The sequence below is a fragment of the Tasmannia lanceolata genome, unplaced genomic scaffold (assembly GCF_043159265.1).
Source record: "Tasmannia lanceolata isolate RefF3 unplaced genomic scaffold, GAP_Taslan_0.1 ptg000020l, whole genome shotgun sequence".
Classification (NCBI taxonomy): Eukaryota; Viridiplantae; Streptophyta; class Magnoliopsida; order Canellales; family Winteraceae; genus Tasmannia; species Tasmannia lanceolata.
The window spans coordinates 7,031,862-7,144,145 of record NW_027518697.1 but is presented as its reverse complement, the minus strand read 5'-3'; the positions used below and the strand labels follow the sequence as shown (position 1 = coordinate 7,144,145).

General features: G+C 38.6%; 7 protein-coding genes and 1 pseudogene across 10 annotated transcripts; 6 read left to right on the top strand and 2 right to left on the bottom strand.

The window, feature by feature from the left end:
* The first annotated feature begins 3,718 nt into the window (after nucleotides 1-3,718).
* On the top strand, nucleotides 3,719-5,625 carry OCT3 (organic cation/carnitine transporter 3). The gene has a single exon (XM_077364221.1). The coding sequence runs from the start codon at nucleotides 3,992-3,994 to the stop codon at nucleotides 5,543-5,545; it is 1,554 nt and encodes a 517-aa protein (XP_077220336.1). The 5' UTR covers nucleotides 3,719-3,991; the 3' UTR covers nucleotides 5,546-5,625.
* Nucleotides 5,626-21,289: 15,664 nt separating this feature from the next.
* Nucleotides 21,290-40,773, top strand: LOC143855135 (bet1-like SNARE 1-1). Of its 2 annotated transcripts, none has more exons than XM_077365343.1 (5): nucleotides 21,290-21,448; nucleotides 39,422-39,572; nucleotides 40,189-40,245; nucleotides 40,336-40,395; nucleotides 40,479-40,773. In XM_077365343.1, exons 1-5 carry the CDS (start codon nucleotides 21,435-21,437, stop codon nucleotides 40,566-40,568), a joined length of 372 nt encoding a protein of 123 aa, XP_077221458.1. In that variant the 5' UTR covers nucleotides 21,290-21,434; the 3' UTR covers nucleotides 40,569-40,773. The 2 variants fall into 2 exon arrangements, with proteins under 2 accessions (XP_077221458.1, XP_077221457.1); XM_077365342.1 differs by having other exon boundaries at nucleotides 21,308-21,448; nucleotides 39,401-39,572.
* An 8,149-nt stretch (nucleotides 40,774-48,922) lies between these two features.
* Nucleotides 48,923-50,493, top strand: LOC143854575 (uncharacterized). Its single transcript, XM_077364608.1, has 3 exons — nucleotides 48,923-49,173; nucleotides 49,260-49,389; nucleotides 49,525-50,493. The coding sequence occupies exons 1-3, from the start codon at nucleotides 49,044-49,046 to the stop codon at nucleotides 50,258-50,260; spliced, it is 996 nt and encodes a 331-aa protein (XP_077220723.1). The 5' UTR covers nucleotides 48,923-49,043; the 3' UTR covers nucleotides 50,261-50,493.
* Nucleotides 50,494-51,466: 973 nt separating this feature from the next.
* LOC143854882 (Peroxidase superfamily protein) lies at nucleotides 51,467-62,842 on the bottom strand. The gene is made up of 4 exons (XM_077365001.1): nucleotides 62,609-62,842; nucleotides 60,441-60,620; nucleotides 52,839-53,001; nucleotides 51,467-51,881 (listed from the first exon to the last, which is right to left on the bottom strand). Exons 1-4 carry the CDS (start codon nucleotides 62,840-62,842, stop codon nucleotides 51,478-51,480), a joined length of 981 nt encoding a protein of 326 aa, XP_077221116.1. The 3' UTR covers nucleotides 51,467-51,477.
* Nucleotides 62,843-69,426: 6,584 nt separating this feature from the next.
* LOC143854576 (metacaspase-4-like) lies at nucleotides 69,427-71,563 on the bottom strand. The gene is made up of 2 exons (XM_077364609.1): nucleotides 71,130-71,563; nucleotides 69,427-70,532 (listed from the first exon to the last, which is right to left on the bottom strand). The coding sequence occupies exons 1-2, from the start codon at nucleotides 71,473-71,475 to the stop codon at nucleotides 69,601-69,603; spliced, it is 1,278 nt and encodes a 425-aa protein (XP_077220724.1). The 5' UTR covers nucleotides 71,476-71,563; the 3' UTR covers nucleotides 69,427-69,600.
* A 3,963-nt stretch (nucleotides 71,564-75,526) lies between these two features.
* Nucleotides 75,527-86,330, top strand: LOC143854689 (25.3 kDa vesicle transport protein SEC22-1-like). Of its 3 annotated transcripts, XM_077364775.1 has the most exons (7): nucleotides 75,527-75,710; nucleotides 76,767-76,854; nucleotides 80,045-80,292; nucleotides 80,607-80,767; nucleotides 80,880-81,026; nucleotides 81,875-81,951; nucleotides 85,836-86,330. In XM_077364775.1, the coding sequence occupies exons 3-7, from the start codon at nucleotides 80,105-80,107 to the stop codon at nucleotides 85,917-85,919; spliced, it is 657 nt and encodes a 218-aa protein (XP_077220890.1). In that variant the 5' UTR covers nucleotides 75,527-75,710; nucleotides 76,767-76,854; nucleotides 80,045-80,104; the 3' UTR covers nucleotides 85,920-86,330. The 3 variants fall into 3 exon arrangements, with proteins under 3 accessions (XP_077220890.1, XP_077220889.1, XP_077220891.1); XM_077364774.1 differs by lacking the exon at nucleotides 76,767-76,854 and having other exon boundaries at nucleotides 75,530-75,710; XM_077364776.1 differs by lacking the exons at nucleotides 75,527-75,710; nucleotides 76,767-76,854 and adding an exon at nucleotides 75,754-75,872.
* Nucleotides 86,331-94,945: 8,615 nt separating this feature from the next.
* LOC143854797 (galactan beta-1,4-galactosyltransferase GALS3-like) lies at nucleotides 94,946-98,646 on the top strand. Its single transcript, XM_077364907.1, has 2 exons — nucleotides 94,946-96,360; nucleotides 98,005-98,646. The coding sequence occupies exons 1-2, from the start codon at nucleotides 95,213-95,215 to the stop codon at nucleotides 98,348-98,350; spliced, it is 1,494 nt and encodes a 497-aa protein (XP_077221022.1). The 5' UTR covers nucleotides 94,946-95,212; the 3' UTR covers nucleotides 98,351-98,646.
* Nucleotides 98,647-107,066: 8,420 nt separating this feature from the next.
* Nucleotides 107,067-109,502, top strand: LOC143855060 (pentatricopeptide repeat-containing protein At2g29760, chloroplastic pseudogene; annotated as a pseudogene).
* The last annotated feature ends 2,782 nt before the right edge of the window (nucleotides 109,503-112,284 follow it).

The window sequence follows — 112,284 nt, the reverse complement described above, 5'->3', positions numbered from 1 at the left end:
TTCCACTTTAGTCCTTTTTTTTCCCAAAAGGTGTCTCGTTTTAGAGCCATGGGTGCAAGTGGGATCCCTGCCTTTGGGACCCGACCCGAGTTGCTTAAGTTAGCATTTTTTTTTTCCTTAAAACTTCAAGCGTTAAAAAATAGAAATAAAGTAATAAATGATTTAACGAAAGGTTGAGAGCCACACACACGCCTCTTTCCCTCTTCTCTTCATTCCCCCCTTTAGTACTAGGAGTTTCAAGAGGAGAGAAAATAGAATACAGAGAAAAAGACCATTACAAAAAAGTTCAATGACAAGTTTTTTTCCTCTCGAGAAGACGTCCAGTGAGTTTACTTTCCTTACATGGCCTACTAAAGACATTCAGTATGTTTAATTTCATTGCATAGCCAGTAATTTCGTTCTTTTTTTGGTTTTTTTATGGTCTTCTTCTTTGTGTCATTAAAGAATCAGATTCATTATTTATCTGTTATCTTTGCCCAATTGCTTATAATATTTATCTCATATGAGTATAATCATTTTCATTTGGTAATGCATCAATTTATTCTCATTGGACTAGTTATTAGTTAATGTACTAAAGAGTTTGCCATGCGTGAGTTTTCTGCTTCTATGAGTTGAATTGCCTTGCCCAACAAGAGTTTTCCTTAAAAAATTACGTCAATGTGAAAAAACCTGACCCGACCCTAGATTTATCATGGATAGGGTTGGGTTCGGGAATCGTGGGTTTTCCGGAAATAAACCCGACCTGCCCGATCCGAGTTGCAGCCCTACATGACAGCTTCTAATGAACTTTCTAACATTGAAGTTGATGTGGGCTTTTTTTCTGAAATCACATGGTTACAATAATGCCATCCCCCCAACCAGTGTGATGCATTCATTCAAGGTGTCCATAACTAGAAATGGATGGCAATTCTTGTCCAAAAAATTATCAACCTCTCTCCATTTTAACCGATAGAAATTCCTCATACTATCATCAAAAGCGGCCGCCTGTCTAAAATAAGAAAGATTCTAATTGAAAGAGACAAGAAGGTGTATATGATTAAAAGAAAGATTCTAATTGAAAGAGATAAGAAGGTGTATATGATTTCAATGACGAAACCCATGTTCATACCCCATTAAGAAACAATAAATTAGAGTTTAAGTGGATGAAACCCACCTTCCATACCCATTGAGAAACAATAAACTAGATTTTAAATGCATGAATCCTCCACTCACAAACATACAAACAGTACTAACATAGTTTGTGACAACCACTACCACTACCACAGACTGAAGTATGTTGAGATAATAAAAACAACTGATTGGGATTATTATTTTACTCCATATATAGTTGAAAATGATCCATAAGAAGAGACTATTTTCAAAGGACATTGATCTGAAAAGAATCTTTAATTGATTATTGCACAACTGTAATTTAACTTTTTCTATCATCAACAAACTCACACGAGAATAGGTTACAGATATTCCCACTACCATGTTTTGACTGAAACTCACCTTGCCTTTTATTATTTAACCAGCCGTAGAAAGCTCTTGCAAATTACCGTAGAAAGCTCTTGCAAATTACAGATTGCTCTCAGCAGCCAATTAAAAAGAAAAAGACAAGGTGAGTTTCTCTCCTTTTGAAAACGGGATTTCATTCGGAAAATAAAGACGAAACCCAGATGTGACACATGCACGTAAGAAGACAAGGTAGTGAGGCTGAATCCTAACGAAATGAGAAAGAATAAAAAGGAAAAAAAATCTTGAAATGACAAACCGTTTGGTTGCCGGAATTTTTTTGATTCTTGGGACTTTTGTGGAATTTTGTTTCGTTGGTGGGCCCAAAAAAATCCCAGGAACCAAAATAACCCCCCACGAAACCCTAGGAAGGAAAAAAAAATCTCCTAGGAACCAAAAATAAGCTTGTAGAAGATTTTTTTTCTTCCCAACAGTTCAAGCAACCAAACAAAACAGGGATTTTTATTTTACCGGGATACTTCTAGGGAGTTTTTTTCCCTACCAATCTCCCACGAAGTTTTTGTTCCACTAAAGTCCCAAGAACCAAAAAAATTCCGGCAACCAAACGGAGGTGTTTTTCTTTCATTTTAATTGGCTTGTGAGATCTTTTTGGGAACTGTAACAACCTTGGGAGCTGTTTAAACAATAGAAGAAAGAATGAGTTAGTGCAATTATTAAAACATGCTAGCCCCGACACTTGTAGCTATGTAGGCACGCGTGTGAGCTACTAATACTCCCACTAACATGTTTTGAATAAAGTAGATTTTAAATGGATAAATCCACGCACGAACGGACAAAAAGTAGTAGCATACAAAGTGCGACTTGTGACAACTACTACCACTGCGAAACGATGATTTTCTATCATGGACAATCAGAAAGTGATGCTGATCTGAAAAGAATCTGTATTTTTTTTTTTTTTTTTGAAAAGGTAACTGGATCTGATCCTTTGATTTCCAAATCAGCTACAACAATGAAAAAAAAATCTGATTTTCAAATCTGTTCTCAAGACATTATTTGGAAATCAACATTTGTGGCAATTACCTTCACATTCGTTGTTCCTCGACCTTGCTGCTACAGCAGCCAGACATCCCTCCCTCCCTCTCTCGTACAACATCAGCATGAGGATGATTGATGTATTTTGTATCCAAAACTCAAATCCAACTCCAAATACAAAGACATGAGGTATCCAAACATAGCCTAATTGTATTTTAGTTATTTTTCTAGACTAACGCAACATTTTGCCCCGAAGATTAAACTCCCATTCTTGCCTTTTTGTTGGCCGGACCTTCCTCTACCACTATATATATGACTCTGTTTTGACTGGGCAGAGAGACCCACATTGGCAGCAGCCAATGAAAGCTAGCTTTACGATACACACCATGATCAAAGCATGGCCATCCTACAAAATTGCCCATACACTCCCAAGGGTGCCCTTCAGTTTAACATTCATCCAATAATATATACTAAGTTTGTGGTTCTTTCCTTTGTCTTTCGTTTTCTTTCTAAAAAAAATTCAGTGGAAAACTTTATTGGAATTTTTTTCTATGGTGAATTTTTTACACCCAATGCATCACATAGGTAGAGCCCATCATTTTACATCTCATGTATAGCTTGGATAGAGCCCATCGTTTTTCACCTCATGTTTTGATATGTAGGGCTCACCATCTCTACCCAAAACCACGCATATGGTGAGGGCCACCACCATTTTATACACAGTCAGGCCATCGTTTCCAATCAAATCCATGCGTAGGGTAGGGCCCACTAGTCTATGCCATCTTTGGTAGGTAAGGTGGGTCCCACCAACTCCACTCAAACCAGTGTGCACACCGTTCTACCTCATGTTTTGATGGGATGGGCCCCATGATCTCTGACGAAGCCCATGCATAGGGTGCAGCCCACCATTTTACACCTCATGTACGTTTTAATGGGGTGGGGCCCATTATTTTACAATATATGGAGTTGATCACTCCACTTCTTTTTATGGTACCAATTTATATCTTTACAATAGAGTTGTGACTTATCTATGGTGGGGCCCAGTGAATAAATGTTCACGATGAGACAGATAGATGGGCCCCAATAGGAAACAAAAGAGTTGCAGTTGTTCTCATTCTAGTGGGTTTCTCATCCCAACAGCTATGAACCGTGACTTATCTTTACATGAGAGTTGTGACTTATCCTTAATGCTCATTTTCCACTAACCATTTTTTTGTCATCCCACAATATCCCCCTCAATAAATTATGGTAATCCAAACTCATCTACAGACAAAATACAGAGCTCTCATTCAAATAAACCCTAACCCTAAAACACTTACATCTTTGGACTTATCTTCTCTAACCCATATGGCAACCAAAAAAAAAAAAAGGAAAAACTACGGCACAATTGCGTGGCACGTGGAAATAAAAAGGAATCTCACCTCTATGACCTCCACGCTTAAAACCCTTCCACCCTCACTCACTCCCTCACACACCACATAACATACCCCAAAGCCCTCCCAAAATGGCCGATTCCACTCCCCTTCTCCCCCGATTCAACCCGTCCGAGTCATCAACTCACTCACTCCCGAAAGGCTTCAACTCCCTAGACGACACAATCGAGCAGTGCATAGGAAATTCCGGGTTAACCCAGTTCCTCCAAGCCTTCCTTGCCTCTTTTGCTTGGGCCTTTGATGCACAACAAACTTTCATAAGTGTTTTCACAGACAAAAATCCTTCATGGCACTGCGTAGACTCCGGCGACATCTTATGCTCGTCTGCCGTCAACCCATGCCGGATTCCGGCTAGCGCGTGGACATGGGACGAGCCCGCCCACGCTTCTATTATCTCAGAGTGGAATCTTGAGTGCTCGGGCGAGTTTATTGCTGGACTTCCGGCATCGGCCTTCTTTGCCGGCTGCCTCGCCGGGGGTCTCCTCGCGACTCTCGCTGACTCCTCGCTCGGCCGGAAAAAAATGCTCCTTCTCTCTTGCTTGATCATGTCACTGACCGGAATTTTAACTGTGTTCTCACCAAATGTGTGGGTTTATTCTTTTCTTAGGTTTATCACTGGATTTGGACGTGCTGCAATTGGCACATGTGCAATGGTCCTCTCGACGGAGATTGTAGGTAAACGATGGAGGGACAAGGTTGGGACTATTGGGTTCTTTTGTTTTACATTAGGGTTTTTGTCCCTACCAATTATGCGCTATTTGGCAAGAGAGTCCTCATGGAGGACACTCTATTTATGGACTTCTATTCCTACCCTTTGTTATTGCTTAGCAATTTATTTATTTGTCAATGAGTCTCCTAGATGGCTTTTTGTACTCGGACGTACAAATGAAGCAATCCAAACCTTGAAAAATATATCATCTTCTAATGGGAAGAAGTTGGATTTTAACTTCTCACAAGTATCCATCAATGTGGAGACTCCGAATGTGGATATATACGTAGCCATGAAGATATTATGGGAGAAGAAATGGGCTTTTCGGCGACTTTTGGTGATGATGGTGGTGGGATATGGAGTTGGGTTGGTTTACTATGGGATTCCTCTAGCAGTGGGGAACTTGAATTTCAATCTCTATCTAAGTGTTACCTTCAACGCACTCGCCGAATTGCCCGCCGCGTTAATCACCTTATTTCTTATAGGGATTTTAAATAGGAGAAGTTTGATATTGATCTTTACTTTGATGAGTGGGGCATGTAGTCTTTTGTGTGTTTTTATGGGAGAGAGTGATAGGAAATGGGTGCAAATGGGGTCGGAGGTGGTGTCATTCTTAGGGGCATGTACTGCGTTTAATGTGGTGATAATATATACAATTGAGTTGTTTCCAACTTGTGTGAGGAACTCGGCCTTGTCAATGGTGAGGCAAGCTTTTGTTTTGGGTGGGATTTTCAGCCCTATGTTGGTGGTGGCGGGGAGGAAGGAGGGGTTCTTGTCTTTTGGGGTGTTTGGATTAGTGATAGCAAGTTGTGGGTTGTTTGTTATTTGGTTGCCGGAGACTAGGGGTGGGGCCTTTTGTGATACCATTGAAGAGCAAGAGACTAAGGAGATTGCATCATCAGATTATGTATGTTAATTAATGTATGAGAACAGCTAATTTTGCTCTATTTTATGAGAACAGCTAATTTTGCTCTATTTAATAAGGAGATTTTGTATTGTTCAATTGCCTTTACTCTCTCTCTCTCTCTCTCTCTGTGTGGAAAAGATTTATTGAGACAGCCTGGTTCATCTGCTTGTATTTGTAAGTTTTCATTCTTGGTCAGCTGAGAGAGAGAGAGAGAGAGAGAGAGAGAGAGAGAGAGAGAGAGAGATGTAAACAATTTTGAGAGGTAAATAATTTTTAAATAATCTTATCAGTTATAAACTAGAGTGGGCTGTCCCAAGTATCACTTCCCTTATCACACAACTATTATGAAACAAAATAAAATAGAATATGCATTAAAAAATCAGAATAGGGATAACCTTGTCTTTTCTTTTTTAATTGGCTTCTAAAAGCTCTGTGGAATTTTGATAAATTTTGACAGGTGGTTAAATTGTAAAGGACAAGATGAGCTAAATGTAGAGGACAAGATGAGTTAGTGCAATTAGCAATAGCATGGTAGGTGAACATAAGTGGACAAGGCTGCTGAGATTGGCACTACCGTGCTCTAATAATTGGACAAACTCAGCTTGCCTTTTTCTTTTATGAGAAATTATATGATGCCCGACCGTCAAAATAAAAGGCGGAGAGAGACAAAATCCTTCCCCCTTGATTTTTAATCCAAGGGAAAATACCGATTTTTACTTTTCCTTCCACCCTTTACATTTTGACGGTCGTGCATCATATAATTTCTCTTCTTTTATAATGGGTTCTAGGAGCTTTTTGGGAACTATAATAACCTATAACCTTTGATAGCTATTTAAATAATAAAAGACAATATATGAGTTTGTCTGTTTGTGCAATTATCAAAACATGGTAGGGAGAGTATCAGTCGCCTCTTATAACTGTGAAGACCTTTTCTCAGATTCCACAAAAACTTTTAAATATGTTTTAAAAGCCAGATCGTTTGCTGGTGGCGGTGGCGACACGTGGACACGTATTTTATATGATACGTGGGCAGGTATTTTACTGTAGGGTTTTGCTAGCGTCCATCGCATAAGGCATTTCGCGGATGGGCTGTTGCATGTGAGAGCAGCCACATCATGAAGTGGGACCCACATAGTGGGTCCCATCCGAGAAATGCCTTCTGCCATGGACGCTGTGAAAATTCCAACAAAATATTGGGACCCGTCTTCTTAGTAGATAGATAGGTCATGGCCCAAAAACATTTCTCCATAGGATGATCCTATTGTTTTGATTTGTGGAGTTTTCTACTTATCGTGATAAAATGCGCAACATATTGGGGTAAAATAATGGTCACACCCGATCAAAACGTGAGGTATAAAATAGTAGGCCCCACCCTATGATGGGCTCGGTCCGGAGATTGTGGGACCCACTCCATCAAAACATGAGGTAAAATGGCGGGCCCAATCCAATGCATGAGTTTGAGTGGAGTTGGAGTGGGACACACCCTATCAAAACATGTTGTAAATTGTGGGTATGCATGGATTAGGGTGGACATGGTGGGCCTACTCATGGTTGTAAATGGGTGGGACCCACCATTTGCATGTGTTTGGGGAGAGTCGTAGGCATAGGTGTAAAATGTCTAACGTCCACCTTATCAAAATATGTGTTGTAAAATGATGAACCTCACCCATTATATGTGTAGGGAATCTAACCGGGTAGAACTCACCGCTTAAAGCTAGCTATTAGAGGGAGGGTGCCCATTCCCTTATAAACCATCCACATCCATTTCACATGCCCGATGTGGGACTATTGCTTTTGCGTGGAACCCCAACAATCTCCCCCTCCATGCGGAAGCAACGTGGATCATCTAGCCCCTCCACGCGGCGGCAATGTGGGAACCACGAGATCTTCTCCGAGGGAATTCCACCATCCTCGGAGGCACACCGGGGTTACCGAGATCTTCCAAGGAGTTACCACGCCCCAGCTCTGATACCATTTGTAGGGAATTCAACTGGGTAGAACTCGTCCCTAAAAGCTAGCCGTTAGAGGGAGGGTGCCCATTCCCTTGTAACCCATCCCCATCCACTTCACTTATCCAACATGGGACTATACGCTTTCGCGTGGAACCCCAACAATCTCCCCCTCCACGCGGAAGCAACATGGACCATCTCGCCCCTCCACGCGGCGGCAACATGAGAACCACGAGATAACTACACCAGGGTTTCCGAGATCTTCCCTGAGGGACATTCCCGCCCTTGGAGGCAAACCCGGGTTACCACGCCCTAGCTTTGATGCCATTTGTAGGGAATCAAACCGGGTAGAACTCACCCCTAAAAGCTAGCTATTAGAGGGAGGGTGCCCATTCCCTTATAACCCATCCACATCTATTTCACATGTCCGATGTGGGACTATTGCTTTTGCGTGGAACCCCGGTTTGCCTCCGACAGCGGGAATGTCCCTTGGGGAAGATCTCGGAAACCCTGGTTTGCCTCCGAGGGCGGGAACGTCCATCGGGGAAGATCTCGGAAACCCTAGTGTAGTATCTCGTGGTTCCCACGTTGCCACCGCGTGGAGGGGGAGATTGTCCATGTTGCTTCCATGTGGAGGGGGAGATTGTTGGGGTTCCACGCAAAAGCAATAGTCCCACATCGGACATGTGAAATGGACGTGGATGGGTTATAAGGGAATGGGCACCCTCCCTCTAATAGCTAGCTTTTAGGGGTAAGTTCTACCCAGCTTGATTCCCTAGAATATGCATGAATTGTAAAAAAATCCACCATCCACTAAAACTTTTAATTGAATAAAGTTTTCAGATTGAAAATTTCCATGGAAAGAAAACAAATGACCAAGGGAAAGAAGCCCTGTAGCAAATCCCATTATAGTATAGTAAGGTAATTTACTAATTTTCTTTACTATATTTTTTTTTTCGAATGATAAATTTTACTAACTAAAAAGAACAGTAAGGCCATCAAATGGTCCATGTAGGGCTGGCAACGGGGCGGGTCGGGGCCGGATGTTGGGGTCCCCTACCCCTTCCCCTTTGCGGGGAATTTCCCCCCTCCCCTTCCCCTCCCCTCTGCGGGGATGGTGGGGAATCCCCTTCCCCTCCCCGCGGGGAATATCTAATCCCCTTCCCCTCCCCGCATCCTTCGGGGACAAAATCCCCGCCCCGCCCCGCCCCGCCCTACTCCAACATCACCCCCTCTTTAGTCATTGATACACTGATGATGGGTGTCCCTAATCAACTTGATGCAATTTCAATATATAAAAATGTTATAAACTAACATACTTATAGACGAAGGAGATATATTTCTTACTCTTCAGAAGATAGCAAAATCCCTTGAAGTACTGACTTGACTCTTGAGTGCCCTCGCAGCAGTCGCACCAACAGGCGTTATAAACCCAAATAGATGTCTGAGCAATGTTCAGAGGCTTGGGAATCACCAAAATGCAAAAAGTGAACTGTGTCCCTAACCTGAGCAATGTTTCTTTCGTGGGAAGGAATTAAGGAAACCCTAAGTCCCTAACCAAAATAAAAATGCAATTTATTATTTTATTATTTTATTTTCGCCACCGATGTTGGCACTACGATTTTTTGATAATGGCATACACTCAGCTTGTCTTTATTATTTCAACATCTGTCAAAAGGTTATTATAGTTCCCAAAATGCTCTCAGAAGCTAATTAAAAGGAAAAGACAAGCTAAGTTTATGTTTGGGGAAATCTTGTAGCCGATCCACAGAGTTTCTAGTAGTTTTCCTAAAAAAAAAACACTTAAAAATATACAAAAAAAGGCATTGATTAACGGGGCGAGCGGGGAGGGGCGGGGAGGGGAGGGGACAACTACATCCCCTTCCCCTCCCCGCACCGGGGAATTTTTTAATTCCCCTTCCCCTTCCCCTATCAAATCGGGGAATCCCCGCCCCAAAGGGGCGGGGCGGGGCGGATCCCCTCTTTTTCGGGTGAAATTGCCAGCCCTAGGTCCATGCAAACAAAGTAGCTAGAAAACAAGCAAGAAAAGAACAAAACAATGCAACCCAGCCCACGTTCAAAGAGTATAGAATAATAATTTTTGTGGTCTTTTCTCTCTCTCTCTTTCTCTCTCACATTATGATGAGATGACGTATCTTGCGATGATTGTGAATAATGACGGTGAGAAAATGATAGAAGCGACTACTACCGGAGGTATTGAATCCAAATTCTTCAATTGTTTGGTTTCCTAACCGTTCTTCTACACCATAATTTGTTTTCCGTCCATCAGTTCTATGGCTCAGATCTTTTGATCCTCAGCCTCTATTAAAGATTTCTAGAGAGATTGAGGAATGATCTTATAATGGGAGAAATTGAATGAAATCACTGATAAGTAAAAACAAAGAGATTACTAACAGGTTATAAATAGTGAGCTGTGACAGCATCCTCTTAGACTTGAAAATTGTAATTAAGCTTCTCCTATTTACATAACCTAAAAAATGTCCCTGTGTTTAATAGCTATCCTCATTTTTTCACTTCCAAAATGTTCGTAGCAATATTTTTCTTTTCGTAATCATGGTGCTGTGTCAGTAGTGAAATTATATGGTGGTGTGTAATCATGGCACTAAGATGTGACCAGGGGCGATGCCAGAAATTTTGCACAGGGGGGGCAAAAATTATAGTAATTTTTTTTCTCCAAACAAATGAAAGTAATATTATAGTTCCAAAAAAAACCCTCTATGTATTCCATCACCAACGGTGTAAACATCACTTCGGCTAAAATGCCCTTGGCTATATATTTCAATCTTGTTCCGGAGAATAAAACATATTCAAGTGAGGAATGATAGAATGAAGTGCGGCATACAAAAACCAGCTACAAGGGCGCCCCCATTGGTCCAATCTTAAGAAAGTGGATCACTTTCTTAAGATTGGACCAATGGGGGGCGCCCTTGGAGCTGGTTTTTGCAAGGGCGCCCTTCAGTCTATCATTCGTCAAAAAGTGGAATGTTAAATTCTCTTGCAAACCCCACTGGTGGAACGGGACCAATGTGCATTTATAACTTGTATAAGTTAAAGAAGAATAAATGGATTCGGTGACATTCACCAATGGGGCACCCTTTCATCTGCTTTCTGCATTCGGTGACATTCACCAATAAAGGTATATTTGTTCTTTCTCACAAAATTAAGGGGGGCAATTGCCCCCCTTCCCTTACAAGTGCCGTCGCCCCTGGATGTGACGGAGCCAGAGGGGGGCGAGGGGGGATGAGAACATAGTGTTTTTTTCTCAATTTCTCAAGATCTATATAAGTATAGACAAAGTGAGGGGATGAGAATATAGTGTTTTTTTCAACATCGAATAATCTGTTTCCAAAATTGTCTAAAATTGTAATTGTTAGAAATTGACTCTTGCAATTAATACCTCTCTCTCTCTCTCTCTCTCTCTCTCTCTGGGATGAGAACATAGCATTTTTTTCAACTTCGAATAATCTGTGTACAAAATTGTCCAAAATTGTAATTGTCAGAAATTGACTCTTGCAATTAATATCTCTCTCTCTCTGGGATGAGAACTAGCATTGTTTTCAACTTCCAATAATCTGTCTACAAAAGTGTCCAGAATTGTAATTGTCAGAAATTGACTCTTGCAATTGACACCTCTCTCTCTCTCTCTGTCTCTCTCTCTCTCTCTCTGGGGGATGAGAACATAGCGTTTTTTTCAACTTCGAATAATCTGTGTACAAAATTGTCCAAAATTGTAATTGTCAGAAATTGACTCTTGCAATCAATACTCTCTCTCTCTCTCTCTCTCTCTCTCTCTCTCTCTCTCTCTCTCTCTCTCTCTGGGATGAGAACATAGCGTTTTTTTTTCAACTTCGAATAATCTCTCTCTCTCTCTCTCTCTCTCTCTCTCTCTCTCTCTCTCTCTCTCTCTCTCTCTCTCTCTCTCTCCAGCGAACTAAAATCTCCGACATTGTGGATTTGTGGCCCACAAATGAACGGTTCGATCATCCTCTGAAGTGGGACCCAGAAGAAAACTGGAATTCACGCATACACACACCATATAAATTCTCCATTGATAAGCTCAAAATATATCAGTTATAATATGGTGTAAGCTCATATAGTTCAAATTATTTTTTAAAAAGTATTGTATAACTTACCATAGGATGATCCAAGCTGTCCATTTGATGGGCCACATTGTAAATACACTGCACCCCAATGAAAATGGTTTTTGGGGTAAAATGTATTTACGATGTTAGGGTCATAGCCCAAAAACTCATTTCAATAGGATGATCCTAGGCCACATCGTAAATACATTGCACCCCAATGAAAGTGGTTTTTGGGGTGCAATGTATTTCCGATGTTAGGGTCATAGCCCAAAAATACATTTCAATAGGATGATCCTAGATTGTACTACGATCTGTATTGGAATTGCATATTATGGAGACCTTTCATAGAGCTAGGATCGTTCTATTGAAATGAGTTTTCTAGCATAGCCTTACATTGTGGCCTATCAAATGAACGGTTTGGATCATCATATGGTAAGTTGTACAATACTTTTTGAATGATACCAGACTACACGAACTTTCACCATCCCAAAACAAATTACCCATGCCATGCTAGGAGTGTTAAATAGTGGGCCCAACCCATCAAAACATGTGTAATATAATTTGGCCCCACTACATGAAATGTAAGGGAAAAGTTATACTAGCCCCCTTTTTTACTTGGGAGAAACCCTCTAGTGTAAAAGAGTAATGAGCCTCACGTACCCATGTTCTGCCCCTCCTCAAGCAAATTCCTGGCTCCGCCCCTGGCACTAAGGTTGCGATTTTTTAGTGAAATTATATGGTGTGTATTCATGGCGCTAAAGTTGTGAACGTAAGTGAAATGATATGGTGTGCGTACAATACATGCATGTAAATATGTAATGGGGTACAACAAAAGTGCCGCCCTTGATATTTGATCCAACGGCAGCTGAATCTAGATCAAATATCAAGGGCGGCACCGTGATTACTAACAGGTATGCCCGGGGACCACATAAAAACTGGTGAATGTCATGCCAATATTTTTGTCTTTCCCATGATGATTGAACATAGGCCCCCCTACAAAATTTCATAAATGACAAAATTACACCTAAGGGTGGTACCACTTGAGGTTTGTCTTTCCCATGATGATTGAACCTGTTCTATTCATTGAATGTATTTTTTTATTTTTTATTTTTCGTTTATCTGACAATTTTTACTACATATTTTTGAACCAAAATACCGTATCAAACCCAAAACCCAGACAGATCTATATTTACGATCTATGGTGATGCTAGAGTTAGAAAAGCAAAGATGGCTTTGTCATGGGAACATAATTTAATGGAGGGAATATCAACACACATCTCATCAACACAGTAGAATCACTTAACTCTCTCTCTCTCTCTCTCTCTCTCTCTCTCTCTCTCTCTCTCTCTCTCTCTATATATATATATATATATATATATATATATATATATATATATATATATATATATATATATATATACGAGGAAAGTTTTTCTAGTCGGCCGACTAGAGAAGCTTCTCTTGTCCACAGACCAAAAAACACAGTGGTCCACATTATTTGGATAATCCAAAAACATTTATTTGATAGGCCCTAGTATAGATAGGGTGAGCCCAAAAATTCAGCTGCATAGGATCATCCTAACCCTTTGATTTGTAGAGGTTAAAAATGGACAGATTTGTGGAGTTTATAAGCGTCCATTTAAACCTCCATAAATCGAAGGGTTTGGATGATCCTATGGAGATGATTTTTTAGGCACATCCTATCTATGTCAGGGCCCATCAAATGAATGCTTTGGATCATCAAAACAATGTGGGCTCATTGTGTTTTTAACCTCCACTGTCCATTTTTAACCTCCACAAATCGAAGGGCTAAGATGATCCTATGGAGCTGATTTTTTGGGCACGCCCTATCTATGCCAGAGCCCATCAAATGAATGCTTTGGATCATCCAAACAACATGGGCCCACTGTGTTTTTGGTCGGCGGACTAGAGAAGGTTCTCTAGTCGGCCGACTAGAAAAACTTTCCATATATATATATATATATATATATATATATATATATATATATATATATATATATATATATATAAGAGAAAAATGTTCCCGCGCAGCTACTCAGATAGCTTATCTGAGCAGCTGCTTCAAAAACTCATGTGGCCCACATTTTTGGGGTGATCCAAAGCATTCATTTTGAAAGGCCCTTCCACGGATAGGGTGTGTACCAAAAATCAGCCATATAGGATCATCCTAACCCAATCAAAGGTGGAGAGGGAAATTGACATACATTGTTTCTGACCATTTTTTTCCTTCACAAATGGCAGGGTTAAGATGATCCTAAATGGGTAATTTTTTTGCACACACTCTATTCATGAAAGGGCCTTCCAAATGAATGCTTTGGATCACCCCAAAAATGTGGGGCCACATGAGTTTTTGAAGCAGCTGTTCAGATATGCTATCTGAGCAGCTGCGCAGGAACACTTCTCTCTCTCTCTCTCTCTCTCTCTCTCTCTCCCTATATATATATATATATAATTTTTTTTGTTATTTTTGATATATTTCAACAAAAAGGGAAACATATTTAAAGAGGAAATAAAGTATGTGCAGTTGCACAGATAAGCTATCTGTGTAGGGCTGCAACAGGGTCGGGTTTTTCAAAACCCTAGCCCAACCTTAGATCCCATTATCTCGGCCCTCACCCGCCCTGACCCTGAGTCAGGGCTGAAAAACCTCAATCCATTGCCCGCCCTACAGGGCTCAGTGCGGCCCTGGCCCACCCTGATTGGGCAGAGCCGGGCCGTGCCGGCCCTAATTGACCCTAGTGCAAATACCTGTTAAGAGTGCCAAAAATAAAGCAACCGCATATCATATAGAACAAAATGATCAATAAACTGAGAAAGAGAACAAAATAAGACAATATGAATTCAACAACATGACGGGCAACAGAGACAATTAACAATAATAATCTAAAGAAACATCAATCCAAGATAATAGAAAACATTAACAAAAGAAACATGCACAGATGGTTCAATTCTATAATAGAAAACTCAGGGTCGGGCCGGGTCAAAGTGACTTGAGGCATAAACCCAAAACCCGACCCAACTTGACTCAGGGTCTAAAAAAATGAACGCTGACCCGCCCTCAAGATTGGAAAATCTAGCCCTGACCCTGTTCGGGCTCAGGGCGGGTCAGAGCTGACAGGGCCAAACTTGCACCCCTATGAGTATGTGTATAAAAATCAGCCCTATTGGTTCATTTTTTTGGGGGATCCAAAGCATTCATTTGGAAGGCCTTTCCATGGATAGGGTGTGTACAAAAAATCAGCCCTATAGGATCATCCTAACCTCATCAAAGTTGGAGGGAAAAATGGAATCAACCCTGTAGGATCATCCTAACCCAATCAAAGTTGGAGGGGAAAATGGACAGACACTGTGTATGTTCATTTTCCCCTCCAACTTTGATTGGGTTAGGATGATATTATAGGGCTGATTTTTGGTACATACCCTATCTATGGAAGGGCCTTCCAAATGAATGCTTTGGATCCCCCAAAAAATATGGCCCCCCGTCTGCTTTGGATCCCATACACAGATAGCTTATCTGTGCGGCTGCACATACTTCATTTTCTCTATCTAAAAAACATATAATTTAAAAAAAAAATTAGGACAACAAATAGTATCATGAATTTATCAGATTATTTTCATGATATTTTCATGGTAAAAATTAAACATGAAGATATCTCAGTTAATTTTTATAATCTCGACAAAATTTCAAGATTTTGTCATTTTATAAAAAAATCGTAAAATATCGCAATATTTTTTAAAATATCAAAAATATGTGTGATTATGCTTTGTCGAAGGCCTAGAATCTATATTTGCAGAACATATAGCCAGTTATGTCCGCACCGACAACACCAGATAGAACTGGGAGTGTCAGGAACCATCCAAATCTTGATGTATTCTTTGCCTGTGTGATAGACAAACAAGGATCAAGTAAATTTATATAATCACTCATCACTTGCTGGCTACATTACTTGGATTCTTATAAATGGGTGAATACTTGTTTCGGATACTTGTCGGATTCCAATACTTTAGGATTCACTGCGACAATTCTAAATCTCTTTCATCTATTTTTTTTTTCTAAATATTACTATAACAAATTTACAATTATCACATCTTTAGACTTTTATATATTTTAATAGTAAGTTTTTATATAAAAATAAAACAACAAAATATTACCCATTATCACCATATTATCATATAAAAGAAACAAAAGTAGAATTGATTAAAGGGCTTTGCTAGTGTCCATCGCAAAAGGAATTTCGCATATGGTATGTTGCATGCCAGAGCAGCCACAGAGGCTCACTTCTCAGCAGATTTTGCCATCATTCACTAGGTGGCTCTGACATGCGACAGAGCATATGCGAAATGCCTTTTGTGAGGGATGCTAGCAAATCCCTTGATTAAAATATATTGGTGATTCTACGAAACATTTTTCTTAGGTTAGCTAAATCCGAGACTCAGTACTCCTGTCAGATTCCAACACTCGAACCGGTAGTCATGCAATATAGCTTTTCAGACATCCACAAAAGTGTTAGTGTGTATGCCTTAAAAGCCAGCATTGTTGTATCGAACTTTGATTTGTTAATGAAATTCATGACATTTATTGGATATTATTAAAGGGACGTGTGATGTGCTTGTTCATAATAACACATGTTTGTGTCTTTAGAGACTAATATTATCTAAATGTATGCCTTTTTCTGTTCTCATTATTTTACTAGTTTGAACTAAGCTGTGATGGCATTCATACTGCAAGTATAGATGACAAAGTGACTCACATTTCTTTTTTTCTTCTTTCATGGGTGTTAGGTCTAAAATTGGTAACAGATTATGGTAGGGCCGAAAGGGCTGATCTGGGCCTGGAGGGCTGGTCTGGCAAGTCACACCTGAAAGGCTAGGGGAGTCCTGCGCTGCACAAGGGCACAGACAAGAAGAAAAATGGTCAGAGGACCAACCCGGAGTGGTGCTCCGGACGGGCGCTTCGACACTCAAGTCAGTATGAGCAGGAGTGCTGAGCAATGTCAGAGCAAAAGCTTAGGGTATTGATTTTCAGATCCCGGGCCAGCAGCCAATTGGATGCTGAGTTCGGACCCATCAGTGCTGAGTCCGGACCCCATCAGTGCTGAGTCCGGACCCCATCAATGGGTTCACTGATTGTGATGCAGCAATCAATTTCTTTCATGGAAAGTGATTATGCTATTACAGAATTGTATGCTATATGCATGACTACGAATAGATATAGTTAGGCTTTCGAAATTAGATTTTAATCTTCTCTGCTACCCTGCAATCACATGTTATAGTAAACCTCAAGAAAAGATTACCATGTGGCTACTTATTTGGTTGCAATCAAAAGACATGATTGTCAGATATTTTGTTGGAAGAAGGGGGAGAATGATGAAAAGTATTATAAGGAATGTGGATTGTGGTAGAGAAACTCTTGCTTCTATTTAAAGCTGATGATGCTGTCTGCAGCATTGTGGCGAAAGGCGAGGACTTGGAGAAATATTGCTTGATGATATGAATGACTATGATCAACTAGTTTGGGACAAAGGCTTAGTTGAGTTTGAATTATGAATGACTATGATCAAGAGATGCTTCTTGCCTTCTCTACTGGTAATGTCAATATTTGATTCTTTGCTTGCTCGAATAGTTTGATCTATGTGGAAAACGAACACTTTATGCATTCAATTTTGGTAAGACTTCTAAACTGTGGCGTTACAAATGTTTCTCAATGTAAATTTTCTGATTTCATTTAATCAACCAAATAATATCTGTAGGAGTATAAAAAAGATTTAGAACTACATGCCGTGTATGAATTCAATGCAAAATTCTGTTACGAACCCGATCCGGTTCTCAACGGATTGATCTTCTCTGAGGGAAGATCGGACGAACCCGATCCGGTTAGCAACGGATTGATCTTTTCCGAGGGAAGATCGGCCTCTTGACCCGCTTCGAGGGAATAAAATTCAGCCCCTCTCTTTATTTCTTTAATGCCGTTAAATAGAGATAACATACATAACCGTTCAATACCATGAAACTAGGAACAAACTCTTATCAACTAAGACTCTGATAACCAATGAAATTCTAATCCACTACTCTCAACAACCTAAACAGAATGAAAGACATGTAACAAATTCCGGTAAAAAAAAAGAAATTTCAGGAAATACTAAAGTCTAGTATAAGAAATTGCCTGATTTTCTGTTGAATGGTCACGAAGAAAAAAGTGAGTGAGAAGAATTAAAAAGTGGCCGTTCCAGTGAATTTAACATATTTCTTGATCTTCCAAGAAGTTATGTTGGTTTTACTAATCATAAATCGCATCCACTATCGCTAATACATATGCCATTCTTTAGCAGTAACTCTAATTGTTCGGAACCAATATCGTGAAGGCTTGGTTGTACGATCTAATCTGTTTTTCTTGCTTATTGAAGTTCTATATATGTTGCATTGAAATTTTTGGCCCTGATGCTGACCCTGCAGAGTGTACGAAGTCCATTGTTCCAGCATATATACCCCTGGTAGAACAAGGGAAGGATACACCATTTACTGACCAACACAGGCATGACAGCAGTTACGAAGGGGACGCTATGTAGAATTCAACTTGGTTTGGTTACCTTCAATGATACAAACTTATCACGATCTATTCATAATTTTTTATCCACTTAAAATGAGTTTATTTTCATAATCATGAAGGTCTATGATCCCGGCACGACATTTGGACTAAAGACAGGAGGCCGTATCGAGAGTATCCTTGTTTCTCTTCCACTAACGACACGATGGGAATATGACCATGTAAGTTTCTGCTCATTTGTTCATTAACTTTCAAGAGGAGTATGGATTGTGAACTAAGGTAGAATCTGTTTTGCAGGAAGCTTTTAGATGCATGCATCAATCCAAAGGAATGGGTTTTACATTGATCAAAGGTTTTATTCCTTGTAAAATATTTTGCGGTTGTGCTTTTCCTGTTTTGTAGCTAGAGTCGAAGCCTCTCCTTCCTAGATTGTCTCTAAAGAATCCGCTTGTTTAGGAATAATCTCTGAATGTAGTTCTTTGTCAGAGACGAATTGCTGCATATTTTTTGATCAAGTCTTTTTGTCCCTCATTTTTTGCTAATTAAATGTTGCACTTAAAATTTTCTAATCATGGGACTAGATCATGGTGTTTTTCATGGCGGTTTCTTTCGGAGTAAAATGGTTGTAAAACAAATTTACACCATTTTTCACTTAAAAATGTGCGTAAAATCTGTTTTATGCCCATTTTACGTCGAAATAAACAGAGCCTAAAATGAAAAATGCTAAAATGTCTAGCTGTTACTCTCCTCCCTGACAGACTTCTTCCTAACCAGTCTTGATTGCACATGTATGTCCAGATTGTTAGCACTGATCCCAATGTTGGTTTTTTACTAGTCCTCTTATTACAACTCAAAACATAAAACAGTGCAATATTACATGTAGTAGGCTTAGAAGGTTCATTGGAGGCAATAATGTGCATCATAGTACAAAAAACCACCAATCATGTGTAGATGTTTATAATGGTCTAAAATGAAATTGTATAGAGATCAGGCATTCAGAAAACTAGTTTTGACCTTCAACATTATGAACAGATTTTCTTTACAATAGTTTGGTCCTATGAAAACAAAGTAGTTTTGCTTGTGGTTAAGCTATAGTTTTGTGAAAAAGTGAAGCTACAATTGGGTTAACTAGGTGGAGTGTGGTTTTCTTCGGGTTATCGGAAGCTCCTTAGTTGGGTCAGAAGCTTGCTTCAGAAGTTAACTTCCTTTTACTCCTTGAGTTTAGTAAGCTTTTTATTTGGGTGATTATTTATTTTTAACAAGAGATTTTTTCCCTTTCAATATGTCACTCACCTCGTGAATGGAGACAGGTTGCTGGTCTGACATGCGATAGACCAGCTGCGAAATGCCTTTTGCGATGGACCCTAGCAAATCCCTTTAAAACTTTAAAAACTTGTCTTAAGTTTGGCATAAAATTGATATATAGATTTCTCCCCCCCCCCCCAAAAAAAAAAAAAACTCGACATTAAATCTAAGTGTCTTCAATTATAGTCCAGTATTTTTCAAAAAAAAAAAAAAAAAACTGTACAGACCACACTATAGGATGATCCAAACCGTCCATGTGATGGGCCAACACATAAATAGGTTGTGCCCCAAAAACATTCCATGGGATGATCCTAGCCCTCCAATCTATAGAGGTTTCCATAATATGCAGTTCCTCTATAGATCGAAGGGTTGGTATCATCCTATAGAAATGATTTTTTTGGGCACAACCTATTTTCGTTGTGACCCATCACATGGACGGTTTGGATCATCCTATAGTGTGGTCCCTACAGTACTTTTTGAAAAATACGGGAATATAAGGGCTTACACCATATAAAAACTAACTACGAGTTTTTCCGGGTTCACTTCCTGCCAGGCAAGAAATAATATGGTGAGCAGCCGTGCATGCACGTGCGGCCCAAAAATACTGTGGGCGCCACATTGTTTGGGGGTGATCCAAACCGTTAAATTGTTGGGCCCTGAAGTAGATAGGGTGTGCCCTGAAAATCTTCTCCATAGGACCATCCGATTAGTGGAAGTTTAAATTCATCCTATGGAGAAGATTTGGGTGCACACCCTATATACATCAAGGCCCAACATGTGAACAGTTTGGGTCGCCCAAACAATGTGGGGTCCACGGTATTTTAGAGGCTGTCTGTAGACCTGGCAAACGGGTGGGTCGGGCCGGGTCAACCCGCGGGTGATGCAGGTGTGGGTCACACGGGTCGGGTCAGGAAATGACCTGCATTTTTACGGGTCAGAATTTAGGTGACCCGCACGGCTCGCGGGTGGGCCGGGTCAACCCGCGGGTCACCCGCAAATTCAAACAGTTGTTTATTTTGGGAAATGTTTTCACTGGATTTTGATGAGGGCGGTATGGCCGGCACCGTGGGATGATCCAAACCGTCCATTAGATGGCCCACAGGCTAAATAGGTGTTGCCCCAAAAATCATTTCAATAGGTTGATCCTAACTCTCCGATCTATAGAGGGTTAGGATCAAATGATCAACCCTCTAACATTCAAATCAGAGAGTTGGGATCAACCTATGGTGCTAGCCATAACCTATTCAGGCATCAAACCCTTAAAAAATATATTAGCATGACAAAATCATCATCGTTTGCATTAGAAAAAAAAACCATCTAACTAAATTAGCATAACAAAATCACCACCCTTAAAAAAGCCAAGTGACCCGCGGGTGCCCATGCGTTGACCCGACCCGACCCGACCCGTGTTTTTGCGGGTTGGGTCACCAGCAGGTTAGTTTTGACAGGTCACTAAAACTCAGACCCGTGCCCGCAAGTTTGCGGGTGGGTCTGGTCGACCCCCGGGCACGGGTCGCTTTTGCCAGGTCCAGCTGTCTGCCTGTCTAACATATAAAATCCGGCTTCAGACATGCTTCCTCTTTACTTTATCTCAATTTTTTTTTTGTTTTGAATTTTACAGCTTCCCGCAATTTCAGCTATAACTGCATCTGGACAAAAAATGAACGGTTAAGATCATCCAAATAGGTTGGCCCCACTATTCTCTTTTTCCAGCAGTGTAATTTCTAAAAGGGTGATGATAAATTCGCACCCCCTGACGTCAAAAAGCGTTAGAGTCTGCCACAATTCACGTTATATATGGTGCGAATTATCCTAAACTGGGTGCGAATTTATCATCTCCCTTTCTAAATAATAAAGTTGATGAGACGTGACACGTATGTCGGCATAAATCTTATATTGATATTATTACAACGGCAACATAAACTTTACCCGCAATCTCGAGACACTGCAAAAGGAAGCGGAAAAAGGTTCGAAAAATGAATTCCAGAAGGTCAGTTTTCTCTTCTCTCCTCTGATTGTCTTTACACATCTTCTAAATCTCTCACACGCATTTCATCAAACACTTTCCGCTCATGTTTTGCAAATTGCAATTGCTTTGGCTTTTCTCAATCTTCTGTACGCGAATCTTCAACCCATTTTCATAAACTTAGGATTTCCCCTCTTTTGTTTTTATCTTCCTTTTGAGATCGATTTTTTCTCGATTGGGGAAAAAAAATCTTGCAGATCACTGTTTCAGGCTCCCGAATTTCTGATCAGTGTAGAGATCTATTCTGAGGATCGCTTTCTAAATAAATATAGGTTTTTGTTGCATACTGCATTCGTTACTTTGATTTTCTCTGTGGAGAAATGGAAAGATTTGTTAGTTTCTTATTTCTTTGGGTGAAGGATAAAGGTATTAATATTTAAAGGATTGTTAGGGTTCTGTTCCACAACATATAATTGAAGCTGAGAGCAATTACTTTGTGTCTATTTTTTGTTGGGAAATGTTAGCAGCACAACCATATTTTGATATTTTCGCTAACCTATCTTGTCTTTTAGTATTTAAACAGCTTTCAAAAGGTTATTACATTTCCCAAAAAGCTCTCACCAGACAATTATAGAACAGCTGGGTTTGTGCAAATATCAAAATATGGTTGTGCTGATATCATTTCCCTTTTTGTTCAGATGTCTATTTGTAAGAACTGATATGTCAAATACCTGATTAGAAATTCCCTTCTCCTTGCATAGAGACCATTTAAAACCAAATGGTCCACTCATGAGCAATTACTTAACATGAGTTCCATTGGATCCCTTTTACCAACGCGAAACTCTTGGGTGATCCCTTCAATGCAGAGTACCTTTAGATAATCTTTTATTCACATTATTATACTTTTATTCACTTTATTTTTCATTTTGTTGCTATGTTAAGTAATCTTAGTGATGGTTAACTAGAAGGTATTGAACTTTCATGATAAGTTTTTGAACACTTGTCTCTAGAAGTTGTATTGTCACGCCCCGAACCCATAATTCTAGGTAAGGCGCACGTGACAGCCGCCGCACGCCCATAGGGTCGCCCCCACAAGCATGCAAGGCTCCTTTTTCGATCAACTATTCTCAACAATCAGAGTAACTAATAAATGCGGAAATTTTAGTCTCATAATGAAATACAAATATAGATTAGGTCCATAAGTCTAAATCCAACAATAATTATTTCAAGACAATCACCTTAATAAAATATCAAAGGTTTCTAAATTGGAACAATGAAATAAAGAACAAATCTCCTAGGCTCCAATCCAAGTGCCTGATCTCAGCAAATCTACTGCCGCTCCTCTGTATCTGAAATTTGTTAAAACCACATAATGAGCTAACAGCCCAGCCGGTTTTCCAAATCCAAGCCAGCTAATAGGAAAACAAAAACAAACTTGTGCGGAAAAGACGTAGCATGCCATAAAATTTAGCCAATGCAGAAATTGATAAGAATTAAAAAGATCATTTCTACATAAGCTATATAAGAAAAATACATGTTTTTACAAAACAGTTCCAACCACTCGGTTATGCAGTTTTTCACTTGGAAATTAATGACAAGAATATATATTTTCAAACACTTGATTTTGCATTTTTCCACTTGGAAATCAAATACTTAACAGTAATATATTTTCAAACATAACAGTCTTCTCTGTGGCCAATTTCCAACCTTATTGGCAAGTAGCGTAACCCAAGGCGAACACTCGTTCGCAGGACTCACAGGTCCAAAAGTGCGCAATGTCACAATATCAATAGCCAGAGGACTCCCTACTGGCCGCCCGAGATCAACCTTACGGGTAGATAAAATTTGACCGGTCTACGTGATCACGTCCAGTGTACTCACCCACTGGTAGGTTGGGCACTAGATTCCCACCAGAGATCAACCTTACTGGCGGAATCCATTCCATACCAAGACTGTATACAAATATAGAGAAAAGCAATTTAATGTCTGTAATTCCATGCTATAAATTTTGTAGATGTTTCAAGCCATAGGGGACTCCCCCCATTCCAATCTATGAAAACCATATCGTAAACAAAGTGCTGTTCAAATTGTTTGCTTCATGAATTCTAGTTTTCAAAATCATGTTCTTCATAAATCTTTTTATGTATAGGGATGAAAACATGTCAAGACTAAAGGATACCATGCATAATGATATTCAACTATGTAGAATGACATACTAAAAAAACGTTCAGTAAAAATCTTCTCCAAAAGAAGTTCCAAGTCAAAGTAGATATGCAAAAATTGTAATAGAAAGCTTTCAACTTAGCAAAAAATAAATATTTGATAATACACTGACATAGGGTAGGATCACCTACCTCTTGCACGAATTTCTGACTTTGTTTTGTTTTCTCTAGGACGACGTTGACGTTGACAAAAACTCCTCTTTTTCCCCTTCACATTAGTAAGTAAACCAAGGTCATTTAACTATCCTAATGTGTAACAGTCCCTATTAAATAAGATTTCATATTTGATTGTGCCTCTAAAAAGAAAAGAAATTAGGACGGCTCTAAAAACTCATTTCTAACACATCGCACCTAAACTCCAATCCCATTTGCTCAACCAAATTTATTCGCACCTAAACTCCAATCCCATTTGCTCAACCAAATTTATTTACTTAAGACTACTCTTTTCCTCCTTTTTGTTCTTGTCAAGGAAGGGAATTTGCAAAGCTGAAACTAGAAGGTGACTGAGTAAGAATATGAACTTACAGAATTTTGGCAATTATTCGTGATGAAGATCCACCCAACCGTAGTTGATCTCAAGACAAGAATATGAACTTACAGAATTTTGGCAATTATTCGTGATGAAGATCCACCCAACCGTAGTTGATCTCAAGACATATGTGATGGAATATGAGGTCTTGTAGGCCTTGATTCTTGGACACAAGGTTATGGCAACAAGATGGTGGAAAGTAGTTTATTTACCGGCAGCAATAGCAATTTGCAGAGGTTTCTAGGACTGTTTTGCAATGGCTTCTAGGACTGTTTTGCAATGGCTTCTAGGACTGTTTTGCAATGGTTCTAAAGTGGTGTAGAACTTGGTCTTGTAGGAGAGTTACAAGCATCCCAATGTAGGAGAGTTACAAGCATCTCAATGGCCTCAAACACCACCTATATTCCCTCTTTCTAAAGCCCACAACAACTACATCCAACACCTATATTTCTTCTTTCTAAAGCCCACAACAACTACATCCAACACCTATAGTTCTTCTTTCTAAAGCCCACAACAACTAACCTTCATCAACACCACCCCTTTCTAAAGCCCACAACAACTAATCTTCATCAACACCACCCCTTTCTAAAGCCCACAACTACTAACCTTCATCAACACCACCCCTTTCTAAATCCCACAACAACTAACCTTCATCCAATGAGAGAAGAGAGTGGAGAGAAAAAGTTGTAGGCAAGAGAGTGGAGAGAAAAGGTTGTGGTGAGAAAGTTGTAGAGAAGAGAGTGGAGAGAAAAAGTTGTAGGCAAGAGAGTGGAGAGAAAAGGTTGTGGTGAGAAAGTTGTAGAGAAGAGAGTGGAGAGAAAAGGTTGTAGAGTGGAGAGAAAAGGTTGTAGCCTCGCAAGGTTCCAAACATCCCACACATTTCTTTCTTTTTCAATATTGAAATGATTGCTACCTTAAGATAAAATATTGAAAATGATTGCATATTTGATTCATAATTTAACCAACTAACCTTCATCCAATGAGAGGAAGAGAGTGGAGAGAAAAAAAAGAAGAAGGTTGTAGTCTCGTAAGGTTCCAAACATCCCACACATTTCTTTCTTTTTCAATATTGAAATGATTGCTATCTTAAGATAGAATATTGAAAATGATTGCATATTTGATTCCTAATTTAACTTTAGTCATTGATGATAATAGCACATGATTGTTACCTTATGATTGAATATTGAAAATGATTGCATATTTGATTCCTAATTTAACTTTAGTCCATTTGATATTATTACCCATATCAAAGAAAATTCACAACTTTTATTTGATACTAACACCCATTTCTAACAATTAATCTTGGCTTAATTTTTTATAATGACACCCATTATAAAAAAAAATCATATGTTCACTTTGATAAGGATAATTACCCAAATACTTGGGACCGGGTATTACATCATACCCCCCTAAAAAGAATTTCGTCCTCGAATTTCACATACCTGGTGCTTGAAAAAGCTGGGGGTACTTTTCCTGCATCTCCTCCTCAAGCTCCCAAGTTGCCTCTCGCTCAGAGTGATTTCTCCACTGTACCTTGACATAGGGAATGGTGCGTTTTCTAAGAACTTGGTCCTTTCGATCAACGATACGCACCGGGTGTTCCTCATATGACATATCCTCTCTGAGTTGCAAAGGGGCCAATTCTACTACACGGTCCGGGTCCGGAACATACTTCCTCAGCATAGAGACATGGAAGACATTATGCACCCCAGCCAAACTGGGTGGTAGTGCAAGGCGATAGGCAACTGTCCCGACCCTTTTAAGAATTTCGTATGGCCCAACATACTTGGGATTCAACTTTCCTCTAATGCCAAATCTGACCACTCCTTTAGTGGGAGACACCCTCAAGAAAACACGATCTCCAACTTCAAATTCAAGCTCACGCCTCCTGACATCAGCGTAGCTCTTCTGCCTGCTTTGTGCTGCTCGGAGACGCTCTCTGATCAATTGAACCTTTTCTTCTGCCTGATGCACTAGCTCCGGGCCCAAAATCTGCCTCTCACCAACCTCATCCCAATGGATGGGAGACCTGCACTTTCTACCATAGAGGGCCTCATAAGGGGCCATCTGAATGCTGGATTGGTAGCTATTGTTGTATGCGAACTCCACCAAAGGTAACTGCCGATCCCAAGAACCTCTAAAATCCAAGGCACATGCTCTCAGCATGTCTTCCAATATCTGGATCGTCCGTTCTGACTGGCCATCGGTTTGTGGATGATACGCTGTACTGAAGTTCAACCTAGTTCCCAAAGCCTTATGGAAACTCCTCCAGAACTGAGACACGAACCTTGGGTCTCTGTCAGACACAATCGACACTGGCACTCCATGTAGCCTGACAATCTCCTCCAAGTACCACTCTGCCATCTGATCCAATGTCGAACCCACTCTATAAGCCAAGAAGTGAGCCGACTTAGTCAACCTGTCGACTATAACCCAAATGGCATCATTTTTCTTCAATGTCTTTGGCAAACCGGTCACAAAATCCATAGTGATGTGCTCCCATTTCCACTCTGGAATAGGGAGGGGCTCTAACTTCCCGGCAGGTCTCTGATGCTCTATCTTGACCTGCTGGCAGATTATACAACGAGCCACAAACTCTGCAATCTCTCGCTTCATGTTATTCCACCAGAAAATTTCTCTGAGGTCCCTGTACATTTTGGTGCTTCCAGGGTGCACTGAATAAGTAGAACTATGGGCCTCATCCATAATCTCCCTCTTGAGATCCGCATCAGCAGGCACACACAACCGAGTTCCGAACCTCAAGGACCCATCCTCATGGACTCGAAAATCTAATTGGGATCCTGCCTCAACTTCTGCCCTGATCTTATGGAGTCTCTCATCAGTACTCTGAGAAATCTTTATTCTCTCTAACAAAGTGGGCTGAACTCTCAGGTTCGCAATTTGCAGACCAGGCTCGTGCTGTCTTACCTCAATACTCAACCTCCTCAAGTCCTCAATGATCTGCCTTTGATTAGTTATCAAAGATGCCATCTTACCCTGGGCCTTTCTGCTCAAAGCATCTGCTACTACATTAGCCTTCCCTGGATGATAGCTGATGGTCAGGTCATAGTCCTGTAGCAATTCAAGCCATCTCCTCTGACGCATATTTAGCTCCTTTTGCGTGAACAAGTACTTTAGGCTCTTATGGTCAGTGAAGACCTCACATGGCTCCCCATAAAGGTAGTGTCTCCAAATTTTCAATGCAAACACTACTGCTGCTAACTCTAGATCATGCGTCGGATAGTTCTGCTCATATGGCTTCAACTGCCTGGAGGCATAGGCCACTACCTTTCCGTGTTGCATCAACACACAACCTAAACCACTCTTAGAGGCATCACTATATATGGTGAATCCTCCACTCTCAGATGGTATAGTGAGGATTGGGGCCGATACTAACCTTCGTTTCAACTCTTGGAAGCTCTCCTCGCACTTATCAGACCATTCAAACTTGGTTCCCTTATGCGTTAGACGGGTCAGTGGTACGGCAATCCGTGAAAATCCCTCTACGAATTTCCTGTAATATCCCGCCAGACCTAAGAAACTGCGAATTTCGGCGACATTAGACGGCCTGCTCCAATCCACTACGGCCTCAATCTTTTGGGGGTCCACAGACACTCCATCCTTAGAAATCACATGCCCCAGAAAAGCCACTCTATCAAGCCAAAACTCACACTTCTTGAATTTCGCATATAGCTGCTCTGCTCTCAATACCTGCAACACCTGCCTTAAGTGATTTTCATGCTCTTCATGGCTCTTGAGTAGATTAGGATGTCATCTATGAACACTACTACAAATCTGTCTAAGAATGGCTTGAACACCCTATTCATCAAATCCATAAATGCCGCGGGTGCGTTAGTCAAACCAAATGGCAACACTAAGAACTCGTAGTGTCCATATCTAGTCCTGAAAGCTGACTTGGGCACATCTTCTGGCTTGATCTTCAACTGATGGTAACCCGAGCGAAGATCGATCTTAGAGAATACTTTAGACCCCTGTAACTGATCAAATAGATCCTCGATCCTGGGCAATGGATACTTATTTCTCACAGTTACCTTGTTTAGCTCTCTATAATCGATGCACAACCGCATACTCCCATCTTTCTTCTTCACAAATAGCACTGGTGCACCCCAAGGAGAAACACTAGGTCTGATCAACCCCTTATCAAGAAGTTCTTGCAACTGCCCACTCAACTCCTTAAGCTCTACTGGAGCCATTCGATAGGGAGCCTTAGAAATGGGACCCGTGCTAGGTACAAGATCAATGGAGAATTCGATCTCTCTATCTGGAGGCAACCCCGGCAAGTCTTCAGGGAATACATCAGGGAAGTCTCGTACAATTGTGATGTCCTCTAGCCTGAGGGCCTCCTGACTGACTTCTGATATAGAGGCAAGAAATCCCTCACGACCCTTCCTTAACAATCTGCTAGCCTTGCAAGCCGAAATGATTTGGGTGGGCGCACCACCAGGACTACCAATAAAACTGAACCTTCGCTGTCCTGGCATCTGAAAAGTCACTAACTTACTGTGACAGTCTAGGCTGGCATGATTAGCAGCCAGCCAATCCATCCCAAGAATAACATCAAAATCCTTCATCTCCAAGACTACCAAATCAGCGGGTAACTCCCTGTCACCGATCTTCACTGCACACGACTTGCAAATCCTGTCGGTAATCAGGCTACCTCCTACAGGTGTGTCTACACATAACTCTACATCTAAAGGCTCATGAACTAATCCATGCTTCACAACAAACCGGGATGATATAAAAGAATGTGAGGCACCCGAATCAAATAATACACATGCATAGACCGAAGCTATTGGAAGGGTACCTGTCATAGGTTAACCCATTCCCACTATTAACTAAGCAAACATAGGTTAACCTATTCCCACTATTAACTAAGCAAACATCAAAATGCAATACGTTGAAATTTTATAGACATTTATATGAATAAGAATATCAACAACTAACTAATGACATACCTGTCACCACTGCATTAGAGGCCATAGCGTCCTGCTCGGTTAGTGCATAGACTCGGCTTGGGATCCTCTGCTTCTTATTCCATGCCTGATTCTCTCCTGTGGGCGGGACTCGCACCGCTGGAGGTGCCCGATTCTCTCCTGTGGGCGGAACTCGCGCTGCTGGGGGTGCTCCTGAAAACTGAAAATTTCTCTTCCGAGGACAATCTGCTACCTTGTGACCCAACTGGCCACACTCAAAACATGCCCCAGTGATCCATGGGCAATCCTTTTCTGCATGATGTTTCTTGCATTTGGCACACAAGCTAGACCTCTGACCAGCACTCTGATGCTGCGGGCGATGGTCGCCTGACCTCTGCTGTGATCCACCTCCCTGGCGGTAGGAATTAGGCCTCTTAGATGGCTCTCCTGAAATCTGGCCATCCTGCTGACCTCCTGCCCTGAATCTCTTCTTCTGCTGGTCCCTATGCTGTTGGGACCTGATGACTCCTTCCTCAACCTGTAAAGCCTTACTCAACACATCTGCATAGGTTTTAAGCTGGAAATCTTTTACTCGATGCCTGATAGGCTCCCTGAGTCCGTCTTGGAAACGGCGAGCAAGAAGCCCGTCGTCCTCCATGACCGATATGGGTGCAAACATCCCCAATCTCGTAAACTCTGCCTCATAATCTATGACAGATCTGTTCCCTTGCTTTAAATTGAAAAAATCATTTTCCTTAAGAATCCTCACACTATCAGGAAAATATTTGTCATAGAAAGCTGTAGAGAATTCATCCCATGCAATGATAGCGCTCCCCCTGACACGCTTCTCCATCTTCCACCAAGCATCTGCACTTCCTCTAAGCATGAACGTGGCAGCTACTACTTTGTCCGGCGCTGCCATCCCCAGAAATTCAAAGATTTTCTCGGTCTCTTGCAACCATTCATCAGCCACGAGAGGATCAGTGGTCCCTCCAAATGTATTGGCCATCCTCCGAAACTCGGTCATCCTATTCTGCTGACGAGGCTCGACCTGTGGCGGATGATGCTGAGGCTGCTGCTGCTGTTGGGTCACCACCCCAACCAAAGTCTCCATCATCCGCTCTAATCGGGGTAACCCTTGCTCTTCCTGATGAGTCCCTCCCTCTGCAGTATGGATGATAGGGGTGGGAGGCTCCTCCTCTTGCGCCTGATTTGGCTGCACTGGAGCCGGTATAGGGTTTCGCTGAAGTCGGGTCGTGCTACGAGCAAGGTCAGTCATTCTCTTGGTACGAGCCATACCTATCCCAACAATAGCAAACACTAGTAAGGCTCTAGATTATAAAATACCTACATCTAATCGGAAGGTAAGTAGTAAAAATTGTAAAAATACAATTTGCCTTTACCTAAGTAGTAAAAATACAATTTGCCTTTGCCTAAGGTCCTGTAGTAAAAATACAATTTGCCTTTGCCTAAGGTCCTACCGGTTCTTAAACCTATTGCTCTGATACCACTTTACTGTCACGCCCCGAACCCATAATTCTAGGTAAGGCGCACGTGACAGCCGCCGCACGCCCATAGGGTCGCCCCCACAAGCATGCAAGGCTCCTTTTTCGATCAACTATTCTCAACAATCAGAGTAACTAATAAATGCGGAAATTTTAGTCTCATAATGAAATACAAATATAGATTAGGTCCATAAGTCTAAATCCAACAATAATTATTTCAAGACAATCACCTTAATAAAATATCAAAGGTTTCTAAATTGGAACAATGAAATAAAGAACAAATCTCCTAGGCTCCAATCCAAGTGCCTGATCTCAGCAAATCTACTGCCGCTCCTCTGTATCTGAAATTTGTTAAAACCACATAATGAGCTAACAGCCCAGCCGGTTTTCCAAATCCAAGCCAGCTAATAGGAAAACAAAAACAAACTTGTGCGGAAAAGACGTAGCATGCCATAAAATTTAGCCAATGCAGAAATTGATAAGAATTAAAAAGATCATTTCTACATAAGCTATATAAGAAAAATACATGTTTTTACAAAACAGTTCCAACCACTCGGTTATGCAGTTTTTCACTTGGAAATTAATGACAAGAATATATATTTTCAAACACTTGATTTTGCATTTTTCCACTTGGAAATCAAATACTTAACAGTAATATATTTTCAAACATAACAGTCTTCTCTGTGGCCAATTTCCAACCTTATTGGCAAGTAGCGTAACCCAAGGCGAACACTCGTTCGCAGGACTCACAGGTCCAAAAGTGCGCAATGTCACAATATCAATAGCCAGAGGACTCCCTACTGGCCGCCCGAGATCAACCTTACGGGTAGATAAAATTTGACCGGTCTACGTGATCACGTCCAGTGTACTCACCCACTGGTAGGTTGGGCACTAGATTCCCACCAGAGATCAACCTTACTGGCGGAATCCATTCCATACCAAGACTGTATACAAATATAGAGAAAAGCAATTTAATGTCTGTAATTCCATGCTATAAATTTTGTAGATGTTTCAAGCCATAGGGGACTCCCCCCATTCCAATCTATGAAAACCATATCGTAAACAAAGTGCTGTTCAAATTGTTTGCTTCATGAATTCTAGTTTTCAAAATCATGTTCTTCATAAATCTTTTTATGTATAGGGATGAAAACATGTCAAGACTAAAGGATACCATGCATAATGATATTCAACTATGTAGAATGACATACTAAAAAAACGTTCAGTAAAAATCTTCTCCAAAAGAAGTTCCAAGTCAAAGTAGATATGCAAAAATTGTAATAGAAAGCTTTCAACTTAGCAAAAAAATAAATATTTGATAATACACTGACATAGGGTAGGATCACCTACCTCTTGCACGAATTTCTGACTTTGTTTTGTTTTCTCTAGGACGACGTTGACGTTGACAAAAACTCCTCTTTTTCCCCTTCACATTAGTAAGTAAACCAAGGTCATTTAACTATCCTAATGTGTAACAGTCCCTATTAAATAAGATTTCATATTTGATTGTGCCTCTAAAAAGAAAAGAAATTAGGACGGCTCTAAAAACTCATTTCTAACACATCGCACCTAAACTCCAATCCCATTTGCTCAACCAAATTTATTCGCACCTAAACTCCAATCCCATTTGCTCAACCAAATTTATTTACTTAAGACTACTCTTTTCCTCCTTTTTGTTCTTGTCAAGGAAGGGAATTTGCAAAGCTGAAACTAGAAGGTGACTGAGTAAGAATATGAACTTACAGAATTTTGGCAATTATTCGTGATGAAGATCCACCCAACCGTAGTTGATCTCAAGACAAGAATATGAACTTACAGAATTTTGGCAATTATTCGTGATGAAGATCCACCCAACCGTAGTTGATCTCAAGACATATGTGATGGAATATGAGGTCTTGTAGGCCTTGATTCTTGGACACAAGGTTATGGCAACAAGATGGTGGAAAGTAGTTTATTTACCGGCAGCAATAGCAATTTGCAGAGGTTTCTAGGACTGTTTTGCAATGGCTTCTAGGACTGTTTTGCAATGGCTTCTAGGACTGTTTTGCAATGGTTCTAAAGTGGTGTAGAACTTGGTCTTGTAGGAGAGTTACAAGCATCCCAATGTAGGAGAGTTACAAGCATCTCAATGGCCTCAAACACCACCTATATTCCCTCTTTCTAAAGCCCACAACAACTACATCCAACACCTATATTTCTTCTTTCTAAAGCCCACAACAACTACATCCAACACCTATAGTTCTTCTTTCTAAAGCCCACAACAACTAACCTTCATCAACACCACCCCTTTCTAAAGCCCACAACAACTAATCTTCATCAACACCACCCCTTTCTAAAGCCCACAACTACTAACCTTCATCAACACCACCCCTTTCTAAATCCCACAACAACTAACCTTCATCCAATGAGAGAAGAGAGTGGAGAGAAAAAGTTGTAGGCAAGAGAGTGGAGAGAAAAGGTTGTGGTGAGAAAGTTGTAGAGAAGAGAGTGGAGAGAAAAAGTTGTAGGCAAGAGAGTGGAGAGAAAAGGTTGTGGTGAGAAAGTTGTAGAGAAGAGAGTGGAGAGAAAAGGTTGTAGAGTGGAGAGAAAAGGTTGTAGCCTCGCAAGGTTCCAAACATCCCACACATTTCTTTCTTTTTCAATATTGAAATGATTGCTACCTTAAGATAAAATATTGAAAATGATTGCATATTTGATTCCTAATTTAACCAACTAACCTTCATCCAATGAGAGGAAGAGAGTGGAGAGAAAAAAAAGAAGAAGGTTGTAGTCTCGTAAGGTTCCAAACATCCCACACATTTCTTTCTTTTTCAATATTGAAATGATTGCTATCTTAAGATAGAATATTGAAAATGATTGCATATTTGATTCCTAATTTAACTTTAGTCATTGATGATAATAGCACATGATTGTTACCTTATGATTGAATATTGAAAATGATTGCATATTTGATTCCTAATTTAACTTTAGTCCATTTGATATTATTACCCATATCAAAGAAAATTCACAACTTTTATTTGATACTAACACCCATTTCTAACAATTAATCTTGGCTTAATTTTTTATAATGACACCCATTATAAAAAAAAATCATATGTTCACTTTGATAAGGATAATTACCCAAATACTTGGGACCGGGTATTACATGTATAGTATCTATGATCCATTTGAGAATGAGTTCTTGCTTTCAGAATAAAACTTTCATCACCTTTTCTATCTGGTTTTTTAGTGCTTGTTGATGCAGATAACTTAGTTATAGATTCCCCCAACTCAAGATGAATAATTTTAAGGGGTTGTTTGTTTGGTGAAGAACTTGCTTATGTGAGATCTTAGTTTATCATGTCTGTTGCACTCAATTTTTATCCTTCGCCCAACTTCATTCTTGTTACACACATTATTCTATTTTGTATTCTATAAAATTGCTGTCAAAATCATTCTAAGTATAACAAATAGTGTTGTATTGGGTGTGAGTTTCCCTTTTCACTGTACTTTGTGTTGGAAGAATGCCAAATTGATGGGGTTGTTACAGCAAATGAGTATTTGGATTCAAATAGGGAAGGGAACCCGGAAGATTTTGTGTAAGATAGATATGGAGAAGGTTTTGCATGTTAGTTACATGTTTTGTGTAAACAAAGCAAGGCAGGCCCACCCAAGTGGGACTCCCTTGCATCCCATAAAGCTGAGCGAAGCAAAGTGAAGAGACTCCTCACCCCTCTAAGGGAGGCTCGAACACAGTGTTGTGGTGGGAGCAAAGCGGAGAAAAGCACAACGAAGCGAAGTCGGACCTGCTCTTTTAAGATATATATTTTTATATTAAGTCACTCAAGGGACTATCCTTGTGGACCTTATTTTATTCAAAGGGCTTTAAAGGGGAAAATTTTCATAAGGTTCTTTCAAGAAGTGTTTTTTTTTAGAATAGGAGTAGTGTAGGTATTACAAGTTGTTTTATATTATTATGCCCCATTCAAAGCACTTTTGTGATTTAAAAGGGAGGTTTTTGTAGATTTTTTTTGAATGGTAGGTTTCTGTAGATTTCTAAAGGGTTTTTAAAAAACCATGAGTTTTAGAGAATATAGGACAAAGGGTAACCCCTTGTGTTTTAAGTCATACAAACAAAAGAATAAGGAGGTTTTGCGAGGTTTCCATAAAAACACAATTTTTGAATCTTTCTTTTTATGTATCGATCATGTTTTAGGGCTAGTGCGAGGATTGATAGTGAGGAAAGTGTTCGACGTCAAGTAGCAAACGAGAGGAGCACTCGTCATCCAACGACAATTCTGACAGTACGTGGTTTTGCTTACATTACTTAAGGATTCAGAAAGCTAGAGTCATCCTTCACAGTTGGTTCCGTCAAAAGCTAGCTCACAAACACTATCCGATGGTTACAAGGGCAGCACACGATATTCAACACGCTTGTAAAAGGCGTATGGTTCGACATAGTCAGCAAGTGCTTCAGATCACGACAACAAAATCACCGATTGTAGTGTTTGGATCCTTACCAAACTTATATTGCTTAATTGGGAGTGCACAAGCGAGGATCTACATATCTAAGGAAACAAAAGAATCAACTAGTTAATCAAGCGTTGATTTCAAACTATGGTTTTAGGAGTATTAAGAAGGGATTTATTTTTTTTGAAATGGAAATTAAGAAGGGAATTATATTTATCTTTTGAATTTTTAAAATTGTTTTTACTTCAAAGAAGAAAATTCTTATTTTTTAGAGTGATCCTATCAAACTATGGTTTTAGGAGTATTAAGAATGGTTTTATATTGTTCTTTGATTTTTTTAATATAGTTTTACATAAAAGAAAAAGATTCTTATTTTGAGAGTGATACTCAACGTAGATGTGGTAATGCCCAATCTCAATTAGAGTGGTGCTATTTGTCCAAATTTACAAGTTTCTAGCATCTGTAGCTTGGTGATTTCAATATTCTCATCAAGAATTCATTCATTGGATTCTTTTGAATATTTGTAACTATTTATTGCTAGATTTCTAAAGAGGGTTTTAATCGAGAGAAATTGTTTGAAGAGAGTAGACTTTGGTTGGTGTTGACGATTATAATTTCTATGAATTATGTTCCTTGCATCAATTAAATTGTCTATGTTTTATAAGTTTTGGGGGTGGTTTAGACTTCAGAGATTTTATAGAATTCACAAGTAATTGCATTTTTGGCTTTATCTTAAGTTTCATTACTTGAAAGGAAGTGAGTTGTATTGATAACTGTTAGAATAATGAAAATCTCATGACTTACTTTTGTTATTGTTCTTAAGGAAGATCAATCGAGGCGTTGGATAGAGGGGAGAGAAGAGGAGAATAATGAAAGGAAGGAGGTGAAAGAGAGAAATATGTTATAGCCTTTGCTAGATCCTCCCCCAGAAATCCATACCTTTAATAACAATAATGCCATTAATAAAAGTAGTCCCTATCATAGCCCACAAACTAATCACAAAAAACATCAAATAAACACTAGCAAAAACACATTATGAGCCCTACACTGCTCTCAATGTAGACCATAGATACATTCATACCCAGCTTGGAACTAATAGTATGAAATCTATCACAAACAAGTGCCATAGCGAAGATGCCTGCTAATTGATCTATTGACTTCAGATAGTTGAAATCTAGTTACTCAAGATATTTTCTCGAATAAAGTGGCCAATCAATCTCAATATGTTTAGTCCTCTCATGATAAACTAAAGTGTTTCATCATTCAAAATAAATAAATAAACTTTTTGCTATATGAATTGCCACGTGGTTGTCACAAATGCGTCAACCTTAAAACCTATCTCAAATATAAGAGTTTTCATCCACATTAACTCACATGTAGTGCGTGCCATTATCCTGTACCCAACCCTTACTGTCCTCATTGTCTAGCAACGATACTTTCCAGTAACCAATTTTCCTTCAGTGAAGGTGCATTACCTAGTAGCAGGTCTTCTATTAAAGGGAGATCTTGTGAAGTTAGCATCAAAGTACCTTTCTAATAGCCTTGAAATTAATCATTTTACTTGGGCACTTTTTATATGCTCCCCCCCCCCCCCACACACACACACCACTTTCTGAGGGGAAGTATGGGTGAATGCTTGGACGAACTTATCATATTATATGACGAGTGATAGTCAGATAAATAATCTTCCTACAAGTCATCTGTATCCTACTTGGATCATCAAAGAATTTCTTCTTGATCCTATCATAGTTTTGCGTTTAGATCCATAGGATTATCATCTGATTTAGGACGAACTAATATCACACTTAGATCTAAATTTACCTTAATTCCAAGAAAATTACTTACAGGAACCAAGTCTTTCATCAATAAAGTGCTGCAGAAGATATTTCTTCACCACGTTGATTCATTTTAGATCATTGAATGTAATAACAAATTCATCAACATACACTACCGAGATAATCGTGCTAGAAGATCTCAAAATAAAAACAGAGTGATCTAAATGGCTATTGCAAAAATCTTATGTAGTGACATTAGTGCTAAACCTCCCAAACCCATCTGCTTGCCTTTACTTACAGACAATATACGACTATCCCTGAGCAAAAATCTAAGTGGTTTTTCCATATACACTTCCTCATGTAGGTCACTATTAAGGCATTTTTAGCATCAAGCTGCCACAACAGCCAATCTATAGCAGCAGCAATAGATATAACCACACAAACCGAATTAAGTTTAACCACAAGAAAAGACTCAGAGTAGCCAATGCGAAAGGTTTATCCGTTAGCAAGTAGTCTGGGTCTTAGCTTCACAGCCTTACCATCAAGGAGATACATGACCGTATGGACCAATCGTCAACTGGCCACATGTTTTCTAACCTTAAATTAATAAGCTCTCATGTATTGTTTTGTATGAGAGTAGTCATCTGCTCATTCATAGCTCTTTTCCATCCACCAAAATCAAGAGCTTCCTGACAAAACTTAGGCTATGAAATGGAGGAAATAGACAATGCAAAATACGCATACAAAGGAGATAAGTTATCGAAGGGAACATATTTGGCAATCGAATGCTGGATATAAATTCATTTACCTATGCGAATAACAATTGGAGGACCCGAAGCACTGGAGTAGAACCTTAAAAGCACGAAGCGGGTGTAGGTGTGGGGACAGAAGTTTGGGAGTGCCATGGGAGTATGTATGTAATATTTTCTTTGTTATATCTTTCAAAATTTATTAGGTCAAAAAGCAATAATTTCTAACCATCTTTATTCTCGTGCCTTCTAAAGATGTTTGCTCCAATGAAGTACTTGAAGAGTTGGAGTTTGATGTAAGAAGTTGGTGATGGTAGGACTGATGGATGGAGTAATAGGATCAGGTTGGAAGCTTCATGGGAGCAGTTTCTGTCTCTTTGGGGTCGCGCTTCGTGGAAGCTCCTTTGTAAGGAGCACCAAATCACGGTTCCGGGGCTGGAGCGGCACCCATGAGGGAAGATTCCTGCTTCTAAGAGTAGAACTAGGATCTGCATAACCGTTAAAAAAAAATACTAGGATCTGCAGACATAGGATATGACTGATTAGCATCTTAAGTCGAAGTTTGGTGCTTCATTTATTCTCCTTCATGTGTAAACATGTGCATCTTGACTCATGAAGTTTGGTACATCATTTATTCTCCTTGTGTAAACCTGTAGGAGCTGCTCATGGGATATAGTAGGCTTTTCGGGAGAGACACGAGCAACCATTGGAAGAGGCATATGAAAAAATAGACATGTTACTTCTTGGGAATAAACATGTGCATCTTGACTCATGAAGTTTGGTACATCATTTATTCTCCTTGTGTAAACCTGTAGGAGCTGCTCATGGGATGTAGTAGGCTTGTCGAGAGAGACACGAGCAACCATTGGAAGAGGCATATGAAAAAATAGACATGTTACTTCTTGGGAATCAAGAGGAGCATCAGTTTTCAAGTCAAGGATGATAGCAACAATATCCTGTCTTGGGTTCGAGAATATCCCGAAAAATACATTTAATCGCATGATATTTTATTTTTTCAGAACCTGGACCTAAATAGTGAGCTAAATAGACACGGTCAAATACACTCTGGGTAACAGAAAACAATGAACTGTTAGGAAATAGAATGGAGTGTGGAGTTTAACCTTTTTCAAGACTGAAGACGACATGTGGTTTATCAAATAACACAATCAAAATAGCATCTCCCCTATATATTTTTGAAACTCTTATCCAACAATAAAGTATGTGTTACTTCAATGAGATATCGATGATTATGTTCTCTAACGGTCCATTTTGTTGAGGAGTATGTGTCAGATGTTTTGTGAAGAATTCCATAATTACCAATATAATATTAGAACTCTTGTGATCATGGTTCAAAATATTGACAGTTATCGATTGATGGTAGAAAGGATATGTATCAGGCATATCGGTGATCCACATCGGTTGTATTAGTGATATGCAATGTTTCAACCATTTATTGTGCCTGCTTCCATTTTAATAATTTTGACTTGATAAACTTCAACTATACATTATGATTTGATAAATTTAATTTGATTTTTGGACTTGTATTGTGTTGGCGATTTTGTTAACTGCCTGTAATGCCTGCTTGTCTGTCATTTTTTTGGTTAAGACTTGAACTATAAGGCTAGACTAGAAACCATTATTTTGACTAAGAAACAATCACTCAAAGAAAATCTTGTTCCTAAAGCTCCTTCATATCCCCTGGAAACACTATCTTAAGATGGTATTGTGAAGGAGAAATTTCTTTTCATTTTCTCCTTTTCATTATGGTGTATTCCCTGATTTTTTTAATAATACTTCCCCAACTTGTTTCACCTAGGATGAAGTATTTTGTTTGCAGAGATTACCTTAGCAATAGAAGTGCGCTGTTTGATAGCATCGAGGAAGGTGGATTTCAGGCCTCTTCATCCTATACCACTCATGAAATAACTGAGCATGACAATGATAGAGCTATTGATGGACTGCACGATAGAGTCAATATGCTTAAAAGAGTAAGTTCATGTTTTGACTGACAACTAATTTGTTAGTTAATTAGGCTATTTAATTGCAATCTAAGTGCTCAGCCAAAATTCCCCATTGAACTGATGCTTGCTTTCATTTCCCATTGGGTCAACATATCTGGTTGCATAGTCTTTTTATATCTGTTGGCTTGTTTTGGGCCCTTCAAACCGTCATGTATTTTTTGTGGGGACAGAATTGGTCGCTCTGAATAAGTTCAATAAATGATGGAATTTGGGCACTTTAGGGTGTACTCCTCAAATCGTAGCAATTCTCAAATCATTCCAGTAGAATGGGAATTGCGGAATCTTTCCAATGGAGAGTGAATGTGCTCCTCTTTGCTCCTAAAAAAATCGCATATAATGTGCTTTGGGAATGGAAACCCGATCTTCATTCTCAAAATCAAACACCATTCTCATTTTTGGGAGCGACAGAATCAGAAATTTGCTCCAGAGAATGGTTACCAAATGCGCCTTTAGCCGGCTCTCTAACCTCATCATACATCAATTAGGGGTCTCAGATAGTACTCCTGACTTCCTACAATCTTGTGAATGATCTCATAGTTGATGACTGATATACGGTGGTGCGTACTTTTGAATGTTCCATCAGTTGACTGGTGATATACATGAAGAGGTGAAGACTCACAATCGTGTGTTGGATTGGATGGTATGCAGCTGAAATGACTCAACTTTGTCCATTTGGTACACAATTGCAACAAAATTTGATTATTATTAAACGTTTAATCTAATAATTCAGGGCAATGACATGGATGCATCAAGGGGAGTTCTCTCTGGGACTATGGATCGCTTCAAGATGGTATATGACTGAGAATACCATTCTGTTAGTTCCTGATACTCCTATTCCTATGTTGATTTGTAAATTTAATTTTCTTAATGCAGGTCTTCAAGACCAAATCAAGCCGGCGAATGGTTACTCTGGTGGTATCATTTGTGGTCATCTTCCTACTCATATATTATTTGACTAAATAGAACTTGCATGCAATTCATTATTCCAAGTTCTGCTGGTGAAGATTCTTAGCCCACTTTTTCCATCCTCCATATTGTGTTGAAAATGCCAAATTTCCTCATCTGCAGTTCAATTGTAATGTCTTTTTGTGTGCTAGATCCATTACTTGTAATTCATCGAATTTCCATTCCTTACAAAGACTATCAAAATTCGTCTTAAGTTGCTTCTGATTCAAACATTAGTAGGACCTCGGATACTCTACCTTTTAATTCTTAATAGGGTCGTGACATAAATAGTGGATCCAATCGAGGACCAAACCGAGTTAGGATATAGATGGACAGTGACATAGGCATAGGCTTATCTGATCCTAACATCCCGTTTGCAAATATAAAGGCCTTCCAAAGATTAACAGTTTAGCTATTACTCCAAAAAAAAAAAAAACCAGTTTAGCTTTTGCTTGTGGAACCTTAAAAAGACTCGATGGATGAAAGAGCTCAGATCATCTGAACAAGGTGGGGTCACTGAATGGGCCCGATCACTGATCACTTTCTATAAACAACAAATGGAAGAATTTTAAGACATGTTTGGCTATGCTGAAATTTATTTTCTGAAAATTGTTCCTTGAAATTAAAATTTTCTTCGTGGAAGGAAACCCATGTTTTTTCATCAATCTGTTGTAAAATAAATGGAAAGAAAACCTACCCTATAGCTGTCTTTTCATTTTCTGAAAAATTGAAGGAAAATAATTCAATGAGGCTCCATTCCTTGCGACGTAAAAATGGATGTAAAATCACAGGGAGATAATTTATGAGAGATGATCCATCTGTATCTAACGTATCAATTCAAAATATTGGGCCTAAAAAGATGAATTTTGTACTCCAAAATGTTCTAATATGTGTGATGAATACATACTTATTGGACTTCTTACTAATATGAAAGAATTGAGTTGAGTGCATGGCTGTCGTCAGCTCGTGCAGTAAGGTGTTGGGTTAAGCCCGCAACGAGCGCAACCCTCGTGTTTAGTTGCCACCATTGAGTTTGGAACCCTAAAAATGGACGTAAAATCAAATTTTACGTCAATTTTTACGTCGAAAGGAACGAGCCTCATAGTTTTTTTTTTTTCCTATTTGGGTGGGAAAACATTCCCTTGCCGTACGTTGAGTGTTTCACCCATGTTTTTGAGGGGCTATGAGGGGGTTATATATATACATATGAGAAAACGGTTCCTACACATATGTGTAGATAAGTTATCTACACACTAGCTTAAAATACAGTGGGGGCCACATTATTTGGGTGATCCAAACCATTCATTTTTAAGGCCCTCACATAGATAGGGTGTCCACAAAAAATCAGATCCATAGGATCATCCTAACCATTCGAACTTTGGAGGCAAAAAATGGACTAATTTGTGAAGGTTTAAAGACATCCATTTTACCTCCACAAATCGTAGGGTTGGGATGATCCTATGGATCTGATTTTTTGTAGACACCCTATCTATGTGAGGGCCTTTAAAATGGATGGCTTGGATCACCCAAACAATGTGGGCCCCCACTGTATTTTAAGCTAGTGTGTAGAGAACTCTCTACACATATGTGTAGGAACCGTTTTCTCTCTCAAAAAAAAAATATATATATATATATATATATATATATATATATATATATATGTTGGACTTTCTCATTTTTTCAACTACTAGTGCGGTTTGATTTATTACAACCTGGAAAGCTCAATGCTGACCCAGTCTAATTACAACTTTCATGAGAGAGTCTTCGTAGTTACAGGCTTGCAGCAATCATTAATCAATCGTTTTAGTTTGATACTTGCACGCCTTCAAAGTCTAAATCTAATAGAAGTTGAAGTGTGAGTGGGAAGCCAATAGTGTCGGGTCATTGGGGTTTAGATTGCTTAATTAGGGTTTATATAGATCCAATAAGATAATTAACTTATTGGTTAGTTAGCTTAGCCAAAGGTTTATTGGAGAGGATTAGATGACTGTGTCTTTGATATTGACTTGAAGTGTGAGCTTTAATTATTCACTTTGACACTTTAAGTCTTCCACCTTATCTTCTATGTAAATTTAGTTTTCTCTAATGTTTCTTTCAAAGTCTCTATTAAACAATTTTTCCTATCGTAGTTTCAAATGGGGAAATGATATCAGCATTTCCATGTCTGATAATGGCACAAGTGCCTTTTCCTACCCTCACTGTGATTTTGTAACTCGGATAATGCATTAGGAGTCTTACTCGGGTGGACTTTTTAATTTTAGTATATTATATGTGGTCGTATTACAAGAGATGAAGAGATAAAACATGAGTCTGTTGGGCTGAAAGTGTAAATTGTTTAATTTTAGTATGTTGTATAAGATCGTAGTGAGAGATAAAAGATTGAGTAGAGAACTCTCTATGTTACCACAGAAAAATATCATGCCCCATCTTTAACATAAGATATGCTAAGATTCCCACTTAAGTTGGAATGTAGATATCATTAGTAACACCCAACTTGTTAGTTAAAGAGTTGGAACTTAGCTTACCCCTGTGCCGTGGTGAAGATATCAGCCATTTATTGACCAGTATGAAGATACGAAGTCTGAAGAGGCCAGAATATTGATTTTTTTTCAAGCACAAGATGTTAGTCAAAGTTCGATATTGTTCGTTCACTTGTGGAACACGGAGTTATGTAGCAATATGTACAGCGGTCTTGTTATTAAAGAAGAACAAAATTTATTGGTTATGTCTCACACACAAATCTTGGACAAGATATCTCATCCAAGTGAGCTCAGCTCTGAGGAAAGCCATAGATCTGTATTCGACTTCAATAGATCACTTCGAGGTAGTTTTCTGTTTGTTAGGGCCCGTTTGGATACACGGATTTTAGAATCTTGGATTTTCTCAAAATTGTAGACGGAGACGAGAGCAGGAGACCAGCGGTCGTTTTTTGATTTATTACTCTTTCGTTCTGCCAGCAAGAGGGTAGGAGATCATCCCATGTTTCCAGATTTTAGAAATCTCAAGATGGGGGAGAGATTTTTAAAATCTGGATTTCTTACTTAAATCCAAGATTCTAAAGAGAAGCTAAATGGATGGTCTCCTTCTCTTGTCTCCTATCGAGGATTTTGAGGAAATCCAAGAATCTAAAACCCATGTATCCAAACGGCTCAGTGGTCCATGAAATGGGACCATCCCCGGTAGTATGCACAACCCTTTGGAGGAATGATAGGTGGTTGGAAAATTGGCCCATTCAGAATTACAATATCCTTTCAATTGAAGGGAGCTTGTTAAAGAGAAACTTCTTCAAATGTAAAAAAATGATGCTTCCCTTCTGAGAACATTCAGGTGGAATAGTCATGTAAAATTTTTCATCTAAATCCGGCGTGGAGGAAAGCCTTATGCATCTCTATACGATGGAGGGACCAATTCCAAACAACAACTATAAAAAGTAGACAACGAATGACTAGCCTGACTCCTATTGCAAAATTTTATGGAAGTCAAAACCTTCACTCAATGTGTAACCTTTGCCGACGAGACATGCTCTGTATCATTCAACAGTTCAATTAACATGATACATACCATTAATTTTATAACCACAATTTGAAGAAATTATATGGTGTGTGGCCGTATAAAACCGTATTTTCAAAAAGTATAGTACATCCCACACTATAAGATGAACCAAGCCGTCCATTTGATGGGCCACAATATAAATAGGTTGTCCCTCAAAAATCATTTCCCCGGGATGATCCTAACCCTCCGATTTATAGAGTTTGACTTTGGGGCGCTCAAGAAATGGACACTTTGGGTCATCCCATAGTGTGGGCCATACCATATATACTCTTTGAAAAATACGGATTTATACTGCCACACATCATATAATTTCTCCATTGTTTGATGCAAACCTCTCTCTCTCACTCATTTTTTTAATCTACTGTTTTAGGGTCGCTTCAAGCCTCATTAAAATAATCCCCATCAACATTCTCATGTTTATATTTTCAATATTTTATGCAAACCATTTAAACTGTTTGCCCCAACGTCAATATAACATTTTTAAATGATCCACTTTGATTCTCTCTCTCTGTCTCTCTCTCTGTCTCTCTCATCCTCTCTCTGTGTGTGGCCACTACTCGTCATATACTAATTTTATTAGTCTCTTTCGTAAAAACCTGATACGTCGATAATCTATATTTTCGAATATACGTGTCACTTCATCGACCATGATAAAAAAAAATTCTTTCCTTTTAGTTATACAAAATAATTTTGGGGGGGTAAGAATTAGTTATACGTAAGTTAAAATACGTAGAAATATGGAAAAAAATAACAAAGGAGTTAAGACATGGACACAAGTAAGAGGAAAGGAAGAAAAGTTTATACAGCTAAAGAAAACCCAGCTGCTGAAGTAATCTCCTACAGATTGATCCATTAACCAAAAATTAATAAGCTTTGCTTGTATGAGATGGAACATATTGAAGTGCTGATTCAAACAATTGAAAGACTTTCGTTGCTGCCATAATAAAAAAAAGGTAATACTATACATGAGGAGTACGAATGAGTGATGTCTCATATGCACCAATTCGTACGATGAAACCATTTTCGTTTTACCTTTTTGTGTGGTGGGGGAAGAAAGAAACTTCAGGGGCAAAGGGGTCATGGTTCTCATGCTAAAGATAATTACATTAGTTTATACATATGTTACTGAGTCAACGATAACTTTTTTAGAGAGAGTTGCATAGAGACCATCCTTAATGAAGGCATGGTATGATTAAAACCTGTTCCTCTTTAAAGGACTGCATTACTTCTTGTTGGTCTATTTCAAGGGGTGGTTTTGATTATACTTACTTCAAATGGCAGCCTTATATATAATTGTAAGGAAAGCACTTCCCAAACAAAATTCCTATGGAAAATAAAGTGGAAAGTAAAAATGACCACCGACGATTTGATCATTTTTACACTGATTTGGGCCTCGATTCCTTGTCTTTTATTGCAAAACGGATTTCTGTTTTGCTACCACTAATTGTGAAAAATCTAAGTATGTGACCCCTCTTTTGTAATCCAGCAATTAACTTATAAATTTTAACCTCATCTTTGCACCCAAAGTTTGAAATATCGGCACGTAATCTGTAGGGTTCCGAACGATATACACCTAGATATCAGTGCTCACAAATTATCGTAATTATATATAGGCCAATAGAGCCGATATATATGCAATACGAGAAAAAAAATGTCCAATATGAGGTTGATACATCATCCATATATATCATGCCACATGAATGCTTTGAACTTCATTTTTTTTAAATTTTTTACAATTTTCAAAGGGATTTTACTTGCTTTTAAGTAGTATAAGGACAACCAGTAATATACTATATTTAACTACAATAATTTTGTGATGTTTTCGTTTGAGAAAAAAATTTTATTTATTTATGAATTTGTTGTAAAATATCCAAATTATGCATGTCAATAACCAAATTTAAAGATATTTGGGTGTTATTTATGTGTTTTTATTGTTTTTCTATTTTATTTTATAATATTTCATCTTCTGATGATTGATTTTTATGTTTAATGCATTTTTTTATTATTCTATACATATATTAGGCTATATCTCTCAAATTATGTATGCTTTTGGGTTTTTTCGTAATTTTAATTTTAATTTGTGATTTTATTTAAAATATACTATATTTAATTGTTAAACAGCTAGATCTACATGTTAGGATCCACATATAAATCGATCTATGTGCCTATTTTTATGAAGGGATATCAGCACTGCAGTTTTATAATAACATGCGCGAAGTATGTTGTCGTTTAGTATTTAAAGAGCTTGAAAGAGCTTTTTGAGAAATGCAATATCCCTCTGACAGCCCTTTAAATACTAAACGAAAAGATGCTTTCGTGCATCTTATTAAGGCGGTGGAGTGTTGATATCTTTACAGTAAAAGGGAAATGATATCAACACTCCACCGCCTTAATAAGATGCACAAAAGCATCTTATCGTTTAGTATTTAAGGGTTGTCAGAGGGATAGTACATTTCTGAAAAGGTTCTTTCAAGCTCTTTAAATACTAAACGACAACATACTTCTCGCATGTTATTATAAAACTGCAGTGCTGATATCCCTTCATAAAAATAGGCACATAGATCGATTTAAATTTTTATCAAGTTTTAAAGAATGAATTATCATTTCTCATTTTTTATTATTTTTATTTTAGTAATTAAACTTATTTTATTTTAGATATTTTAGAAATTTGAACTAGATCTGTATGCGTAGGCTTATTCTTGTTTATTTTGCTATTTTCTTTAATATTTTTAATATGAGACCAATTATATATATATATTTCTGCAATTATGTTTTTTATTTTACTCATTTTTATTATTTATTTTATCACAATTTAATAATTTTTCTATTATTTTAGTATAAGTATAGTACAAATCTAATAAAACGCGTTAAACTTAGGCTGCTGATATTGGCACTACCATAATAATTGCACTAAACCCTAAACTAATCTGAACCCTAAACACTGAACATTCCACTGGTTGGTTGGTCAATTAGGATCATATGCTAAGTAGTGAGTCCCACTCCTGATTTAAATTGATCTATTTTAGACATCAACTCTCGCCGGGAAGGAAAAGACAAAATTTTGGTCCAAATATCGGCCGATAATATATATTTATTTTGAAAATTTCAGATTTCTAATGAAAATATCAAGTAATAAACCAAGAAATCGAGTGATATAACAAATACAGTGAGTGCTTTTAGGATGCCAGATGGGGGGTAGGGCCAGGACTACCACTCCCAACACACCCTACACGTGGGCCAGACGACCCTAGCATTCTCTAGGTGTCCTCAAATCATTTTCCCACAAAAAATCCAAGATTATATCCTGTATTTTCAGCAAAATATCACATTTATTCTGATTAATACGTATATTTAAAACCATGGTCCCACTGGACAAATGACCTGGACCGTGGTGATGCCAAGTGGATGGACCCACTTATAAGTTATAAGTGTCTCATATCGGTGCATCTAACGCTAACATTTCCCTATGCTTTTTTTACCCATAGAAAGACAAGGAACATGTGAGTAATTTTAAATTTAGTGGTGAGGGCTGAAAATGGAATCCTTTTTTGGCTTAGAAGATATCGCTTCTCTCCTTGCGGACCCTACGTGCCCTCTTCCTTCTATAACTGCAACAAGAATAAAGATAAAAAGCAGAAAATTTCACCTGCCTTGTGTCAATGATCTTACTGTAATAAAATGGCATTAGTTTAAGAACAAATAAATCTTCGTATTTGGCTTTTGTCAGCTGGTTTTCCACGTGATTTCCTCTACTCCTTATAGAAAAACATTTCTTCTTAGTGAAAGAAAAAAAAAATAAGAAAAGGGGAGCAAATCGCCATGACTGAAACATATCCCAATCATCACCCACATCGTTGACACCAAGAAATTGACAATGCAAAGAAACGGTTGAGTGAAGAAAAGAAATACCCAAATGGATTATTCATTCATTTCACCACTAAAAAGAAGAAGAAAAGAGAGAAAAATGGGCCCCTGATGAACTTTCTCTAGTGATCTATGGTTAATTAGAGATCTCGCATCGAGAATTTAAATGCAAGAAATGATGTGGGTTCTCTCCAAAATCATGAGTCCTTCCTCTAAATGGCCACATAATCATTCATCAGGCCACAAGGAAACATGACTTTTCCTTCATTTAGTAAACCATTTTCCTCATCATGCATAGATGACACCTTTCTTATAACTTATGGGTTTTTTTTTTTTTTTTGACCTCTATAATTTCAAAAAATGGTCCCCAAATCCTTGAAATTGAGCTCTTCTTCTAGAGTATTTATTTAATTTTAGGAATTTGCTAGCGTCCATCCATCGCAAAAGACATTTTGTGGATGGGCTGTTGCATGTGAGAGCAGCCACACGGGCTCACTTTTCAGCAGATTTTTTCTTCATTCTTGAGGTGGACGCTAGCAAATCCCTAATTTTTATTATATTCATCTTTCATCTAAATGGCCACATAATTATTCATCTGGCCACAAGAAAACATGACTTTTCCTTCATTTAGTAATCCTTTTTTTTCTCAACATTCATACATGAGAGCTTTCATATATCTTATGGTTTTTTTGTTTTTTTTTTTTCAACATCTAAAATTTCAAAAAATGGTGGTCCCCAAATCCTTGCAATCGGACCCTTCTAGAGTATTTATTTAATTTTTATTATATTCATTCATTGATGCACCCTTCGTATGGTTATCTATGCTGTCTTTTGAAGCTTCATGTTTTTTCTCAATTAAATATACTATAATGTGATGAGCTTTAAATTGAATAGCCAAAGAAAAGGCTTGGAAGAATACTACTGAAACACTCATGAGAGTGGTCCTCCAGGAGTAAGCAAGAAGTTAAATCCAACACCTCTCACCCCATATATACCCTAATTTCTATATTTAGAATATAAGGAGAATATAAAACCCAAGAAATGCATCGCTTCTACTGTTAAAGGTGGGTTTTCGAGATGGGCCATCACTGCTGCAGCAAGCAGAAAGTTAAGAGAGGTCTGTGGTCTCCTGAAGAAGATGAGAAGCTAGTAAAATACATCACCACCCATGGCCATAGCTGTTGGAGTTCTGTTCCAAAGCATGCAGGTTTCTCTAGGGTTTCTATCGTTTCTAGGGTTTCTTCTTCTTTTTTTATTTTTTGTCTATTGATGGGTTTTGATTTGTGATTACAGGGCTGCAGAGGTGTGGAAAGAGTTGCAGACTGAGATGGATTAATTACTTGAGGCCTGATCTCAAGAGGGGTTCTTTTTCAGCACAAGAGGAGAGAACAATCATTGATGTGCATAGGATTCTGGGTAACAGGTGCCTTTGAAAGAAAAAAAAAAACCCTAGAAACCATCATGCAAACGCCAACTTGGGTCTTTCTACATTTTTCATCTAAAGTTCTTTGCCTTTTTTAGATCATCATTTGATGCTGGGTTTGTTTTTTGTTTGCAGATGGGCTCAGATAGCAAAGCATCTGCCAGGGAGAACTGACAACGAGGTTAAGAACTTTTGGAATTCATGCATAAAGAAGAAACTGATTGCTCAAGGGTTGGATCCAAAGACGCACAATCTCATCCCTTCTCACACTAAAAACAATGGATGCAATCTTCCTCGAGTACTCCAACATCAGACTTGTACCCCTTTCACCATGAATTCCCATATGAGAGTTGGAGAAACTATGAACCCACCTTTCATCAATCTGCCTCCTCCTCCTCCCCCACCTCCATTGCATGACCCCATTCAGATCCCTACTGGTTTCCAATATGAAGATCCAAGAACTACAGACCCTAACTCCGCTCTCTTATGGAGTGTCAAAGATCAAATCCCACATGCAACAATGGATCTTGCTCATACATCTTCCTTAGAGAATCCACCCATCTCTTCATTCAACCCACTTGGGTTTGGTTTTCTAGATGACAATTGCTTATGGCCTAGTAGTGTTGAACCCTTAGAAGCCCAACAAAACCCACAACAAGATCATCAGAATCAGAATCTACAACAGCAAGAACAACAACAACCCAAGATGTATGAAATGGATTTTGATGGGAGAAATGAAGAGAAGGGACCAGACATGGGAAACGCATACAACCGTCCAAATTTCGACCTTGAGTTCATGGATTCTACATTGTTGCCTTGTGGAATCTTCAACAATTCAAGTTCAATGGAGCAATTGCCATGGGATTGCTAAGTCAGGCGTATATGATTCCATTTAACATTAATGGCTAGGCATATACATAGTTTATCATGGTAGGACTGTTTGTTTTATTTGTCTTACCTCCAATAGGTTTACTGATTTGGATGTTACTAGTTCAATCTTGCCTTCTCTCCCCTTTGCAATCTTTTCATGGCTTCTTCTCAAGGCATGCGTGATTAAGAAATTGAAGATAGCATAAAGATGTTTTTTCTTTTCCTTTGTTTGGAGATTTTGTTTTATTTTCCTTTATTTTTCCATTTTTCTTTTTTAATGCTAATATGGGTCTTGGCATGTTTAAGAACTCAAGGTTGTACAATTACAAATGAAATCTGTGGTTATGTGATGGAGGTGTCCATATGCTTAGTCTTTGGGCTTTTGATGAGAATTATAGTTCGGGACGGGCTTGGGTCTGACTTATGCCTTGGTTGTTAGGTCATTAGTACAGAGTGATCCGAAGGAGTTAAGGAGTATTGATATATCGTTTTCCCATGGTTCCTTGTTTTTAGCATACATGTGAGCTGACCTTGATTGATCTAAGTAGACCCACCTTGAGTGGTTCAATGCCAAAATATTGACGGAAAGTGTGACTTGTGGATAGGACTACACGGTAAAGACCAGTGAATTTACCACAGAGTGGGCCACCATGGAAGGGGCGACCTGTGAAACGGGCTACATGGAAAAAAGGCCAAGGTGTAAGCCGTCATAGAAGGCTGCTTAATTAGGTATGAAACTAGGTGGGACCTTGCCTGGTATGGGACAAGTTTAAAGGGCCTGGCCTAATGTGTTCCATCGCTTTTGGCGTGTTGGTTAGGTACCTAACAATCTAGAGTAGAGCCCACTACGGGAATGATTCATATATGATTCATATAAATCAAGACGAGCCCCATGCACAAAATAACATAGGAAGCAAGGGAATATGACAAATAAAAGTAGTACTATAGTATCATTCCTCTCTCTCTCTCTCTCTCTCTCTCTCTCTCTCTCTCTCTCTCTCTCTCTCTCTCAAGAAAAATTGCATGCACTAGCACATTGAGTTCTCCAAGTTCTCTCATTTTATATTATAATCCAAAAATAATCTTCACCTAGATAAGGACTAAAAATCATAAATAATGCTTATCTCAGTTGTCATCCTTGTACAATTACAGGCATGACTTTATTTGAAAAAAAAAAAAAAAACAAGTCAAAGAACAAGATGCGCACCAGAAGAGACCTCAATGATTCACAAAATTGCAATTGGTTCTGATCTCACCCTCATTCTTTCCTGTGAGGACTTTAGTGTTTCCTAGCTTCACCATTGACACTGCAAACTGCTGATAAAAGAGCATAGGCTGAGTGGCCAATGCACTAACAAGAGGTGTAGTCCTTGGATCAGAGTCAAGCAATTGATCAGTAGAAAACAATCCCATCTTCTTCTGTAGATTTGTATAGTATATTGAATCAAAGATCCTCGGTGTAGTGGCATCTAGTTCAGCATATTCAGATGCCCATCTGCATTTCCTCCTCAAGAAGTTGAGATATTTTGGATCAATGGTGGGATCCGGCTTGCCGGTTCCATTGAAATTATAGATCCTATAGTGTATTGCACCACAGGTACTTCTTCCAATGGTGTGGGACCCTGAAAATCATGGTGTAGTGAATAAACAGTAGAGAAATGTATTAAAATATAAGCATGAAAGGTTCATTTTGATTCCACCCAGAAGAACAGTATAAGGGTCTCTTTGGAGGCCACAAAATATTGAAATTTGTTATGAGGTTTGTGAGCGTGAAGAGTATTTTTCAAAAAGTACAATTGCCAACTCCATAGGATGATCCAACCCGTTCATTTGTTGGGCCACAACGAAAATTGGTTTTATGCCCGTAAATCATCTCCATAGGATGATCCTAACCCTAGTATCTATAGAAGTTTCTATAATGTGCAGTCCCTCTACAGTTCGGAGGGTTATGATCATTCTGTCGAGATGATTTATGGGGTACAGCTTATTTCATCCTGTGGAGATGATTTATGAGGTACAGCTTATTTACATAGTGGCCTAACAAAGGAATGGTTTTTATCGTCCTATGAAGTGCATCCTTTTTTCTTTTTTTTTGATGCCATAGGGTATCCCCACCCCACTTCGTGGGGCGGGACTAGTCCCTAGGGATGCACGCAGGCACTCGGTAGACCACACGCATCAGTTGAACAAGGGGGGATTAGAGAAATGTATTAAAATATAAGACTATTAAATCTACAAGATGTGCAATTAGGTGTGACATGTTAGGAATTCCAAACATCCCATATGTTGTCCTCCTGTATTCATTCTTCTTTTATTAATAAAATTGAAGGTTTCAGCTCGGGTCCTTAGATAAATTCAGGGTTAAAAAAATTATTTCAATTTAATTTATTTGCAAATGGGACATTAAGGGCTATTTGGAAGTCATTTCATATATCATATATTTCTGAAACTATTAGTACCATTATTTGCAGATAATCATATTTAAGTTCAAAACGATCTGCATACAAGATTAAATGCAAATAATTTTTTAGGTATGGGAAGAAGCTCTGAATGTTTTAATGGGTTTGAATGGTTGTTACCTGAGAGTATAACCAAATCAAGTGGATTCAGACCCATAGATTGGAATAATTCGATGAGCGAAGTAATGTTTTCGTGGCCTGTCGGAGCAACGTCGGCTTCTTTTGCAATGGATACTAAACCATCTCTCCTCCCAAATAGGACCTCCCAGAAAGGACCTCCAACCTGTTCATGGCAGTTTGGATTCAAGTAATAAATTTCACATAAAATACAATCCAATGTGTAAGTGCAGACAGACTAGTTTAAATAATTAGTTATAAATAAGAGGGTAAGCTCAATGAACTCAGTAGGTTAGTTAAGAAAGGTCCCTAAAGGGATTGTTCTTTCAGTAAGCAATGTATTTCAAAATAAAGGGTTTAGCAGGAATATGAGCTTAATTGCACAGCCCAATCGTTATAAAATGAAATCACAACAAATTCTACTAAAAGTGAACAGTCAACACAGTGAGCTTGAATGGAATCCGCAAAATGACTTATGTTGTAACATATCGGTCTTAACAGAACCCGAGCAAGATGATAAAATCAATACATGCAAACATACGTACAATCAGTAAAATGTAGTGTAAAAGGTGCTAAATTAGTATAAACAATCCCAGATTAGTATGAGTAAATCAGAATGAAATCAGCACGCATGAATCATAAGCAATACAAGGGATTAATATTACAAGCAAATCACAAATAAGAGCATAAAAAAATCAAAGGTTCAAGCCTTCCCTGTCTATAGAGACGACCGTCGAACTGTGCGTGTGTTGGAGGCTAGTAAGAGATGAGATTTGGGTGGGTCGTTGTGACCTTGTTTGAAAGTTATGAAGATGGCGACCCGCCTGCAGCACTTCGTAGGATAGCAAAAATGAAGAGAAAAAAAGGGAAAGGTGGAGAAATACTTGAAAGAGTGAGAAAGCTTGTTACTTGTGGTATTCTTGTGTGAGAATGTTGTTTAAGGTGAGGATCCTTGAGAAGTTTTTATAGAGGAAAAATGGGAGGAAAAAACCTGTTGGAGAGGATCAATCAAGAGGATTTTAGGGTTTTTGAAAATCGTATTTGGGTGGTTTTTGGAAAGAAAAACGTTTGTAAACTAAGAAAGAAGAGAAATTGGTTGGGATTTTTTTTGTGGGAGATCTAAGGGCAAGATTTAAGATTTTGAATTTAGATCAAAAGTGAACGCCTATGCGTTGCTCCTCTTGGTTGCCCCATATGAAGACATGGGGTAGCCAAGAAGATAAGTGCGAAGGAGAAAAGTGTTGTAGAACATAAAGGAGGAGAAATAAGAAAGTAGGAAAAAATAAAACTTGGAGCAGCAGCGTACATGGACATCTGTATAGCCTTCATCTTGATATGGAAAGCGAGATATGTGAGAGTAGCTACAAAGCTAACTCCAGTTATCCAACTCGCCGTAAATGCAATAGATGCAATTTTAGAACAAATGCAGATGAAAACAAAATTACTAAGGTGAAGAAAATGAATCTTGTAATGTGGTAGCAGAGTGAGGAGCATGGCGCTCTCGTGTATAGTGGGTTGCCCTAGTTGATATGTGATAAAATGAAGTATGTGATACAAAATGCAAGATTTTATAGAACATGATAATCGAGGCAACAAGACAGTTAAGGTCGTGCCTAACCGTAACCGAAGGCAACGTGATAGTGCATAATTACAGTAGAATGCAAGCAATGTAAATAGTCTAGTTTGTAAGTAAGAAAAATATAACAAGCAAAGTAGATAGAATGTGCCCCAGATATAGATAACGTGAATAGTAAATGACATAAAATATACTGCTATGAATGTAATGAATGAGCATGGGATGGCTCATGTGATATGGCATGTGTATATAGTGAGTGAAAGGGGAATTGTGGAAACAAAAATAGATAGGAAATATGAGATGGTGGAAATGAAAAACGAGACCAATAAGACGGAGGTAAAATATATGGAAGGGGGTAGCCCGTGGAAGTGTAGTTGTAGCCAAATCGTATTGGTATCCATTGATTTGTGTGAGTATGTTGAGAGGTAGCTTTAAGAGATAAAGAGTTGATCCCGGGAGAAAGATTCATTTTGAAGTTTGCGTGAAGGTGGATGGAAGACGTTTTCGTGAGTGTTTCGAGTGAGTAGATAACATGTGTGATTGATGTGCTTTCTGATTTTGTCTTAGTTTATGATCGTGTTTAATAGTAGTTTGTAGAATATATGGTGAGTGGGTAGATTTGGGAACATGAATATGTATTTGTGGTTTCAACACAACTTGGATGTTGTTAATTGCAGGGGTAAAAGGAGAATTTAAAGAAAATGTGTAATATGTTTTAAATTAGATGGTGTGATAATATGTGAAACGAAGGTATTTGAGAGCATGTTATTGAAAGTTAACCTATGGGATGAGGAGGATTGGAGTAGATGAAGGAGGGAAATTTTATTAGTTTGTGTGTGAGTAGCTTGCATGGTTTGTGTGAGAGAAGGGTGAGAAGTAAAGGAGGGTTGTGACTGTGAATAATGAAATGAGGGTTAATGTGTATCTAAGTGGTAGATTCTTAATGTGTTAACTGAGGTTGATTGTGTGTCTAATTCTGATTGTGTCTATTGATCTATTGATAAGGAGTTCTTGTTGATTATGTCTATTTAAATGCATTTCAGTTTCTGACTGGGTGTTCGGGTGTTTTATGAAATTGGCAATATTCAAAATCAAATAGTTTGATTGGTTGTTGTGCACTTTCTTTATGTGTGTGAGTTGGTTTATAGCAAAAGTGTTGATTGGTGTTATGTACGGAGTTTAATTGAGAGCCTATGTGAGAACGTGTAGTTGATTGGAGAAGTGATCGAAATGGGAAAGTTTCAGTAGCCTCAAAGGCGCGTTGTATTGCAATATGGGAAAGTTTCATTAGCCTCAAAGGCGTGTTGTATGTAATACAGTGTTGGCTTACTTTGTTAAATGAGGTGAGACATAAATTTGATAATTGAAATCTCATTTATGGTGCAAGGGCACGAAGAAATGTAGAGACGAGGAAAGGCTCAGGGTGGTGTCCTGGTAGTTGACTAGCTAAGGTCCTCTATCGGTTGTAAAACTGCGTAAAGGTTTCGTCGAGTTCTGTTTAATGTTGGAAAGGTCATCTAAGGTTATTTCTGTGTCTAAGTTATAGGAAAAGTGCTCGATAAAAGCATGCGATAATTGAAGGAAGTACCGATTCTCCAGGAAGTTATGAGAACCATGTAAATGCTAGGCCGGTGAGGCTCGAAGGGAAAAGTTGCATTAGGAGGGCATAGTTTTGGATGTAATTAACACATTTAATAATGAATGATTTTATCTGTGCACGGGGGTTCCCAGTTCCATTATAAAGTGTGAATTGGGTAATGACAAAGTTTGGTGGGAGTGAGCAAAGGTCTTATAGAGAGATTGAGTGGTTGTCTTGGCTATCTAGTTGTTCCACAATAATATTTTGAATGGTTTGTTTTAGGTTATCATGTGAAGGTTGCATAGGGGGATCTATGTTTGGTTTTGTAATAAGGTTTAGAGAGGGAGAAGAGATTGGTGGTATATGGTTGAGTTTGATATGATTGCGGGTAGTAACGACTATTATTGTTAAGTTGAATACAAAGTTCAATATTGTTGGCTGCAAGGGCTGCGAGTTTGTGGTTTAAGGCTGCGATAGCCTCTAGGTGTGTTCTACAGTTGTTTGTGGAGATTCATTGATACTGACCATGGGTGTGTGTTGTGTTGTAGTGTTAAGAGGGTGGGTATCAGTAGCGATTTCAGGCAAACCAAAGTGTCCAGACATGGTATCAGTAGCGATTTCAGGCAAACCAAAGTGTCCAGACATGGTATTATTAATGCTTTTATAAGTGGGTCTATGTTAATGGATTAAATATCTTAGGTTCTTAGTGTATGGATATGAATAAATAGGCGAATGTGGGATATCTCGGACGTGCCAAATGAAAACTAGTAAAAGTTTGCAAGTTTGAATTTTGAAATCAATAACAGGCCGGAGGTAAGCTCGAAATTTAAATTTGAATCAAGTGGCCAGCTACTAGTCTAATGGGTCAATTGGTTCCAAGATGCAGATCGACTCTTTAGTAAGGTCTCAAATCTGGATAATTACTTAGGAAATTAAATAAATATTCTGCATTCAAACACTAAGTCAATCAATAATTTCATATAAATCTGTAAAATAGTTCTAAACGAAATCAAATTAAATTGTATTGTAAGCTGTGAAACTTAGAAAGCTAAATAGTGTAAATTATTACAAATTAAAGGCTTATATCAATTAATTGGCATGAATCTAGAATCAAAATAATAAATGATCAAGTATCCAAGTTAATGGGCTTATGCAATTTGGATGTAAGTAATAAATTTTAGATAAAATACTATCCAGTGTGGAAGTGTAGACACAGTAGTTTCAATTATTTATAAATAAGAGGTTAAGCTCAATCAACTCAGTAGGTTAGTTAAGAAAGGTCCCTATAGGGACTGTTCTTTCAGTAAGCAGTGTATTTCAAAATAAGGGGTTAGCATGAATAAGAGTTTAATTGCACAGCCAAATCCTTATAAAATGAAATCAAAACGAATTCTACCAAAAGTGAACAATCACACATTGAGCTTGAATGGAATTCACAATAGTATTTCAAAATAAGGGGTTAGCATGACTATGAGTTTAATTGCACAGCCAAATGCTTATAAAATGAAATCAAAACAAATTCTACCAAAAGTGAACAATCACACGCTTGAATGGAATTCATAAAATGACTTATGCAGTAACAGATCAGTCTTAACAATACTCAAGCAAGATGATAAAATCAATACATGCAGATATACATACAATCTTTAAAATATATTGTAAGAGGTAGGGCTGCAACAGGGTCGGGATGGGTCGGGTTTTTCAAAACCCTAGCCCAACCCTGGATCCCATTATCTCGGCTCTGACCCTCAGTCAGGGCCAAAAAACGTCAACCCATTGCCCGCCCTACAAGGCTCAGCGCGGCCCTAGCCCGCTCTGATTGGGCAGGGCTGGCCCTGATTGACCCTAGTGCAAATACCAGTTAAGAGTGCCAAAAATATAGCAACCACATATCATATAGAACAAAATGATCAATAAACAGAGAAAGGGGACAAATAAGACAATATGAATTCAACAACATGACGGGCAGCAGAGACAATTAATAATAATAATCTAAAGAAACATCAATCCAAGATAATAGAAAACATTAGCAAAAAAAACATGCACAGATGATTCGATTCTATAATAGAAAACTTAGGGTCGGGTCGAGCCGAGCCGAGTCAGGGTGACCCGAGTCATTAACCAAGAACCCGACCCGACCCTGAGTCAGGGCCTAAAAAATGAACCCTGACCTGTCTCAGGGTTGGAAAATCCAACCCAGACCCTGTTCAGGCTCAGGGCGGGTCAGGACAGGTCAAGGCTGACAGGGCCAAACTTGCATCCCTCGTAAGAGGTGTTAAATTAGTATAAACAATCACAGATTAGTATGAGTAAATCAAAATGAAATCACCACACATGAATGTGTGTGTGTTGGAGGTGAGTAAGAAAGGAGATTTGGGTGGTTCATTGCGACCCTGTTTGAAAACTATGAAGATGGCGACCTGGCTGCAGCCCCGATTGTTGCAAATAAAAGAAATGAAGACAAAAAAGGGGAAAGTGGAGAAATACTTGAAAGAGTGAGAGAAAGTTGTTACTTGTGGTATTCACGTGCGAGAATGTTGTTTAAGGTGAGGATCCTTGAGGGATTTTTATTGAGAGAAAATGGGCAAAAGAAAATCCGTTGGAGACGATCAATCAAGAGGATTTTAGGGTTTTTGAAAATCGGATTTGGGTAGTTTTTGGAAAGAAATATCGTTTGTAAACTAAGAAAGAATTGAGATTGGTTGGGATTTTTTGTGGGAATGAGAGATCTAGGGGCAAGATTTAAGTTTTTTAATTTATTCGGTCATTTAGGGCAGGATTTGAGGGAGAAGAATGGGATTTGGGAGCCCCTTTTGGAAAAAAATGAGCAAAGAATGGGGAGATTTCCGCTTTAGGGCATGATGGCATGCCCTAGTAAATTTGAAGAACTTTGGAGGTGTTATCATACTTAAAAGGTGATGGATAGGGCTGTAAATAAATGTAGAAATGAGGGTATTTGTTTTGTTGAGGATTTTTGAAAATCGGATTTGGGTAGTTTTGGGAAAGAAAAATCGTTTGTAAACTAAGAAAGAAGAGAGATTGGTTGGGATTTTTTTCGTGGGAATGAGAAATATAGGGGCCAAATTTAAGATTTTGAATTTATTCAGTCATTTAGGGAAGGATTTTAGGGAGAAGAATGGGATTTGGGAGACACTTTTGGAAAAAAAAATGAGTAAAGACTGGGGAGATTTCCGTTTTAAGGCATGATGGCATGCCCTAGTAAATTTGAAAAAGGGAAATGATTTCAACACAACCATGTTTTGATACAAGACGCTCATGTTTCTTGTCTTTTAGTATTTAAAGAGCTGTAAAAGGGTTTTTACGGTTCCCAAGAAGCACTTACGTGACAATTATATGCTAAAAGACATACATGAGCGCATGTATCAAAACATAGTTGTGATGAAATCATTTCCCTTAATTTTGCTTCGTTTGGTTGCTAGTAAAAAACAAAAAGGGAAGTGACATCAGCATTACCTTGAAAGTCTCCCATGTAATTTTCTAGGGAATGGTACTCTCTCTCTCTCTCTCTCTCTCTCTCTCTCTCTCTCTCTCTCTCTCTCTCTCCACTCATAATGACACCCTTGTTTAATAAATGCTTGTCCTCTCCCTTGTCTCCTCCTTTTTTCCACAAAAATGCAATGGAATTTTTTTTCACTTGCAACCAAACGGACCTCTGCTTATTGTGCTATACCCAAATATTTCTGGGTTGAGCCCTTCTCTACATCAATTTGGGAAATGATAAATGCCCTCCTTTTCATCACTTGGGACACCCAGCTGCATTGTACGTTGCCATCAGATCATTTCATTCCTTGAAATGTGAAGGACATCAGCCCCTTTGCAGTCATACATACACTCTAGCTGGGTGTCTCAAGTAATGAAAAGGGGCGCATTTATCATTTCTCATCAATTTTCTTGATTAATCGTTTGCCCTCACCCGCTCTCAAATTGGGTTGTCCCTAGACTACATTGTTCTGTTTCACAAAAAGCCAATTTATTCGGTTTTATGAGTATTTGGCACTAGGTGTGTTCCTTATTTATGAAATCACAGTGCCCAACAAATTTGAAATTATGTTGAGGCGTGAACAAGGTGGATTGAATAAGTGGGAGCTCGGGATTATCGATCTACACCATCCATCCTACGGGCCCAACTTAGTTGATAAAAAGCCAGAAATTGTTCTCATTGTTCAATCCCATCTGACCAACCAGCAACTTGTGAAAAGAGAATTGAAAAATAATAAGAATCTATGCATCTTAGCATGTCATCGATCGAACCGTTAGGATCATCTGATCGATATTTTTTCGCATGACGACCCTTCCACGGTGGAGCAATGGACAGTCCAGATCACTTATCGAGTACAAGTGGTTCATGCTATGATAAGACGTGGAAGGATTTTGGTCATGGTAGCAAGAAGGGAAGAGAAAATGAAAATAGTCCCAAAAAAGGACCAACCTTAATGGTGGCATCTCTAGCAGCAGTGGTGAGAATATCTGCACAGGAGACCGTATTTGGGCACTCCTTCTCAACTTCTGCTTTGATGTCGTCTATCACTTGAAAACCTCTCAATGTCTTGCTCACATTGGCATTCCTTTCGCTTCCAGTATGGTTTAATAGAATTGAAGCATCGCAGCCCTGCATTCAAACGCAAGAACATTAGTATCATGGAGATGAAACAACCAAAATCAGAGAGTTTTGAAGCAAAGGGAGGGGTGTGTGTATCAAATAAAATGGGTTCGTTGTCACTTGGGTATGTATTTTTTAACATGCCTACGTTACACGGTTTTTTTTTTTTTTTTTTTTTTACATGCGAACTACTATTTGCATCGGACACGTTTTGGATTCCAATATTTTAGGATTCACTGCCAGACATTTAGTTCTCTTTTATCTTTTTTGTTTTTGAAATCTAATAGAGAATTTTATAATTATGGTAAGTTTTAGCGAAATGGTATCAGCACTACTATATTTTGATGATTGCACTCCTCACTTTATTAAAAGTACGGTATGGCCCGCACCGTAGGATGATCCAAACCGTCCATTAGATGGGCCACACCATAAATAGGTTGTGCCCCAAAAATCACTTCCATAGGTTGATCCTAAGCGTCCGATCTATAAAGAGTTAGGATCATTGAGTCAATGTACAGATTGGAGGGTTAGGATCAAACTATGGAAATAATTTTTGAGGCACAACCTATTAAGGGTGTGGCCAATCTAATGGATGGTTTGGATCATCCTATGGTGCGGACCATACCATACTTTTAATAAAGTGAGGAGTGCGATCATCAAAATACAGTAGTGCTGATAACATTCACCAAGTTTTATCCATTCTAATAGTAAATTTTTTAACTATGAATAAAAAGAGAAAACGGTTTCTACACACAAGTGTAGATAAGTTATCTACACACCAGCTTAAAATACAGTGGAGGGCATATTGTTTGGGTGATCCAAACCATTCATTTGATTGGCCCTCACATAGATAGGGTGTTTACAAAAAATCAGCTCCATAGAATCATCCTAACCCTACAATTTGTGGAGGTAAAATGGACGTGTATAAACCTTCACTAATCTGTCCGTATTTTGCCTCCACGGTTCGAAGGGTTAGGATGATCCTATGAAGCGGATTTTTTGGGCAAACCCTATCTATGTGAGGGCCCATCAAATGAATGGTTTGGATCACCCAAACAATGTAGGTCCCCACTGTATTTTAAGCTAGTGTAGATAACTTATCTACACTTGTGTGTGGAAACCGCTCTCTCAAATAAAAATTATAATCATTTAAGCTATTAAAATTTTCAATATATATTACTAGTTGTAACTTATAAATACATTACTTTGTAAAAAAAAAAGGTAGGGAATTGATTAAAATGTTTTGACAAATCTACGATTTTTTCTAGGGAAATGTTATCAGCACTACTGTATTTTGATAAGGGTACTCCTCACTTTATTAAAAGTACGGGATGGTCCGCACCATAAGATGATTCAAACCGACCATTAGATGGGGCACAGCCTAAATAGGTTGTGCCCCAAAAATCATTTCCATAGGTTGATCTTAACCCTCCGATCTGAACGTTAGAGGGTTAGGATTTAGACTACGGCCCATCTAATGGACGGTTTGGATCATCCTATGGTGTGGTCCATACCGTACTTTTAATAAAGTGAGGAGTGTCCTCATGCGAATACAGTAGTGCAGATAACATTTCCCCTTTTCTATTAGAAGTTTGCCACATATGACATTTGTCGTTTCGAATTCTGACACATGTATACGTACTAATGTGCCATATTGGATGCATTCGTCCTCTCTTTTTTCTTTTTTTTTTCTCTGAGACTACATGATCCAGCGAAGTGGTTGTGTTGGACACGAACTTTTGTAATACAATGAGCGTGTGCCGCTAAGGCATGGTAGGTCCCGCCAATGATTGATCTGAACCGTTCACTTGATAGGCATTGCATTGGATCTCGTGTGGCTTAAAAAATGACATTGTGGCACAATGCACCTCAACTAGTCATGTGTTATGTGTTCATTGGATAAGTGACGGAAGGTGTCTAGTGTGTCACCCTAACTTGCAACGGTGGGACCAGTTGAATCAGTGATAATCCGACCATTGGATGAGAAATTTACTTACCCGAACAACACAGTCATGGAAGTGCAGTCTAATCAAGCTGGCTGCAAGGGTGTAATCCTTGTTTATCCAAGCATCCACTTTCTTGTTAACGATAGCCTCGAGATTTGGGCAACGCTCTGCGTAGTAACTAAAAGACAAGTAATCTTCTGCCGGGAAGATCTTCGGCGAATGACTTAGAGCCCTAAGAGGGAAGAGAAGAAGAAGAATAGGAAGAAAGGCCAGAAAAGAACTCATTTTGAAAGCTCAAAAGAAGAAGAAGAAGAATAGATGTTGTAGTAATGGGCTCGTATGTTGTAAGTGTCTATTTTATATGTACTTTAAAGACTTCGAAACGTAGAGAAAGAATAGAAGAACGTGGGAAGCACCCCTAAACGGCAAAAGACATGCTAACATGTTCTATTCAATTTTCTAAGGAGTTTTATTGTATGATATATGAAGAGGAAGCACGTCTAACCCACTCTTTTGTAGGCCTAGTTCTGTTTATTTTAGCATGATGTTCTAGACTTCTAGGATTGCCCACTCGACCCATTGAAAGATATTGGCATGATCAGGACCGTTGATCGTTTAGAATGTCACGTAGACATGTAGCAGTGGAAAATCACTAGGACTATATTAATCAGGGGCATTGGCAAACGAGTGAAAAGAATTCCGTGGAATATTTGTTTACCCGTGTAAGAGAGGGGCACAGACGGAGAGATTTGAAAAAGGGATGATTGAGGAGAGCATGGGATGGGAATAAAAATCGGAGAATAATGATTATTGGACACAAAGATTAGTTTTAATTCTGAGTCCAATAATCGGTTTGGGGCCCACAATCGGTTGTCACACTCTGAAACGAACTGGGCCTCAATCTTTTCTATCATTGAGGATGGAATCCTAAGAAACAATACACTTTGCAGAAGTATTAGATAAATAAGCTTTTAGGAGAGTTAAATACATCAGGAGAGAGATATCTCCCTGGCATATCTCAATCCTAGGCTCAATGCTTTAGATTACCTAATCCAATTTGTGGCTGCTAAGATCTGTTAGTATTTTAATATGAAAACTGACTTTTTGCCTTTCTAAAAGATTCATCAACAACAAGATCTTCCTCTTTCAAAGGGAGGCCCAAATATTTCATAGGAAGGAAAGAAGGGTCTACACCCAATATACACTTTTGTTAGACTTTTACTGGTTTTGATCCTGCACAAGAATTGGCATTATTTACCATGCACAAGAATTGGTATTATTTATCATGCACAAGAAGACTTGGATAATCACTATGGACGCAAAATATGGATCCAGCTTCAGAGGCATGGAACCATCGGATGGATAACGGTCCGTCCACAAATCAAAGGGTTAGGGTGATCCTATGGAGCTGTTTTTTTGGGCACACCCTATCTATGTCGGGGTCCATCAAATGAATGCTTTGGATCATCTAAACAATGTGGGCCCACTGTGTTTTTCGTAGTGTTTGGATTTGGGTATGAGGTTTGGAGGGGAGTATGGGGCCTTCATTAGCATTGATAGTGTTTCAAAAGAGGGGGTCTACCTTATACAAATTGAAACCTCACTACCTCGGGGGTGTAGTTGGTGACTTTTAAAAGTCAAGATTATAGTTGAATGTGTTAGAAATTTGAGGGGGTGTAACTGTAATTTTCCCTAGATTCTATCTAGATATCTGTGTGGAACTTGAACTCTAAATGAGAATTTCCCTATGCTCTTTAGTATGGCTTTACCTAAAGAGAGTAGGGCAGCAGACAGCATACATTAAACCATATGGGAAGTGGATTGGAACATGGGTTTTCATAGAAACTTCTTTGATAGGAAAATAAACAGTGTTGCCTCCTTGGCCTATATTAAAAGAATTTGGAAACGGTGTCATGTTGACTCCATCATGGTTAGATCATTTTTCAAAATTCTAGTCATCCAAGTCTCCCCCTTCGCCTGCTAGGTTTGTTTGGAGTATCCATGCCCCGCTGCATATAGTTGTGTTCTGTTGAACTGCTTGCCTCAACAAAATTCTCATCATCGACTTGTGGCTTCATCGTCAATCAATTTGCTTTATGTCAATTATTGTCCTTTATGTCCTTCCGTTGTGGAGTATATCTCGTTCATTGTAGCTACACTTGTGAGCTCTAGTACTCTATATTTGATCTCTTCGTTGTCTCTTGGGTTCTCCCTGGTCACATTGCCAGCCTTGCACAGTCGTGGGTTTTTGCCCCCTTGGTCTCACCGTGGTAACATATTACGGAGTCTTTTCTTTGTTGCCATTCTCTAGCTGGGCTGGAAGGAAAGAAACAACAGAGTCACGAGGAGTAACAATAGGTTCCATTGTTTCAAGGATGGGAGTACTCTTGCGGGAATTACTGATGGGATTTTCAGGTTGCCTTTGTCTTGAAAAACTCATTCGAGTAAGCTTTGACAATTCTTCCAGGCAAAGCCGCATCCAATTTTTCGCAGTGTCAATGCTAGAAATCTGTGAACAATTCCATCAAATTAAACCTAGTTTTTAACTTATCTTTTATCACATTCAGTTAGTCCATTACATGTATCTGTATTACTTGGATACATGTACATGTATCCGATATGATGAGAAATCAAGTACAGGGATCCCTAAACCCTAAGGTCCTAAGATAAGAGGACAAGGATCTGATATGCTTTTGTTGATATGAGCAAGGATAATTGAAACCTAAGATATGGGATATCTTTCCACTACAAAATTTACAACTTTTTCATCATAGATTCCGATGTTAAAGTTCAGCCTATCGAGTTATAACAGAAAATGACAAGAACTAATAGCAGCAGACATGCAATGTTGAATAAATTTATAAGGATGTTAGGTTTGTTCCTAGCAGACACTCATTGAGATCCTATCCGAAAGTCTTTCACAGACAAGGTGAAGAGGAGTCCCCATGACCTCATGCTTTTATATCAACATTGTTCGTAGCGGACTTTGGTCAAATGAACATTTTAGGAAGTTTAGCTATCTTATTTGAATTTAGGACGCCTTTAAGATGTTTTAGTTCAATCAAACTCCTAAAATTAAATTAACTTCTCACAGACAGACCCTTCTTGAATATCACCTAAACCACAACTTCTCACAGACAGACGACCCTCCTTCATCACAGACAGACCCTTACTTTTTGGACTCAAATGGTTTCATTCGCATAATTTGGGGCCTCTGATTGTTGAAGGTGATTCATTTAATGCCCATTGCATGGGCTTCTAATCGAACCAGAGGCCCTTGGCGGCTTCACAATATACTTGATGAGATCCGGTACTTGGTTCTCTTTCTTCATCCCCAAATTGTGCATAGGAGAAGATCTGCTAACTCTATGGCAGATGGCTTACTGAGAAATGATGATCTTCAATCTGTTACTGTTAATGTTGAGAATCCGTCGAGGTTTCTGTAGGTGTGTGTTTATCTCATTCCTGTGTACTGCTGGCCTATTATTGAGGCCTGATTGTACGAGTTGGGGACATCTTGTTCCCTCTTTTGCTATGGAATGAAAGTGTTAATTTTCAAAAAAACAAAATCACAACAGAAAATGAAAATGGAAAGGTATCCTGAAATTGATTGCAGATGGGTATAGGTAAGCCCTCTGCTATCGTCAGCATGTATTGCTAATGTTAATGAAAACCCATGTTTCACCTTCAATATTTTTTCTCTTGCTCTTGGGCCTAATGGGCTTCAAACTTTGCATTAAGATCCATACAATTTATTCTCTTGCTGAATTAAAGTAATTTCTTTGCTTGATTTCATCCTAGCATGCCTCTGTTTTCATTATTTGGTGTCAGAGCATGTTCTGATCCTTGAAGATCAGGATTTTTGGATTTCCTTGGTTACCAGAACAGGAATACAAATTGTTAGGTTATTTTTAGGCAGAGAAACACAAGGAGATGAAGAGATTTAGGACCTTCTATACCAAATCAAGATGATCACCCTTGACTTTTAGTTTATGGTGATGTGTGTTAGAAGGGTCATGTGATTTATTGGAATACTATGATGCCAATATTCTGAAAATGGCCGAAACCACTTTACTGGTGTGCTCTACATGATGAGTCAGTAGAATTGGGAATGGTTACATAATTTCCAATCCATGGCTCTCAAAAGAAATGTATATATTTAGAAAGAGGCAAATTGCATGGAGGATCAAGGGAGACATATTCGAATTAAGGTGGAGAACCCAGATTTCAATAGGCAACCCAAGAGGCCCTTAATTGGTTGAGTACAAGGAGATGGTGAACAATAAGGTGAAGTTGGTGATGCTCATGCTGAATTGATGCACATCAGCTTTGATGGAAACAACTTTAAGTCATGCATGTTTGCATGGGGAAGGATAAAAGATTATTTATATTAGTAGAAACTCCAAGTTAAATTCCTTATCATAACGTTATATGCAAATTGTGTTTCAAAAATACAAAAATACAAAAATATGTATCATAGAGATAGGAGTACATCGAAGACTTTTATCTATTCTCTATCAAGGTGATTATTTGGAACTGAAGACTAATTAGTTGCACACTACATCAATAGCATTTAATTGCATATTCAAGGTTAGGTTTCAGAGCAACACGTATTGACTGTGTCCAATGCATACAAATTAGTGGTGAAAGTGGAGGTGCAATTGAGAAGGACAGGAGCTTAGGGATTGATTTTCAATCAAGATTCCTATTATATGTTTGAAAGTGGTGAATCAACACAGTAGAACTATCAGGCGTGGACAAGCCAGTAAGAGGTGTATAGTTAGTGCCAGAAACATCCAGTTGCTTCCGTGAGATGTTTGTGTGGAGAAGCTGGTTTTGTTCTCAAGGACTGTTCTAGAAAGGCTTGAAAATGTGGGCAATTTTAACAAAAGAAAGTGCAAGAGGAGGTTTCAAGCGGGCAGTTTTAACAAAAGAAAGTGCAAGAGGAGGAACCAAAGGAGCTTGAAGTTGCAATCCACACTATGATATTGTGGAGGGAGGTGAAGTTATGTTTTTTTTTTTGATAGGTAAGCTGGGATCGAACCCCAGACCTCAAGGTAAAAGAACATAGTCTTTACCAACTGAGCTAGTGGGTCAACCCCAAGAGGTGAAGCTAATGTTAGAATCAAGGTTTTAAATTTCAGTTTTGGTTTCGGTTTTGGTTAAGGTAATCAGCGAAACCGAAACATTTTATTTTCGGTAAGAAATTTCAGACGAAATCTTGTAAAATGAGGAAACATTTCGGTACGAAATCATGGCTGAAATCTTGGTAAGATCTTCACCTCTGGTTTTTCTTTTTCTTTTTTGTTGTTTTTTTAGAAATATCTTAAAGGAATCTCAGTGTTCTTCTTTCAGCAAGTGGAGTTACCTTCTATGAAGGTTTTTTGGTTGAAACTTTGCTTTGTTTTCTAATCTAAAAAGTTGCATGTTTCGCATATTTCGATTAAAATGTTAACGAAATCCCGAAATTTAGGGTAAAATCTGGTATTTTTCCGAATCCGTGTGGATTTCGTTTTGGTGCCAGCTGAAATCGAAATATTTCATCTGAAATTTAAAACTATGATCAGGATCAAGGAGAGAGGCTCTTCATTCTTAGGACATGCTCATGCCACACATTTCAAAAAAGGTTTCGACCGCCCAATTAGCAAACAAAGAAGTCAGGTATGGAACAAAGAAATTGAACATTCAACATGGTTCTTCTACCCGGTGCATAGAGAGGTTGTGGATTTCATTCGGATGATATGCACAAAATATATGAATCGAAGATGGAGTTTGAAGAATCAACTCGAGGACAAGTTGTGGTGGGGATTAATATAGTTTGTGCACCCTATGCGGCAAATGCATTCAGGAAGAAGGATAAGAGGAAACATGGGTGAAAAGAGGTTCCTAGACTTTGCATATGACATCCTTGTGATGTCATCACAATGTCATGCATAGTGTTAGTGGGACCTTGAAGGACATCTTTCACAGAAGAACTTTGGGGCTTTGGCCATTTGGATATTTTAAGTATTTTATTTTAATGTAGGGAAATTATGGAATGTCTTTTAGTTGAAGTCACTTTCTCCAATTTGAAGAAAACCATGGGGCTGATTTGTGACTATTACCTGTTTTCCCCTTTGAATTCATATTGGACTAATTTCAAGGGCTGGGGTTAGTATTTGCAGGAACTTTTGAGGGGTTACTATTACTTAGATCCCGTGTATATATTAGTAATTTTTCATTTTAAGGACACCTATTACAAGTGATGTTTCTTTATGTCAACATGGTTTATGTTCAAAATCGAACATTCCCAAACTTCATCTCAAAGGCTTATGAGGGGCGAGTTACTTATGTATGAACAAATGTGATTTCTGGAAATAATTACTCCACATGTTCTATTATAGACAAATGATCATTTCTATGACAATATTAAAAATGATGAGGCAGATAGGTGCTATAAGTTATCAATCATGAAAAAGTAAGTTTAATGCTATAAGTTGCTATTTTGGTGGAGTGCTAACGAAAGTTTATTTAGATTAGCTGACTGAATTTTCATGGATTTTTATTTTGGAATGATTACATGGGTGTTTTTTATGTGCCGGATTTATCATGGGTTCTGGATATTGATGATTGAGATAGAACAAGAACAGAGGCCTTTTGGTTCGATGGTTGGTGGACGATCGAATTTTTTAAGGTACCATACCGCTTCACATATAAATCACAGCTTTGAGTATGCTTGAGTCTGTAATGCTAGTAAATTCAATTAAACCAACCAAAGTCTCCATGTATAAACTATAAACCATTTTCTTGATCAATTATTTTGGCTTAAATATTGTAAATTACCAACATTCTCAGCAAATACCACGAGTGCAAAAATTACAGTAGCAAGATTCAATACAAAAGCATCCATTTCTTCTCATCAATATTCACTCAAAATAAAATAGAACATCATATCTATTTCAAATTTATTGTTCAACGACAGACGGGTAACTAAAGAAGAATTCCACACAAACAAACACATGAAGACACACAATATTCACTCTTATTAGTATCTTACTAGTTGATTAGCATACAAAAGGAGCATCAACATGATTGTCACTGCAGTAGAGGCCAGGACGCTGCGTGAAACCTTGCTTTGTCAGCAACTTCCGAGCTTTCAGAACAATCTCCTGGTTGGTAATGGGACCATCGCTCTCAGCAAGGATGGTCTGTATCGCATTGCTCATAGCTCCATATGCATTATCACCACCGCCCGAAGGGTTTGCATCAGCCGACGTTTGATCCGTCTGGCAACCACTAATCAGAATTCCCATGTCTGGGAGTGCCCTCTTACTTGATCCTGCATAAACCTCTTGTTTGCTATGCACTTTTGTTTTTAGAGCAGGATTCGCATAACCCTCATCATTTTCTTCCAGCTTTTGCTTGAGAAACTCCTGCGCCAGGTTCCCAACCATGCTCATGAATCCACCAGTACTTCCACCCTCTCCTTGATTGTCACCTCCTTGGAGCTTATTCATGATAACCTTCATGAATTTCTTCACCTTAGGACTAGCATCGTCCCCAAATATGTCGAACAATGCTGGCCTTAGCTTCCCCACATCAATATCATCCTTTCCCGTCTTCTCCTTCAAGATCTCTATCAGTGTCGAAAGAGGAAGAGATCGGTTCTTAGTGTGTCCTCGTCTGCCATATTGGTCCTTAACCTCACTCTCTTCCCCTTCATCCTCATCATTGTGATGCCGCCGGTGATGACCTCCCAAAGGAATATGAATCCCGCGGGACTCAAACGCATCACGTACAGTCTGGTGTAAGAGGCCTTTGAAGCCAGAACCAGAACCAGAACCAGAATCAGATTCATCATCCTCTTGCTTCTTCGTGCTCTCCCCAATTTGCTCCTTAGCCTCATCAATGAGGCCTCCACTGTGGCATGAATCAGATACAATCGTTATCCGACAACCTCGCGGAACCTTGTCCACAAACTCCCTGAAATCATCGTCTGCAAAACCAACACAATAAATCCTTGGTAATAGCATTTGCCTACAGTTCTTTGTTTCCTAATTTATTCTGGATTAAGAGACCATTTCATTACATGAATTTTATAATCTAAAACCTGAATTTTATAAGCCAGAACCTTAGTTTACAATACATAGATTATAAAATCCAGGTTTTTAGCTTATATAATCTAGGTTTTACAATACATGAATTATAAAAATCCAGGTTTTAGCTTCTAATATCTAGGAGTTTACAATCCAGATTTTATCTTGTAAAATCAGGATTTTACAATCTTGTATTATAAAATCTATGTATCCAAACTGCCCTTTAGGGTTTAGGGTTTAGTGAGAAAATTTGGAAACTGCTGATATAACATTTTTTTCATTTTCTTATTTCTATTCTTTCAATCCTTATATGGATCTGGTATACACCAGTAGATGATCAGAATTCCTCTAAGCTTTATTTCCTATGAAATTGAAAAAATGACACTTCAAATGCCCTAAAATTCTTTAACAGAAAGAGATTCAATTCATACACAAGGATTTGAGAGATTTGAAGGTTTAATTACAAAGATAATTAAAATTAAGGAGAAGAATTATACCAGTGATAAGGTTCATGTCAGTAGGGACAATGCACTCATCATAACCGGTATCGTCGTCCTCGCCCGTCTCGGCCGGGAGGCGGGTCCCGTGCCCGCTGTAATGGAAGAAGAGAATATCTCCGGAATCGGCCGACCGGATCAGATCGGAAAGTGCCCGTCGGACATTGATTCCGGTCGGCTGCGTGTAGGAATCATCAGTGTCGATCAGAACTGTGATCTCATCTTCGGTGAATCCAAACCGTTCAATTAGGGATTTGTACATTCGTTTAACGTCGTTGATACATCCTTTCAGCTCTGCCTTTGTCCCTGGGTAGTTGCAACCAACAAGAAGAGCTTTCTTCCCCATTGAGATTCAGAGGAATGATCTTTTGTCTCTGTCTTTTCCCTTATCTTTGCTTTTGTTGTAACGGATGGGTGTCATCAACTTTATGGACTCGAGTGTGTCGGCAAAAGCGTAAAAGACGAGAAGTGGCGTTATCAAAACCCACCTTCTTTTACTTTCCGTGTTTGCTCCGTTTCCTTGCTTTCATCATGCTTTATCAACGGTCTAGAATCCTTCATGATGGGTAACCCATTGGGCATTGTCCCTCATTATATTAGTATATCACCCTTAGAAAAATAGAAATCCCTAAAATCTCTCCATCGAGCCATCACTGAAAGGCAACATTAAATCCTTTTAAAATCTCCCTCCCTCAAATAAAGACAACATCTCTCTGATGAGTGATGAGATTTTATATGGTGTACGCTCGTATAGTCCATTATTTTTCAAAAAGTAATGTATGGACTACGCCATAGGATGATCCAAACCGTCCATTTGATAGGCCACAATTTAAAAGTACTTTATAGACCAAACCGTAGATCATCCAAACCGTCCATTTGATGGGCCACAACGTAAATAGATTGCGGCCCAAAAATCATTTCCATAGGATGATTGCAACCCTCCGATCTATAGAAGGTACCATAATATGCAATTCCTCTATAGATCAGAGGCTTGGGATTATCCTATGGAAATGATTTTTGGGCCACAACCTATTTACGTTGTGGCCCATCAAATGGACAGTTTGGATAATCCTACAGTGTGCCCATCAAGTGGAAGTTTTCAATCATCGTATGCCTATCATAGTATGGTGTGCCCATCAAATGGACGGTTTGGATCTTCCTATGGTGTGGCATGTACAGTACCTTTTGGCAAGTGGGATTGGGAATTAGGGATCTGCTAGGGACTATCGATCAATTAAATGAATCTGAGAGCAGCCAACTTTGTCCCCAGATTAATAAAATGAATAAGACAAAATCTTAGCATGTGTAGGTTGTATGGCTACTCTCACATGCAACAACCAAGCCACAACATACCTGAAGTGATTGTCCCTGGCAAATCTTTAGTTTTAAACCTAACATTTAACAAAGTAAAGTGAGAAAGTAAGAAACGACAGTTGAAATGGGGCGGGACAGGGAAGGGGAGGGGATGGGGATTAGATATTCCCCGCAGGGGGGATTCCCCACCATCCCCGCAGTGGGGAGGGAAAGGGAAGGGGGAAAATTCTCCGCAGGGGGGAAGGGGTAGGGGACCCCAACATCCGGCCTCACCCCACCCCGTTGCCAGCCCTGCTGAAATTGCCTAAACCTGATACCATACTGGATTTTGGCCGAAAATTCAAAATTTCACCCAAAATTTCTATTTTTGTAATTTCATCCGAAATTTTGAGAAATTCAACCCAAAAATCTCAACATTTTTTTTTAATTATATAGCGTTTTTTTCCAAATTTCAATAATTTTGGCTAAAATTTGGTATGAAATAATATATTATTTTTTAATTGGCCGAAATTTCATTTTTGGTGAGGGTTGAAACGTGACGGAAATCGAAATTTAAAGGGAAATGATATTCCCTCTGTGACGGATAAAATAGTAACTCGTTGCCGGGTTTTTTTTGGTTCCTGGGATTTATGTGGGAGAAAAAAAATCCAAGGAGATTGGTGGGGGAAAAAAAGTCCTAGAAGTATCCCGGTAAAATAAAAATCCCATGCTTGGTTGACCGGACTATGGTGGGAAAAAAAAATTTGTTTGGTTGCTTGAATTGTTGGGAAGAAAAAAATTCTTCTCAAGCTTATTTTTGGTTCATGGGATTATTTTGGTTCCTGGGATTATTTTGGGATGGGATGAAAAGGCAATCATTACAAGAGTGGGATAAAAAAATTCTAGTGCTAAAAGGCAACCAAACATGGGATGGGACCAAAATTTTACTAAAACTTCCTAGGACAAAATTTTTACTGGCAACCAAACTTAAAAGTTTTAAAGGTAAAGAAAAACGTTTTGATGAATTTATCCTCATGCAGTGAACCATTCCCACGGAAGCCGTCAAATAATGATATCCTTCCCCAATTTAAAACCTTGGTCATGGGACTAGATCCATGTGGGCCAGCCCGTGATGATCCACAAATCAACGTCTCTAATTAGACATGTCTCCCACGTTGGACCTTATATTGGTCGGTTTTTTTTTTGGATCAATTACCAATGGGGGACAAAAATTAGGTGGAATTATCAACAGGACCCATGCTTTTCAGAAATTATCAAAGAGGGACAAAAGAGGTCTTGTCATTAAAAGCTGGACGAAAATGCCCTTTTCTTAAGCAACACGTTTTGCTTTTCCACTTTTCCCTCTTCCCTCTTCCCTCTTCTTTCCTTCTTTTTTTTTTTTTACTTTTTCATTTTCAACTTTGTTTTTTTACCTTACTAGTCATCTTCTTCATCATTTAGCCACCATTGGAGGCGGAAAAACTCAAAATTTTGAAACGTGAGTTCATTCCCATCTCTCTCAATATCTAGGTTTTGTTTTTCATTTGTTTTAGGGTTTTGCATTTCTCCTTCTCCCTTTCAATGGAGGATGAGGAAGATGAATTATATGGTAGAAAGAAAAAAAACGTGAAAATGAACGAGTGAAAAAAAACAGGAAGTAAAAACGTGTTCATAAGGGACTTGATAAGCCAATTCGGAATTTGGTAACCCCATTTTGATACCGGATAACCCCAACCCCAGAGACTTGAAAACCCCTTCCAAAACTCCAGTACCCTTGGGCAATTTTAAGGGACTTGATAAGCCCATTTGTAAATCGGTAACCCCATTTTGATACTAGATAACCCAAATACCAAATACTTGAAAAACCCCCTTCCAAAACTCTAGTACCATCGGCCAATTTTTAGGGACTTGACAAGCCCATTCGGAAATTGGTAACCCCATTTTGATATTTGATAACCCCAATCCCAAAGACTTGAAAATTCCCTTCCAAAACTCTAGTACCCTCAGCCAATTTTCAAGGACTTGATAAGCCCATTCAGAAATTAGTAACCCCATTTTTGATACTAGATAACCCCAATCACAGAGACTTGAAAACCCTTTCCAAAACTCTAGTACCTGTGGCCAATTATCAGGAACTTGATCACCCCATTCAGAAATTGGTAACCTCATTTTTTATACTAGATAACCACAATCCTAGAGACTTGAAAACCCTCGGTCAATTTTCAAGCACTTGATAAGCCCATTCAAAAATTGGTAACCGTACTTTTGAGAGTTACTAACCCCCTTCCAGAGAGTTGATAAACCCCTTTTGCTACAAAATCCCCTGCCTATAGCAACTCTTCTAATGGCATTACAATTCTGCTCATGATAGAAATAACAAAAGAAATGGATGTTATTTTCATTAAATGTGCTTCATGTATTACATCCCAATTTGTGTATCTTAAAAAAAAGATTTAAGTAAATCAAAAAATGTGTAGTCATCCATTCATGTATTGCATCAACTTTTTCTTATACTACCACTTGTCTTCCAAAAAAGTGAGTTTCAAGATTTGCCAGCAACAATGGTAGGTGAACAAGGAGGAAGAAGACTGGTAGGGTAAAAAATAAAAAAAGGTAATAATGGAAAAGTAAAAGAAGAGTGAAAAAGAAAAAAACAAGGTCAAAATGTGTTGTAAATGCCAGAAGGCATTTTCGTCTGGCTCTTACTGACAAGACTTCTTTTGTCTCTCATTGATAATTTTTGAAAAGCATGGGTCTGTTGGTAATTTTGCCTAATGTTTGTCCCCCATTGGTAATTGTTCCTTTTTTTTTTTTATCGAACCTGATGTTGATCGTTATTTGACATCTGAAATGTTTGGCCCGCTGCTTCACTGATCGGGCCCACTCATGGGTTAGAGATACCTTAAACGTTCAGCCACAGGATCATCATATCCATCCAATTTTTGGGCTTTCTGCTGTTGAATGTGAACCATTGGATTTATTTTATCTTCCATTGTTTAATTTACAAGCCAGTGGTGCTGATCTGGTGGGACATGGGTCATCCCTGGTTTGGGCCCACCACATACCCTAAAGCGCGTTGCCAAACACAACCTTCTTGGAGCGCTTCTTTTGATTCTTTGCTTCAAAGTAAGAATCAAAAGAAGCGCATTCGATAAAATCCATTTCGTGCTTCTCTTAATCTTAAAAAGCAACTGAGATTATTCTTGCCGTGGCTTCGTGAAAGAAAAGAAGCAGTTTATCGGTCTCTCTCCAATCAGAGTCTTTTGCTCTCTTTATTCGAATTTGAAGGTATGGTTTCGAGATCTCCTGCTGTGGTTTTACAAACCCTAGCTAGGGTTTTCTCCTTGGAGATTTTTGTCTGGGGTTAATTTCGTTTTGAATGTAGATCCATGGCCTTTTTGAGAGTTTCTATTTGCGTGTGATTTCGGTTTGGATGAAGATAGATTCATGGTCTTCTTCTTCTTCTTTTTTTTTCTTTTTTTGAGGTTTTTGTTTGATGTAGATCCATGGTTTTCTATTTTGATAATCTCTTTGGAGCCCTTTTTGAACAGATAACACAATAGGATGACGTAGATTTTGCTGTTTCTACTGTGTTTTCCCTTGATTCTTTTTAGGGTTTCTGTTTGTATTCAATTGCCCTGTTTCTATTTGGGCCCTATTTCACTAAAAAGGCTTTTACAGTTTGATATTTTCATGCTAACATTCTTTCTTGAAAAAAATTGATAAGAAAAGTAAAAAAAAAGGAAAGAAATAGGAAGGGAGATTAATAAAAGAGAGCACTAGATTGATAAATAAGATGGGAATGGAAAATATTTTGTAGACAATGTTGAAACGTGTCGTACAATGCATTAAAAACACTCACACCCAACAGATAATTTTTCTTGCATAAGCAGTTAGAACAAATCACTGCAGGCCTGAACATAAAACTGCATCACACCCTTTGAATTTCAAACATTTTGTTTTGATCGTGCTCAAGCTGGAAAGAATGTGGGTCTTGAATATGTTGTTGTGCATAATTCACAAATACCATTTGTATTTCCTATGTTTTGATGTTTGGTCATATTCTGTTTGTCCTTTGCCCATTATTATCTTTATAACTTTTGGGTTATGTTGCAGTTACTGTTATGGTTAGATTTATGCAGCTTCATTTATACTGCTTGCTGCATTTTACTGCTTAAAATTCTGTTTTCTGAAATACAATTTGGTCACACCGTCACAGTGGTTCTCCAATGTGAATTTCTTTTAGAGGTCGTATTCCTAAGACCAGCAGTCTTGTGACAAATTGGTATACACTTGTGGTGCACTTTTCTACGTTCATCATCAATGCCAACAATTTTGGTGTAGGTGTGGCTGATATAGCTATGTATCTATACCATGTATAAAAGGAACAATGGGAGCGTTATCTTTTCCTGTTGGATATGTTTACTCTCATGTAAGTTAGGGTTTTATCTGTTTAATTTAATTGAATTTTGGTTTATTTTATATAAAATGCAAAACTTTATAGTATACATGCACACAAACATTCATATGTACGTTTTAAGAAATAAAATAATCATGAATTTTTTGAATCTGAGACCACCCACATTAATATCACTAATCGTGGCCAACTCCCTGGCTTATGTTTTGTTTTTATCTGAACTTCTCGAGGTTGAAACTCCTTTGATTAGCCTCACTAGAGGTTACCATTCCACTAGATGTGATTGGAACATCCAAACAACTGCCTTTTGTGTTTAAATTTTCCTTACTCTGTAGGGTAATCAGTGCTCCTCTTCTGTGATGTATAATCAAATGATAAATAGCTTGTCTTGCATATGTTGTTTTATACGGTCATTGCTTCATCAGTCTGTAATGTGCTAGACCACGTAACTAACTTGATGATCTCATCGGTGTATGTGTTAGCCTATTCATCCTTCTTTTGGAGTCGGTGAATTTAATAAAAGTCTCCATTCATAATTTCCTGGTAGAAACTTTTCTTCATACAGATCTTGCATTAACCTCTTATTGCCGGTTCCAACAAATTAGGCGTGTCCCTTCAATTTGAATCGGATGTACTGCATCTTTCTCACAAATTTGATGAATTGCACCTATCTCACCTTCTTTATCTCCGTCCAGTATAAAAGACTACCCAAACATTAGTATCTGGGATTCATCTTACTGTAGTAATCTTTGGCGTCAAGCTTTACTTTCCAATTTGTCCCATTACATGCATGTCGTTTATGATCTACATGATTTGGATGCTCTTTAGTCTCCGATTTGTCCCATCATATGCATGTCATATATGATTTACATTATTCGAATGCTTCTTTCAGTCTCTCCTATGTGGAAGGTGTTTGAATCTTGGTTGCACAACCATGTAACTAGTAAGGCCAAGGACATGTTATTGTGAAGGGTGATTCACTCAATGTAATTCGATGGTTGAAAGGGGCGGTGCTGCCTCCTTGGAGATTTTCGTCTATCTTTGATGAAATAGATGATCTAATCTCGGGCTCTGCTATTGTTTTCAGTCATGTACGGAGATCTGCCCATGGGGAGGCGGATTCTTTGGCTAGGGTTGGGGTTAGTCATATGACATTGGAGTGGTTTGACTTTCTCCCTCCTTGAGAGTTTTTTTGTATCTTTATTTTTATTGTTTCTCCTGTACTTTCGGGAGTGGTCCTCCTCGGCCCGCTCCCTTATCTAATGAAATCATTCTACCATTTCAAAAAAAAAGAAAAAGAAGACCAAGGACATGTCAACACGTTTTATCTACTATTTCTTGATTCAGATTAGGATTGGGCCCCACTCTACCATGATAAACTTGTTCTTTTCCAACCTTCATACGCTTGGATATCGACTTATGCTGCCTAGTATCAGTCAAACTTGCCTATAAACTTTGTGCCATTTATTATTGCCTTATTCATTTAAATCAAGCCTCTTTCCCAAGGAACAAAAAACTTGCTTTGTTTCCAAAATTTAAGCATAAAAAATGCTAGTAAAGTAGAACCCTAGCAAAAACTTAAAATCCGCAAAAACCTTTATCTAGTTTTTTTTATCTAAAACTTAAGGTCCAAATTGCCAAGAAAGTAAAGTACCAAAAGCCTTAAAACCGTCCTAGTTTTAGGTCCCAATATCAATCCATCAATACAATTATACAATTTTTGCAAATTGTGGGACTTGAAATCCCATCTAAACAGTTCAGAAAAATGACAAATGCACCTACTTGAGTGAACTGAAAATCCAAGTTGCAACCCCTTTTAAGTTGTTTGACCTTACACAAAAGGTGGCTCCCACAACCATAACTTGCAACCTCCAAAATAACCATCACTTATGTACCTACAAAAACAATTGTCTCAGTAATTTCTAAAGTATTGGAATCAGACATGTGTCCGACACGGGTGCATCGCCCATTCAGAGGAATTCATGTAACATTGGTGAATACTAATGACCAAATCTATGCTTACATGCATTAATTTTACTCGCAATTGTTGTTGCACTTCTCTATTGACCTAATTATAATGTGCCTCCAGTTACTTCTTTTGAAATTGATGATTTTAGTTATTTTTTTTATTTGCCTTCACCAATTCTTATTTTTTCCTTCTAAGTTTGTTAAATGAAGGTCATACAATATAACAATAAGACTTAGTCATAATTAATTAATTAACTATAAGATATTGTAAATAGATAAAATGCTACACAACAAGATTTGTGAAGCTAAACTATACAATTGCAATACCAGTTTCTTTTGCATTTTCTGATTTTCTTTTCTCATTTTTATCGAGTTTCCCTTGACTCATTCGGGTTGCTTGTTTCCTGCATTATTTCAGCAAGTGAACTTGCCCTTTTTTGTGATTTTTAGGATGGTAATGACGTTTTGAATATATATCTGTATTTTTTATTCACCATTCGGATCGAAGTGCTTAACCAGAGAGTTATATGAGTGTAGAGCAGTTATGAATTTGCAGTTTGGCATGCAGATCACGATTATGGTCGTTAGCCTTCATATTTAAAGAATAGGGGTCACTTGTAATATATTTTCTTCATTTTTCTATCAAAAATATGTGAGTTTGAATTAGTTGATGTGTTTGTTATTTTCTAAACCAGTACTTTACTTGCCCTTATACCTATGACCAAATTTGTTGAGGATGCTATTTTATTTTGACATACAGTGATATCACATAAACTTGTTTTGTGGGGGTACTATCAAGTGTTTTCATTATAGCAACTTCCTGTTGTGCCTGTTGTACATGTATTTTGAAAGTATGGGTGTTCTATCCCGATATGCATTTGGATTCCTTTGGAGAGCTATTGATTTCCTGTGTGTCACTTGGATCACATTGGAAAGACATCTGAATACTTAATTGTGTGTGCTGCCTAGGTCAAGGATTATAATGCCGTCAATATTTGAAGTATATTGTTGCAGTTACCATATATCATCACATTTAGGCAATCTATACCATTGAAAAACATTTAAGCAATCTACATATTCATGTTAACGAGATCTAATGGCAGATATTTCAAGTCAAAATCTGGTTTTTCACTTCTTTCTCTGTCCTACTAAATATGGATGCTAATTTACTCTTCAGCTGAATTATTTGGTTTATACTGAGATTGCTAAACTGGTCATGTTTCTTATCTGCATGCAGGTGGTGATTGACAGCCATATTTTATTCGTTCTTCTATAGTTCCAAGGCAGCAGGATAAAAATGGTGAAGTTGACAATGATAGCTCGGGTTACTGATGGTCTTCCATTAGCAGAAGGGCTAGATGATGGCCGTGATCAGAAAGATGCTGAGTTCTACAAGCAGCAGGCGAAGTCTTTGTTCAAGAATCTGTCGAAGGGGCAGAACGAAGCTTCAAGAATGTCAATTGAAACTGGTCCCTATGTTTTCCAGTATCCTTTGGTTTGTGCTGTTTGGTGTTTTTATTTTACCACAAATAATAGAACACCTCAGCCATAGAATACAATTTATGCAAGCCTAAATATGGACATCTGTTAAGAAACAGGTTCTCTTGAACTAGATGGTAGAACCAGTCAAGTAAGGGACAAAGGAATGGATTCTTTTGTCCCCCTTGGATATTCTTCTAATAGCATTTTTTATTTTTCTATTTTAATTTTATTGCAAAGGTTTAATTATGTTATGTGAACCTTTTCTTTCTAAACCCAGTTATTTCAGATTTAATTGTCTCCTTAACTGAACTATACAGCTATATTATTGAAGGCCGTGTGTGCTATTTAACTATGTGCGACCGCTCTTATCCGAAGAAACTTGCATTTCAATACCTAGAAGACCTCAAAAATGAATTTGAGAGAGTCAATGGCAGTCAAATTGAAACTGCTGCCAGGCCCTATGCTTTTATCAAATTTGGTACGTCTTCCATGCTTATTCTTCTATGCCCTCATTGTAACTTGATTTTATTATAGTATGGGTTTTCATGTTTCTTATTTCCCCTTTATTGTTGGTTTTTCCTGTTTAAAAGATACATTCATACAGAAGACCAAGAAATTGTATCTGGACACCCGCACTCAAAGGAACCTTGCAAAATTGAATGATGAACTTTATGAAGTCCATCAAATAATGACTCGCAATGTACAAGAAGTTCTTGGTGTGGGTGAAAAACTGGACCGTAAGTACTCATTGATTCCTACCTTTTACCAGGCTTGTTGGTTTATATAGTCGATGAAATATTTTGCAAATAAAATTGTTGAATTTATATGACCTGTGTAACTTGAACATGGATCAGTGTGCTAGTGTCAGAGACAGATACATGGGAACCCTAAGAAACCAAATGCACTGGCACTTTGGAAGTGTTACATTTCAATATCATTTAGAAAAGGGTTAAAAGAGAAGCAGATAAAAATTATTTGGAGATGGTTGAAATGTAACTATATTTTAATGGAAATCTAACCATGCTGCAAATGATGAATTAATAAATACTGTTATAGACATAAACCAATTGGGATCTAATGATCTAATTACTAACACAATGGCTATGGAACTGTCTACAACATGATTGTGTTGGAAACAATATGATTCCGTGCAAACAGATGCGTTCTAGTTGCAATGCTTCTGTCTTTTTAGACCATGTGTAGGCCGTATTTTTTGTTGTGTATTTTAGAATGGCACCTAAAATCTTGTAATGCAATGATGGTTCTATCACAGTAACTTCTCATCTAGTCTGTTGTATTTGTTTTATTTTTATTTTTGAGTGTTCTTCGAGAATTTCATTGTTGAGTGTATATACCCATGGTATAGATCATTATTTTGTTAATTTGCTGCTGTTAGGGTTTAATGGTGATTGATTATGTCTACGAAAGCACATTATGTTTCAAAGAGTACTCTCTGGCCTTTGTTTTGTTGATTGTATAAAATTGCAATTTTTGTTACTTTAGCTGTGTTTGGTAAATATTTGTCCTTTATATAGGTTTATCTTATGTTCATTTGTAACATCCCTCTGTATTTTCAATTTTGTAGAGGTCAGTGAACTGTCAAGCCGGTTGACATCTGAGTCTCGCGTCTATGCTGATAAGGCAAAAGATCTAAATCGGCAGGTTAGCCTTGTTTTATGTGTTTTCTTACAGGAATCTTATGTTTGTGATTGTCTATAATTTTCTTGTAACTTCTGTTGTTGCACATGTTGCATTAGTTGGTATGCTGGGGTTGTTGCTTAGTTTATTACCTATGCAGATGTATACAAAAAATAGTTTATTAAAGTTCTATAATCAACTTCAATATGAAAGTTCTGTTTTAATCTATCAATTACCGAAACATCCTTAACATGCCTTGAATATTGTAATGATACTTTTTTTGTTGAGGAATCTGGGTAGATATTTGCTTCTTGTCTACTGGTGCCTTAGTTTGTTTCCTAAATGATGCCTCTAGACTGTGAGTCAGAATATGTATGTGTTCCATGCTACCTTTATATACTGGACTTATTGAATAATATGAATCTTGGCTGCTGTTTTTATATATAACCTATCCGTGGTCAAAAACAATAAAAAAAGACCCCATCTGCGGGCAATAAATCAGATGGTTGCATCCTAAGCATGAGGAGATATTTGGGATATGGACCATACATGTTATGTGCCATCATATGAACGAATGAACGAATTGGATGAGGAAACAATTGGTCCCATCTATATTGTTGCTTGCTCGCACAGTGTATTAGTAGTATTATTATTTTTTTAAATTACCATGTACACTTTAAGTGGTACTACTAACTGACTATACATTGTTACACATGCGGGTCTACATCACTAATATTGTTCTGACATCTTAACAGATATCCATTTATATATGTACACATATTATTAGCTTATACCTATGCATTAAGTTCATCTGCTATTTATTTACATTTTTCCTTTTGTAACCGTAATCGTAATCGATTTAAGTTTTTTATTTTTCTTTCTTTTTACTTCTCTCTCTCTCTCTCTCTCTCTCTCTCTCATTCTGTGTGTATGTTTTTCTAAGCCCTCTTTAAAACATTTGTGGGTGCATAGGTTTGTGTTTGTTGAGTTTGTCTGACACCTGATAGGAGCCGATGCTGGTCGTGGGTGAATGGGATTTTTCTGGTAAATTGTATACGATCTGATGCTGGTCATGGGCAAATGGGGTTTTTCTGGTAAATTGTATGGTGAAGGGTTTAAGGGAGAAAAGTGAGGTGATTGTGGGGTTGGGTGAAGGTTGTAGGCTTACAAGAAAGTAAATCACTTAAGAAAGCAAAGTAGGAGCACTCACGAAATTCGGAGGGGTGCTCTCGTGAGCAATGATAGTCAATCAGGTATTGAGGATATCAATATCATTCATAATGTGTGCAAAAGATTAAATGGCTTTACATTTATAGACAAACCCTGTGTAAATCCAAAGGGGTTGCTCCTACTTCTGGTTGCACATGGCCTCCTACTCCTACCAGCATAACTATAGACTGATACCCTAAATCCTCCCTTTACATGGAATCACCCTACTACAAGCATCCTAGCCTACCAACAATAGTCTTGTGATGTGTCCGTTGACTTATTCAACATTCTAAAAATAATTTCCAAGTCTAATCCTAATCATATAAGCAACTCCCAATAGGAACATGTCATGTGGCAAAGACTAGGTCAAATCTTAATGACTCCCATGACGACTTGGTCAAGTGTGGGCCTTCCCTTCACTTAAGTGACCTCGTCTTATGTCATAAGTTCCTGATGGTGGGATATAGCCACTATTGATAATGGCGCTCCAATGATAGTACCCCCCCCCGCCCACGGGCGCCCCCAGAGAGAGAGAGAGAGAGAGAGAGAGACCCAAACTTGTACGGTCTAAATTTGATAACAACATCCTTTAAGCCCTGTTTGGATTGCAAGAAATCTCAATTTTGTTTTCTTTCCATAATTTAGAGGGAAATAATATGATTATGGTTAATTTAGAAGAAAATTATCATAAATTGATGGTCCCTCCAAACAAAAATTGATTAGTGTTGGTTAAAATTGTCTATTTTTGTGTAGAAATATTTTTCCTTTCCAAATTTTCCTAGAGAATTCCTGCAATCCAAACATTGCCTAATGCTTCGTTTGGTTGCTGGTAAAAAAAAAAATCCATTGGATTTTTGTGGAAAAAAGGAGGTGACATCAGCTTTACCCTTGTCTCTTTCAGTCATAATGACACCCTTGTCTCACATGTAATTTTCTAGGGAATGGTGCTCTCTCTCTTCCCTCTCTCTCCACTCATAATGACACCCTTGTCTAATAAGTGCTTGTCCCCTCTCTTGTCTCCTCCCTTTTTCCACAAAATCCAATGAAATTTTTTTTTACTAGCAACCAAATGAAGCCAAAGCCCTGTTTGGTTGCGGTAGCTTGGGTGTGATGGGAGAAGACAAGAAGTCAAACGGCATTTCCAAAGCCTGGCAGTCAAGGGGGAGATGTTCGGAACTTCGTCCAAAGGTTGTTTGGTTACAAGGCTCTGGTCAGGCATTTGGGCGGCATATGATCCACTTTGGACGTTTGGTTGCCGGAATTTGTTCGGAACATGTGTAGAAAAAACTCTCGGGAAGATGAGTAGCATGTCACCGTCATTTCTACATGCTAGGGATCTTGATATTCCAGCAAAAAAACTCTAAATATGTGGATTGCCATTTGGCTTTGGCTGGGCGTCCACGTGGGCAGACAAGCACCCGACAAACCCGGTGGTCAAACATGCCAATGAAATGCAAATGGCAACCAAACGGGGTTGGGCATTTCAAAATTCCAGACATATTCCCGGGAATTTCCAATGTCGAATGTCCTCCACCTTTATCCTCATGCCATACCAAGACTAAGGTTATGGAGCTTTAGTCTTTGTGCGTCCTCTCATAAGTCTTGAGAGTCTTCTGATTCCTAGCATCTCTCCCTGGCTGGAAAGAACTCCAATCCAACAAGGTTGAAGGCATGATACATTCCGTATTGGTTGGGGCTGAGTCGTTGAAATTCTTCAGCAGTAATCCGAGTACAATTAGACAAAGGAAGACCTTTCCATTTGACTAGGAATTTCTCATAATTGCCACTTCTTGTCAAGACAAATTGTTCATCAAGAACACCTTCAATCGCCTCCTAGGCCTTAGGAAGAGAAGGAGCCATGGAGTAGGTAGTGCAGCTGGATCGTCAACATACTGTCCCTGATAGGCAGTGAGTATCTTTTTTTTTCGTGAGTATCTTCCACATTGAAAATTGGATCGGTCCTCATGTTGCCTGGAAGTTCCAATACATTATTATAACTTATCTTATTGACTTTCTTGAAAGGACCCACACTTCTAGAATTTAGCTTCTTATAGGTGCCTTTAGGAAACTGATCTGGCCACACTCGAACCATAACCATGTCAACTTGAAACTCTATAAGGTGGCGATTGAAATCTGCCGTGGCATTGTAAATTCGTTGCTAAGGTTGTTTCCTTCAAGCATCTCATCATGTTACGAATGCATATACCAAGTGAATCACTCCGCTTCAACATGGGTCCTTGGCTTGGGTGGTAAAGGCACGAGATAAATTGGTCGCCATGGTGCCAAGAAGTTCGTGCTCTTAGTGGAGTACAATTTATTTCTTTACTATTCACTCTTTTGGGATTAAGATAGTTGAAGCCATTTTGTGGTTTTTTGTGCTTTATTTGATTGATCTAATTATTGTTTCCCCTCTGTTGCTTTTCTTGAGGCTCAGTTCGACCCTTTGTCGGTTCTTCTCTACTACATAAAGTCAATCTTTTTGCTCAAAAGAAGAATGAACTGAATCAGATGACTCTTTGGCATACTATCACTACTTGAAAATGTACCTATGTCTGCATTGTGTTACTGCTCCCCAGTCTGCAATTTAGATAGTTTCTTATGAGTTTGTGAAATCTCGTCCAAATTTAAAGAAAAAAATAAAATTTGGTGTCATTTTAACATATGAAGCTTCTTATCGGGTCATATGGCACTGGTCGCAGGCGTTGATTCGGAAGTGGGCTCCGTTTGCCATTGTGATTGGAGTTGTCCTTCTCCTCTTTTGGGTCAGAAAGAAGATATGGTAATGCGCGTCAGACACTATCATCTTGTTTCTGCAGCTGCCTTCTTGTCTTTCCCAGTGATCAGCAGCTTTCGGCTTATCTGAGCCAGAGGCTTCAAATGGGTACTCCAACAACACCGGCCACGTCAATGGCAAAACACCAGAGTTTTCTGATGAACAAGTCTTGTAAGAAGCTGACCAGGTGTTACAACTTATTGCCAGGGTAATGAACTCTTAAGAATTCAGTAGATTTGAGCAATTCTTTTTTAATGTTGGTAACACTACATAACTGCAACTATAACTGATTTGAATAGGCCTTCTTTTGAGTCACTTCAGTGGTGAGATCATAATTGTATTGTCTACTCGGCCATAGATATACTAAGATAAGATGGATTATCTTACCGATCAATAACAAAACACTATTGACTTTTGAAAAGAGCTTTTACCAAAATATTGCAGATTGGATAAGGTTTCTGTTGGTGTCATTTGGGTGGTGGCTTCTTAAATATTGTTTTACCTGTCAATAAAACAAAATATTCTCAAGACTTTCAGGGTATGTTTGGCAACCATGATAGGCTACTGATTATGAAAAACAAATTGGTTTCATGTAAAAGTTTGGCCGGGAGGGCTCCTATGATGTCAGTTATTTGCTCCCTTATTTATGAGATCAACATCAGCTTCTAATCAGTTTTGTCATCAAAATCAAGATTACAATTCTGCACACTGGGAAGCCATCCCCAATTCTCCATCATAACACCGGCAACAAACAGAAGAAACAGAGAAAAGAGCAAATGAGTGGAAACATAAGCTAGATGTGAAGAGCATACGTTAATGTTAGAAGACTTCTCTAATGGATATCTCTCTCATGTAATTAAACTATTAATAACATGCTGATTATATTAAATTAATTAGGCAGAGCAAGTGTACAACAACAATGACATCTAGATGAATGCACCACTCAAGTGGTAACCATAACTTAAATTGGTCTTTTTCAATTAAATTTCATTTGTAATATGCTTACATTATTATTATTATTTTTTTCATAATCTTGATTCAGGTAATTAATATCGCCCGACTATGAGGTGAGATCTAATCAACCTTTATCAGTCTCATGCCTGCAGTTTGAAACTAAGATGCATGGTAATACAGTAGATGATCAGTTTATTTGGGTGCCTTCTTCACTGCTTTATCAATTTCTGTTCCCTACAGCAGCCGAAGTTCATGGAACGTGACCATGCAGAGTGACTCCCCTTCATTCTGAAGGAACCGTTCTAATGACAACGCTTTCGTTTAGACAAAAGGCACAGAAGTGCTACTGAGAAATGTTAGAGAATGTAGTAGGGCTGGCAACGGGGCCGGATGTTGGGGTCCCCTACTCCTTCCCCTCTGCGGGGAATTTTCCCCCTCCCCTTCCTCTCCCCACTACGGGGATGGTGGGGAATCCCCCTCCCCTCCCCACGGGGAATATCTAATCCCCATCCCCATGCCCTTCCCCGCCCCGCATCCTTCGGGGACAATCATTTAATTTCTCATTTTACTTTGTTAAATGTTAGGTTTAAAACTAAAGATTTGCTAGGGACAATCACTTCAGGTATGTTGCGGCTTGGCTGTTGCATGTGAGAGTAGCCACACAACCCACAGGCTAAGATTTTGTCTTATTCATTTTATTAACCTCGGGACAAAGGTGGTTGCTCTCAGATTCATTTAATTGATCACTAGTCCCTAGCAGATCCCTAATTCTCAATCCCACTTGCCAAAAAGTACTGTACGTGCCACACCATAGGAAGATTCAAACCTTCCATTTGATGGGCACACCATACTACCATAGGCATAGGATGATCCAAACCTTCCACTTGATGGGCACATTGTAGGATAATCCAAACTGTCCATTTGATGGGCCACAACGTAAATAGGTTGTGGCCCAAAAATCATTTCCATAGGATAATCCCAACCCTCTGATCTATAGAGGAATTGCATATTATGGTACCTTCTATAGATCGGAGGGTTGCAATCATCCTATGGAAATGATTTTTGGGCCACAATCTATTTACGTTGTGGCCCATCAAATGGACGGTTTGGATGATCTATGGTGTGGCCTGTAAAGTACTTTTAAATTGTAGCCTATCAAATGGACGGTTTGGACCATCCTATGGCGTAGCCCATACATTACTTTTTGAAAAATAATGGACTATACGAGCAGACACCATATAAAATCTCATCACTCATCAGAGAGATGTTGCCTTTATTTGGGGGAGGGAGATTTTCAAAGAATTTAATGTTGCCTTACATTGATGGTTCGAGGGAGAGATTTTAGGGATTTCTAAGGGTAATATACTAATATAATGAGGGACAATGCCCAATGGATTATGGGTAAAAGAAAACATAAAAAGCTATGTCAGAGACAAAACTGTACTAATGGAAATTATGAAAATTTTGGGAGAATCTTGTAGATATGCTTTGATCCAAGGGGTTTCTAGTAGTTTTCCCCCAAAAAAAAAAACACTTAAAAAAATACAAGAAAAAATGGCATTAATGCGGGGCGAAGCCAACTCCATCCCCTTCCCCGCACTGGGGAATTTTTAAAATCCCCTTCCCCACTCAAATCGGAGAATCCCCTCCCCAAGCGGGGCAGGGCGGATCCCCGCTTTTTCGGGTGAAATTGCCAGCCCTAGAATGTAGTAACCTTAACTTATTTGGGGAGAAACTCCTTAAATAGAGTTATAAAAAATTAGATAGAGTTTATTAACTTACATAGGTAATCATTATGCTTAGATCGGCTTGTGACCATGATTATGACCCAAAGCTTTGTCTTTATCATTATCAACATTATAATAATACTAGCAATATATTCTAAAGTATATAATTCTCCTTTTATTAGTAAAGTAATAGTGACTTTGAATTGACCATTTACAGGCAGTGACTATCTTGCCTAGTTTTTTTTTATATTAAACAGCTCCTCTAATTGAGTTTTTATATGATCTCCCATGGTCCCAACCTCTTAGTGGCATGGATCGAGACCTTGTGGATCAACTTATGATGTGAGTGGTCATGCATAGCAGGGCCTTCCGGATTGACAGTCCTGATCAATACCACATAGATCTGATAATTTTTTTTTTTTTGAAAGGTATAGATTTGATAAATATGTTTTTGCCTTGTTGGTTAAGTAATAGGTATTAGGTAGTAGGGCTTAAACCTATAAAAATCTAAGGACACTTTTTAGTACCAGCTGTGTCCCTTTTACTCACATATACACTACCATAGGTCATGCAAACCGTGTTAGACTAAATGGCCATGTGAAGCTAGGATTGTTCTTTCAATCTTTTCTTCCAAAATGTTGAACTCGCATTCGCATTCTTTATAATTTATCCACTAGAAAATGTTCTCCACACGCTGCCTCTCATTTCCTCATTATTCATTGACACCCACTTACATTTGGGAAATTACAATGGGAAAATGACATATGCACTCCCTTGTTTTAAATATAGCTTATTTAACACCTTTTTATTTGAAAATATTTTGGAAAAATGGCTTCCTCAACACCATCTTAGTGGAAAATAGTTTGAGGAGTCTCGAGAGGATGTTGGGGCCGGGTTGGGCTTTGCCTTGGGCTTTGCATGCTCAAGTAGAGGTTATCTCTGATGGAGATTTTCAAAATAAAAGAGATTTTTTAAAATGATTTGTGGAAATAAAACGAATATTCGAGATTCGAGCTCTTAAATTTTTCCGATCGTACGTGAGGCAATGTTCAATGCTCGATCGGGTGCAATCCAAGCCATAGATTGGCAATCGGTCGCGGTCCAATGGTCAGATTACTGTTACGGGAGGACGAGGGTTTTACTAAAGCCAAGTCACTCCAGAGCTGATCTGGACCGTAGAACCGCAATCTGATGGCCAAATAAGTAACCCACCATGTCCATAGAGGTTAAAAAATTGAAGAGATTAATTTTTTTCAAAAGCGTTTAGTGTTGAGGAATGACAAATATGAAAGAGGGCTAATGTTGGTGAAATAATTGATACAAGAAAAAGGAGATGGATGATGAGGTCGCTCACCAGCAGCATAAGCTTAGTAGAACAAGAATCAATAAAACGATAATTATTCCCTCTGAATCTTCAAATTAAGAGATATTAAGAGAGATCAAGAGTTGTCATTATTTCTTAGGTTCATTGAACAATTATTTCTTGTATTCATAGACCAAACTCGATTCGGTAGAATCTTTTAGTCCACCTGTCTATCTTTTCTCACCTACAGCCTCTCAATACTCTCCCTCTCACACGTTCCTCGCCCCTCTCCCACCACCGCTGTTAATATTCCATAGAAAAGATTTTCATGGCCGGCAAATTTATAGGGGAAATGATGAATGCGCCCCTTTGCATTACTAGGGACACCCAGCTACAGTGTGATGTACTTCACATTTGAAGGGATGAAGTGACCTGATTCCCACGTACAATGCAGCTGGGTGTCCCAAGTGATGAAAAGGGGCGCATTTATCATTTCCCATTTATACCTACTTGTCATCTTTTCTCCCACTCCGTTTCTTCCGACGTAAGAATGGACGTAAATTTTGTTATATAAACGGAGCCAAAATGATTATATTTGTATCCAAAAGTGTTTATAACTTATCTGGTCCATTGACCAGAAATACAGTGGGGGCCCATATTTTTAGGTGATGCAAACTATTCATTTGATGGACACTGACATAGATAGGTTGTGCCCAAAAAATCACCTCCATAGGATCATCCTAACCCTTAGATTTGTCGAGGATTAAAATGGATGGGTTTAAAATCTGTCCATTTTGAACCTCCACAATCGGATGATCTTATGGAGATGATGTTTTTGGCACACCCTATCTATGTCAGGGACCATCAAATGAATAGTTTGGATCATCCAAAAAATGTGGCCCCCACTCTGTTGCTCTGGTTGGCGGTCCAGATAATTTATCCAGTTGATCAGCCAAAAACTGTGAGGCTAGGATTTGCTAGCGTCCATCGCAGAAGGCATTTTGTGGATGGGTTGTTGCATGTGAAAGCAGCCACCTCATGAATGAAGAAGACAAAATATGCTGAAAAGTGAGCCTGTGGGGCCGCTTTCACTTGCAACAGCCCATCCGCGAAATGGCTTCTGCGATGGACACTAGCAAAACAAAATGTTGAAAATGATGAAGAGGGGTGGAAAGAAAAAAGACAAAGAAAGTGACATGAAAATGTTGAAAAGGGGGTGGAAATATCATTTCTAGACATAAGTATAAAATACTACTTCTTATTTTCTCCATGTTCTAGCTGTAAATAGATTTTATTTAAGTTAGGGCACCGACACGCTTTTCTCTTGTCTAACATCCGCGTTAAATATTTAGCTTCTTCATTCTCGACGTGGCTGGTCTGACATGCTACAGACCAGCTGCGAAATGCGTTTTGGGATGGACCCTAGCAATTCCCTACAACAAAATATACTTGAAAAAAGGGTGATGATATTTTCACTCCTACAGTATTTGCACACCCCTTATAACGTGATTTGACATAAAGTTGCCCACTTTTCACGTCAATCGGGTGGGGGGTTGAAAATATCGTCTCCTTTTGAAAAAATGAGAGACCTCAATTACGCTGATTCCAGTCACCCGCCACCGTATATCTGGACATATAATCGGATGATCCAGACCGTTGATATATGGTAATGAAGATTGTTCTGCTTGTTTTTACCTTTGGACATATAATCGGATGATCCAGACTGTTGATATCGTAGTGAATATTGTTCTGCGTGATTTTAACCACTAATGAAATGTTTGATGGCCATCAATGTGGAACCTACAAATCCATTGGTCTAGAAAAAAATTTGGAAAATTTTTCCATACAAATGATTTGTGTGTACTCATTTTTCATGAAACCTTCTTCCAAAATAGAAATTGTTTTATGTTCTCTAAGGAAACTGCAAACTTGCTTAGACCGTTTGTTTACAAGGATTTTATACTTCAGGATTGTAAGATCCTAGATACTACACGTTAAAACCTGCACATATAAGCTAAAACATGGATTCTAAAAAGTTTTAGCTTATAGAATCCAAGTTTTTGCTTATAAAATCTAAGTTTTAGCTTTTAAAATCCAGGATTCTAAAATCCATGTATCCAAACAACCACATTGGAAATTGGAATTTTATTTTTCATGGAATGTTTACTTTTCATTGAAAACTAGTTGCAGACCCTTTGCGATGCACGGCGGGACAGAAAAAGAATTAATTATCTAAGTAAATGTCTAGGGAGCAATTAACAATAAAAATATAGAATACAACAAAAAATAAGTAAATATACAGCCAAGAAACCCAAAATAGAAAGAAATTAACAAAAAAAATACAGGAAAAAACAACAAAAATAAATCCCAAAATAGAATGACATTTAAAAAAAGTAAACCCCGAAATACAAAGAAATTGAAAACAAATCAATAACATAGGAAAAAAGCCCAAATTAGGAAGGAATTAACAATAAAAATAGGGTGATGATATTTTCACCCCTGCAGTACTTGCACACCCCCCTAGTACGTGATTTGACATAAAGTTCCCCACTTTTCACGTCAAATCAGGTTATAAGGGGGGTGTGCACGTAATGCAGGGGATGAAAATATCATCTCCCTAAAAATATAGCCAAAATGAAATAAATAAAAAATACTGCGATACTTAAAGCTCAAAATAGAAAGAAATTAAAAAAATAAAAATAAAGTCCAAATTACGAAGAAATTAACAATAAATATAAAGCGAAAATGAAATAAATAAAAATACAACCAAAATTTAAAGCCAACAATAGAAAGGAATTTACAAAAAATACAGCAAAATATGTCAAGTAGATGCTTGAACAGAAATTAAAAAAAAATCCTTCATAACTCAGATAAGAAGGTTGTTCCCTAACTATATTCAGCCTTGATGATCCACTAACATGCACTACCAATTAGAAGTAAGCACAGAGTAGCAAGATTCATTTTTTCACCAAAAATAAAATAAAATAAAATTTCAGATGCTAAAGGAAATTGAGTGCTTCAAAAATAAAATCCCTATAGATTAGAGGGTCGGGAGGATATAATTGATTTTTTGGGCACCACCGATTTATGTTGTGTTCCATCACATGGACGGTTTGGATCATCCTATAGTGTGGTCCCTACAGTATTTTTTGAAAAATAAGGGACTATAGGGGCTTACACCATATAAAAACTCTATAAATTAAACCTAAAAGAAAGATGAATTAAATTACCGAGTCATGGCTTAAACAAAATATTGGCATACCTAGATGAGGACGGAGGTAATTGCTTTGAAAAGGATTCATGGGTAGAAGAGCAGAAGTTTAAAACTTAATATAATTAAATCTCTCTCTCCACTTTCTCTTTAAAACGTAACTAAAAAAGAGGGCAAACATTTGTGAAGAGAAAGGTCTGATTTTTTCAGAGCAGTTCAATGTTAGTAAGGATCAAGCTCAGGCCTTGGCCACTTTGCTCTTGACATCAGATCAGGTACTTATGTACTTTTACTTTTGCTCTTTTGTCTATTCTTTAAGTTTTTACCATTTAGTTGTTCTGGATTTTCTTCATGTATGGATTTTGGTTATTCAATGCATTGCTTGAAGGATTGTCTTTATAAGGTCTGGGCATGAATGGTTTATTTGCTTTTAGCTTATAGTTGTATACATTTTGAAATCATCATCATCGACCATTTAGTTGTTATCTTTTACTAACTGCTTAGATGTTTATAGTTTTTTGTTTTGTGGTTTACATAAAACCGATTAGATAGCTACTGGAAAGAGTTTGAGACTATCTGCAATTTCTTGATTAGAGAGAGAGAGAGAGAGATAGCATAAAGATATGTGTTTTGTTTTTATCTAATAGATAGAAAGTTTTTGTTGTGGTTATCTGATACCAACCAAATGACTTGATGGTGCATGTAGATGAAAGGAAAAGTGGACGTGTAAACTCATTAGAGAAAGTGCAGTATACGTTTTTGCTTGGTGTTCATTCGTTGTTTTCTGTTTTGCAAAGTAAACTCTCTCTCTCTCTCCCCCCATTATCTATCTTGTACTGTCAATATATTTTTTTCTTCTTAAAATACCAAAGAGAAGTTCACAAAAATTTCATGTTTCAGCAAAGAAGTTCATAAAAACAGAAGGGTGACAGAGTAGAAGATGGTGAATTTTATTTTTAACTTTCGGGATTGCTTGCTATGGAGAGAAATAAGGAAGTTGTAGAAATCCTTTTCAAAGTTGACGGTGGAAAGAGGGGTTGCTTTTTCTTTAAAATGTAACTAAGGCTCTGTTCACTTGTTTTCCCAGGAAAGGAAAAGAAAATGTTTTCCAGGAATCCGACGCGGCATTAGGAAAAGAAATTCAGGGAATCTGTGCAGGAGTTTCGCTGGATTGTTTCTTGACTGTTTACTTGCGCAGGAAAAGGTTTACAGGGAAACTGCTTGCCCTTGTTTTTGCACTAGTTTTCCAGGAAAACGAAATCTGTGTGTTTTTGGTCGGAAATGAAATCCCTAAACTAGGGGAAATGGGCTTTTCCATGTCATTTTTTGACTTATTTCAGAAATTTCACATGTGTAATTCTATTTTCTCTGGAAAGCAAGTGAACACCAGAATTCTATCTTGTCAAGGAAATAAGAAGCAGTTTTCCATGGATTTGCTTTACGGGTAACGCAAGTGAACAGAGGCTAAAAGAGAGGGAGAGAGATTATTGGAGATTTAATTGGTCTCTAGGGAAAGGAGTAGGGAAGTTGTAGAATTCTTTCTCAAACGTAATAGAGAGGGAAATAAATTATATTATAGGAGATTTAATTGGCTGCTTTGGAGAAAAATAAGGAAGTTGGAAGTTGTAGAATTCTTTTTTGACGTCAATTCGTGAGAAGGGGTGCTAATCATCCTGTAAAGGGTGCGAATATATCATCACCCTTTCCTTTGGCCTAATTCATAAAATAGTGCTCTCAGTTTCAGCCGACACGAGTAATACCGTACACCAAAAAATTGAAAAAGACGACCTTCGTTTTGATATCCACACCCCCAATTAATATCATTCCATGGTTTCGCATCTTTGTAGCCCCCAGTCGGCTAGTCCCCACCACCGAACAACCCTCAATAGCTGTAGAAGACAGGCTGACAAATGTCGTTCACAGCAAAAACCGAACCCAAAACCCAATAATTCCTTCTCACACGCTGCAGATACTAAAATCTCTCTCTCCTCCTCTTATCTCTCTGGTTCATCTTCTTTACTCTCTCTTCTTCTAAACACAGAGAGAGAGAGAGAGAGAGAGAGCATTTGTTCTTCCTTTGCTCTCTCTCTTTTCCGTTCTTTTTTGCAATGGCAAACGAGAAAGAAAAAGAGAAGAAAATGTTTGTGGGGGTTATATGGAACTGTGCAGAGATAAAGCTCTTAGTAACAGCTCTATTAATCCTCTGTTCTTTAGCAACCCTTCTCCAATTCTTCCCTTCTAAAACTTCCATCTCCCCTCTAGATCTCCGCTCATGCCTCTCCAGACTCTCCTCCTCTTCACACTCTTCACAAACCCCAAACCCATCTCCCCCTCTCAATCTCTCCTCCCCCCCAGTCCCCCAACCCCCCCTCAAACAACAACAAAAAGAAATAATCTCCCAAAATGGTATCATAAAAAGAGCTTTCAACCCATATGGCTCAGCTTCATACCTTTTCATCCAAATGGGGTCATATAGAGGAGGACTCAACACATTTGCCATAATTGGCCTAGCCTCAAAACCCTTACACGTATTTGGAAAACCCCAATTCACCTGCGAATGGATTCCGGCCAATTCGCAGAAATCAGTCACCGTCTCCGGCCACCGTATCCTCCCTGATTGGGGCTACGGCCGCGTCTACACAGTCGTGGTTGTCAATTGCACTTTTTTGACCAACGTCGGCGCCGACAACTCCGGCGGTCGACTAGTCCTCCACGCGTCCGCCGGCGACAATTCGACAGAGGAATTGATTCCGGCATTGGTGGAAGAAGCTGGTGACCTGAATCCAACAATGTTTAGGGCAAAGCCTAAATATGAGTATTTGTATTGTGGGTCTTCTTTGTATGGGAATCTTAGTCCACAAAGAATGAGGGAATGGATTGCTTATCATGTGAAGCTGTTTGGAAACAAATCTCATTTTATAATTCATGATGCGGGTGGGGTTCACAATGAGGTTTTGGAGGTGTTAAGACCTTGGATTGAGAAAGGGTTTGTGACATTGCAGGATATTAAAGAGCAAGAGAGATTTGATGGGTATTATCATAATCAGTTTTTGGTGGTGAATGATTGTTTGCATAGGTATCGATTTATGGCGAAATGGATGTTTTTCTTTGATGTGGATGAGTTCATCTACTTGCCTCCTAAGAGTACTATTGGATCTTTGCTTGCAAATCTTTCGGATTATTCTCAGTTTACTATTGAACAGATGCCCATGTCGAATAAGCTCTGTCTTAGAAGTGACATTGGGAAGACTGCAAGGTATGATTTTTTGTTTTTTATATATTTGTCTTTTTCTTTTTCTCGAATTGGGTTCGTTGTTTCTTCTTTCATTTTTCATTTTTAGTTCCTTTTTCGCATGCTAATTAGAATTTTTGGTCATAAGGAAGAAAAAAGAATAGCTTCATTTCTCTGCTATATAAAGTTGAGAAGAATTTTTAGAGGTAGAATTTTAGCACAACAAAGAAAAATGAAGAAAAATCTTTCTCATAGAAAGCTTTCCAAAAATATAGCAAAAACTTAGGACCCGTTTGGCTCATGCACTTGTATTTTGATTTGGATTTCAGTTTTGGATACAAAATACATCTTCATCATCTTCATCATCTTCATGAACATGTTTTAAGAGAGTGAGAAAGAGAGACGGAGGGAGGAAGGGGTGTCTCACTGCAGCAAAGAACCTTAGAGAATTTTCAACGCTTACGAAATTAGAAAATAACTCATTCTTGACCATTTTCTTCTCTGGAATCTGGAGTGTTTGCTGAACTTTCAACAGGATGAATCTGGTGAGGAGTGGTACAATGAGATAAAATAGACGCAACCTGATTGGCCTGACTTGTGGTATCTTAATGTGCGGTCTACTCTCATTGAATTTAATTTGTTTCTCTCTCAGACTTACTGCACAATACCATCCCCCCGAAAGTTTCTGCTTTATAGAATAATTGCTTTCCTTGACTACAAACAATTATTAGACTTTGGCTTTAAGGTGCTCTTTGCTTATCTGTTCTTCTTCTTGGTTGGTAGGGAATTTCTTCTGTTACATTAACTTAGAATGCCACCTTTCAGACCCGTCTGATTGAAAAAAAATATATCAAAAATTAGACTCACTCCACCTATTTTGTTTTCTTGTAAGTGGGCCCACTGTATGGAGCTAGCAAAGTGGCTCTGATTTTTATCTTTCTATCTGACGGGTCTGACCAGATGATTAACCTGTGGATGTGTACAGAGAATCAAAAGTCATTCATTCAGAAGTATGGAGAATCAATCTCATTCATTTATGATGCTTACTTGTATTAAAGGGTTCTTAATGTAGCCACTTATTTATGTCAGAGTTACAAGGTTATCCCATTTTAAACTTAATAAAACCCCAAATAATTAAAAAATTATGGCATTTAACTTTTGAATTAAACCAAAATTTTCCATAATAAACATGAATTTGATGAAGAATTCGTCTTGAAGTAGTCATTGTATTGAAAACTAAATTCACAATGGAATCTAGCAAATACATTTGCATTTTTTCAAATTTTAGGGTGTGATCACACTAGCACAAATGCACCATATACAGTAGATATATAGATATATTTATTATAAATACAAAAATATCTGCATTTTTTTTTCAAATTTTAGAGTGCGATCATACCAGCACAAATGCACTCATTCCCATTAGGATTATTTTAGGAAGAAAACAGTTTTTTGAATTTTTCTAGTACCCATTCCCAAATCCAAACGTTGAAACTATGATTTAAGTACAAAAGATCACTGCATGTGTCTATGTTTGCATATTAGTCCATTATTATGATTTGGGTGATAAATGTAAATGGGAAATTTAAACTAATTTCCATTTGAATCAACTTATATCACTTTCTTTTAGCGGTCAATTTGATTCAAAACCCTTGTTGTAATGTATAGGAAGTGGGGTTTTGAGAAGCTAGTGTACAGGGACTCGAAGACAGGAATAAGGAGAGATCGAAAATACGTGATCCAGCCACGTGATGTCTTTGCGACCGGCGTTCACATGTCGCAGAACGTCGCGGGGAAGACAACCCACAATACCGAAAATCGGATCAAGTATTTCCATTACCACGGCACCGTCTCGGATCGCAGGGAACCTTGCCGGGAATTCGTAAATTCCAGTGAACTCACGTTTGAGAAGTTGCCCTATGTCCTTGATCAGACATTACGGGCCACAGCCCAATCAGTAAAACTATTCGAACTCAAGACCATTGGATCCAGGTTGCAACGCACTCGCCAATAACATGTGAGAATTCTTTTTTCATTTTCCTTGGCACCTATGATATAGAATAGATCAATTTATGTGATTCCTTGTGTATGATAGATGATCACGTACATAGATGAAGAGAGAGCGGTGTTTGATTTTTTTTTATTAGTCTGTGTTCCTTTATGTGTGGTTGGGATTGAATGAGATGTGGGTGGGGCCTATCATTCGTTCTAGAATGCATGGGCTTCTTTTTACTATATATTTTTGGGTCCACGAGGAAGTACTACACCTAATTAATGATATCTCGGAATCATTAGATTCTTTTTGTTTTCCCTATTGTTTTTGTATTCTTTTGGGTAAATGATATTTACCAGGGACACCCCATTGCCAGTGTTGTGAACAAGCGGGACTTAATAATATTGTGCTATCTGCTTTTGATAGAGACACCCCCTTTCCCAGCTGTCATGAGCTTTTTGCATAAATAGCATGGGTTTCTTCTGGTTGGTTTGGTTTGGTTGTAAAAATAAGTATAGTGGTGGACGGCACATGGAGAGAGAGGGCATCTTTTGTTTTTGTTCTGGATGTAGGGGAGGTGTTGTCTGTAAAGAACTTTGACCATTTTGGTTATAGAAGGGTGAGGGAGTCGTAGATTCTCACATATGTGGTTGAGTTGGGTCACTCTCATATGGGTTACCCTTCCTTTTAGGGTAATTTGTAGAGGGCTGATAATGATATTTCCACCCCCTTGTCTTAGAATTTTTTAGTTCTTTTAAGAGCTGAAACCTCCTTGATGGCAAAATCCACATGCAATGGCTAAACCCAAAAAGAGGGGTTACATGTGCCACATGTAGGCCAACCCTAAAAAGAGGGGCCACACATGAGGGGGAGTGTTAAAGTATAAAAGATTAAATAACCCTTCTCCAACATCTTAAGCTTTTGGAGTTACTACTTGTTTTCACATAAAAAACTATAGCCAAAGAAAAGGTACGGAAGGTACCGCAACAAGAGACTATTTGACCTTGATTAAAGGGTCGTTTGGATACACGGATTTTCGAATCTTGTATTTCCTCAAAATCGTAGATGGGAGACAAGAGGAGGAAACCAACTATCGTTTTCTTATTTCACGCCTTTCTTTGCGTCAGCAAGTGAGTAGGAGATCATCTCATGGTTCCAGGTTTTAGAAATCTCAGGATGAGGGAGAGATTTCTACTGAGATTTCTAAAACCTGAATTTCTTACTTAAAATCTAAGATTCTAAAAAGAAGTGAAACGGAGGGACTCCTTCTCTTGTCTCCCATCACGATTTTGAAGAAATCCAAGATTCTAAAATCCATGTATCCAAACGGCTCCTAAGTGGGCAGGCTAAATCAGCCTTTCACTCTGATTTCTTGGCCGACGTGTTTTGCTCTTATTTCTAATGTGCTCTCCGGCATTGAGATTGACCACGACGTGTTTTGCTCTTATTTCTAATGTGCTCTCCGGCATTGAGATTGACCACGACCATGAATGAGAGTGATCATGACTCAGTGCACATGTGGCATGTGTTTGGTGATCAGAACTGTTGATCTGATAGGCTATCATAGGGTGGGCCGGTGGGTCCAGGTCAGACACTGAGTGGAGATCTCATTTAGTCATTTGCAAGACTAAGACATGTAAAAAAGAGAAATTATATGATGTGTGGCAGTACAAACCCGTAATTTTCAAACCGTCCATTTGTTGGGCCACAACATAAATATGTTGTTCCCAAAAATCATTTTCATACGATGATCCAAACCCTCCAACCTAGATCGGTCCTATGGAAATGATGTATGTGCCGCAACCTATTTACGTTGTGGCCCAACACAAATGGACGGTTTGGATGATCCGATGGAGTTGGCCGTACCGTACTTTTTGAAAAATTCAAGTTTGTACGACCACACATCGTATAATTTCTCCGTATAAAAAATGCCTTACATATATCATAAAGGATGTCTTGTTAGTCATGATCGACCAACAGTCCAGAATCATCCAATAAGAGTGTGATGAAGGGCAATCTGAAGGATTTGTGATGGCCAAGAACATCCGTGGCAATGGGTTCATGTTGTTTGGTAAGTGATTTTCCTCTGGTTGGTTGCCGCTCCTTGGTAGAAAGCATGGTTTTTAATTGTAGCCTCGATATATTGATGAATTATGATACGGGACAGTTTGATAGGCTAATATAGTGAGAATATTTGGAAATATTTTAGAATATATTGCTGTTGGATCAAATATCAAGGCTGGTACTTCTGTCGTACCACCTTTGCGTGTTTTCAGAGGCTTTCATCGTATAATTTCTCTGTTCTTATCAAAATGTCTACTCATATTTACACCGCAATGTTTTGATAATGGGCCAACTCACTCTGTGTTTTAGTGTTTAACCAGTTGTTAAAGTCTATTACAATTCTCAAAAAACTCTCAGCAGTAGGGATGAAAATGAACCCAGATGGTCCGATGGACACATTTCAGGACCTTTTCATAGGATCCGAAATTCTTACTTCTAGACAACTAACAAAAGCCAATGGGACAGTCATAAATCAAATTTTATTCCCTCTATTTTTTTAACTTTAAGTATTATATTAGGGATGTTTTACTAAAAGAAAATGATTCCTATCTCTCTTGATTCACACTTGAAATCCATTGAAAGAACTAATCACACCTTTCCGATCGCATGTGTGGCAGCATATCAATACTGATCGTTATGAGCTTTCGACACCTATTCCTGCCTGAAGGAAATGCATGAGCGAAAGACTCTTTTAGTTCCAATTCTTTCTCTATGCTCAAACCCTTTAACAATCTTATTCAAACTTTCTTGACATCTTTCTACGCGGAAAGCTATTTGATCACGGACCCAATCGCCAAGGAAAGTCGAATCCCACATGTACGAAAGGATAGCTATTCAAAGCATCTCGAAAGAAATTATGAATTAAAGCGCTATCGCACCTCTTATTCAAGTTATCCCAGGAAAAAGAGACTAAGACCACATCTATTAGCTTATTGACAGGGCTGAAACTTCGCAGTTCTGCGATGAAAGCTTTTCGATCCTCCACACCTTTCTTAAGTCCAAAGGAATTTGGCAAAAAGAAAGATTCATTAGTCTAACTCACTCTCTTCTCTTCCTTCTCTAACAGTTAACCCTAATTCCTTAGCCGACTATGTCATGCTGTCCCAGCGAATGAGACGCATGAGAGAGAAAGAGAGAGATGTGTAGGTATTCATCCACGCATGGGAGTAGAGAAAGAGAGCAGCTGAAACGTGGTAAGGAGAGACGTGACGAGAAAGCCCAAGATAGTTGTGAGTGTTGCTAACTCACCAGTTAGCACACAACTAACTATATACAATGTAATTTTTTTTTTTGAAAAGTGACATATTTCATTAATATTCAGATAGCATTCGGGACCAGTAGTCCCAGCCTGCAATACAAAATATTAAGGTGAATACAGTGTAATTTCTCCAGTTTATTTACACTAGTGTATCATTCACATGGCATATATCATTAGCAAGTAATATCATGAACCAAATAGGATTGGAAAATGAAAAATGATGTAGGAGAGAGAGATAGTAACCTTTCAACAATAGCACCTATGAATCCAGCCCTATGCATTTTTTCGCACTCTTTTAAGTATTCCCCCATGACTCATAACCCAGCCCTATGCAAAATAAGGTGAACAAGAAGTAGAGCGCACAAAAGAAAATATGCCATGCCTCAGTGTATATGAGCTCCATTCGAACAAGATCCCTCACGTAATTCCTTTAAGTATTTGAGCAGGATCGTGACTGAGCAGCTTCCTTATTCAGTGTCCAAGAACTTGATATTTCAGTTACACAGTCGGGAATACTACTGACAAAGCCTCCTTTGTTTAGGCTTCCATTGCAAATATCTCTGAGAAGATATTTCAGCACAAGATCGAGAGAGAGAGAGACGGATAATCGTATTTCATGAGTCAAAACTAGAAAAAATCTATCACAACAATTTTGACTATCAAATTAACATGTCAAAAATATAGACAGAAAGTAAATATGTTCTCTGACAAGAAGGATGAAAAGGCCCAATACAACGCACAAAAAACTAAGGGGCCGTTTGGATACGCGGATTTTATTATCCAGGTGTTTAGTTTGAAAACAGTGTAAAAGAGGGTCATGATCAAGCTGCTAGTATGCTGTCCTAGTAGCGTTTCTTGGATTTTAAGTGAGAAAACCAGGTTTAGAAATCACAGAGATTCCTAAAATCTGGAAACATGGGATGATCGCCAGTTCTCTTGCTGTCGGAAAGAGGGCGAGTGGTAAAAAACGACGGCTGGTCCGCTTTTTCTCTTGTCTCTTAGCTCCAATTTTGAAGAAATCCCGGATTCTAAAATCCGCGTATCCAAACGGCCCCTAAAAGAGGCAAGAGAATCCACAAATATAACAAAACTGACTCAAAATTACACCAACATAGCCCATGATACATCAACTCGGAAATGAATTCGTAAAAAACATAAAGAGAAGGTGGCTCAGGTACTCCGAGTTGATTTCACCTGAAAACAAAGGGAACCCAAAAGTAAAGAATAAAAAATTAGAATACTTGTCAATAAAATTATCATCAAGCAAAAATAGATTCAGGCCTCGTATATCAATTACTTACCAAGAAGGATGGCCACACTATTTCTGCTCCTACAGCGTCTCCGATATATGTGAAGAATTCAATTGGTCTTACTAGAGACCTCAGTAAAAAACTGTCGTAATGGCTCGTCCTCAACTACATGTGTCGAATCGACACACGCGCCTCTCGTCAAATGCTCAGTAAGATTACCTTAGAAAAAACCAAATGATCGGAAGTAAGATTAGACAGTTATTTATTAAGTCAAAATTTATCTTATGATTTACATTAAAATTCAACGACATTTTTACCTGATCGTCAGGGAGATCTGCGTGGCTGCCAGAGGAGGGTGCATGACGTCGTGAAGGAGTAAGATCATCGGGTGGCTAACATATAACAAGATAGATACATAAAGGTATTGGTAAACTAAAAGAACTATTTAGGGTGTGTTCGGCAACCATTCAGTTACGAGATTCTCCATTTTTTAAGGTGTGAAAAATGAGAAAAGCAACGATATCTAAGAAAATCTTGTTCAGCTAACTGACCCGTCAGAGTCCGTTTTTAAATATTTGCCTTCTTTTTAGGTTAAAAGTAAGGGTACTTTGGAGCGACTAATAGTCGTTTCCAAAGATTCTCATCAATCTGTTTCTCGCCCATTTAAATAGGCGAGAACGAGAAGCCTTGCTGAACACATCCTTAATGAAAAAATTTAAGGACATACATTGTTATTTTGGACGCTCTGGAAATGAGATAAGAGTGCCATCAACTATCGATCCATTTCGGCCTGCTTCTCTCTCATACCCGTCATCTCATTGACGAGTGGTCATTGGCCCTTTCAAGTGATGCAGCCCTCTCCAGCGAGGCTGCGACATCCCACCGCTGGACTTAGAGAAAAATAACGTAGTTGGGGTAAGGCCGGGCCCCATCATGCGCACCATGTTGCGTCTATCTGGGCCAAATAACTGATCGTAAGTGTCATCTGAGGCAACCGCGGGGCTGATCTCGGGATGCTGAGTCCGAAGCTCCGTTATCTAAGCCTGAAGAAAAGAGAATGTGATACAATAAAGTCTTATATAAAGTTTAATAACATAAAAAAAGACAGTAGATCAATTATGAATGTTATGAAACATGCAGTAATTGCTTCCAAGACATCATCACAAGAATCCCCATTTTTCATGCTATGGAGGCGAATGAAAAGATCTCCTCAGCTTGAAACCCTACCACCATTCTTTATAGTCTGTCCTCATGTCAACAATATCACTACTTGTCATTATCAATAGAATAAAAGCAAATTAATAAAAGATAATCATGAATTTACCTCCTCCAGATATATTGTGATGCCCTTTGTGCCACCAGTGTGTTTGATGGTCTGTTTAGCGCGATTGGCTTTATTTTGTGTGCAGCGGTCCTAAACATATGTGTGTGTGTGTGTGAATAATTCATATGGTCTTACCTTAACAATAGCCCATGCATTGTCCTTGTTTTGTTAAGCCGACTTCCTCTAGTCTGTATAATTAAGAGGCAATTTATCACCCACTCTCGCAACAGTGCCAAATAAATTCATCAATTCACATGTATTTTTTTGTCTATTATATACCCATTAAATAATTGTGTACTCCAAATTAGGGGTGGAACTTGGGTCGGGGGCATCCCAATTTCCACTCTAATTGGGTTGGAATTTTCTTCTCTTGGGTTGGGTTGAGGTTGAGGTCGAGGTATGGAACAACCCGACCATACCCGAACCAACTCTGTCCCCTAATTTTTTTGTGATTTTCAACATCTTAGAGTTATTTGTTTTTTATATTTGTCCTTTTTGCTCTAGGTTACCCCAAATTTAACCCGGTTTAAAAATTAGGGTTATACAAGTTGGACTAGGGTTGAGAGTTGTATAGACAGGTTGGGTTAGGGTAGACCTTCCTGGACCCAAGGCTCCAGTTAGAATTAATGTAATGCTACGTCGAGTGGGGTTAAGGTTGGCCTAAAAACCAACCCAACCCAAACTAACTCAACCTGGCATGAGTTGCACCCACACTCCGAATGGGTGTAAAAAGGCAAATGAACTACTAGTAAGAGGAAGTCTAGACTGAAGGGAGCCCTTGCAAAAAACGAGGTGAAAGGGCTCCCCCATTGGCTGCACATCATCATCATGTTTGATTTTTCAGCCGTTATTAATGCATGATGGTTATGTGCATCCAATGGGAGAGCCCTTTCACCTATTTTTTGCAAGGGCTCCCTTCAGTCTAGAATTCCTCTAACAGTAATAATTGCCATTGTCATGGGTCGTTTGGTCAAGTGTGAATCCAAAAGTTACTCGACGCCCTGTGGATATTTTATAATTTTATCCTGTTGTTCTCTCTTCTTTGTTTTCTACTTGTAAAAATATGCGTGCAATGCATCTACATAAGAAATTATTTCATACCCTAAACTAAACACATGATTCTGGCCATTGAGAAGAAGACAATGGAAGTACAGTTTCAATTACATTGAAAAACAATGAGGAATTCTCGTCGGTACAAATGCCATATGAAGCCCTTCACGGTCAACCAACCTCAATCAGACTCACTTATAAACAAATTCAATAAGAATGTCATATACTGAAGAAACCACCCACAGGAAAATGCATCAGAACACACATATATAAGAAGTGTGATGTAGGAACAATCTTTTCTAGGGAAAAAAATATGAATTAAATTAATATAAGGTAAGATAATTACCTAAATCAGCAGTTAAACTCATAAAGTTGCTCATTAAATGAGCAACTTTTGGCATGGTGGGAAGATCTTCTGAGAGGGTAAGTCACCATAGCAGAACGAGATGCTAGGCAAGAATTCCATCCCACTTTTGTCGATATACGGATCCTTCAGTAGCCTTGTAACTAGTTCTTGATTTAGAAAACCACGTGTTCCCAAGAAGAAAGGGACAACATACCATTTTGGCTCAAATGAAAGTTTGACGGAGGGGATTTGATACCTCCGAGTTACAGGCCATGCGAAGCTTCCTTCTCCACACTTCCCGCCTTCCATCCGAGAAGATGGAGTTAGGGTTTTATTACTCAATTGTGGCTCAAGAAATATCAGTAACACTTAGAAGATGTACAAGGAAATGGACTCTTTTGGACGGAAGATCGTTGTGGTTGCTCTCTTAGAAAAAGTCTAAAGAGCAAAACTGAACATAAAGGGAACAAAAAAGATTAAGAAAAAAACCCTAGCTGCAGAGAAAGATTCAAATTTTCGAGTCTCCTTACAGTAGTGATACCCATCATCCCATCCTTGATATTTGAATGAGGCTATCACAATTCTCAAAAGGGCAATGCTATTTTCACTCCCCCGTGCAGTACGCATACACTTCCCTTTTAACGTGATTGGACGTCAAAAAGCGTTAAAGTTGCCCACTGTTCACATTATAAAGGGGGCGCATGCATACCGCAGGGGGAGTGAAAATATCATCCCCTTTCTCAAAAAGGTCTCAGCCATAGGGATGAAAATGGACCCATGATGGACACATTTCGGGACCCTTTCATAGGATTAGAAATTCTTACTTCCAGACAACTAACAAAAGCCAATGGGACATTCATAAATCAATTTTTTTTGAACGGTTCATAAATCAAAATTGTTGATACTATTTTATGAAAGGGAAGTGATATTTACTCCCCTTTTGATCAGTAGGGACACCCATCGCCAGTGTATCAATGACTAAAGGGGGGCTAATGTACTTACGTCAGAAAATTCCTGTGGGTTAGATTCCCCTGTACATTGGCGCTGGTGGGTCTGGTGATCAAAAGGGGCGTAAATATCACTTCCCTTTATGAAAATACCCTCTTAAGTTTTTTTTTTAATTTTAGGCATTATATTAGGGATATTTTAGTAAAAGTAAATGATTTATATCTCTCTCCAGTCGTCACCCTCTTCTCTTCCTTCTCTAACCATTAACCCTAAATGACCATGTCATGCTGCTGTGACCATGGTTTTAAATTTAGGTATCGGTTTCGGACCTCACCGAAACTGAAATTTCGGCCAAAAATCCTGATTTTTTAATTTTATATTATTTTCCAAAAATTAAAATAATGTAAAATTAAAATTTTCAACAAAATAAAGTAACGCTGCAGCTATTTGTGATTTCAGTGTCAGTCACGACTCTCGACCGAGACCCGAAATTTCGTTCGAAATTTAAAACCATGGCGACTCACCCTCGTAGCTACTAGTCAAGCTTGCCCTGGTCTTCTTCTGAGTTTTTTAACAAGAGATGATAAATTCACACCCCCTATAGGATGACTCGCACCTACGATCCATTTCAAATCGGACCGTCCGTCAAAGTATCCTCGTAGGTCCTACTTTCATTTTACAGAGTTGGATCCAATCAGAAGTGGATCCGTTGACACCCTTACTCAGCAGGTAATTAAATAATAAAAGACAAGGGGATGCCTGCCCATTATCAAAACATTATAGTGAGAATATAGTTCTGTGGAATATATAGCTCACCATTCTTCAAAGAACTATACTCCTAAAACGAGTACTACTACGCTCTCAACGACTAGTGTAGCCAACCTTGCAAGAACAAAATATTTTCCTTTCCTAAATATTGCATGAATAACCCAACGCTCTCACTTCAATCTGGCATTTCATTCCCGCCACAATCACCAGAAGCTCACCACCCTGCTGTTAAAATGCGCCACTCACCTCACCATGAAACAACTTTACCAAATCCAAGCCCACCTCCTCACCAGCCCCCCTCTGCCCCTCCACCCAAACCTCATTGCCGTGAAACTCATCGGCATATGCTCTTCACAAGCCAACCTTCGCCATGCTTCTCTCATCTTCGCCCAACTTCCCAACCCCAACCTCTTCGTATGGAACGCTATCCTCAAAGCCTCCGCTCAACACAACGCTTTCTCACTCACCATCCATTACTTCAACCTCCAAATCACCAACCCCTTGGCCCCTCCCCCTGATGAATACACCTTCACCTCCGTTCTCAAGGCCTGCGCTGGCCTAGTCTCCACCAATGATGGGAAGAAAATCCATGGATTCATTCTCGGACGTGGGTTTCATTCTAACCTCTTTGTTCAAAATTCTCTTGTGGATATGTACTTCAAATTTGGAGAAACTGAGATTGCTCGCCAACTGTTTGATGAAATGCCCGTGAGAGATGTGGTGTCTTGGAATACTGTACTATCTGGTTATGCTTCGTGCGGTGATCTAGACACTGCGAAGCGGGTCTTTGAGGGGATGACGGAGAAGAGTCTAGTGTCGTGGTCGGCTATGATTGCGGTGTATTCACGATCGGGGGATGTGGATGATGCTCGTCGGGTGTTCGATGAAATGCCAGAAAGGAATGTGGTTTCTTGGAATTCCATGATTGCTTGTTATGCGCAGAATGAGAAGTTTTCTTATTGCATTGAGCTCTTTCGGCAAATGCAGCGAACCCGTGGAATGATTCCCAATGATGTCACGCTTGTGAGCGTGTTGTCGGCGTGTGCCCACCTTGGCGCACTCGACTTGGGGAAGTGGATTGACCTGTTCATCAAACGGAGTGGCATGGAGTTGAATCTCTTCTTGGGTAATGCTCTTTCGGATATGTATGCAAAGTGTGGTTGCATAGATGAGGCTAGACAAGTGTTTGATGAAATGCCCGAGAGGGATGTGATCTCCTGGAGCATAATTATTTCTGGGTTGGGCAATCACGGGCGTGCGGATGAAGCCTTTTCGCACTTCTTTGGAATGCTCGAGCATGGGGTGCAGCCCAACGAAATAACCTTCATGGGTCTGTTATCTTCTTGCAGTCATGCTGGGCTGGTTGACAAGGGGCTTAAATTTTTTGGTCTGATGAGCAAGGAGTATGACATCACGCCCAAGGTTGAGCATTATGGATGTGTGATAGATCTTCTCAGCCGTGCTGGGAGGCTTGATGAAGCTGAGAAGTTGATCCATTCGATGCCGATGGCACCCAATGTTATCATTTGGGGTTCGTTGCTCGGTGGATGTCGAATCTACAAAGACATTGTTCGAGGGGAACGTGTTGTTCAACATATCCTCGAGTTAGACTCTGGACACTCTGGAAGTTATGTCTATCTAGCAAATGTTTATGCTTTGATCGGTAGGTTGGAGGATGCGGCAAATTGTAGGTTAAAGATGCGGGAGAGAAAAGTAGCAAAGACTCCCGGGTGCAGTTGGATTGAGGTCGATAACACAGTTCATGAGTTCTTCATGGGTGACAAATCACACCCTCAGACCAACAAGATTTACTCGATGATTCGTGAATTACAGTCCAAAATGAAGCTATCTGGTTATAAACCTAACACAGATCTTGTCTCCCACAGCATAGATGAGGAAGAGAAGGAGGATGTGTTGTCTACTCATAGTGAGAAGTTGGCGATTGCGTTTGGGCTCATTAGCACTAGCGAAGGAACCACGATTCGGGTTGTGAAAAATCTGCGAGTGTGTAATGATTGTCATGATGCCGCCAAGATCATCTCAATAATTGTTAAGCGTGAGATTATCTTGCGTGATCGCAGCCGCTTCCATTTATTTAAAGATGGGACTTGTTCTTGTAATGACTATTGGTAATGAATGGTCAAGCGTTATTAGCTATACAAGAATTTGGAAAAGCAGGACCCCAAAGAGAAATGCAGTGGATATGTCAGGCAGACCTGTAAGTTTGAACAGCCCTCTCTTCTGTTGCTAATTATGTTATTTCAGGTCATTACTTTGATCAAGAATATCTGATAATGTAATATGAGTATCTCTTTATTTTAGTTCTCCGCAATTTATACAAATGCAACTACACTTATGTGTACTTATATTATTATGGAGTTGTTGCAGGGGATTACAGATGCTGCATTTGGGAACTAAATAAGCAGTCCTTGTGCTTCTACATAGTGCGTAAGTAAACACTATTGAGACATGAGTAGAATTTTGCTTCATTGGACTATTAATTTGAATGACCCATTGATTTTTTTAATCTATTGCTTACTTATGGCAAAATGGTGTATTCTTTGTAGTCAAGTTATAGGGTTAACAAGATTAGCCTTCCTGTTTCAAGTAGTTTTCTTGTTGAAATGGATATCAGCCAGAGTATAAAATTTCTTCGCTTTTTTATGATAATTCAAGGGTTAATGTGCAACAATGTATGGCTTTATAGTTTGTTTTTATACAATTACTTTGTTTGGATCGATGCGTAAATTTTAAGTTGTTATTTGTGAATAATTTCTCATATCAACTTGTTGAGATTAATTTATAAGTCAGGGACCATGGTTAAAAAGTCTTACGTTTGGAAGCCCTTCATGCAGAAGTTGATCATCTCTTATAATAGGATGGGGAATGATGATACTCGAGTAGCAGTTGAGAGTTGCCCTAAATAAAACTATGGAGCTCACCGAGGCATGCAGTGGCTGCTTCTTGTTAGAGAGAGAGAGAGAGAGAGAGAGAGAGAGAGAGAGAGAGAGAGAGGAGGGGGCTCTGGTTCGCTGTAGCCATACTGCAAATCAGAGTCAGGAAGCTTCTGTGCTACGCGATGTCCAACAAGCCCGACTATGGAGATTGCAGGAGACAGGAAGATGGCAGCTACAACCACCATGAGTGGGTTGCTGGTTCCATGCAGGAGCAAGGATTTCCACCTTGTTGGAATCCGACGTACCAATAACAATAAGACTTGAATCACGGGTGATGTAAGGGGAAATGGGGATGGGCAGGATTAAATTGTTATTGTAACCCACTTACTGTAATTGTATTGGGTTGGAATCTTTGTAATCCGGATGGGGACACCTTGTCCCCTTCTTGGTTTTTCTATGGTTTAATAAAAGTCAATTTTCAAAAAATAAAAATAATAATAACAATAAGACTTGAAAATGCCAACCTAACCTCTAAATTTGATCCATGGAGAAGCCCCCCATATGAATAGGCCCGCAATTCCCAAGAGTCGAACCATCAAATTTAAGTTCTAAGAATTCTGGCGGTGAGGGGACCAACAGGGTGAATCTTAGTTCAAGAGAACAGAAGGGTGAATCCACAGTGTAGGGTTACGGATTTATACTCCGTTCACCGATCTCAAAGCACAGAGGTTAAAGAGAGCGCTTTGCTGTCCGCCTTGACAAAACCCCGCTTTGTCTTGGCCCTCGATTTAAACAAGACAAACTCCATTTCCATTTAGGTTTTTATGGTTTTTTTTTTTTTTTATGTTTAGGGTTTGTTCTTCTGTTCTTGGAGAGAAATTTCTGTTTAGGGGTTGTTCTTTTCTTGGGAATCCTGAAAGATCAATCCGTCCTTTTTGGGTCTTTCTACAAGTTTTTGGTTTCGTTCCTTTTTCTTCTTATAAGTTGAGACAAATTACTAATAGGATCTGTAAATAGAGGTAATAGACGGAGATCATGGAATCTAAGTTGTACAAGGAGTAAAAAGGGTTCAACAACTCCTCTCCTCCCCTCCTCTCATTTCGCAGCGTAATTGTTAATTGACTAAAACCTCAACCAATCTCCTGATCTCGCCTCCCTTTGCTCAAACATGATACATACACATGGGACGTGGCACACATATAACGCCCAAAAGGTGACTGTTAGCCACTGTCTTGATCGCGTTTCTCTATTTATAAATAGGCATAATAAGCCGTGGAGGAATGATAGATGCAAGGGCCCTCTTTATGCAAGGGCTAAAGAAGGGCCCTGGAATACATCCACGCCATTTTTAAATTCAGTTGAGAAACTGAATTCTAACGTGGATGTATTCCAGGGCCCTTCTTTTTAGCCCTCGTATGTATAAAGAGGGCCCTTGCATCTATCATTCCTCTAAGCCCTGTGTGTATAACGAGCATCAAATTAAGTGATACTCTGATCGTCCTCCTGTTTTGGGCTGTCTATAATAAATTGGCACTGGGTGTAATTACTTGTAAAAGTCATGCGTGGATTCATTCATTAGAAAGAGCATGTGTTATCACTCGTTAACAGTCTTTGTATACCTGCTCTCCCTGCTACACTTGTTAACAGCCCTTGTATACCTACTCTCATTGATTTTGATTTTATGAAGAATTTTAGGGTTTTGAATTCAAGTTCACGTGAATAATGAGAAAGGTTACCATGACATAGTGTGCAGTGTGGGTTCCATTTACCAAACATGTATCACTAGCCAAGTTTTTTTTGGGCAGGTATGCTGGGGTTTGGGGGGACTCCTACAAGTTTGTTAAGGTTGTGTTCCTTATCCTTTTTCGGCAGTGCTTTTGCGCTTTTTTCTCATAGTGGGGACTGAAAAAGTTGATGAAAATGGGGATTGGCATACACCAAACACGGCCTATTCTGCCTGTTTCTTTAAATTCATAATTCTTCTCTGCTTGTTTCGCTTTCACCAGTTAAAGCAGAGAATGAGAAGCATTGAGGAACATGCCCTAAGTTT

Bases quoted from the DNA above. Each gene is read 5' to 3' on its own strand.
- OCT3 (XM_077364221.1), top strand. From the start codon at position 3,992: ATGGCCGATTCCACTCCCCTTCTCCCCCGATTCAACCCGTCCGAGTCA.
- LOC143855135 (XM_077365342.1), top strand. The intron at 39,573-40,188 runs GTAAGTTCATGT...ATGTTCCATCAG, and splicing joins GAGTCAATATGCTTAAAAGA to TTGACTGGTGATATACATGA. The intron at 40,396-40,478 runs GTATATGACTGA...TTCTTAATGCAG, and splicing joins CTATGGATCGCTTCAAGATG to GTCTTCAAGACCAAATCAAG.
- LOC143854575 (XM_077364608.1), top strand. From the start codon at position 49,044: ATGGGCCATCACTGCTGCAGCAAGCAGAAAGTTAAGAGAGGTCTGTGG. The intron at 49,174-49,259 runs GTTTCTCTAGGG...TTGTGATTACAG, and splicing joins TTCTGTTCCAAAGCATGCAG to GGCTGCAGAGGTGTGGAAAG. The intron at 49,390-49,524 runs GTGCCTTTGAAA...TTTTGTTTGCAG, and splicing joins CATAGGATTCTGGGTAACAG to ATGGGCTCAGATAGCAAAGC.
- LOC143854882 (XM_077365001.1), bottom strand. From the start codon at position 62,842: ATGAGTTCTTTTCTGGCCTTTCTTCCTATTCTTCTTCTTCTCTTCCCT. The intron at 53,002-60,440 runs GTTGGTCCTTTT...TGCCATGAACAG, and splicing joins CTAGAGATGCCACCATTAAG to GTTGGAGGTCCTTTCTGGGA. The intron at 51,882-52,838 runs GTAACAACCATT...CATGATTTTCAG, and splicing joins TGATTTGGTTATACTCTCAG to GGTCCCACACCATTGGAAGA.
- LOC143854576 (XM_077364609.1), bottom strand. From the start codon at position 71,475: ATGGGGAAGAAAGCTCTTCTTGTTGGTTGCAACTACCCAGGGACAAAG. The intron at 70,533-71,129 runs GTATAATTCTTC...TTGGTTTTGCAG, and splicing joins TGACATGAACCTTATCACTG to ACGATGATTTCAGGGAGTTT.
- LOC143854689 (XM_077364775.1), top strand. From the start codon at position 80,105: ATGGTGAAGTTGACAATGATAGCTCGGGTTACTGATGGTCTTCCATTA. The intron at 80,293-80,606 runs GTATCCTTTGGT...TGAACTATACAG, and splicing joins ACTGGTCCCTATGTTTTCCA to CTATATTATTGAAGGCCGTG. The intron at 80,768-80,879 runs GTACGTCTTCCA...CCTGTTTAAAAG, and splicing joins CTATGCTTTTATCAAATTTG to ATACATTCATACAGAAGACC.
- LOC143854797 (XM_077364907.1), top strand. From the start codon at position 95,213: ATGGCAAACGAGAAAGAAAAAGAGAAGAAAATGTTTGTGGGGGTTATA. The intron at 96,361-98,004 runs GTATGATTTTTT...TGTAATGTATAG, and splicing joins GACATTGGGAAGACTGCAAG to GAAGTGGGGTTTTGAGAAGC.